Source organism: Apodemus sylvaticus, chromosome 5, assembly GCF_947179515.1.
Source record: "Apodemus sylvaticus chromosome 5, mApoSyl1.1, whole genome shotgun sequence".
NCBI lineage: Eukaryota > Metazoa > Chordata > Mammalia > Rodentia > Muridae > Apodemus > Apodemus sylvaticus.
The window spans coordinates 38,026,118-38,170,296 of NC_067476.1; the positions used below are offsets into that span (position 1 = coordinate 38,026,118).

Genomic DNA, 144,179 nt, shown 5'->3' on the forward strand with positions numbered 1-144,179 from the left:
GGCATTATGGGACTGTTTAGATGGTCTAGTTGGTCCTGATTTAATTTTGGTATCTGGTATCTGTCAAGGAAATTGTCCATTTCCTCCAGATTCTCCAGTTGTGTTGAGTACAGGCTCTTGTAGTAGGATCTGATGATTTTTTGGATTTCCTCAGTTTCCGTTGTTATATCTCCCTTTTCATTTCTAAGTTTGTTAATTTGGATACTTTCTCTGTGCCCTTTGGTCAGTCTGGCTAAGGGTTTATCTATCTTGTTGATTTTCTCAAAGAACCGGCTCCTGGTTTTGTTGATTTTTTGTATGGTTCTCTTTGTTTCTACTTGATTGATTTCGGCCCTGAGTTTGATGATTTCCTGCCTTCTACTCCTCCTGGGTGAAATAGCTTCTTTTTGTTCTAGGGCTTTCAGGTGTGTTATTAAGCTGGTAATGTATGCTCTCTCCATTTTCTTTTTGGAGGCACTCAGGGCTATGAGTTTTCCTCTTAGCACTGCTTTCATTGTGTCCCATAGATTTGGGTATGTTGTGTTTTCATTTTCATTGTGTTCTAAAAAGTCTTTACTTTCTTTATTTCTTCCTTCACCAAGGTATCATTGAGTAGAGTATTGTTAAGTTTCCACGTGTATGTGGGTTTTCTGTTGTTTCTGTTGCTATTGAAGACCACTTTTACTCCATAGTGATCAGATAGGAGGCATGGGATTAGTTCTATCTTCTTATATTTGTTGAGGTCTGTCTTGTGACCAATTATATGGTCGATTTTGGAGAAGGTACCATGAGGTGCTGAGAAAAAGGTATATTCTTTTGTTTTAGGATAGAATGTTCTTTTTTTTTTTTTTGTCTTTTTTTTTATTTGATATAATTTATTTACATTTCAAATGATTTCCCCTTTTCTAGCCCCCCCCCCACTCCCCGAAAGTCCCGTAAGCCCCCTTCTCTTCCCCTGTCCTCCCTCCCACCCCTTCCCAGTTCCCCGTTCTGGTTTTGCCAAATACTGTTTCACTGAGTCTTTCCAGAGCCAGGGACCACTCCTGCTTTCTTCTTGTATCTCATTTGATGTGTGGATTATGTTTTGGGTATTCCAGTTTTCTAGGTTAATAACCACTTATTAGTGAGTGCATACCATGATTCACCTTTTGAGTCTGGGTTACCTCACTTAGTATGATGTTCTCTAGCTCCATCCATTTGCCTAAGAATTTCATGAATTCATTGTTTCTAATGGCTGAATAGTACTCCATTGTGTAGATATACCACATTTTTTGTATCCACTCTTCTGTTGAGGGATACCTGGGTTCTTTCCAGCATCTGGCAATTATAAATAGGGCTGCTATGAACATAGTAGAGCATGTATCCTTATTACATGGTGGGGAATCCTCTGGGTATATGCCCAGGAGTGGTATAGCAGGATCTTCTGGAAGTGAGGTGCCCAGTTTTCGGAGGAACCGCCAGACTGCTTTCCAGAGTGGTTGTACCAATTTGCAACCCCACCAGCAGTGGAGGAGTGTTCCTCTTTCTCCGCACCCTCTCCAACACCTGCTGTCTCCTGAATTTTTAATCTTAGCCATTCTGACTGGTGTAAGATGAAATCTTAGGGTTGTTTTGATTTGCATTTCCCTAATGACTAATGAAGTGGAGCATTTTTTAAGATGCTTCTCCGCCATCCGAAGTTCTTCAGGTGAGAATTCTTTGTTTAACTCTGTACCCCATTTTTTAATAGGGTTGTTCGGTTTTCTGGAGTCTAACTTCTTGAGTTCTTTATATATATTGGATATTAGCCCTCTATCTGATGTAGGATTGGTGAAGATCTTTTCCCAATTTGTTGGTTGCCGATCTGTCCTCTTGATGGTGTCCTTTGCCTTACAGAAACTCTGTAACCTTATGAGGTCCCATTTGTCAATTCTTGCTCTTAGAGCATACGCTATTGGTGTTCTGTTCAGAAACTTTCTCCCTGTACCGATGTCCTCAAGGGTCTTCCCCAGTTTCTTTTCTATTAGCTTCAGAGTGTCTGGCTTTATGTGGAGGTCCTTGATCCATTTGGAGTTGAGCTTAGTACAAGGAGACAAGGATGGATCAATTCGCATTCTTCTGCATGCTGACCTCCACTTGAACCAGCACCATTTGTTGAAAAGGCTATCTTTTTTCCATTGGATGTTTTCAGCCTCTTTGTCGAGGATCAAGTGGCCATAGGTGTGTGGGTTCATTTCTGGATCTTCAATCCTGTTCCATTGATCCTCCTGCCTGTCACTGTACCAATACCATGCAGTTTTTAACACTATTGCTCTGTAGTATTGCTTGAGGTCAGGGATACTGATTCCCCCAGATTTTCTTTTGTTGCTGAGAATAGTTTTAGCTATCCTGGGTTTTTTGTTGTTCCAGATGAATTTGATAATTGCTCTTTCTAATTCTGTGAAGAATTGAGTTGGGATTTTGATGGGTATTGCATTGAATCTGTATAGTGCTTTAGGCAAAATGGCCATTTTAACTATATTGATTCTACCGATCCATGAGCATGGGAGGTTTTCCCATTTTTTTTTTTGTCTTTTTTTTTTATTTGATATAATTTATTTACATTTCAAATGATTTCCCCTTTTCTAGCCCCCCCCCACTCCCCGAAAGTCCCGTAAGCCCCCTTCTCTTCCCCTGTCCTCCCTCCCACCCCTTCCCAGTTCTCCGTTCTGGTTTTGCCAAATACTGTTTCACTGAGTCTTTCCAGAACCAGGGACCACTCCTGCTTTCTTCTTGTATCTCACTTGATGTGTGGATTATGTTTTGGGTATTCCAGTTTTCTAGGTTAATAACCACTTATTAGTGAGTGCATACCATGATTCACCTTTTGAGTCTGGGTTATCTCACTTAGTATGATGTTCTCTAGCTCCATCCATTTGCCTAAGAATTTCATGAATTCATTGTTTCTAATGGCTGAATAGTACTCCATTGTGTAGATATACCACATTTTTTGTATCCACTCTTCTGTTGAGGGATACCTGGGTTCTTTCCAGCATCTGGCAATTATAAATAGGGCTGCTATGAACATAGTAGAGCATGTATCCTTATTACATGGTGGGGAATCCTCTGGGTATATGCCCAGGAGTGGTATAGCAGGATCTTCTGGAAGTGAGGTGCCCAGTTTTCGGAGGAACCGCCAGACTGCTTTCCAGAGTGGTTGTACCAATTTGCAACCCCACCAGCAGTGGAGGAGTGTTCCTCTTTCTCCGCACCCTCTCCAACACCTGCTGTCTCCTGAATTTTTAATCTTAGCCATTCTGACTGGTGTAAGATGAAATCTTAGGGTTGTTTTGATTTGCATTTCCCTAATGACTAATGAAGTGGAGCATTTTTTAAGATGCTTCTCCGCCATCCGAAGTTCTTCAGGTGAGAATTCTTTGTTTAACTCTGTACCCCATTTTTTAATAGGGTTGTTCGGTTTTCTGGAGTCTAACTTCTTGAGTTCTTTATATATATTGGATATTAGCCCTCTATCTGATGTAGGATTGGTGAAGATCTTTTCCCAATTTGTTGGTTGCCGATCTGTCCTCTTGATGGTGTCCTTTGCCTTACAGAAACTCTGTAACCTTATGAGGTCCCATTTGTCAATTCTTGCTCTTAGAGCATACGCTATTGGTGTTCTGTTCAGAAACTTTCTCCCTGTACCGATGTCCTCAAGGGTCTTCCCCAGTTTCTTTTCTATTAGCTTCAGAGTGTCTGGCTTTATGTGGAGGTCCTTGATCCATTTGGAGTTGAGCTTAGTACAAGGAGACAAGGATGGATCAATTCGCATTCTTCTGCATGCTGACCTCCACTTGAACCAGCACCATTTGTTGAAAAGGCTATCTTTTTTCCATTGGATGTTTTCAGCCTCTTTGTCGAGGATCAAGTGGCCATAGGTGTGTGGGTTCATTTCTGGATCTTCAATCCTGTTCCATTGATCCTCCTGTCTGTCACTGTACCAATACCATGCAGTTTTTAACACTATTGCTCTGTAGTATTGCTTGAGGTCAGGGATACTGATTCCCCCAGATTTTCTTTTGTTGCTGAGAATAGTTTTAGCTATCCTGGGTTTTTTGTTGTTCCAGATGAATTTGATAATTGCTCTTTCTAACTCTGTGAAGAATTGAGTTGGGATTTTGATGGGTATTGCATTGAATCTGTATAGTGCTTTAGGCAAAATGGCCATTTTAACTATATTGATTCTACCGATCCATGAGCATGGGAGGTTTTCCCATTTTTTGAGGTCTTCTTCCATTTCCTTCTTCAGAGTCTTGAAGTTCTTGCCATACAGATCTTTCGCATGTTTGGTAAGAGTCACCCCAAGATACTTTATACTGTTTGTGGCTATTGTGAAGGGGGTCATTTCCCTAATTTCTTTCTCAGCCTGCTTATCCTTTGAGTATAGGAAGGCCACTGATTTGCTTGAGTTGATTTTGTAACCTGCCACTTTGCTGAAGTTGTTTATCAGCTGTAGGAGCTCTCTAGTGGAGTTCTTTGGGTCACTTAGGTAGACGATCATGTCGTCTGCAAATAATGATAGTTTGACTTCCTCCTTTCCAATTTGTATCCCTTTGACCTCCTTATGTTGTCGAATTGCCCGAGCTAGTACCTCAAGTACAATATTGAAAAGATAAGGAGAAAGGGGGCAGCCTTGTCTGGTCCCTGATTTCAGTGGGATTGCTTCAAGTTTCTCTCCGTTTAGTTTGATGCTGGCTACTGGTTTGCTGTATATTGCTTTTACTATGTTTAGGTATGGGCCTTGAATTCCTGTTCTCTCCAAGACTTTAAGCATGAAAGGATGCTGAATTTTGTCAAATGCTTTTTCAGCATCCAATGAAATGACCATGTGGTTTTGTTCTTTGAGTTTGTTTATGTAGTGGATTGTATTGATGGATTTCCGTATATTGAACCAACCCTGCATTCCCGGGATAAAGCCTACTTGATCATGGTGGATGATCGTTTTGATGTGTTCTTGGATTCGGTTGGCAAGAATTTTGTTGAGTATTTTTGCATCGATGTTCATAAGGGAAATTGGTCTGAAGTTCTCTTTCTTTGTTGGATCTTTGTGTGGCTTTGGTATCAGCGTAATTGTGGCTTCGTAGAAGGAATTGGGTAGTGTTCCTTCTGTTTCTATTTTGTGGAATAGTTTGAAGAGTATTGGTGTTAACTCTTCTTTGAAGGTCTGGTAGAATTCTGCACTGAAGCCATCTGGTCCTGTGCTTTTTTTGGTTGGAAGACTTTCTATGACTCCTTCTATTTCTTTAGGCATTATGGGACTGTTTAGATGGTCTAGTTGGTCCTGATTTAATTTTGGTATCTGGTATCTGTCAAGGAAATTGTCCATTTCCTCCAGATTCTCCAGTTGTGTTGAGTACAGGCTCTTGTAGTAGGATCTGATGATTTTTTGGATTTCCTCAGTTTCCGTTGTTATATCTCCCTTTTCATTTCTAAGTTTGTTAATTTGGATACTTTCTCTGTGCCCTTTGGTCAGTCTGGCTAAGGGTTTATCTATCTTGTTGATTTTCTCAAAGAACCGGCTCCTGGTTTTGTTGATTTTTTGTATGGTTCTCTTTGTTTCTACTTGATTGATTTCGGCCCTGAGTTTGATGATTTCCTGCCTTCTACTCCTCCTGGGTGAAATAGCTTCTTTTTGTTCTAGGGCTTTCAGGTGTGTTATTAAGCTGGTAATGTATGCTCTCTCCATTTTCTTTTTGGAGGCACTCAGGGCTATGAGTTTTCCTCTTAGCACTGCTTTCATTGTGTCCCATAGATTTGGGTATGTTGTGTTTTCATTTTCATTGTGTTCTAAAAAGTCTTTACTTTCTTTATTTCTTCCTTCACCAAGGTATCATTGAGTAGAGTATTGTTAAGTTTCCACGTGTATGTGGGTTTTCTGTTGTTTCTGTTGCTATTGAAGACCACTTTTACTCCATAGTGATCAGATAGGAGGCATGGGATTAGTTCTATCTTCTTATATTTGTTGAGGTCTGTCTTGTGACCAATTATATGGTCGATTTTGGAGAAGGTACCATGAGGTGCTGAGAAAAAGGTATATTCTTTTGTTTTAGGATAGAATGTTCTTTTTTTTTTTTTTTGTCTTTTTTTTTATTTGATATAATTTATTTACATTTCAAATGATTTCCCCTTTTCTAGCCCCCCCCCACTCCCCGAAAGTCCCGTAAGCCCCCTTCTCTTCCCCTGTCCTCCCTCCCACCCCTTCCCAGTTCCCCGTTCTGGTTTTGCCAAATACTGTTTCACTGAGTCTTTCCAGAGCCAGGGACCACTCCTGCTTTCTTCTTGTATCTCATTTGATGTGTGGATTATGTTTTGGGTATTCCAGTTTTCTAGGTTAATAACCACTTATTAGTGAGTGCATACCATGATTCACCTTTTGAGTCTGGGTTACCTCACTTAGTATGATGTTCTCTAGCTCCATCCATTTGCCTAAGAATTTCATGAATTCATTGTTTCTAATGGCTGAATAGTACTCCATTGTGTAGATATACCACATTTTTTGTATCCACTCTTCTGTTGAGGGATACCTGGGTTCTTTCCAGCATCTGGCAATTATAAATAGGGCTGCTATGAACATAGTAGAGCATGTATCCTTATTACATGGTGGGGAATCCTCTGGGTATATGCCCAGGAGTGGTATAGCAGGATCTTCTGGAAGTGAGGTGCCCAGTTTTCGGAGGAACCGCCAGACTGCTTTCCAGAGTGGTTGTACCAATTTGCAACCCCACCAGCAGTGGAGGAGTGTTCCTCTTTCTCCGCACCCTCTCCAACACCTGCTGTCTCCTGAATTTTTAATCTTAGCCATTCTGACTGGTGTAAGATGAAATCTTAGGGTTGTTTTGATTTGCATTTCCCTAATGACTAATGAAGTGGAGCATTTTTTAAGATGCTTCTCCGCCATCCGAAGTTCTTCAGGTGAGAATTCTTTGTTTAACTCTGTACCCCATTTTTTAATAGGGTTGTTCGGTTTTCTGGAGTCTAACTTCTTGAGTTCTTTATATATATTGGATATTAGCCCTCTATCTGATGTAGGATTGGTGAAGATCTTTTCCCAATTTGTTGGTTGCCGATCTGTCCTCTTGATGGTGTCCTTTGCCTTACAGAAACTCTGTAACCTTATGAGGTCCCATTTGTCAATTCTTGCTCTTAGAGCATACGCTATTGGTGTTCTGTTCAGAAACTTTCTCCCTGTACCGATGTCCTCAAGGGTCTTCCCCAGTTTCTTTTCTATTAGCTTCAGAGTGTCTGGCTTTATGTGGAGGTCCTTGATCCATTTGGAGTTGAGCTTAGTACAAGGAGACAAGGATGGATCAATTCGCATTCTTCTGCATGCTGACCTCCACTTGAACCAGCACCATTTGTTGAAAAGGCTATCTTTTTTCCATTGGATGTTTTCAGCCTCTTTGTCGAGGATCAAGTGGCCATAGGTGTGTGGGTTCATTTCTGGATCTTCAATCCTGTTCCATTGATCCTCCTGCCTGTCACTGTACCAATACCATGCAGTTTTTAACACTATTGCTCTGTAGTATTGCTTGAGGTCAGGGATACTGATTCCCCCAGATTTTCTTTTGTTGCTGAGAATAGTTTTAGCTATCCTGGGTTTTTTGTTGTTCCAGATGAATTTGATAATTGCTCTTTCTAATTCTGTGAAGAATTGAGTTGGGATTTTGATGGGTATTGCATTGAATCTGTATAGTGCTTTAGGCAAAATGGCCATTTTAACTATATTGATTCTACCGATCCATGAGCATGGGAGGTTTTCCCATTTTTTTTTTTGTCTTTTTTTTTTTTTATTTGATATAATTTATTTACATTTCAAATGATTTCCCCTTTTCTAGCCCCCCCCCACTCCCCGAAAGTCCCGTAAGCCCCCTTCTCTTCCCCTGTCCTCCCTCCCACCCCTTCCCAGTTCTCCGTTCTGGTTTTGCCAAATACTGTTTCACTGAGTCTTTCCAGAACCAGGGACCACTCCTGCTTTCTTCTTGTATCTCACTTGATGTGTGGATTATGTTTTGGGTATTCCAGTTTTCTAGGTTAATAACCACTTATTAGTGAGTGCATACCATGATTCACCTTTTGAGTCTGGGTTATCTCACTTAGTATGATGTTCTCTAGCTCCATCCATTTGCCTAAGAATTTCATGAATTCATTGTTTCTAATGGCTGAATAGTACTCCATTGTGTAGATATACCACATTTTTTGTATCCACTCTTCTGTTGAGGGATACCTGGGTTCTTTCCAGCATCTGGCAATTATAAATAGGGCTGCTATGAACATAGTAGAGCATGTATCCTTATTACATGGTGGGGAATCCTCTGGGTATATGCCCAGGAGTGGTATAGCAGGATCTTCTGGAAGTGAGGTGCCCAGTTTTCGGAGGAACCGCCAGACTGCTTTCCAGAGTGGTTGTACCAATTTGCAACCCCACCAGCAGTGGAGGAGTGTTCCTCTTTCTCCGCACCCTCTCCAACACCTGCTGTCTCCTGAATTTTTAATCTTAGCCATTCTGACTGGTGTAAGATGAAATCTTAGGGTTGTTTTGATTTGCATTTCCCTAATGACTAATGAAGTGGAGCATTTTTTAAGATGCTTCTCCGCCATCCGAAGTTCTTCAGGTGAGAATTCTTTGTTTAACTCTGTACCCCATTTTTTAATAGGGTTGTTCGGTTTTCTGGAGTCTAACTTCTTGAGTTCTTTATATATATTGGATATTAGCCCTCTATCTGATGTAGGATTGGTGAAGATCTTTTCCCAATTTGTTGGTTGCCGATCTGTCCTCTTGATGGTGTCCTTTGCCTTACAGAAACTCTGTAACCTTATGAGGTCCCATTTGTCAATTCTTGCTCTTAGAGCATACGCTATTGGTGTTCTGTTCAGAAACTTTCTCCCTGTACCGATGTCCTCAAGGGTCTTCCCCAGTTTCTTTTCTATTAGCTTCAGAGTGTCTGGCTTTATGTGGAGGTCCTTGATCCATTTGGAGTTGAGCTTAGTACAAGGAGACAAGGATGGATCAATTCGCATTCTTCTGCATGCTGACCTCCACTTGAACCAGCACCATTTGTTGAAAAGGCTATCTTTTTTCCATTGGATGTTTTCAGCCTCTTTGTCGAGGATCAAGTGGCCATAGGTGTGTGGGTTCATTTCTGGATCTTCAATCCTGTTCCATTGATCCTCCTGTCTGTCACTGTACCAATACCATGCAGTTTTTAACACTATTGCTCTGTAGTATTGCTTGAGGTCAGGGATACTGATTCCCCCAGATTTTCTTTTGTTGCTGAGAATAGTTTTAGCTATCCTGGGTTTTTTGTTGTTCCAGATGAATTTGATAATTGCTCTTTCTAACTCTGTGAAGAATTGAGTTGGGATTTTGATGGGTATTGCATTGAATCTGTATAGTGCTTTAGGCAAAATGGCCATTTTAACTATATTGATTCTACCGATCCATGAGCATGGGAGGTTTTCCCATTTTTTGAGGTCTTCTTCCATTTCCTTCTTCAGAGTCTTGAAGTTCTTGCCATACAGATCTTTCGCATGTTTGGTAAGAGTCACCCCAAGATACTTTATACTGTTTGTGGCTATTGTGAAGGGGGTCATTTCCCTAATTTCTTTCTCAGCCTGCTTATCCTTTGAGTATAGGAAGGCCACTGATTTGCTTGAGTTGATTTTGTAACCTGCCACTTTGCTGAAGTTGTTTATCAGCTGTAGGAGCTCTCTAGTGGAGTTCTTTGGGTCACTTAGGTAGACGATCATGTCGTCTGCAAATAATGATAGTTTGACTTCCTCCTTTCCAATTTGTATCCCTTTGACCTCCTTATGTTGTCGAATTGCCCGAGCTAGTACCTCAAGTACAATATTGAAAAGATAAGGAGAAAGGGGGCAGCCTTGTCTGGTCCCTGATTTCAGTGGGATTGCTTCAAGTTTCTCTCCGTTTAGTTTGATGCTGGCTACCGGTTTGCTGTATATTGCTTTTACTATGTTTAGGTATGGGCCTTGAATTCCTGTTCTCTCCAAGACTTTAAGCATGAAAGGATGCTGAATTTTGTCAAATGCTTTTTCAGCATCCAATGAAATGACCATGTGGTTTTGTTCTTTGAGTTTGTTTATGTAGTGGATTGTATTGATGGATTTCCGTATATTGAACCAACCCTGCATTCCCGGGATAAAGCCTACTTGATCATGGTGGATGATCGTTTTGATGTGTTCTTGGATTCGGTTGGCAAGAATTTTGTTGAGTATTTTTGCATCGATGTTCATAAGGGAAATTGGTCTGAAGTTCTCTTTCTTTGTTGGATCTTTGTGTGGCTTTGGTATCAGCGTAATTGTGGCTTCGTAGAAGGAATTGGGTAGTGTTCCTTCTGTTTCTATTTTGTGGAATAGTTTGAAGAGTATTGGTGTTAACTCTTCTTTGAAGGTCTGGTAGAATTCTGCACTGAAACCATCTGGTCCTGTGCTTTTTTTGGTTGGAAGACTTTCTATGACTCCTTCTATTTCTTTAGGCTTTATGGGACTGTTTAGATGGTCTAGTTGGTCCTGATTTAATTTTGGTATTTGGTATCTGTCAAGGAAATTGTCCATTTCCTCCAGATTCTCCAGTTGTGTTGAGTACAGGCTCTTGTAGTAGGATCTGATGATTTTTTGGATTTCCTCAGTTTCCGTTGTTATGTCTCCCTTTTCATTTCTAAGTTTGTTAATTTGGATACTTTCTCTGTGCCCTTTGGTCAGTCTGGCTAAGGGTTTATCTATCTTGTTGATTTTCTCAAAGAACCAGCTCCTGGTTTTGTTGATTTTTTGTATGGTTCTCTTTGTTTCTACTTGATTGATTTCGGCCCTGAGTTTGATGATTTCCTGCCTTCTACTCCTCCTGGGTGAGATAGCTTCTTTTTGTTCTAGGGCTTTCAGGTGTGTCATTAAGTTGGTAATGTATGCTCTCTCCATTTTCTTTTTGGAGGCACTCAGGGCTATGAGTTTTCCTCTTAGCACTGCTTTCATTGTGTCCCATAGATTTGGGTATGTTGTGTTTTCATTTTCATTGTGTTCTAAAAAGTCTTTAATTTCTTTCTTTATTTCTTCCTTGACCAAGGTGTCATTGAGTAGAGTATTGTTCAATCTCCACGTGTTTGTGGGTTTTCTGTTGTTTCTGTTGCTATTGAAGACCACTTTTATTCCATAGTGATCAGATAGGAGGCATGGGATTAGTTCTATCTTTTTATATTTGTTGAGGTCTGTCTTGTGACCAATTATATGGTCGATTTTGGAGAAGGTACCATGAGGTGCTGAAAAAAAGGTATATTCTTTTGTTTTAGGATAGAATGTTCTATATATATCAGTTAAATCTAATTGGTCCAAAGCTTCAATTAGTTTCATTGTGTCCTTGTTTAGTTTCTGTTTTCCTGATCGGTCCATTGAGGAAAGTGCAGTGTTGAAGTCACCCACAATTATTGTGTTAGGTACAATGTGTGCTTTGAGTTTTAATAAAGTTTCTTTTATGAAAGAGGGTGCCCTTGCATTTGGAGCATAGATGTTCAGGATTGAGAGTTCTTCTTGTTGTATTTTTCCTTTGACCAGCAAGAAGTGTCCCTCAGAGTCTCTTTTGATGACTTTGGGTTGAAAGTCAATTTTATCTGATATTAAAATGGCTACTCCAGCTTGTTTCCTGAGACCATTTGCTTGTAAAATTGTCTTCCAGCCTTTTACTCTAAGGTAGTGTTTGTCTTTGACCCTGAGGTGTGTTTCCTGTAAGCAGCAAAATGTAGGGTCCTTTTTACGTATCCAGTCAGTTAGTCTGTGTCTTTTTATTGGGGCATTGAGTCCATTGATGTTAAGAGATATTAAGGAATAGTGATTGTTACTTCCTATCATTTTTGACGTTATTTTTTAAATTTGATTGCTTAACTTATTTGGGTTTGATGAAAGGTTACTATCTTGCTTTTTTCAGGGTGGAGTTTCCCTCCTTGTATTGGTGTTGTCCTCCTATTATCCTTTTTAGGGCTGGGTTTGTGGATAGATATTGGGTGAACTTGGTTTTGTCGTGAAATATCTTAGTTTCTCCATCTATGGTGATTGAGAGTTTTGCTGGATATAGTAGTTTTGGTTGGCATTTGTGTTCTCTTAGAGTCTGCATGAGATCTGCCCAGGACCTTCTAGCCTTCATAGTCTCAGGTGAAAAGTCTGCTGTGATTCTGATAGGTCTTCCTTTATATGTTACTTGGCCTTTTTCTCTTACTGCCTTTAGTATTCTTTCTTTGTTTAGAACATTTGGTGTTTTGATTATTATGTGACGGGAAGTATTTCTGTTCTGGTCCAGTCTGTTTGGAGTTCTGTAGGCTTCTTGTATATTCATGGGCATCTCTCTCTTTAGGTTAGGGAAGTTTTCTTCCATAATTTTATTGAAGATATTTGCTGGCCCTTTAAGTTGTAAATCTTCACTCTCATCTATGCCTATAATCCTTAGGTTTGGTCTTCTCATTGTGTCCTGGATTTCCTGGATATTTTGGGTTACAAGCTTTTTGCACTTTGCATTTTCTTTAACTGTTGAGTCCATGGTTTCTATGGAATCTTCAGCATCTGAGATTCTTTCTTCTATCTCTTGTATTCTGTTGTTGATATTTGCATCTCTGTCCCCTGATTTCTTCCCAAGGCATTCTATCTCCAAAGTTGTCTCCCTTTGAGTTTTCTTAGTTGTTTCTACTTCTGATTTTAGATCCTGGATGGTTTTGCTTAGCTCCTTCCCTTGCATGTTTGTGTTTTCCTGTAATTCTTTAAGAGATTTTTGTGTTTCCTCTTTCATGAGCTCAGCCTGTTGACCAAAGTTCTCCTGTATTTCTTTAAGAGATTTTTGTGTTTCGTCTTTCATGACCTCAGCCTGTTGAGCAAAGTTCTCCTGTATTTCTTTAAGTGTTTTTTGCATTTCCTCCTTGTTGGCTTTTGTATTCTCCTGGATTTCTTTCAATGATTTTTGTGTTTCCCTTGCAAGGGCTTCTAACTTTCGATCCATTTTCTCCTCAATGTCCTTCATGTGTTCCTGTACCAGCATCATGACCAGTGATTTTAAGTCCAAATCTTGTTTTACTGGTGTGATGGGGTATCCAGGACTTGCTGGTAGAGGAGAATTTGGTTCAGATGTTGCCATATTGCCTTGATTTCTGTTAGTGACGTTTCTGCGTTTGCCTTTTGCCATCTGGCTCTCACTGGTGTTACTTGGTCTTGTCAGTGCTGGACTCACCAGTGCAAGCTGCCCCTTCCCCGTTGGCCTCTGGTGCACAGCTTACACTCTGCACTGCCTATAGACAGGGTACTGTTGTCCAGGCTGTTCAGATCCCGAAGCAGGCACCTGAAGGCTCCCGCTGGGGCCCGCAGGATTTATTGGAGCACACCGACTTCTCCCAGCTGGCCGCCCGGAAGCCCCCACTAGCCTCTTGAGGGACCTGGAGATGTGGCGGCCACCCAGGCTGATCTGAAGCGGAGAGAGTTGAGCTGGGGGCTTCTGCCTGAGGCCTTGCCCCAGATTGTGTCTGTGGACCAGGTGGAACCCGTTTGCACCCCCAGGCAGCTCCGAAGGTGAATGTTGCTGTGACCTCCCCTGTGCTCCGCTCACTCCGCTGGGCAGCCGATTTCCCCAACCGGGCTGGCGCACACTAGGTTAGCCTTGTCGCCTGGGCCCTGAGTCCAGGCAAACGCCTGGGAGGCCAAGGTCCGAGCAAAGTTCCCCTAGGGCTATGTCTGTTATTTGGGTCCGCCAGGTGACCCGGATGGCGGGCGTGCGCGTCCGCGCTCCGCGAAAGCACCGGGAGAGTCTGTTGTGCTAATAACCTCCTGGGCTGGTTGACACACAGATGGCCCACCAAGCCGCCCAGTTCTTGGGGTCAGTCCTGTGCCTTTTGGGGCCTAGACCCCCGTTTTGTTAGCCTCAGGCTACGCTTGTTAGCAGTCTCTGCCCTCCCGAGCACTCTGGCTCCTGTAGGCAAAATGGCGGCGCGTGCACCGGCCGGGGCAAAAAAAAAAAACTCCTGGCTGGGTTGGCGCCCCGATGGCCACTCGAACAGCCCAGGGCCTGGGTGCAGGCCAACGCCCGTCTGGCTCAGACCCCTGCGGTGTTGGGCCTAGGATTATGTTTGTGTACCTCAGTCTGACCGATCTCTGGAGCCCGGGATCAAGATGGCGGTGAGTCTCTCCTGACTGGCGGGCAGCCGAGTTCTGAAGTGGCTTCCGTGCAGCGAAAGGCTCCGCAGAACCGCAGTTGCTTGCCGCCCGGCTGGTCAGCGAAGGTCAGTGGTCGTGGGCGCAGGGCCTAACTGGACCCTGTGTCGCCTTGGTTCCACTGCTGATGGCCCTTCAGCTGGAGCAGCCACTGCTACCGCCGCCGCCGCCGCCGCCGCCCCAATCGGTTTTCCCATTTTTTGAGGTCTTCTTCCATTTCCTTCTTCAGAGTCTTGAAGTTCTTGCCATACAGATCTTTCGCATGTTTGGTAAGAGTCACCCCAAGATACTTTATACTGTTTGAGGCTATTGTGAAGGGGGTCATTTCCCTAATTTCTTTCTCAGCCTGCTTATCCTTTGAGTATAGGAAGGCCACTGATTTGCTTGAGTTGATTTTATAACCTGCCACTTTGCTGAAGTTGTTTATCAGCTGTAGGAGCTCTCTAGTGGAGTTCTTTGGGTCACTTAGGTAGACGATCATGTCGTCTGCAAATAATGATAGTTTGACTTCTTCCTTTCCAATTTGTATCCCTTTGACCTCCTTATGTTGTCGAATTGCCCGAGCTAGTACCTCAAGTACAATATTGAAAAGATAAGGAGAAAGGGGGCAGCCTTGTCTGGTCCCTGATTTCAGTGGGATTGCTTCAAGTTTCTCTCCATTTAGTTTGATGCTGGCTACCGGTTTGCTGTATATTGCTTTTACTATGTTTAGGTATGGGCCTTGAATTCCTGTTCTCTCCAAGACTTTAAGCATGAAGGGATGCTGAATTTTGTCAAATGCTTTTTCAGCATCCAATGAAATGACCATGTGGTTTTGTTCTTTGAGTTTGTTTATGTAGTGGATTGTATTGATGGATTTCCGTATATTGAACCAACCCTGCATTCCCCGGATAAAGCCTACTTGATCATGGTGGATGATCGTTTTGATGTGTTCTTGGATTCAGCTGGGGCCCGCTGGATTCACTGGAGCACACTGACTTCTCCCAGCTGGCCGCCCGGAAACCCAGCTAGCCACTTGCAGGACTTGGATATGTGGTGCTGCCGCCCAGGCTGATCTGGGCAGCAGAACTCCCAACCGGGTTGGTGCACACAAGGCTAGCCTAGCTGCTCAGGCCCTGAGTCTAGGCAAAAGCCTGGCAGGCCAATGTCGGTGCAAAGTTCCCCTCAGCTGTGGGTGTTAATTGGGTGTGTCAGGTGGCTAGGATGGTGGCATGCGCGAGTTCCCTGAGAGTGCTGGGAGAGTCTGCTGGGCTAACAACCTCCTGGCTGTGTCAGCACACAGATGGCCGAACGAGCAGCCCAGGGCCTGGGGGCAGTCCAGGGCCTGACCGTCTGAGACCCCTGCTATGTCCTCCTTGGGCTATGCCTGTTAGCTGGTTTGGTTTTGCCTGCTCGGTCTCTCTGGCTTCCTGTAGGCAAAATGGCGGTGGTGCGCAAACTGGCACGGATAAACAACCTCCTGGCCGGGTTGGCACACAGATGGCCCACCGAGCAGCCCAGGGCCTGGGGGCAGTCCAGGGCCTGACCGTCTGAGACCCCTCCTATGTCTGCCTTGGGCTATGCCTGTTAGCTGGTTTGGTTTTGTCTGCTAGTCTCTCTGGCTTCCCGTAGGCAAAATGGCGGTGGTGCGCGCTGGCCCGGGCAAACAAGCTCCTGGCTGGGTTGGCACACAGATGGCCCGCCGAGCAGCCCAGGACCTGGGGGCAGTCTGGGGCCTGACCGTCTGAGACCCCTGCTATGTCCGCCTCGGGCTATGCCTGTTAGCCGGTTTGGTTTTGCCTGCTAGGTCTCCCTGGCTTCCCTTAGGCAAAATGGTGGTGGTGCGCGCGCTGGCCTGGGAGGAAAAAAACCTCCTGGCCGGGTTTGCACCCCGGTGGACCCCCGATCAGCCCAGGGCCTGGGTGCAGGCCAACGCCCGTCGGGCTTAGACCCCCACGATGTTGATCTCGGGTTATATTTGCGTACCTCAGTCTGATTTCTCTGGCGACCGAGAACCAATATGGAGCCCTGGTAACTGACTGGCGGGAGGCAGAGTTCTGATGTGGCTTCTGTGTGGTGAAAGGCACCGTAAATCCGCCGCTGCTTGCAGCCTGGCTGGCCAGCGATGGCCAGTGGTCGTGGGCGCCGGGTCTGCCTGGACCCTGTCCGCTTGGTTCTACTGCTGATGGCCCTTCCTCTGGACCAGCCGCTGCTGCTGCTGCTGCTGCTGCTGCTGCTGCTGCTGCTGCTGCTGCTGCTGCTGCTGCTGCTGCTGCTGCTGCTGCCGCCGCTGCCCTGTCCGGTATTTTCGGTTGAAAGACTTTCAATGACCACTTCTATTTCTTTAGGGGTTATGGGACTGTTTGGATGTTCTATTTGATCGTGATTTAATTTTGGTACTTGGTATCTATCTAGGAAATTGGCCATTTCCTCCAGATTTTCCAGTTGTGTTGAGTTTTGTAGTAGGATCTGATGACTTTGTGAATTTCCTCAGTTTCTGTTGTTATATCTTCCTTTTAATTTCTAATTTTGTTAATTTGGATACTGTCTCTGTGCCCTCTGATTAGTCTGGCTAAGGGTTTATCTATCTTGTTGATTTTCTCAAAGAACCAGCTCCTGGTTTTGTTGATTCTTTGTATAGTTCTCTTTGTTTCTGCTTGATTGATTTCAGCCCTGTTTGATGATTTCCTGTCTTCTACTTCTCTTGGGTGAATTAACTTCCTTTTGTTCCAGGGCTTTCAGATGTGCCATTAAGCTGCTAGTGTATGCTCTTTACAGTTTCTTTTTGGAGGCACTCAGGGCTATGAGATTTCCTCTTAGCATTGCCTTCATTGTGTCCATAAATTTGGGTATGTTGTGCCTTCATTTTCATTAAATTCTAAAAAGTCTTTGATTCTTTATTTCTTCTTTGGCCAAGGTATCATTAAGTAGAATATTGTTCAGCCTCCATGTGTATGTGGGCTTTCTGTTGTTTTTGTTGCTATTGAAGACCACTCTTACTCCATAGTGATCTGATAGGAGGCCTGAGATTAGTTTGATCTTCTTATATCTGTTGAGATCTATCTTGGGACCAATTTTATGATCAATTTTGGAGAAGGTACCTTGAGGTGCTGAGAAAACGGTATATTCTTTTGTTTTAGGAAGAGATGTTTCTCATATATATATGTGTGTGTGTGTGTGTGTGTGTGTGTGTGTGTGTGTGTGTGTGTGTGTATAAAATGTTGAATCCAATTGGGCCAAAGCTTCAATTAGCTTCATTGTGCTCCAGTTTAGTTTCTGTTTTCCTGATCCGTCCATTGAGGATAATGGAGTGCTGAAGTCACCCACAATTATTGTGTGAGGTGCAATGTATGCTTTGAGCTTTAGTAAAGTTTCTTTTACAAATGAGGGTGCCCTTGCATTTGAATCATAGATGTTCAGAATTGACAGTCCTTGGTGGATTTTTGACTAGTAAGAAGTGTCCTTCTGTGTCTTTTTAATGACTTTAAGTTGAAAGTCAATTTTATCTGATATTAGAATGGCAACTCCGGCTTGTTTCCTGAGACCATTTGCTTGCAAAATTGTTTTCCAGCCTTTTACTCTGAAGTAGTGCTTGTCTTTGACACTGACATGTGTTTCCTGTATGCAGCAAAATGTAGTAACCCAATCACAAAAGAACACACATGGAATGCAGTCACTAAGTATGTATTAGCCCAGAAGCTCTGAATACACAAGACACAATTAACATATCAAATGATTCCCAAGAAGAAGAAAGGAGAGAGCCCTGGTCCTGGAAAGGCTTGATGCAGCAATGTAGGGGATTACCAGGACAGAGAAGTGGGAGGGGGTTGATTGGGGAACAGGCAGAGGGAAGAGGGCTTATGGGACTTATGGGGAGTGGGGAACCAGGAAAGGGGAAATCATTTGAAATGTAAACAAAAAATGTAGAAAAAATAGAAGCTTATATTCAAGAAAACTGGAAAATCTGGATGAAATGGTAATTTTCTAGACAGATACCAAATATCAAAGTTAAATCAGGATCAGTTTAAATCACCTAAACACCCCCATAACACCTAAAGAAATAGAAGCAATCATCAAAAGCCCCTCCCCCCCCAAAAAAAAACCCAGGACCAGATACGTTTAGTGCAGAAGAAGTCTATTGAACCTTCAAAGAAGACCTAATACCAATACTCTTCAATCTATTCCACAAAATAGAAACAGAAGAAATTCTACCCAATTCATTCTATGAATCCACAGTTACACTGAGTATTCTCTAGTGGAGATAGGATGGTTTTTGTCTATTCAGGAACTTTCTGCAATTTCCTTTCATAGAGGAATTCATAAGAGATTTTTTTCTACTTCTATAATGTTTAATGTTCCAGATAGATTTTAAAAACTGGTTGAGTGCATATTACTTTTAGCTTCAGAAGATATCATGTATATTTAAGAGGCATTTGACAATTATAAATTATTTTGATAACTTAAAATGTCAATACTGAGTTGTATATTTTAAAATAATTTTTATTAGTTTAATAAAAATAAAAATTAAAAAAAACACTTAAAAAGAATTCTGTTTATCTTTGTACCTCATTTTTAAAAATGTGTTAATTTGGTTTGTTGTTTGTTTGTTTGTCTATCAGATGTAGGTTTGGTGAATATCTTTTCCCATTCTGTAGACTGCCAGTTTGTCCTGTTGATGGTGTCTTTACAGAAGTTTTTCAGTTTCATGAGGTCCCATTTATCAATTGTTGATCTTAGTGCCTGAGCTATTGATATTCTGTTGAGATATTTATATCTTGTGCCAACTTATTCAACTCAGTTCTCTACTTTTTCTTTTATTAGCTTTAGTGTTTCCAGTATTATGTGAGATCTTAGCTCCACTCAGATTTGAGTTTTGTGTAGGGTGATCAATATAGATCTATTTACAATCTTGTGCATGGAGCCATCCAGTTAGACCAGCATCATTTGTTAAAGACACTTTCTTCTTAACTATTGTATGGCTTTGGCTTCTTTGCCAAAAATTCAAGTGTCCATATGTGTGTGGCTTTATTCTGGTCATTGACTCTATTCCTTGTATCAACCTGTCTCTATGCAAATATTAGGCAGGTTTTATTACTATTGCTCCAAAATACAGCTTGAAATCAGGGATGGTGATACCTCCAGAAGTTCTTCTTCTCTCTCTCTTTTTTTTTTTATTCATGATTGTTTTATCTGTCCTGAGTTTTTTTCCATTTGAAGTTGAGAATTGGTCTTTTGAGACCAATTGGTTTGTAAAGAATTGTGGTGGAATTCTGAGAAGAATTGCATTGAATCTGTAGATTGCATTTGGTAAAATAACCATGTTTTACTATGTTAATCCTAATCATCCAAGAGCAAGGAAGATCTTTCTCCTTTTTTATTTTTTTACATTTATTAGATATTTTCTTTATTTACAATTCAAATGCTATCCCCTTTCCTTATTTCCCTTCCAAAAAACCCGTATCCCATTCCTCCCCCCCCTCACTAACCCACCCACTCCTGCTTCTCTGACCTGGCATTCCCCTACCCTGGGGCAATGAGCCTTCAGGTCCCTCCATGTGTACTCTTTGTTTGGTGGTTAAATCCCTGGGAGCTCTGGGTTTACTGATTGGTTCATATTGTTATTCCTCCTATGGGGCTATAAACTCCTTCAGCTCCTTGGGTCCTTTCCCTAGTTCCGTTGGGGACCCTGTGTTCAATTCAATGGTTGACTGAGAACATCCCCCTCTGTATTTGTCAGGCACTGGCAGGGCGTCTCTAGGAACAGCTATATTGCCCCACCTGGAGATCCATCCCATATACAGTTACCAAACCCAGACACTATTGTGGAGGATGCCAACAAGTGCTTGCTAAGAGGAACCTGATACAGCTGTTTCCATCTTCTGATCTTCCTCGATTTCTTTATTCAGAGACTTGAAGTTCTTGTCATACAGGTCTTTCACTTGCTTGGTTAGTTACATGAAGCTATTATATATTATTTGTGCTATTGTAAAGGTTGTTATTTACCTAATTTCTTTCTCAGCCAGTTTATTATTTGAATAAAGAAGAGCTACTGATGATTTTGAGTTACTTTTGTATACAGCCATTTTGCTCAAGGTAACAATCAGCTGTAGGAGTTCTCTGGTAGAATTTTGGGCTCACTTATGTATAGTATTATATTATCTGTGAATATCAATACTTTGACTTCTTTCTTTCCAATTTGTATCAACTTGATCTCTTTAGTCGTCTTATTGCAGTACTACATTGAATAGATCTGGATAGAGTGGGCAGATTGTTGTTTCTCTCCATTTAATTTTATGTCAGCTATTGGCTTGCTGTATATAGTCTTTATTGTATTTAGTTATGTATCTTGTATCCATGAAATCTCCCTAAGACAATATAATCTACCATATGAATAAACTGGAAGTAAAAATTAGCCCACATAATCATCTCATTAAATGCTGAAAAAAAACTTTGACAAAGTCTAAGATCCCTTTATGTTAATCTGCCCCTTTGAATGCAGTAGGAGTAGATTTTTCATGAAATTGGGTGCATCAGAGTTTGGTACATATATGCTTAGAATAATAATTCCTCCTTGATTGGGATGAAATATTCCAATTTATCTTTTCTGATTTCCTTTAGTTGAAAGTCTATTTGGTCAGATGTTAGGGTATTAATGTCTGCTTGCTTCCTGGCGCTTTGATTAGATTATCTTATCCATCTCTTTCACTCTAGGCAGTGCTTATCTTTTAAGTTAATATGTGTTTATTGTAGATAACAGAGAGACAGATTTTGTTTCTTGATCTATTATGTCAGTTTGAGAGAGAGAATATCTTAGAGCTTAAAAGAATCTTCACAAATATAATTGAAATACTCTCTTTGATCTTATCAGATCACATTATAATGAAAATGACAAAAATAATGCAAAGACTTGGGAATTGAACAATACTCTCTTTGATAACCAGTATGTTATCAAACAAATCATAGAAGACTTTTAAATTTTTATAGTTAGTGTAAAATGGAAACACTATTTGTCAGAATGGTTAGGATATAGGAAAGAGAGCACAAGGGTGAAATTCCATAGCTTTGAGTGTGTTTTTAAATTAAGGAGCTTATACATAAGTACCTTAAAAATGTATCTCAAGGTTGTAAAATAACAACAAAGCAGATTTCAAAGTAGTAATTAAAAAGGAAAAATAAAGGGAAGAAATTAAAATTAAAACTAAAAGAACTATAAATCAATGAAACTGGGAAGGAATAAGTTCTTAAAATTAAAACAAGATCAATAAGACCTTAGACAAACTATCCCAAAGAAAGAAAGGATACTCAAATTAATAAATTTGGAAATTAGAAGAAGTGTTAGAATAGATTCCAGTAAAATACAAATGAACATTCATTGATATATTCAAAGTTTATATTTCAAAACCCTAGAGAACCTAGCAGAAATGGACAAGAGGCTATAAAATCAGAGCCACCAAAATAAAAATGAAGGTGATATAAACCACTTAAATAGATCTGTAACAAGAAGTAGGACTGAAGAAAGAAAATCCATGGCTCTGGATTCACTGCTAAATTTCACTCCACTTTTAAAGAAGTGAGGAAAGTGCTTTTAAAGCTGACCAATACAATCAGAAGAGAAATGACACTGCCTGACTCATTCTATAAACCCAGTATTACCCAACACCAAAACCACAGAAGGACACACAATAAAAACCATATAAGCAAATAATCCTGAAAAAACAGAAGTACAAAAAAAAGTTTAACAAAATACATGCAAACCAAATTCAAATTCAAGAATACACTAAAAAGATCATATGTCAAGGCCTATTTTGTTTCATTCATAGGATACAAGGATAGGTTAAAATATGCAAATCAATTAATATAACTTATTACATAAACAGATGTAAGGACAGAAATTATACAGTCATTTAAAAAGATGCAGAAACAGCCTTTCACATATTCAATATACCTTCTTAACAAAGTATAGCATGAACAAGTCTTATTATGGTAGATAAAAAAATCTATAATAAATAGAAGAAATCCTGTAAGTAGTTCTCTAAAACAACTACTAGATAATGGAATCTACTTTCTGGCTCTTAGTAATTAGAGTGCTTAAAGTCTTAGCTAGAAGTATAAAGTAAGATAGAAAGGGGGCAATATGTGGTATTAGTTGTAGTAGTGTTTCTTTTATGAATTTGGGTGTCCTTGTATTTGGTGCATAAATGTGTAGAATTTTAATATCCTCTTAGTGTATTTTTTCACCCTTGACTTTATAATCTCCTTCCTTATTTCTGATTAGTTTTGGTGTAGGGAGCTGCTTGCCCGTTAACTGTCGTTAACTGTCGTTAACTGTCGTTAACTGTTAACAAGTCCTTATTTGGGTGGAGCCTGTTGAGTCTTGTGCCTTCCATGTGGATACAACCTATCAGCAATGCCCACATGGCTAAGCCTGATTGGCTGGCTATTAGTATTTAAGGGCTGGGCTGATTCTCTTGGGGTCAGAAGAGGGAGAAGAAGGAGAAGAAGCACAAGGGTCCTGAGTAAACTGCTTGAAGAAGATCTTCCTGTTTTGCGTCATTCCTTGCCGACGAAGGTGGACGCGACATTTTGGTATGAAGTCTATTTTGTCACATATAAAAATTGATACACCAGCTGGAATCTTGGTCCTGTTGTTTAGAATATCTTCTTCCAGCCTTTGCTCTGAAGAGGTATCTGGTTTTGACAGTGAGGTGTGTTTTTTGGATTCAGCAGAAACCTGGATCCTGTTTTCTAATCCAATCTATTAGTCTGGGTCTTCTTTATTAGGGAATTAAGTGCATTATTGTTGAAAGTTAAAGTTGTCAATGATCAGTATTTATTGATTCTTGTTCATTTGTGTTATTGTGTCATGTGGGTGTTTTCTTTGTATTTTGATTTGTTCTTCTGAGATTACGCATTTCTTATGTCTTATTCATAATTAACATCTTTGTACTGAAAGGTCTTCTAGCACCTTCTAACTGGATTTGTAGATGCATTGTGCTTATATATCATTTTATTATTGAATTTTTTCTTCATCTATTGTGATTGATAGTTTTGCTGTGTATAGTAGTCTGGGATGGCATTTGTGATCTCTTAGTTTGAAGAATATCCATGCAGGCACTTCTGTCTTTTAGAGTCTTCACTGAGAAGGCAGCTACTATTCTGATGCATCTACCTTCATGTGTTACTTGTTCTTTTTCTCTTGAAACTTTTAAATTCTTTTTTTCTGTAAATTTTCCCTTTGCAGCTTTTAAATTCTTTGTCCTGTATTTCCCCCTTGCAGCTTTTAAATTATTTCTGTACATATTTCTTTTGCAGATTTTAATAATCATTCCTTGTTCTTCACATTCAGTATTCTGATTATTAGGTGTGAGGAGTAGTTTCCTTTCAGGAATAGTCTATTTGGTGTTCTGCATGCTTCTGGTACCTTTATAGACACTTGTGAGGTTTTCTTCTATGACTTTGTTGAAAATATTTTCTGAGACTTCGATCTCTTTTTTTCCATCCACTAATCATATTATTCATATGTTTGTTCTTTTAATAGTGTCCAAATTTCCTGTATATTCTGTAAGTGTATTGTTTTTAGATTTGACATTTTCTTTGACAGAGTTATAATGTCTCTTTTACCTTGTTTAATTGTGTTTAATGCTGATATACTCTCTTTCATGTATTCTACTGGATTAGTGAGGCTTGTCTTTGAGGGGTTTGACTTCTTTAATTTTTAATTTCCATCTTTATCTCCCTGTTTTAGTTTTCTGTAAGTGAATATATTTCTCTTTTCATGTCCTGAACTGTCTATTTTTTCCTTCCACTGTGTTTCACAGACTCCATATCATCTCTAAAGTTCTTACACATATTGATAATAGCTATTTTGAAGTTTTTGTCTTAGGCTTTAACTATATTGCATTACTCAAGGTAGACTGGGGTGAGGTTGTTGGGTTCTGGTGAAGACATATTATCCTGGCAGATATTGATTGCTGACACTGGTTCTAGGCATCAGGAGTTGGAGTAATTGTAATTCCAGGTGTTGATATCTGGGCTTGTCTTTGTTGTTTGGGTTTTTGCCCTTTTTGAATCTTAGGGCAGTATGCAGGCTGTGGGTTGTCTTACATAACGTGTTTCTGCATGCCAGTGGTTGGCAGAGAGGAGTAGAGGTGATCTAGAAGAAAATATTGAAAGGGCTTTACAAAAGACCTAAGGAGATCCTGTTCACACCTAGAGGTAGAATTTACAGGAAGTTGGAAGTGCAATATGAAAGGAGAATCCAGCAAGTAGGTTTCAGTAAATCAAAGAATTATCTAAAGAGATATGGTTGAAAGGGCTAGGGAAACATGGGTCTGAATCAAGAATTGAAATCTCCGGTGAGTGAAGTTAATGGGGAATGGGTGAGGTCATCTGTAAGCAGTTTGCTGCCAGGCTGAGGGTAATAATAGAAAGATCATAATGTAGAGTAGAAACAGTAGTGTGATTCACCTACTTGAGTCCCTGTCAGATGTGAGCCAATGGCCATGCCAAATAAAAAATGTTTTTAGGTATTGGGAGGTGAAGCAAAGGAAAGGCCTTTCATGCTCATGGATTGCCTGGACTAACATAGTGAAAATGGCAATCCTACCAACAGCAATCTACTAACTCAATGCAATTCTCATTCAAATCACACCATAATTCTTCATGGAAATTGAAAGGACAATTTTCACCTTCATATGGAAATACAAAAAAGTCCATGAAAACTATACCATTCCTAAATAACCAAAGAACTGCTAAAGGTGTTGTCATCCTTGATCTAAAATTGTACTACAGAGCAATCGCAAGAAAAACAGCATTAAAATATATGCACATTGATCACTTGGAGCAAATGAAAGACCTAAACATGAGTCCACACACTTCTAGACATCTGATCATAGATTTAAAAAAAAAAAAAAACAGACATACGCATCTAAAAACAGACAACATTGTCAAGTAATAGGGCTGAACAGAGTGGCTAAATGTAAAAGAATCCAGTTAAATCCATACTTAGCACCCTGCACAAAACTCAACTACAGCTGGATTAAGAAACCTAACATAAGGCCATGTGGACTGAATCTGATGGAGGAGAAGGAGGGGGAATGGCCTTTAAGTGAATGACACAGGAATAGGGCACTTGTCACAGACACTGAGGTCAACAAGTAATGAATGGAACTCCATGAAACTGAAAAGTTTTTGCACAGCAAAGGACACCTTCAGTTAGATAAAGCAGTGGGCTGCAAAAGGGGAAAAGATCTTTATTAACTACATATACAATACAGGGTTAATATCTAAAATATATAAAGAACTAAAAAAAAACTGGAATCAAGAAAACAAATAATCCAATTAAAATTGAGTACAAATCTAAATAGACAGTTCTCAAAAGATGAGACATAAATGACACATAGAATTGTCAACAACCTTAGTTATCAGAAAAATGCAAATCAAAACCACTTTGCAGTTTCACCTTGCACAAGTCAAAGTGGCCAAAATCAAGAAAATAGATGACGCATCATACTGGTGAAAATATAGTTTGTGGACAACATGTATCCATTGTTGGTGGGAGTACAAACTTGAACAACCACTCTGGAAATCAATGTAGTGGTTTCTCAGATACATGGCAATCAATTTACCTTAAGAGCCAGCTACACCACTCTTTGGTATATATCCAAAGGACACTCTGTACTATTACAAGGACACTTGCTCAACCATGCCCATTGCTGCTCAATTCACAATACAAGGAAATTGGAAACAGCCCATCAGCAGATGAATGGATAATGAAACGTGGTCCATTTACACAACCCAATATTATTCAGGTGTTTTAAAAAATAAAATCATAAAATTTTTGAGGTAAATGGGGTAGAGTTCGAAAAAGACACCCAGAGTGAAGTAATCCAGACCCCAAAAGAGACAATTATAGCATGTATTTGCTACAATCCCTATAACCACAGAGGTTAGGTGTAGTGGAAAAAGATTAAAATATAGTACCTCTGCTCCAAGTCCTGGTGGGTATCTCTCTCCTGCTCAGCACCCATTCCTTCCAAGTATCTGGAAAAGCATGACTCTTAAACTTGAGTAGTTAACCAAATATATTTATGATTATGAAACTCCCAATTACATAAAGCCAACTTACAATGATAAGATCTTACTCCGATATTTCTAACCTCTCAGCACACCAGAAACACATCTGATGCCATCTGGATCTGGGCATCTCCTCCTCCACTCCCTCATGCACCTCCCAGGCTCCTTCTCTCTCTGCCCCTCCTTCTCTTAGCTCCTCCTCTTCTCTCCCCTCCAATCACTGGCCTCTCGCTACCTCCAATGAAAGGATAGGAGATAACTTGCATCAGTTAGGTATGGAATAAGGGACTCATGGGGAGAAAAGCATGTCCCATGTAAGAGAAAATATAATAGTTATGGAGAGATGCGGAAAGCAGATGGAAACAGAAGGGTTAAAGGAGAAGGGGAGGGAAGAGGAAGATGAAGGAGGACATATGGGGAAAGAGCAACTGAGAACCAACTGAGTGGTCACATAGAAACTTAAGACAGTGGAAGCTTCTTTTTCCATTGTTTGTTTGCTGTTGTTTTGCTTGTTATATTTTGTTTTTAAGATAGAGTCTGTAGCCTTGGCTGTCCTGGAACTTGCTCTGATCCTCAAACTTGGGGATTTGCCTGCCTCTACCTCCTGAGTGACAGGATTAAAGGTGTACGCCACCACAGCCAGCTTTAAGTTCTTTAACACTGATTGCATTATATTGAGTTGTTAGCCAAAGGATCTCCACGGAAATCCCCACACTAGTCAAGCTATTGCCAAGTCTATTTGTTTCTCACCACAAAATGATAACTTCAGCTTTTATTGCTGAACACATCACCTACGAATACCATTGAAAATGGAGAAGTCAAGTTGGTATTTAACTAGAGCCTTCACCCACTGAATAGTTCACACTCCTGGAAGGTACTCTGCACATTACCAAAGGAGAAAACTAAATATCAGCCTAGCTATAAACACTTTAATTTACAAATGAGACCCGCCTACATGACGCACAGGTGCAACAGTGGCACAAAGTTGTGGATATAACCAACTACTACCTGACTGGATTTAAGGCCCACTAAATACAATCAAACCTCTGCCTAACACTGCTTGGGTGGCCATGAACCTGGCAATGGAACGAGGGGAAAACCAAATAATATTGTTGTGCTTAAGAAATGTACAATGGCTGACATTTAGCTATATCTATAGATCAGTGTCTTGTTCAGCCACCCTCAGAGGGGTTCTGACACACTTTGAGGTAGGTAATGACATGATAAAATCACCATGAGAAATCTACAACAATGATCAGGAGTCAGGATTTTTTTCCCAAGAAAATGTTTACTATTGTTGACTTTTTTTGGCTTTTTTTTGTTTTGTTTTGTTTTGTTTTGTTTTGTTTTGTTTTGTTTTTTCGAGACAGGGTTTCTCTGTATAGCACTGGCTGTCCTGGAACTCAATCTGTAGACCAGGCTGGCCTTGAACTCAGAAACCCACCTGCCTCTGCCTCCCAAGTGCTGGGATTACAGGTGTGTGCCACCACCTCCAGCGACATTTTCTTCTACTCCATTGGTGGTATTAGCTCTTGTTTTTGATGGCCCTGGTGCTATTTGTATTTTGATGTTAATTCTGCTTTCCCAGGAGGGGCTCTCTGGCATGAGGAATGAGTCATATACTTAGGTGACTTTCTGTGAACCTTCCTCTAATGAAATAAAGAAACCAATCCCTGGGTGAGTAGGCGGGACTTCTGGTTTGGAAAGAGGAAGCGAAGAGGCAGGAGAGAGAGAGAGAGAGAGAGAGAGAGAGAGAGAGAGAGAGAGAGAGATGGGCTTTTTGGACAGGGACAGCTAAAGGACAAGGTGTAGCTATTAGTGATCCTTGGTTTAGATGCCAAATCAACCAGTATTTGCCACCAGATGATTTAAATTTAATATGGCTTACAAGATTCTAGTTGATGCGACCAGTGAGTTACCATTGATTCTGAACTAAGTTTTGTGTTGATTTCCTTCACACAAAGTTCAGCTAGGTTCCAGAGGGAAAGGTGCAGCAGCAAAGTGTGGGTACACCTCAAAAGGCAGTGGGAATTTTGAAGCATGGGGCTGGCGTGGTAGTGACCCACCAGTGGGAATTTAAGGAGTCAGATGGAGAGGTTTTGAAGCTCTGAGTCAGTCTCCAGCCCACCAGTGCCTAACCAGAAATATAGTAAAGTTTGTTTTTTTAAAAAATATTTCCAGCAACAGCTTTTACCCTTAATCAGTGTCAGAGCACATCAAGAAATGGACATTTTTTGTATGTGTGTGCAGCCAATTACAAACTATAGTTCTTTGACCGTTGTGGAACATTCAGCAAAGAAGACTGTTTGGCCATAGGTTTAGGCCAATAGAATCTAGTCTATTATGCAGGTTATCACTGGATATTAGGGATACCAGAGTAGCCAGCCCTAAGCCTTTCTCAAGGTGAGCTTTTAAGTACAAAACCCATATTCTGGGTTGGCATAGTTCAGTTAACAAGAATAGTTAGCCAAAAGTAGAACTAGGGAAACCAAAAAACAAGGTTAAAACATTTTGAGACTTTCACAGAACTATTTGAACTCTGATAAATTAAGCCTTTGTTTTAGTTTCATCAGGCGATGCTACCTACATGCTGAGTTTTGTAGCCTGAATGGTACTTGTATCATGAGTAAGTGGTGCTAAAGTCTGGAGGCCTACTAATGTCTGGGGCTCTGTTACATTGACCTTCCATCTTAAGCCTTCTGGAAAATCATTTTGGGGTTTTGGTCCTCTGTCACTGAGGCCTACTGGGCAGCATCTCTGAGGCTGGGTGCTTGGAAATCTGTATTTGAGACACCGCCAGCCTGTGGTTGCCTTAAAGCTAAAACTCAGATAACTGAGCTCGTCTCTGGGCCGGCCAGTTTCATGTATAATGTTACCCACATCCTGTTTCAACCAGTGGATCTGTCTCGTTTGTAAGCCGATTAAGAGGCAGTACACTGTAGTAAGGAAATGACAATCGGCTCTTTAAATTCAGCTCACTGAGACAAGACTCTGTCTTTGTCTCTGTTCTTTATACTTTTACTTCAAAGGAACATCAATATTTACTTCAATCTAATTTTTTTTAATGACACAAATGACAGTTGATATGGTAAAGCATTCTCTTTATAAAAAGATACTGTATTTTCTGGTCAACTCTTTTCCTCATTTTCTCTCTCTAAAATAGGAATAAAGTTGAGAGACATCAAACCCATTTAATTAACTTCTGGACATTTTAAGAAAAAAATAATTATAAAATGTCATCCTCCACATGAAGAAAGAGCAATCATCTCTTTATTGTCCTCTGTGCATTGGTGTCCTGAGAGTTGGTTAACACGTGTTCATTAGTGTCACATTAGTGTTGCAATGCAAGGAGAGTTCTTTTAACTGCTTACCTAAAAAGTTTAGCATAAGCAGTGATCACACACAATTCCAGGCTAAAGAAGAGCATTTCAGCATCGAATCATATTCTGTCACATATCAGATTTTAAAGAATCACTTCATCTGTTGATGGACACTAAAGATGCCTCCATGCTACATATATTGTACTAATGAATTTAGGCATGCTGGCATCTCATTGGTACACTGATATCCGTTGTTCTAGGCAGTGACTCAGCTATCAGATTGAACTGTAAGATAACTAACTCCATTTTCAGTTTGCTGAGGAACCTGCATGCTATGTCCCACACCACAGGCAGTGTGTGAGAAAGGATGACTTCCTTTTCTTTACATCCTGCCAAACTTTGTTATCATTTATCACTCTTAGAATAGCCAAGCTAATGAGTATAAGGTTGTTTCTCATGGTGCTTTAAATTTGCATTTCTCTCATGATTAGAAAAGTTGAACATATTTTCCAGTTTCTGTGGCTATTTGTGAGATTTCTTTTGTGAAAGGTTTATTTGATTCCTTTCCCTATTTTAGAAACAGGATTCTTTTCTTATTATTGAGTAGTTTCCTTTTTTTTTTTTTGACTATTCTGGATTTTAGCTACCCTACTTGATGTATTAATTTATACAAAAAGTTTTTCCCAACATGTTATCTCGTTACTTTTCTATTCCCTTTCTGTGTAGAAGCTTTATACTCTGATCTAACCTATCTGGGACCTACTTCTTTATTACCTATGTTTTTTGGAATGAACGTCACAAAATTGAGTTAAATCTTTGGGGAGTTAGGAAAGTCATAGTCCAGCCAGGACCTTTGTCAAATTAATGTTTTAGTTATTATCTAAAATAATGAATTCGGTTATGGTGTATGTACATGCACGCACATGCACGTGTGCCCGCACATGCGCATGCGTGTGCATGCATGCGCGCGCACACGCGCGCGCGCGCGCGTACACACACACACACACACACACACACACACACACCACTGTACCTTCCTCCTTTTACTTAACCCCTTCTAATTACCCTCCCTGTCCCTACTCTTGTTTCTCCTATACATCTTTACTTTCTAATCTCCTATTTTTCATTCCCTGAAAAGTGACCATTGGCTTTCCTGGTAGATGCAAATTTATTTGTATAAATATACATATTTAAATCTAGATTTTGCATATGAGAAAAAAAAGTGATGTCTACATTTTCCCCCACTGCTCTATGTTCTCCTGTCTTACCTCTCCATTTAGACCTCTTTCCCCAGGCTCGTATTTCCTTGTCTGCTATCGTGCCCTATAACACTGCCATATTTGAAAGAAAACATGTAACATTTGTCCTTCTGAGCCTGGCTTATTTCACTTGACATCCACTGAATAAATGTACTACATTTTCTATCCACTCATCTGTTGGTGGACATATAAGCTGGTCCCACATCCAGAGTAATACAAATTGTGCAGTGATAAATATGAATATGCACATAACTGTGGTGTGGGACTCATGTGCTTGTGGGTGCGTACCCAGGTGTGGAATATCTGGATAGTTAAGATAATTGCATTTTTATGTTTCTAAGGAACTTACATCCTAATTCTATAGCAACACTGCCATCCTCTGCCTCTGCCAGTGGAGTATGAGCCTCTTGTTTTCACCTTCTCATCAGCCTTTTTCGAGATCGTTTACTTAATGTTGGCCATCCTGATCTACTCTGTCCTCATTGATAAACATTGGGTAGTCAAAAATTTGATTAATATTTCTTCTTTTAAAGACTTCTTATTTGCCCTTTTATTGGTTTATTGGTATAGCTTTCTAGGGGAAGGTTAATTTTTGGAGTCCTTATAGATTCTAAAGAGTAATTCCCAGTCAAACTATGTGTAGATGGCAGAGGTCTTCTCCCATTTGACAGACTGTCTCTCCACTCTGCCAGTTGCTTCCTATATGATGCTGCTTTTCAAGTTCAGAAACCCTGTAAATCCTGTAAACCCTCAGGAAGATCTATTAAGCTATTAGGACTCTTTTCACCTTGTCCTCACCTATACCTGTGTCTCAGAGTGCCCACCCTTAGCAGTATCAGAGCTTTAGGTCCTACCTTAAAGTCTTTCTTCTCATGAGTATTTGTATCTATGCAGGGTAAGAATTGTGCATCTCGTCTCATTCTACACATAGATATTTGCTTTCCCTAGCAGTATTTGTTGAAGAAGTGTATCTTTCTTCTATGTGTTTTTGACATCTTTATCAAAACCTAAGTGCCTGTATATATGAGTTTATACCCAGATTCTCTCCTTTTCTGTTGCACTATATGTCTTATTTTTATACATATGCCATACTGTTGCATTTATTATGGCTTTGGAGTATAATTTCAGATCAAGAATTGTGATACCTCCAGCATTGTTCCTTCTGTCTAGAATTATTTGGCTGCCTAACATGTTTTGCCTCTATATGGATTTTAGGACTATATTTCCTAGTTCTGTGAAGAATATTGTTTGGACTATTTATATAAATTATGTAAAATCTACTGATTATTGTCTGTAGCATAGCCATTTTTACAATATTGAATCTGTCAGTCCATGATTTTTAAAGGTCTTTCTAGATTCTATAGCTTTTGGCTTCGATTTAGGTTTGTTGTTATTTTGCTTTTCTTTTCTTTTGTTTTGCCTTCTATTTTGTTAGGTTAATTACTTGACTGGGAGCTGGGTTGTTTCTAAGGCTTTTGTGATTGGAATTAGTAAAGGATGTTTTGTTTTCTTCTTCAAGATTTCTTCCATAGCAACTAGTATATAGGAAAACCACTGATTTTTGTCGGTAGCTTTTGTATCCGTTACTCTGATGAAGTATGTATCAAAATGAAGAACTTCATGGCTGGGCCATTAGAGGGTTTTTAGTATAGGCTTTGTATATAGATAGGAGTACTTATATTTTTCATTCCAATTTATATTCCTTTTGAATATTATTTTACATGTATTTCTTGATTTGGGTAAGGTCAGTGTCATGTGTACCAAAATAAAGAAATAAAAACACAAGTTGCTGTAGTTGGTTCTTTCTTTTAATCATGAAGGTTTCAGGGAGCAAGTTCAGGTCACAAGGCTTTGACTTTACTTGCTGAGATCTCTGCAGCCCATGTATTTCTTTTAGTCTTTCTTGCCTTATCTACACACCTAAGACTACAATTGCTGAACTGAATAATAGTTTGGAGGATAGACACCCTTATCTAATGTGTTATTATAGAGGTAATATTTTCTCTATTTAGATTAATGTTGGCTATTGGTTTGTTATATATAGTTTAAATTGTTTGAAGCAGTTCCCAGTATTCTTAGTTTCTTCAGAACTTTTATCATGAAAGAATGCTGAAATGTGTCAAAGTATGTTTCCTTGTTTCTGTTATGATCTTGTGAGTGTTAGCTTTAAGTGTATTACACGTGCTGATTTGCATATGTTGAACTATCCTTACATTCCTGGAATAAAACCAGTTTATTTGTGAAGTGTGATTTTATTAACAAGTTCTCTAATTCTATTTGAAAATATTGTCTTCAGAATTTTTGTTGTCTATGTTTATCTGAGCAATTGTTTTACTTCTCTTTAGTATTATTAGTGTGTCTTTATACACTGTTAATATGTTGATAATTCTGTTCATAGTTGAATTAATTTAGATGTATTGATGTTATCTCTTACATAAAAGTTTGGCAGAATCTGAGTCTTTATTGTTGCTTCGATTTCATTGCTGGCAGTGGCACTATTTCTTCATACACTTTTCTGTATTATTTACCTTACTTTGCTGCATTGAAACATCTGACAAGAAGTAACTGAATGGAAGAAAGGCTTTACTTACACTTCAAAGTTCAGCATGGCAGGGAAACCATGGCAGAGGAAACAAAGCCATAAGACTCATCTCTGGTACCCACTGCCTCAGGCAAGGCTGCACTTCTTACAACTGCACAGCATCACATCTGGAGACTAAATGTAAAACAAGCAAACATAAACAAAATCATGAGCCTTCCTTAAGTTTTCCCTCTCTAAAAAATTTCTTTATGACACATCCTACATATCAAGGTCTACTAGCTATGAATTTTCTAAACTGTTGCATATATGACCATGCCTTTATTTCTAAATCCTAGTTACTATTTCTTGTTTAGTACATCCCTATTTTGAATCATCAGTAGACATCTTCCATTTTTTAAAGTTTGTTTCTAGATTTTTCTTTTCAATACTACTGTAATGAGATAGGTTTTCTAAATTTCCTCTTCACATAACACATTGCTAGTTATTAGAAACACAACTAATTTTATGTTAATTTTGAGCTGGTATAGGGGTTTTGTTTGTTGTTTTGTTTTTGTATGGCAAGAACTTACTCTGGTCAGTTGTGTTTGACCCATGGTCCTAAGATGCTAGACACTCATAACCCTGTCACCAAAGGTCAATCTGAGAGAGGTCATTGTCTCAAGTCAATAAAGATTAAAGACAAGAACTCTCAAGGCATCATACAAAGCAGAAACAAGCATTCTTCTTTTATTAAGAAGAATTACAGGAAGATGGTCAGTAGTGGCACATGCCTTTAATCCCAGCACTTGGGAGGAAAAGGCAGGCAGATTTTCTGAGTTCGAGTCCAGTCTACAGAGTGAATTCCAGGACAGCCAGGGCTATATAGAGAAACCCTGGCTTAAAAAAAACCAAATAAATAAATAAATAAATAAATAAATAAATAAATAAATAAATAAATGGAATTAGGAATTACAGGAAAGTAAGTAACAAAGTGAAAGCAACTCTTGAGAGTATCTTCTGTCAAGTGAGTACAGATCCACGGAATTCCTTTATCTGGCAATTATTACAAATCCAGGGAAAAAACCTGACAGGTGCTGAAGTAATCTCTATTGAGATAGGCTAATTATCTAGTTATCCTGGACTTAGTAAATGAAGGGCCCTTGACCTCCGGGCATGTCTTTCTTACTAATCCAAACAAGGAGATGATTGTGTGTGATTCATGCGTTGCCCACCTAGCTGGGGATGAGTGAAACCTCCATTTGGTTGGTCTCTGGCTGAGTTTTGTTAGTTGTTGACCTTCACTGTAGGCTATTAGTCTCTGGCTTTGATTACTTTCACTCCTGTCTTAATTAGGGTTTCATTGCTGTGGAGAGACACTATGACCAAAGCAACCCTTCTAAAGGATAGCATTTAATCAGGACTGGCTTACAGTTTCAGAAGTTCAGTCCATTATCTTCACAGTAGAAACATGGCAGAGTCCAGGCAGACATGGTACTGGAGAAGGAACTGAGAGTTCTACAATATTGATCTGAAGGCAGCCAGGGGAGAATTGAGGATTCCATGCTGGGCAGAGCTTGAATACTAGAGTCCTCAAAGTCCATCTACACAGTGATACATTTCCTACAACAAGGCCATACCTCCTAATAGTAGCACTTCCCATGGGCCAAACATATTCAAACCACCACAACCACCCAGTATGATATCAGCTATGAATTTTTTACATGTGGCCTTAATTATATTGAGGTAATTTCATCTTATTCTTTATTGAGTTTTCTGTTATAACAATTATTGGATTCAGCTATTTTTCTACATTGTTGAAGTGATCATACAACTTCAACTCTGAATTCTATTAATGTGAGATAATGTGTGCCTTAGTCAATCTTCATACTTAGAATTACTTTTACATAGAAGCAGTGAGGTCTTAATTGTTTGTGTTGAATGACCTTTTGTGATGTGCACTTAAATTCCTTCATCTATTACTATTTTTTTTTAAAAAAAATAGCATTTCTTTTTTTATATTTTCTTAAAATTTCCACTTTTCTGGTTACACTACCCCTATATCTTGACATATTATCGACTTTATACTGATAGCCCTCATCCTATCAACCTTGGTTGTTATGTCTGCAATCTTGCAATTACAGCATTTCTGCCATATCTGGCTCTCATTCTAAGGCTTCACTTTTCTCTTCAAACTATATACTTTGTTATTTCATGTGTCTTGTAATGATGTCTTTATCACTCAAAATGAAATACTGGTGATGCCCTATAAAGAATTACTATAAATAGATATTCCTTAAGGTAGAGATGTGGTTCAAGGATAAAGAGCATGCTACAGCTTGTTGGGTCTCATTGTTTCAGTAAGCATCGTCTCTGTATTGTGGGTTTTGTGGGTGCATTTCAACCCTCTTCTCCTTAGGTGGGACTGAATGACTAAGTAGACAACAGTTAGGTGTTTCCCTTTCTCCAGGTCTCCTATGCCAAAAGAAAACTGGTCATTTAGAATTATGCAAAACAATTTCAATGAAACTCCTTTAGAACAGGATACCCAGGTATTTTCATCTGGAAATACTGTGAGAATCTCTACTCACGAAAGCAGGAAATTTCCTTCCAACAATAACTATGACCTTGAAGTTTTTAACTCTCAGATATGTCCATATGAGCCTCAGGAATTTGTCAGTTACAGCTTAGATTCTTGTATGTGCATTGCTTCTCTGTAGACACAAGTATTATTGAGCCATGATTCTTTATACATTAATTTCTCTCTCAAGCTTAGAGGCCATGTTTTGTCCTGTGACATTAGTTCATGCTATATCTAAAACCAATTGATGTTTAACTTGTTTTTTCAACTTTTTATTAATTGGGGTGATAGTGGTGCCTTCCAAGTTCCTTAAAATTTGGCCTAGAAATCATCAATCTGCAGCTATCCTCACAATGAATAATTTATTTGAGCCTTCCTCATCAATTTTCCCATTGTAGTCCTCCACCATGGCTCCCCTTCATTCTTTTAATCATTAGTCACCAGTTTAAATGTACTTATTTTATTACACGCTTTTTATTTTTTTATTCATTGAAAAGGGAAGTAAAAACACTTTATGATAAAATTAAAGATTTACATGGAAAATATTTCAGATAAACACACTAAAATTAACAATTTTCATGGAAAATTAAGGAGTAAAGTGGTAGACATGTAAAACATTGCTAAATTAATTGAAATATCTGATAGAAACATTTTATGATAGAATTAAAGATTTGCGTTGAAAATATTTCTGATAAAATTGTAGAAAAATGTAGAAAAACATGTTAGAATTGTAGATTATCACAGAAAATTTTATATAGATATAATAATGGTAGGCATATAAGTATTCCTAAATTGATTAAAAGAGGAATTATAAACATTTTCTAATAAACTTGAAGATTCACATGGAAAATATTTCTGATAAAATTATAGAAATATATAGAAAAACATGTTAAATTTAAAGATTATCAGGGAAATTATATAAGTAAAATGATAGGCATAAAGATAATTCAAAGTTTGTTGAAGGAGGAACTATAAACATCATTTTCAGATAACATTGAAGATTTACATGAAAAATATTTCCGGTAAAATTCAAGTAATAAATAGTCAAACACGTTAAAATTGACTATTTCATGGAAAATTTTACATAAAAAATGGTTGATGTAAAAACTCTAAATTAATTGAAGGTGGAATTAGAAACATTTGTGATAAAATCAAAGATTTACATTGGAAACATTTCTGATAAAATAGAGGAAGTATATAGAAAGACATATTAAAACGGAAGATTATCATGAAAAATAATGCAGATAAAATGGTAGACCTAGAAGAAATTACTAAATTAATTAAAAGGGGAAATTACAAACATTTTCTGATAAAACTGAAGATTTACATAAGAAATATTTCTGTTAGTCTATGTATTTTTATTGGGAGGTTGAGTCCATTGTTGTTAAGAGCTATTAGGGAATAGCGATTGTTGCTTCCTGTTATTTTTTATGTTATATTTATGTTTCTTCTACAATTTTGTTGAAGATATTTATTGGGCCTTTACGATGTAAATCCTTGCTCTCAGCTATACCTATAATCCTTAGTGTACTGGCTAGTTTTGTGTGTCAACTTGACACAGGCTGGAGTTATCACAGAGAAAGGAGCTTCAGTTGGGGAAGTACCTCCATGAGATCCAGCTGTGGGGCATTTTCTCAATTAGTGATCAAGTGGGGAGGGCCTCTTGTGGGTGGTACCACCTTCGGGCTGGTGCTCTTGGGTTCTATAAGAGAGCAGGCTGAGCAAGCCAGGGGAAGCAAGCCAGTAAGAAACATCCCTCCATGGCCTCTGCATCAGCTCCTGCTTCCTGACCTGCTTGAGTTCCAGTCCTGACTTCCTTTAGTGATGAACTTCAACGTGGAAGTGTAAGCTCAACAAACCCTTTCCTCCCCAACTTGCTTCTTGGTCATGATGTTTGTGCAAGAATAGAAACCCTGACTAAGACAAATTGGTACCAGTGTACTGGGGTATTCCTCTGACAACCTGACCATGTTTTGGGGAGGACTGTGGAAGGACTTTGGAACTTTGAGCTAGAAAAGCCATTAGAATATTAAGAGCTTGGTGGAAAGTTCTTTAGGAACTTGGAAGACAATGTTAAGAACAGTGCAAAAGATGGAGGCCTGGCTTGTGAAATTTCAGAGGAAAGATTAAAGACTCTTACAGTGGCCATGTTTTGATTGTGAAGATTCTGTGGTTTTGGTTAGCTGGGGCTGAAAAATCAGCTGTGAGTAACAAGATACCAGAACCACTAAAGCAAACCTTTGTGTTATTGGGACTATTGGTGCTGGTTAGCTGGAGCTAAGAAATTAGTGGTGATTAAGAAGAGACCAGCATCACTGAGATGAAATCTTCTTGGAAGTGTTTTCTGAGAGCACAGAGAGTGTGTTCCAGAGATAGCCACAGTTGTATTTTGTGCTGTGGCTGGACTTGGTACTGTGTAAGAGTCACCCAGATGGTACTGGTTTTGAAGGCATGAAGGGGTCATGAAGAGCAGCTGAGGCTCTTGGCACAGTGAGAGGCCACAGAAGGCCATTGGTGAAGGTGCAGCCTCAGTTGCAATTGATGGCCCAGGACTTGAAGGGGTCATGCATAGGAGCAGAGGCTTGTCACCATGAAGAGAGCCTATGAGAGCCTATTGGTGAAGCCTAATTACAGTGGAAGTCAGAAGTGTTTTGGAGATGCCAGTGCCATGAGATGACCACCAAGAACAGCAGCAGCAGTGGAGTACAGGCAACTGGAGCCTAGAAGACAAGCTGTGTGCTACAAAGGGCAGAGCTGGAGAAGTGACCCAAGCCCCTGGAGGAGCTGGGAAGATTGTGAGTCGAATCCCAGACATTGAGCCATTGGAGTTTGAGTTTTGCTTTTGGCTGTGACTGTACCTTGATATGTTTCCCTCTTGAAGTAAGAAAGTATTTTAGTGGAGCCCACAGTTAAAAGACTTTGAATTTTTAAAAGACTTTGAATTTTAAAGATACTGGCCATTTTAAGGTGAATGAACTTTTAATATGTAAAGACTGTGGGACTTTTAATGTAATTTAGATCTTGGGGATGAATAAGAAAGTAAGGGTTGAGGCTTAATAGTGATGTGTTTGTGTGTCAAGTTGACAAGGAGTCAATTGTACTGGCTAGTTCTGTGTGTCAACTTGACACAGGCTGGAGTTATCACAGAGAAAGGAGCTTCAGTTGGGGAAGTGCCTCCATGAGATCCAGCTGTGGGGCATTTTCTCAATTAGTGATAAAGTGGGGAGGGGCCCTTGTGGGTGGTACCACCTTTGGGCTAGTGCTCTTGGGTTCTATAAGAGAGCAGACTGAGCAAGCCAGGGGAAGCAAGCCAGTAAGAAACATCCCTCCATGGCCTCTGCATCAGCTCCTGCTTCCTGACCTGCTTGAGTTCCAGTCCTGACTTCCTTTAGTGATGGACTTCAACGTGGAAGTGTAAGCTCAATAAACCCTTTCCTCCCCAACTTGCTTCTTGGTCATGATGTTTGTGCAGGAATAGAAACCCTGACTAGGTTTGGTCTTCTTAATGTGTCCTGGAGTTCCTGGATGGTTTGAGTTACCAACTTTATGTGTTTTGCATTTTCTTTGACTGTTGAGTGAATGTTTTCTATGGTATCTTCAGCACCTGAGGTTGTTTCTTCTATCTCTTGTATTCTGTTGTTGATGCTTGCATCTATGACTCCTGAATTCTTTCCAAGGTTTTCTGTCTCCAGAGATGTCTCACTTCGTGATTTCTTTATTGTTTCTACTTCCACTTTTAGATCCTGGATGTTTTGGTTCAGTTCCTTCACTTGATTGTTTGTGTTTTCCTGTAATTCTTTAAGGTATTTTTGTGTTTCTTCTTTAAGGGCTTCTGCCTATTGACCCATGATCTCCTGTATTTCTTTAAGGGATTTTTGTGTTTCCTCTTTAAGGGCTTTTACCTGTTGACCAATGTTCTCCTGTATTTCTTTAAGGGAATTATTTAAGTCTTTCTTGAAGCCCTCTATCAGCATCATGAATTAAATCCAACTCTTGATTTTCTGATGTGTTGGGTATCCGGGACTTGCTGTGGTGGGAGAACTGGGTTCTGATGTTGCCATGTGGCCTTGGTTTCTGTTGGTAGGGTTCTTTTTTTTTTAATGGATTTTTTTATTATTCAATATATTTTTATTTACATTTCAAATGATTTCCCCTTTTCTAGCCCCCGACTCCCCGAAAGTCCCATAAGCCCCTTTCTTTCCCCCTGTCCTCCCACCCACCCCTTGCCACTTCCCCTTCTGGTTTTGCCGAATACTGCTTCACTGAGTCTTTCCAGAACAAGGGGCCACTCTTCCTTTCTTCTTGTACCTCATTTGATGTGTAGATTATGTTTTGGGTATTCCAGTTTTCTAGGTTAATATCCACTTATTAGTGAGTGCATACCATGATTCACCTTTTGAGTCAGGGTTACCTCACTTAGTATGATGTTCTCTAGCTCCATCCATTTGCCTAAGAATTTCATGAATTCATTGTTTCTAATGGCTGAATAATACTCCATTGTGTAGATATACCACATTTTTTGCATCCACTCTTCTCTTGAGGGATACCTGGGTTCTTTCCAGCACCTGGCAATTATAAATAGGGCTGCTATGAACATAGTAGAGCATGTATCCTTATTACATGGTGTGGAATCCTCTGGGTATATGCCCAGGAGTGGTATAGCAGGATCTTCTGGAAGTGAGGTGCCCAGTTTTCGGAGGAACCCCCAGACTGATTTCCAGAGTGCTTGTACCAATTTGCAACCCCACCAGCAGTGAAGGAGTGTTCCTCTTTCTCCACATCCTCTCCAACACCTGCTGTCTCCTGAATTTTTAATCTTAGCCATTCTGACTGGTATAAGGTGAAATCTCAGGGTTGTTTTGATTTGCATTTCCCTAATGACTAATGAAGTTGAGCATTTCTTAAGATGCTTCTCCGCCATCCGAAGTTCTTCAGGTGAGAATTCTTTGTTTAACTCTGTACCCCATTTTTTAATAGGGTTGTTTGGTTTTCTGGAGTCTAACTTCTTGAGTTCTTTATATATATTGGATATTAGCCCTCTATCTGATGTAGGATTGGTGAAGATCTTTTCCCAATTTGTTGGTTGCCGATTTGTCCTTTTGATGGTGTCCTTTGCCGTACAGAAACTTTGTAATTTTATGAGGTCCCATTTGTCAATTTTTGATCTTAGAGCATACACTATTGGTGTTCTGTTCAGAAACTTTCTCCCTGTACCAATGTCCTCAAGGGTCTTCCCCAGTTTCTTTTCTATTAGCTTCAGAGTGTCTGGCTTTATGTGGAGGTCCTTGATCCATTTGGATTTGACCTTAGTACAAGGAGACAAGGATGGATCAATTTGCATTCTTCTGCATGCTGACCTCCAGTTGAACCAGCACCATTTGTTGAAAGGGCTATCTTTTTTCCATTGGATGTTTTCAGCCCCTTTGTCGAGGATCAAGTGGCCATAGGTGTGAGGGTTCATTTCTGGATCTTCAATCCTGTTCCATTGATCCGCCTGCCTGTCACTGTACCAATACCATGCAGTTTTTTAAAATTTATTTATATTTTTTTATTCACATTGCAAATGATTTCCCCTTTTCTGGGTCCCCACTCCCCGCAAGTCCCATAAGCCCTCTTCCGTCCCCCTATTCTTCCATCTACCCCTTCCCACTTCCCTGTTCTGGAATTCCCCTATACTCTTGCACTGAGTCTTTCCAGAACCAGGGCCCACTCCTCCATTCTTTTTGGACATCATTTAATGTGTGGATTATGTCCTGGCTATTCAAAGTTTCTAGGCTACTATCCACTTATCAGTGAGTGCATACCATGATTGATCTTTTGAGACTGGGTTACCTCACTTAGTATGATGTTCTCCAGCTCCATCCATTTGTCTAAGAATTTCATGAATTCATTGTTTCTAATGGCTGAATAGTACTCCATTGTGTAAATACACCACATTTTTTGTATCCATTCCTCCGTTGAAGGACATCTAGGTTCTTTCCAGCTTCTGGCTATTACAAATAGGGCTGCTATGAACATAGTGGAGCATGTGTCCTTATTGCATGTTGAAGAATCCTCTGGATATATGCCCAGTTGTGGTATAATAGGGTCCTCAGGAAGTGACATGCCCAGTTTTCTGATGAACTGCCAGACTGATTTCCAAAGTGGTTGCACCATCTTGCAATCCCACCAGCAGTGGAGGAGTGTTCTTCTTTCTCCACATCCTCGCCAACACCTGCTGTCTCCTGGGTTTTTGACCTTAGCCATTCTGACTGGTGTGAGGTGAAATCTCAGGGTTGTTTTGATTTGCATTTCCCTAATGATTAATGATGTTGAACATTTCTTAAGGTGTTTCTCAGCTCTCCGAAGTTCTTCATGTGAAAATTCTTTGTTTAGCTCTGTACCCCACTTTTTTTTTATGAATGTATTATAAATACTTAATTGTGACTAGAAGAAATCTCTCGTTTTGAGAAATTATCTTGTTTTTTTCCTTTTTCCTTTTTTTAAAATTTTTTTATTCGATATAATTTATTTACATTTCAAATGATTTCCCTTTTCTAGCCCCCCCCCCCACTCCCCGAAAGTCCCGTAAGCCCCCTTCTCTTCCCCTGTCCTCCCACCCACCCCTTCCCACTTCCCCGTTCTGGTTTTGCTGAATACTGTTTCACTGAGTCTTTCCAGAACCAGCGTACCCCACTTTTTAATGGGGTTATTTGGGTCTCTGGGTTCTACTTTCTTGAGTTCTTTGTACATATTAGATATTAGCCCTCTGTCAGATTTAGGGTTGGTGAAGATTCTTTCCCAGTCTGTTGGTTGACGTTTTGTCCTTTTGACGGTGTCCTTTGCCTTACAGAAACTTTGTAGTTTTATGAGGTCCCATTTGTCAATTCTTGATCTTAGAGCATAAGCTATTGGTGTTCTATTCAGGAACTTTTCCCCTGTGCCCATGTCCTCCAGGGTCTTCCCCAGATTTTTTTCAATTAGTTTCAGTGTGTCAGGTTTTATGTGGAGGTCCTTGATCCATTTGGAGTTGAGCTTGGTACAAGGAGATAAGAATGGATCGATGCTCATTCTTCTCCGTGCTGACATCCAATTGAACCAGCACCATTTGTTGAAAAGACTATCTTTTTTCCACTGGATGCTTTCAGCTCCTTTGTCGAAGACCAAGTGACCATAGGTGTGTTGGTTCATTTCTGGGTCTTCAATCCTATTCCATTGATCCGCTTGCCTGATATTGTACCAATACCATGCAGTTTTTATCACTATTGCTCTGTAGTAGAGTTTAAAGTCTGGGATATTGAATCCCCCTGAAGTTCTTTTACTGTTGAGAATAGTTTTAGCTATCTTGGGTTTTTTGTTATTCCAGATGAATTTGAGAATTGCTCTTTCTAGCTCTATGAAGAACTGGGTTGGGATTTTTATGGGAATAGCATTGAATCTGTAGATTGCCTCTGGCAAGATGGCCATTTTAACTATATTAATCCTGCCAATCCACGAGCATGGAAGGTTTTTCCATTTTCTGAGATCTTCTTCGATTTCCTTCTTCAGAGATCTGAAGTTCTTGTCATATAGGTCTTTCATTTGTTTGGTTAGAGTCACCCCAAGATACTTTATGTTGTTTGTAGCTATTGTGAAGGGGGTCATTTCCCTAATTTCTTTCTCAGCTTGCTTATCCTTTGAGTATAGGAAGGCCACTGATTTGCTTGTGTTGATTTTATAACCTGCCACTTTGCTGAAGTTGTTTATCAGTTGTAGGAGTTCTCTAGTGGAGTTTTTTGGGTCACTTAAGTAGACTATCATGTCATCTGCAAATAATGACAGTTTGACTTCTTCCTTTCCAATTTGTATCCCTTTGACCTCCTTATGTTGTCGAATTGCCCGAGCTAGTACCTCAAGTACAATATTGAAAAGATAAGGAGAGAGGGGGCAGCCCTGTCTAGTCCCTGATTTTAGTGGGATTGCTTCAAGTTTCTCTCCATTTAGTTTGATGCTGGCTACCGGTTTGCTGTATATTGCTTTTACTATGTTTAGGTATGGGCCAACCGAATCCAAGAACACATCAAAACGATCATCCACCATGATCAAGTAGGCTTTATCCCGGGAATGCGGGGTTGGTTCAATATACGGAAATCCATCAATGCAATCCACTACATAAATAAACTCAAAGAAAAAAACCACATAGTCATTTCATTGGATGCTGAAAAAGCATTTGACAAAATTCAGCATCCTTTCATGCTTAGTCTTGGAAAGAACAGGAATTCAAGGCCCATACCTAAACATGTTGGTAGGGTTCTTGCGATTGCCTTTCGCCATCTAGTGCTAGTTGGTATTCTTGTCTCTGACTGGAGTTTGTTCCTCCTGTGGGCCTCTAAGTCTGTGTCCTTACTCCTCTGAGCACAAAAGTGAAAGCACTCCTGAGAGATCTCTCTCTCCTGGCAGGCTATGCACAGAAGGCTGTGGAGTCTCCCGGCTCCCTGGTGCAAATGGCAGCAGGAAGACTTCTGTCCAGCTGCTCCACTGATAACAGAAGGCTGTGGAGTCTTCCAGCTCCCTGGTGCAAATGGCAGGAAGATTTCTGTCCCAGCTGCTCCACTGATCTTAGGCCCTCTGTGCTCCTAGCTGGGTTCTCTCCAGAGAGAAGGTGGAGATCTCACCTATGTGCTCAAAAGTGAAAGCTTGCTGGGAGATCACTCCCTCCTGGCCAGCTATGCACAGAAAGCTGTGGAGTCTCCCAGCTCCCCGGTGCAAATGCATTTTATTACACTCTTGAAGTAGATTGACAACAAAAAAAAAATGATGACAGTATGCCATTACCTCATATACTTGGTGCACAGTTTCCCCAGATGTTTTCATCTTATATTGTGATAGCAGGAGTGTGTGACTTTTCCTGGGGCAATGTGAAGAATGTGAACATGCACTTGGAGAGGTCACTAAGACCTGATCAAACAAAGAAATCATTATACCCAAGTCTACCGTAGTGAATGAGTGAATTTATTGGAGTTACTTATTGCAGCACGTGGTAAAGGTTACGTAAAAGAAAATGGATGATTGAAAGGGAACTGCATGAACAACAAAAGAGAAAAGAACCCACTCCTGCATGAGTGGCAGCTTATGAAAGCTGCATCCCTGTAGCTCTTGGTGCAGTCTACTGGAGCTCTGATGGTTGCTGAGTGTCAACCCATAGTGAATGCTATAACCCCTGTAACCTTAAGGAGAGGCCTTGGGACTCTTATTTCAGGAGTTTCCTGGGATGCTTGACTTGTGCGTGTCACTAAGCCTCATTTTATTTACTTCTTGACCATTTTTTATAAAATTTTATTCATTCTTTGTATATGTGTGTGTGTGTGTGTGTGTGTGTGTGTGTGTGTGTGTGTGTATCTGTGCTCATGAGCACACAGAAGATTCCCCGGAGCTGGAGCTACAGGTGGTTGAGCACCACCTGATGTGGAGTCTGAGAACTGAAACTTAATCATCTGGAAGAGCCGCAAGGGCTGTTAAGCACTGAGCCTCTCTCCAGCTCATGCTTGCTGAACCTCAGTGCCCCTCCTCCCTCTAGAAAGGGGTGTGTGGGTTTGGAGGAATAGCCACACACACGTGCAGGCTACATTTTGTCAAAATTAGCAATCAACCAATCTACATTAACTGAAGTTTGCACTTTATCCAGAACTTATCTAGTACCCCACTCTTCCACTTCTTCTTACCTAGCACACCCCTCTCTTCCAGAGGGCTACATTACATTTGGTCATTGTGTCTCTGACTCTCTTAGAATGATAGAGTTTCAGACTTGGTTTATTTTTTTTTATGATAGCTTTTAGAGGGTCTGGTTTGTCAGTTTACAGTGTCTGGCTTAGGATTTATCTAAGTATTTCTTGTGAGTGTCTTGGGGCTCTGGGCTTGCAGGATGTATGCCATAGATATGCAGTGTACTTCTCACTACATACCAAGCGTGCATATTACCAACATGGCCTACACTGATTTTTATCTTGATCACTCAGCTGAAGTAAAGTTCATCAGGTAACTATAGTCAGGAATTATTACTTTTTCCCCTTTTTATTCCATAGTTTTTGCAGAGAAGACTCTGGGCTAAACCTACACTGGGGAATGGGGACTGATGGATTAGGGAAGATCTATACAAATAGCATGTTACCACTAGAGCTTTATAATAACTGAAAATAGGACACTCTTGTCCTCCCTACGTTAGTCCTTTCCTGAAATTTTTATTGCATGTTTTAAGTGCTTTAACTTTCCATGTAAATGTAAGAAGAATTTTACACATGTCCACAAGTTAAATGTTTGCATTTAATTGAGGTGATACAAAACTATAGATTAATTTAAAAGCAGGTGCCATTTTAAAACTACTGAGTCTTCATTCTTCCCACTGAACTTCTAGGGATGTGTATTTTTCTTGATTATTTTTACTTCTTAGCTTATTAGCTTCTTTACTTATTAGCTTCTCACACAGAAATCTCATAGACTTTTTTTGCTGGATTTCAACTTGCACACATCATTTTTGGCACAATGTGGTATTTTTGAAAATTTTCAGTTCCAATCATTGATCACTGTTGCATAAGAAAACATTGCCTCTGTACTGACCTTGCCTCCTGAGACCTTGCTATACTTAGTATTGGTTCCAGCATTTTCTATTGAGCAAGAAATAATATTGTTGGTTTGTGCCTGATCATGGAAAGGTCATACCTAGTTTCTCATTATTATAATACTTGAAAACTATTATATTAATTGCAGGCTTTTAAAGATGCTTTTTATTAAATTATGGAAATTTCTTATGAGTTATTTCTAAAATGTACATTTTCCCCCAAGCTGCTTATTTTCTTCCTCATCCACTAAATTCATTGTAGTGACTCCTGATGCAGTCTCACTGACATCCCCATTATAAAATAGGATCTATTGCAAAGAGCTGGTTGTCCTGGTTCTCCACATAGAGCAGAGGCTCACCTCAAGCTAGAGACAATCCTTCTACCTCAGCCTCCCAAGGGTTTGGCTAATAGGCATGTACTCAGCTTCCGACTTTCATTCATACTTGATCATTTTGTTTTCTGCCTTATAATTTTGATAACACATGCTTTGTTTACATTTCTATGACTACCTGCTGGCCTATGATCTTAAAGACTCACCTGTAATGGAACTCAGATAAATCGTCTAAGTAGGATCTTAAGGGAAACACTTGCTTCTCTATAGCCTCTCTTACATTTTTCTGTCATTCCATATACAATGAAGACAAAACTAAGAGGTAAACAACAGAGTTGGCTCCAGAGTCCTCCTCAGCTTTGTGACTAGATCTTTAATTTTAAAATACTTTAATGTGACAATCTCTTGACATTAAAAATCAGATTGTATCACTCACAGTTCATTTTTACTTAAAGTAGCTTAAGGAAATCCTTACAGCTTTACACAACTCAATTTGTAGAGTCTTTGAATAGTACTGCAAACACATGCTCTAAGGATTATCTATCTCCACCTTGTGATGCCTATGCTCTTTCAAACTCTTGCTTCTAGTGCCTAGAGAAGTTGCTCAGCAATTAGGAGCACTTGCTGCTGTCCTATAAAGATCCAAGTTCAAAATGCTTATAAGTCTAGCTCTGAGATATATGTTACATTATTCTGGTTTATGTAGGTGCCTACACAGGTGACATTCACTCATACACACAAACACATAGTAAACATAATCGTTAAAAATGTGTAAAGTATTCTGCTTCTAGAAGGTGGATCCTATGTCTTGTTTCTAATGCACACACTTTGATAGGATGGGGTTCCATGGTTGTATTCTGACACACAGCACCAGGGTCAAGGTGCCACCCCCATCTTACACTTTCTAGCAAAGAGCGTGGCAAGACATTTCAGTGGTTGTGCTACACATTAAAGATTATGTTCTATCACCCATGACTAAACTGAGTTGCTTAAGATTCTGCCGGGTTTGAGGCCTCTCCCTCCCTTTCCATTGATGGCTTTGAAGAAATAAGACTGGAACCATACAGCCACAAGGAAAATAATCTGACCAGGAATTTACAAGTGAATTCTCACTATAGATAGAGTTCAGAAGAGAACTTGAACCTGGGCAGTATCTTTTTTTTTTATTAGATATATTTTTATTTACATTTCAAATGATTTCCCTTTTTCTGGCTCCCCACTCCCGAAAGTCTCATAAGCCCTCTTCTCTCCCCCTGTTCCCCCATCCACCCTTTCCCACTTCCCTGTTTTGGTATTGCCCTATACTGCTGCACTAAGCCTTTCCAGAACCAGGGGCTACTCCTCAGTTCTTCTTGGACATCATTTGATGTGTGGATTATGTTTTGGGTATTCCAGTTTTCTAGGTTAATATCTACTTATTAAGAGAGCATACCATGATTGATCTTTTGAGAATGGGTTACCTCACTTAGTATGATGTTCTACAGCTCCATCCATTTGTCTAAGAATTTCATGAATTCATTGTTTCTAATGGCTGAATAGTACTCCATTCTGTATATATACCACATTTTTTTAATCCATTCCTCCGTTGAGGGACATCTGGGTTCTTTCCAGCTTCTGGCTATTATAAATAGGGCTGCTATGAACATAGTGGAGCATGCATCCTTATTACATGCTGGGGAATCCTCTGGGTATATGCCCAGAAGTGGTATAGCAGGGTCCTCCGGAAGTGATGTGCCCAGTTTTCTGAGGAACCACCAGAATGGTTTCAAGAGTGGTTGTACCAATTTGCATTCCCACCAGCAGTGGATGAGTGTTCCTCTTTCTTACAGAAACTTTGTAGTTTTATGAGGTCCCATTTGTCAATTCTTGATCTTAGAGCATAAGCTATTGGTGTTCTCTTCAGGAACTTTCCTCCTGTACCAATGTTCTCAAGAGTCTTCCCCAGTTTCTTTTCTATTAGCTTCAGTGTGTCTGGTTTTATGTGAAGGTTCTTGATCTATTTGGAGTTGAGCTTAGTACAAGGAGATAAGAATGGATCATTTCCCATTCTTCTGCATTCTGACCTCCGATTGAATCAGCACCATTTGTTGAAAAGGCTATCTTTTTTCCACTGGATGTTTTCAGTCCCTTTGTCGAAGATCAAGTGGCCATAGGTGTGTGGGTTCATTTCTGAATATTCAGTTCTATTCCACTGATCTGCCTGCCTGTCACTGTACCAGTACCATGCAGTTTTTAACACTATTGCTCTGTAGTATTGCTTGAAGTCTGGGATACTGATTCCCCCAGAATTTCTTTTGTTGTTGAGAATACTTTTAGCTGTCCTGGGATTTTTGTTATTCCAGATGGATTTGAGAATTGCTCTTTCTAACTCTATGAAGAACTGAGTTGGGATTTTGATGGGGATTGCATTGAATCTGTATATTGCTTTTGCCAAGATGGCCATTTTAACTATATTAATCCTGCCAATCCATGGCAGATTTTTCCATTTTCTGAGGTCTTCTTCCATTTCCTTCTTCAGAGACTTGAAGTTCTTGTCATACAGATCTTTCACTTGTTTGGTCAGAGTCACATCAAGGTACTTTACATTGTTTGTGGCTAATGTGGAGGGGGTCATTTCCCTAATTTCTTTCTCAGCCTGCTTATCCTTTGAGTATAGGAAGTCTACTCATTTGCTTGAGTTGATTTCATAACCTGCCACTTTGCTCAAGTTGTTTATCAGCTGTAGGAGTTCTCTGGTGGAGTTTTTTGGGTCACTTAGACTATCATATCATCTGCAAATAGTGATACTTTGACTTCTTCCTTTCCAATTTGTATCCCTTTGACCTCCTTATGTTGTCTAATTGCCCTAGCTAGTACCTCAAGTACAATATTGAAAAGATAAGAGAGGGGGCAGCCTTGTCTAGTCTCTGATTTTAGTGGGATTGCTTCAAGTTTCTCTACATTTAATTTGATTTTGGCTACTAGCTTGCTATATATTGCTTTTACTATGTTTAGGTGGGGCCTTGAATTCCTGTTCTTTCCAAGACTTCAAGCATGAAAGGATGCTGAATTTTGTCAAATGCTTTTTCAGCATCCAATGAAATGACCATGTGGTTTTTTGCTTTGAGTTTGTTTATGTAGTGGATTGCATTGATGGATTTCCGTATATTGAACCATCCCTGCATCCCTGGGATGAAGCCTACTTGATCGTGGTGAATGATCATTTTGACATGTTCTTGGATTCAGTTGGCAAGAATTTTATTGAGTGTTTTTGCATCGATGTTCATAAGGGAAATTGGTCTGATGTTCTCTTTCTTTGTTGGATCTTTGTGTAGTTTTGTTATAAGCTGAATTGTGGCTTCGTAGAAGGAGTTGAATAGTGTTCTTTCTGTTTCTATTTTGTGGAATAGTTTGGAGAGTATTGGTGTTAGGTCTTCTTTGAAGGTCTGATAGAATTCTGCACTGAAACCATCTGGTCCTGTGCTTTTTTTTTGGTTGGAAGAATTTCTATGACCCCTTGTATTTCTTTAGGGGTTATGGGACTGTTTAGATGATCTATTTGATCCTGATTTAATTTTGGTACTTGGTATCTATCTAGGAAATTGGCCATTTCCTCCAGATTCTCCAGTTGTGTTGAGTATTGGCTTCTGTAGTACGATCTGATGATTTTTTGAATTTCCTCAGTTTCTGTTGTCAAATCTTCCTTTTCATTTCTAATTTTGTTAATTTGGATACTGTCTTTGTGCCCTTTGGTTAGTCTGACTAAGGGTTTATCTATCTTGTTGATTTTTCTCAAAGAACCAGTTTCTGGTGTTGTTGATTTTTTTGAATGGTTCTCTTTGTTTCCACTTGATTGATTTCAGCTCTGAGTTTGATGATTTCCTGTCTTCTACTCCTCCTGGGTGAATTAGCTTCTTTTTGTTCCAGAGCTTTCACATGTGCCATTAAGCTGCTAGTGTATGCTCTCTCCCATTTCTCTTTTGTAGGCACTCAGGGCTATGAGTTTTCCTCTTAGCACTGCTTTCATTGTGTCCCAAAGATTTGGGTATGTTGTACCTTTATTTTCATTAAATTCTAAAAAGTCTTTGATTTCTTTCTTTATTTCTTCTTCGACCAAGGTATCATTGAGTAGAGTATTGTTCAGCCTCCATGTGTATGTGTTGCTGTTGTTTGTGTTGCTATTGAAGACCACTCTTACTCCATAGTGCTCTGATAGGAGGCATGGGATTAGTTTGATATTCTTATATTTGTTGAGGTCTTGTGACCAATTATATGGTCGATTTTGGAGAAGGTACCATGAGGTACTGAAAAAAAGGTATATTCTTTCGCTTTAGGGTGAAGTATTCTATAAATATCAGTTAAACACAATTGGTCCAAAGCTTCAATTAGGTCAAAGTCTTCCAGCCTTTTACTCTAAGTTAGTTTTTGTCTTTGACACTGAGGTGTGTTTCCTGTATGCAGCAAAAGTAGGGTCCTGTTTCCTTGTCTAGTCTGTTAGTCTATGTCTTTTTATTGGGGAATTGAAACCATTGATATTAAGAGATATTAAGGAATAGTGATTATTACTTCCTGTCATTTTTGATGTTATTTTTATATTTGAGTGGTTATCTTCTTTTGGGTTTCATGAAAGAAGGTTACTATCTTGCTTTTTCCAGGGTGTAGTTTCCCTCCTTGTATTGGAGTTTTCCTCCTGTTAATTCTTTGTAGGGCTGGGTTTGTAGAAAGATATTGTGTAAATTTGATTTTGTCATGGAATATCTTTGTTTCTCCATCTATGTTGATTGAGAGTTTTGCTGGGTATAGTAGACTTGGCTGACATTTGTATTCTCTTAGAGTCTGCATAAGATCTGCCCAGGATCTTCTAGCTTTCATGGTCTCTGGTGAAAAGTCTGGTGTAATTCTGATAGGTCTTCCTTTATATGTTACTTGGCCTTTTTCTCTTACTGCCTTTAATATTCTTTCTTTGTTTGGTACCTTTGGGGTTTTGATTATTATGTGATGGGAGGTATTTCTGCTCTGGTCCAGTCTGTTTGGAGTTCTCTAGGCTTCTTGTATATTCATGGGAATCTTTATTTAGGTTAGAGAAGTTTTCTTCCATAATTTTGTTGAAGATTATTGCTGGCCCTTTCAGTTGTAAATCTTCACTCTCATCTATACCTATAATCCTTAGGTTTGGTCTTCCCGTTGTGTCCTGAATTTCCTGGATATTCTGGGTTACAAGATTTTTGCATTTTGCATTTTCTTTGACTGTTGAGTCAATGGTTTCTATGGTATCTTTGGCATCTGAGATTCTTTCTTCCATCTCTTGTATTGTGTTGTTGATATTTGCATCTATGGCCCCTGATTTCTTCCCAAGGTTTTCTATCTCCAAAGTTGTCTCTCTTTGTGATTTCTTAGTTGTTTCTACTTCTGTTTTTAGATCCAGGATGGTTTTGCTCAGTTCCTTCATTTGTTTGTTTGTGTTTTCCTTTAGTTCTTTAAGAGATTTTTGTGTTTCCTTTTTTATGACTTCTGCCATTTGACTCACTTTCTCCTGCATTTCTTTAAGGTTTTTTTTGTGTGTGTGTGTGTTTCTTCTTTATTGGCTTCTATCTCTTGATCCTTATTTTTCTGAATTTCTTTAAGTGATTTTTGTGTTTCCATTGTAAGGGCTTCTACCTTATTCATGTTGCCCTGTATTTCTTGAAGAGATTTATTTATGTCCTTTTTGTGTTCCTCTAGCAGCATCATGACCAGTGATTTTAAATCCAAATCTTGTTTTTCTGGTGTGTTGGGGTATCCAGTACTTGCTGTTATTGGAAAATTGGGTTCAGACACTGCCATATTGCCTAGGTTTCTGTTAGGAACGCTCCTATGTTTGCCTTTGCCATCTTGTTATCTCTGGTGTTAATTGATCTTGTTGTCACTGGCTGGTGTTTGAATCTCCTGTGAACCTGTACGGCTATTTCTGCAACACTGGATGACTGGGTTTCCCCTGGCACAGATTGCTGATGTGCTGCCCTCCTCTTGGGTGCTCTTGGAGCCCTAGTGTGCCCTGCCCCAAGTTGACTCTGTGAACCTGGTGTTGCCTCCTTCAGGGAGTGATGATGGTGGATGTTGAAGGGACATTTTCTGGGTGCTGATCCCTCTGCAGGGCAACAGATCACCCAACTGGGTTGGTGCACATACGGCTGGCCTAGCTGCCCAGGTCCTGAGTCCAGGTATAACCCTGACAGACTTAGGCCCAAGCAATGTTCATCTCAGGCTATGTCTGCTAAATGGTTCTTTCAGGTAGCCAAGATGGCGGTGCACCCCAGCAAGTGCTGGGCAGTCTGCCAGGCAAACGACCTCCTGGCTGTAATGGCACAGAGATGGCCCACCAAGCTGGCCAGGGCCTGGGTGCAAGCCCTGGGCAGTATCTTAACTGTAAGTTTCTGAGACACTAAGCAGAATCATACTTGTGCCTCATCATGTGACCCAGCTCAGTCCCTACATAATTTTTTGAGTCATGGTTAAAAATTAATGACTGTAAACTCTCAAAAAGCAGGTAGCATTTGGTTTGATTTGGTTATTTGCAGAAATATGATAGCGCAAAGAGCCTTGTACACACTGGGCGACAGCTCTGCCCCTGATCTATACTCCTATCACCATGGTGCCTTTTAATGTTGTCTTGTACATTTTTATTGCTGTGATAAAACACCATGAACAAGGTAATTGATAAAAGAAAGCATTTGATTTGGTGCTTATTGTTTCCAAGGATTAGAATATATGATCAACATGATGGGTACCATGGCAGCATGCAGACAGGCCCAGCTCTGGAGCAGTAGCTATGGGCTCGCATCTTGAAAGACAGAAAATAACATTAGGGTAGGAATGAATCTTTTGAAATTTCAAATCTCACTCTAAGTGATGTGCCTCATATAATTTCGTAGTCCACAATTCTATATACAAGTAGACAACAAGCAACCGTGTTGATGACCTGAAGGGTTCAGTCTATAGTTACATGTTAGTTACTCTACTTTATGTGCATAAACATATTTCATGAAGAGTGCACATAAACCAGGTCCAAGTTCAGTCTCTTTGACTTAAATTGATATCTCTGTTACCATTTGTGTCATGCACCTAAGATATAAAAGTATTTGAAGTTGAATGTTTTGAGTTAAAGTTTATTATTTTAGAAACAAAATGGGTTTCCTGGGGTTGGGAGGATCGATCAGTGGTTAGGAGCACTGGCTGCCCTTGCAGAGGAGCAGGCTCAGTTCCCACCATCTACACAGAGGCTAACAGCCATCTGGAACTCTTGTTCTATAGGACTCTGATGCATTCTGATCTCTACCAGCACCAGTATACACATGGATGCAGGTATAGCACTAAGACACATAAAGTGACAAAATCTAAAAAAGAAAATCTTTTCTTTCCTACTTGTTTGATGCCAGATTCTTTTAGCTCAATGATTATGCAGTTGAGAATTGGCATGACTCAGAATTGGTTTATCAGACACTGACAGTATTGAAAACAGTATTTTCACGACAATTTATCAATTGGTGCAATGCACCAAAATTACACACTTGACAACTTCAGAATTTAAAAAATATGTAAAACAGCTTTTAAGGTATTTTCCCCACAAATTACATCAAGTGGGCCACAGTGCCACAGAAGCTTCTTCTAAGGTCCCACTCAGGTCAAATGCAGACGAAACCATGATGTGATTTCCCCCATATTTCCATTAAACTGCTTATGAACACTGAGGCTATGATATATGGCTCAGCCTTCCTTCCTGTCCCCTGGTTAACCAGCTTAGCTTCCTCTGCCCCAGCCCCAAGAACACAGGTCTACCTTTTGATGCTAATTCTTCTCAACACAGATGAACTTGATGCTTGCTCTGTCCCTTCCTTGTCCCCGCTTTGCATTTGACATTTACTAAGAGAAGCTTACATTTCTGCATTAAAGCCACAAGAGAAGCCAGTGACCTATGCTCTGCTTTCACAGATGATCTGAAGTGGCTCTGAAACAGGTTCTCACTTTCAGGAAACTTTGACCCATATAAATGCACATCTCTTCCCGGTATGTCATGAGGGAAGATTAAGACACAGTATTCATCATGTAAGCTGATCTTCAACCCGATAGTCCTAACAGATGAAAAGAAAATTCTATACTAACTCAATGGTAACTGTTCTACAAACTCTTAAGAAAACATTAATGTATTACAATTAATTAATGTATTGTAAGGAAAACCTAATGGATTATAGCATTTAAGTATTTATGTACTATATTTGAAAGTTTGCTAATGAAAATTAAGAAAATGATCACCCTAAATGTTTGGTTTGCTACTCTCCAGAGACTAGATATTTATGTATTGCCTCTACAATTTATATTTTAATATTTTCTGGCAGGTGAATTAAAAGTGTTACAGTGAGCAGTGCATAGAGCTGAGGCTGGAGCTATCTATCATTCTGCAGGTAGTATGGGAAAGGGGCTCTGGTGAAGATTCCCTGTTGAACCCAAAGGGAAAGATCAAAACAGATACCAGGGTTAAAATAAAGGTTGGGGTTAAAACAATGTGGTCAAAAGTGACAATGAAGATGGAGAGAGCTGGGAGTTGAGTATGAAACAACCATGCTGAGTAGACACAATGTCAGTACTGGCAGGTTAGATGGCCAATGTCCTGAGGAATGGATAAAGTCTAGAGCTGATGTGTATGTTGACATGAGTGCTACCATGTCAAAAGATCCCAGTGTCTCAGATCCACAGGAATGCCAAGGCCTTCCCCTGGTCAGAATACAGATGGTAACAGTGTGTGAAAGTATCAGGCACGGCTTTCTCCTCTGGGAGATGCCTGTAGCCTTAGACTGCTTCCCTATAGAGAGACCTCTTACCAAGATTAGCTAACCCTCATCCCTGTTAAGCTGTGTCATAGCATGCTGAGGTCCTGTATGGTGGTGCATCTTCTTCAAAGCATATGAGCTATTCCATCCAGCTTTTCTGTACATGTGCCTGTTGTTACTTCTTCCAGTGTCACAGTTAGGTCAACCCCTTGCTAGTTGCAGCACTGGGGGAAACATACACAAGATAGTTGTCCTTCCCTATAGTCTTGCTGGTGGATCAACTGTGCTAGACTAAATTTTGGGTAAGGACATCTTCTTATAAGAAGCTTCAATCTAGTTCAGAAAGAAGATCGCTCCATAATCAAATACCTAAAAAATGAAGTAATAAGGACAGCCACAGATACACCTTTGTAGCTTTGATTGAGTTTTCCCTCTGAAATGATAAAAGTTCACATTGGTCTTAGAGAGAACGTAATTTAATTAGCAGCCAGCAATATACCTACAATATCAACTACAAGGGGGCTATCAGCTCACAGAGTGTGTTGTTCCTCTATTACCATGGGGCATGACACCCTAGAGAACTGACAGAACTCAATACAAATTATTTTAGTCTTTGCCAATTTCTGCTGTATATCCCATAAGCAAAAATAAAAATAAAAACTTATGGACGAGGCTTTTCCAGGGCTTTTTCATTCTTGGCAACCCCTCCCATTTTCAGGAGTGTGCCTTTAATTTGCCACTTTTCCTCATCTTCCCACAGTAAAGCTTTTTTGTTTGTCTTACTCCCACTAGTGTCTGTGTCATTACTATTTATCTGGGACAACTCAAAAGCCACTGTTGATTTTTCGGTGAGAGTTGAGTTTCAGATAACCTAAGTCCCTGTAACAAACACAACCATAATGAGAAAGCCCCAGTTGTTCTTATATAACTCCATCAGAATCAGCAAAAGAGTAAAGATTTCTAAGGAGGCCAAGAGTATTGGCTACATCCAAGAAGAAATGGCTTCCACTTCTAGACAGGACACTGACAAGCCATGTGACCACAGGCTCTGCATCCTTTCTTTCTTTCTTTCTTTCTTTCTTTCTTTCTTTCTTTCTTTCTTTCTTTCTTTCTTTCTTTCTTTCTTTCTTTCTTTCTTTCTTTCTTCCTTCGTTTCTTTCTTTCTTCCTTTCTTTCTCTCCCTCCCCCTCTCCCTCTCCCTCTCTGCCTCCCTCTCTTTCTGTCTCTCTCCCTCCTCTCCCCCCTCTCTCTGTCTCTCTCACTCTCCCTTTCTCTCCCCCTCCCCCCTCTTCATCGCATGCTCTCTCTCTGCCTCTCCCTCCCTCTCTTTCTCCCTCCCTCCCTCTCCCTCCCTCTCCCCCCCCCCCTCTCCTGTATCCTGTCTCCAGTTGTTACAGATGATGTTCTAAGGTGTTTTTAGACTGCTTGACACTCCATATTTGGGAGGCAGCACTGCTGGTATACCTGTGTCTTAGTTCAAAGAGTTTATAGACAGCAGGTCCCACCTAGATATCTTTTACTATTTATTATTCTACAAACTTTACCTCACTTTTCTTTTAAATAAAAATTGCTTTCTATAGACCTAATAGAAATTCACCTAAATGTATCAGTTTTATTAAACACACACACACACACACATACATACACACAGAGAGACAGAAAGAGAGAAGGAAGATGTTTAGAATCAACATAGGTCTTTATCACATGGTTCAGACTATTTACTTAAGCATATAGGTAGGTTTGTCACCAGAATGAAGAGTTTAATGGATAACTTAGATCATGACTGACGTGCGAATACAAACAAGGCTAACAAGGAACTGAGAGCGGGGACACCTATGTGGAATGTTTAATGAGGTGTAGCAGGAGAAAAACATACAGAAGAAAAGTTATTTCCCCATTCTCATTTTTAGAACTTTAGACATTTGCAGCAAAATACAATCACAGATCTATAGGATCCTGAGATTTCTGGCCTTGTCATCCATGTTCAGGTGGAAAATAAAAATTGAAATGGGCAGAAATAATGAGTCTCACTCATTTTGTTTAGAGATGGAGTGGGGAGTGTCGTAGGGCACCATTCCCATGAGCTCTCCTCTGCACCTATACCAGGCGTCTCTCCTGCCTCACTGACACTGTTGATGTGAGAAGATGTTGATGGTCATATTTTTCATGACGCTTTAATGGTTTAAAAACGACTTAAATTCTCTCTGTGAAAGAGCTCCCCCAGAGGCTACAGTGTAAATTAAGCAACCATGAGGTTTTGTAGTCTATCAAATTAACATATGAAAAGCAACCCAATAATTATCAGTCCATATTCACACTTGATCTAAGAATTCTCCACTTTTTTTATATGTGTGGTCAGTATAATAAATATTTTTGTACTTTCCCAGCCAGCATTAGAATGAACAGACATATTATTACATTATTTAACCTAATACTTTCCTCTCTTGATGTCTGCTTAGAACTTGAGCTCTATTGATTGAAAAAAATATAAGTTCTGATATAAGACTCAAAAATAACAGTATAAGAACTTAAAGGTCAATGCTGCCATGGACTGGGATGTGAGCTTCGCAGTCTATCTGTACTTTCCCACTAAGCCAGGAGTTCATCTTGGTGGGTGGAGAGGATTGTGAAACAATCCAATTCAAAAGGTCTCTGCAGCCCATCAAAAGCGACTCTCTTCCTCTTCCACAGCACGATGAAGGCCAGGGATGAATTTCAAAATTTGTTTCCGGACACTTCCCCGTCTGCTTTTCCGGGGCAGAGTCCCGAACACGCTTGAGTAATTGCTCTCCCACAAGGGAGAAAAGGACCCACTACTAGTGACACTGATGCTTCGGTTTCTCCTGGAAGAAGCATTCCTCAGAATCTCATCTCCATCCTTAGAGTGAAAGCACTCATCGTCGGTGCTGGTCTGCCGACTGAAGGCGCCCCGGATGGAGTCCTCAGACATGCTTGTCCGGTAGCCGTCTTCACTGTCCACTGTGAGGGAGCTCAGCCAGCTCTTACAGCTGCTCTCACTGGACAGTCGCTGCTGGTCCAGGAGGGCTGGACTCGGCCCCAGGAGATTTCCAAATAGTGACGACTCATCGAGGTCCATGTTTTCCAAACTTGGGGAGGTCGCTGTGTCTCCTACAAATATAGAGAAGAGTTTCTTATGAGATGGATTCAACCACCAGTCTCTCCAAGAAAGCACACCCATCTTTAAAGAATGCAAGAGAGGAAAAAAAAAAAAACAAAGAATGCAAGAGAGGAAGAACAAACACTTTGGCCCAAGTTTTCACTTACACAAATATGGTTAGGAAAGTCAGCAAACTAGCATCCATGGACTAGCTACTAAGAGAAAGGTCACGAAAACTATAACTTAGATTACATTTAAAAAAGATAATCCATGCCCATAGCTTGTATCTAGAAACTACTCCAGGACGCTCACATGAAAATTCTATTGGGAGATGGTGAAAACTTTAAAAGATGGACAATTTAGGTCACTGGGGACACAGTCTTGGATAAAAACTTCTATGTCCTGCTCCATTTTATCCCTCATTCTCTAGCCACTAACAGCAATTTTAGCATGCTGAGTATTTCTGCCATGAAGTATTGTCAGACCTAAGCCAGTTCATTATGGACCGAAACCTTTGAACACCAAGTCAAATAAAACTTGCATTTTCATAAACTGACTTATCTTAGTGGCAGATAGCAACGTACTTGATGTGAAATCAGTCCAACATAACTGACACTAAGACAGTGTGACTTTGTGAACTTCCAAGAGCTAATTTCTTAAATTGTATAACCCCAGACACTTTTATGAAAATACAGAAGTGAGGTCAAAACAAATGCTCAGAAAATTGCTCTCTGGTTCTTATGATCTGTCTCTGTAAAGAATCAGAAGTTTATCTAACTTATATGGGGGAAACAGCTACAAATCAGAACATGAGCTTATAAAAGGCTTATGAAATCAATTACACCTTCCAGTCTCAATATTCCAGATTTCCCTCTTAGAATGGCTGAATGTTTTAGGATGGTGCTGTGCTTAGAAAGCATCTCTGTCCTTGGCATTCTAGCTGCTTGGCCAAGTTTTTCTGTCCGTGCTTCATAACCACAAAAGGGTTCCCCTAAACTGAAGCATGAGTCACATTTTCTCCTGCCCACCTGCTTCTCAATCCTTGGCCAGCTAGTGTGCTCAAAGAATCGTAACTGAGAATGGGAGTCTGTTTCCAAAACAGGGTGCCACGCCCTCCAAAAGGCATCCTGTGTTAGTCCACTTTACTCTGCTCTCCTGTGGCTTTGGTTGACAGTGTAGAAAGAGACTGCTCTGTCTCCATTTGACCTATGAAGCCAAGCACAGCCAGTCTACACAGCGCTTCCTTTCTGTTACAACTGGGTTGTTTCGTCTTATGATGAGCTGATAAATGTGGATAGAAGAGCAGTTGCTTTATAGACCTTCGTGTTCTGGGTACTTCCTCTAGTTCTGGCAAAAGCAGATGAATGAACACCTCTAGTTCCTCAAAAAAATGTGCAACAATATAGCTCCTGATATTAGACCTACTCAAGACTGTTTCTGTACATGTGGAAACCGTACGCTGGGCTGTTCAGGAGCCTTTGGGAGCTCAGCAAAGGCTTCTGAAATACTCCATGTCCCATGTCCGTGAAAAGCAGGAAGTTGAACAAGGCTTCAGGAAACTGTCTCTCCCTCCCTCCCTCCCTCCTCTCCCTCTCTCTCCCACCCCCCTCTCCCCCTCCCCCTTTTCCTCTCTCCCTCCCCTCCCCCTTCTCCCTCCTCTCCCTCCCCCTTCTCCCTCCTCTCCTTTCCCCTACCCCCTCTCCCCCTCTGTGTGTGTGTATGTGTGTGTGTACAGACAGAATAAATAAAAGAATTTTAAAAAGAGAACTAACTTATCCCAAGTTTCAAACTTATCTAGTAAAAAGTGAAAATCAAGTCTCTAAACTATTAATCAATGCCTAAATAATAATTAAGAATATAAAGGAACTTCAGAAGACATTTAAAAATAAAAGACTATAGGACACAAAGTTGAATGGATATTTTTCAGAAGAAGACATGAAATCATGAAATTGGCCAATAGGTATATGAAAAATATGTGTCATCATTAATGAACTGATCAGCACAAATAAAAACATGATGAGAGTCATTTGACCCCTGAAAGATGCTTACACCAAATAGACACGAGATAAAAATCAGTGAAGCCATGGATTATAAACAATCTCACAGAGTTCACCTACCACAGAAAACAGTATGGAGGCTCCATTAAAAAAAATCACAGCACCATATAATCCAGTACTGTCACCAGTGTATGTACATCCATAGGAAACAGAATCACTGTTTCAACAAAACCTGTGCTCGTATGCTCATCTTATTCACAATAGCTAAAACACAGGATCTGCAAAGATATCTGTCAACCAATAAATGGAGGAAGAAAATACTGGCGATTCATAGTGGAATACCATTTACCCTATGGTATGAGCCATACCATGATATAAGCTTTTTATTTTAAAAATAAAAAGGACAAGAAATCATATTTGTGAAAATGTGTATGAACATGAATGTGTTAAATGAAAAAAGAGCAAGAACATAAATATGAAATCGTCTCATTGTGGGTGCCACGTAAAAGTGTTCTGATGGTTATTGAGAATAGAATTGTGGTTACCAGAGGCTGGGTAGTGAGAAGAGAGATTTCTTGAAACCTTGATACATGGGCACTGGGTGACCATTGGTGAGTACAGGTCATTAGAATCTACTGTGACTTCCAAAGCTAGAAGGAAGATACTCTAAAAGCCTTTACCACCAAGTAAATAAATAAATAAATAAATACATGTCTGAGGAGCTAGTGTATCTTGACTTAAACATTATACAATGCCCACATCATATTATATATACATATATATACACATATATATATTCATGAATTTATGTCATTTTTATGATTTTACGACTCAATTTTAAATGATTTTTAAGTTGAATCTTTTTCTGCCAAGTACTTACCATTTGAACAAATACTCCAGTTTCTAAATAGAGGATAGCTGAGTGTTACCTAAAGGAGAGATGACCTACCCGCCACATAGCTAGTGACTTGGGTAAATTATTTGTGCATAGTGTTCCCTCCTGCCAGCTATTGTGGTACATGCCTGACATTTCAGTGCTTGGGAGGCAAAGGCATAAGGATTTAGTGACATAGTGAGCACCAGAATAGGCAGGGCCATATCACAGGACACTGTCTCAACTGACCTAAAAAGAAGTTCACAGCACAAGTGACAAAAGAGCAAACCAGATGACTAGATTCAATGTCTTGCTTCAAAACGCATAAAGAACAAATGCATCTTTATAATAATCTTGCGTGTCTGTCTTGGTCCTGAGGTTCTCTGCATATATAACTAATGGAATTTGGAAAACTGTTGTGGATCTACCTATAAAGTACACAGTCACTTCAGTTTAAATAGCTCCAGCCAGAATCATTTTCAGGAATCTAATTCATTGGCTGATGTGGCACAAGTAGCAGGCAATGTTTCCTCTGGCTCTTCTGCAACTTTTGGGTCTCCTCTAAACAAATACATCATTCCTGTGTCCATGAATGTTTTTATAGGCATATGTAGTGTGTATGGAGAAGAGAGTGCAGCATGACTGGGCCTCCTCCGAGCAGTCACTCCGGTGTTCATCCCAGCAAAACCCAGACCAGTAGCCATCATTGGTACTAAGCACATTTTTTTTTTCAGATTTTTTTTTTATTTGATATAATTTATTTACATTTCAAATGATTTCCCCTTTTCTAGCCCCCCCCCCCACTCCCCGAAAGTCCCGTAAGCCCCCTTCTCTTCCCCTGTCCTCCCTCCCACCCCTTCCCAGTTCCCCGTTCTGGTTTTGCCAAATACTGTTTCACTGAGTCTTTCCAGAACCAGGGACCACTCCTGCTTTCTTCTTGTATCTCATTTGATGTGTGGATTATGTTTTGGGTATTCCAGTTTTCTAGGTTAATAACCACTTATTAGTGAGTGCATACCATGATTCACCTTTTGAGTCTGGGTTACCTCACTTAGTATGATGTTCTCTAGCTCCATCCTAATGGCGATGCTCTGAAAATATTTGGAGGCAGAGATGCTGAGAGGGTGTGACGAGAATGTGGTTTCCTGGCAGGAAATTGAGCTTACCATGCAGCAGGCGCTGTTCCTGTAAGTGCAGAGACCTGAGCTCCACCCATTTTTTCTTCAAGGTTTGCTGTGAGAGAGATAAGGGAGAAAAGGTTCTGAGTCTTCAGGAATCCAAGTGTGCAAGGCAGAGGAGACTGCCAGCCCCGCCAGCCCCAAGCCCATTCTCTAGAGACTTGGGCTGAATTATATGGGATATTAGGAATACTGATTTCTCACAGACCCACAAGCCTTCTCTTAGAAAGGAAGAAAACTGATGAAATGTCGTTTTATGTTTCAAAGTACTTACTAGCCATTAAATACTTTCTACATGATACAGATAATGTTGGATAGAAACCTTAGAATTTTAGGGATAGCTAAGTTAACGGATGGAAAATTTTGGAACAGCAACTAGAGGTTAGTAAATGCTTAGTAAATATCATCACCAATGAATAAGTCTGGGCTCTGAAACAAAATTTTATTTGACATCTATCTAGAACACACTTAAGCGCCCTAACTTTGCACGTTTTGAAATGTCATCTCATGTAGCTCAGGCTAACATGGACTCTTGATCTCACTGCGCGATTGCAGATGATATTGAACTTTGGATTCTTCGTACATGCTTCACCATATCATTTCTGAGGTTCTAGGGAGCAATCCCAAGACATGATGTGTGCTAAGCAGGCACTCTCACAACTGAGCTGTGTCTCCAGCCCACTCCTTGACTTCAAAAATGCTTCTTCCTTTGACTGCTCTAGTAAAGGAAAAGAATGTGACTGGCGTGAGAAAGAACTGACTATAAGACAGTCGCTCAGCACAGAAGGCCTGGCCTGGTCCAGCCCACAGGCTAGCCAAGCCAATGGAAGTCAAAGCCAAGTAAGAAGAAGCCATCTGGAAAGGCAGGTGTTCTATGCTCACCCTCCTTCCGGCTTCCTGCCCCCTGCTTCACCTTGCCTTTGCTATTTTAAGTCCCGATAGCAAGGCTACCATGTGGCCACAGCTCAGGTTTGCCAAGGACATTAATCCATGAGAAAGATGGCCTAGTTGGAAAAGAGCAACCCTCTGCAAGCCACCACCTGGAGAGAGTGAATAATGATTAAAATAGATTCTTATTTTAATGTTTGTTTAATGGAAGGAAATGGAAGAAAGGGAAGAAAATAAAATCTCAAGAACATCTTTGAATGAGTAGGAGGAGGAAGTAGGGATCAATCCTTATTCTATAGAACACTTAGGCTCCCACCAGCATGTGGAACCTTAATATGGCTGCCAATAATCAATTAAACGATGAAAGCAGTGAAAAGCTTAGCTTAGCTCATTTTCTGTTGTTGGTATTGTTTTTTTGGGGGGCTTTTTTGGTTGTTGGTATTTTGTTTTGTTTTTGTTTTTGTTTTCCTGAACTGTTACATCACTCTACAGTCATCACAGGATCGGTGGCTGTATCCATGACTACTCTTATCCTCTTATAAGTTTATAGTTATGTGAAAACCAAGACCAGAGGCCTGTGAAGCCCAGGACTAGTGGAGCTAGCATATGTGCCTACACATTTCTTCTTTGCTGAAGATATTTATCTCCTATAGGAGAATAAAGGAAAGGAAAAAGGGGCTCATTGGTCAAAACTAAAGACACAAAGACAAAAAAATACTATCTTTCTGAGTTTGGTTTTCAAAAGTTCAAAGACAGAGCTTTTCAAATAGTTCATGTTTGTGACTGAAGGTTTCATGATCCGTGTTTTTCCGGTCTAGCCTAGTCATCTAAGTGTGCTATGATTTATACTAAGACAACTTCCAATGTAAAGAGCAGAGGTGACAAAGTGACAGTTTTAAATCTGAGACTTTTTTCTATTTTCTTTCAGGGTTGTTAAACATTTAGTCACATCTAAATGTTGTATATCAGTTGAGTGTTGAAAGCATATGTGGATCTGGCCTCATGATCCCACATTGGCAGCTGAAGGAACAGTTGAATATTGTTGAATGAATATACACAAAACAATGGCTTCTTTAAAAACCCCGAGCTATAACATGGTGAGTTGGTTCCAGTTATGGCCCCAGTATTTTCACTCTGCATAAGAAAAATAGAAATTCCCTCAGTACCTAATCTTTTCATTTTGCTCTTACAGATAATATGTCATTTCATTATCATAATTTTGTTATAGGTTGGGAAATAAAATTACATTGAAACAAAATATGTCTCAAGGTATATAATAGGCCTAGCAAGTAACAGAGATACATTCAAAAGTAACTCTTTTAACTAGTTCACTGTCTGTGATAAGCATCTGAAGCAGAGGCTAAGATAAAGGAAATGTCTGAAAATTTGAGTCAGAAGGGACAAAATTCTTCCACTGAAGAGATTAGGGCTCTGCACCGTCTTTGCATCTTTGCGAATGGAATGCTCACATATATAGGATGCGAAATAAATGTCATCATGCAAAAGAGAACCCAGCCTGCCTTTAGTTATAGGTCAGACCCAGTCATTTCTGCCCTGAGGGATTACGTACATATCTCAAAATTTTAAGACTGGTTGTCAGACATAAATGTGAGGTGGTAAACAGAACAAAACTTCAAGACCCTTCAGGTCGAAGCATCAAGTGTTAGTTAGGAATTTAGATCCTGAGGTAATATGTGACTTCAAAGTGTCTATTTAACACGAAGACCTCAGCCAAAGGCCCTTCTTGAGAAATAACCCCTGACTGAATATTAGGTGCTAAGAAAAGTGGACTGATAAAAACTGCCTGCAGCTGGAGGCAGCTTGGGAAATGGAAACACAGCAACACTTCATGACCTGAGCTATATGGGCATTTACTCTCTGAGAAAGGCAGCCAAGCTGCTGCACCTGAACCTGAAAGGGACGCTTTGATGCCCTGTGTGGAGGGAACTGCACAGCCATCCACTGGAGATGCAGCTAACTTTCAAGTACACAGCATCCTCAGGTGCTCAATGATAGGAAAGACAGTGAGCAGAGATCAAGGCACAGATCTCTCCCAGCAACTTAGAAACAGAAAGAATCCAAAACAGGCACCAATATAAGAATGCTATAAGTTCTGGTGGAAAGATAAAATCGATATTCATAAGCACAAAAAATGTTGAAAGGAATAAGGACAGACAGATACAAAAAAAGAGCCTCCTGTCAATAAAATATAAATCACCTTTAAAGCTCGTTAAAAAGAACACATTCTATATAGAATACAGATAACAAGGATGCCACTGAAGTCATTATTAAGAAAGGCAAATCATAAGTCCCTAACACATTTGTAATGAAAGTCCACAAGATAATGTGGGAAGTAATAAAGGCAGTGTACAGAGCCAGAGTCACGTGTCTATAGATATAAAGATCAGAGCCAATTTTAAACAGTATGGATTGAGATATGAGTCTGGACCTAATTAAGTTGTAGTAAAAAGTAGTCATGAAACAGAGAAAGACACACAGGCACACACACACACACACACACACCATGGAGGGTGGATAATGTAGGTAAAAAGTCCCCTAGAGGAAACTACCAAGAAGGCAAAATGAAAGCATGAATAGAATAAGTTAAAATGAGGATAAAAATGACAGCTATAGCAGGGATTAATTGTTAAGAATGGAAGTTTATCAGGCAATCAGGCAGACCCCACTATAAATTTAAAAATTATAATATTTTATTGATGAACACAGAACTTACTAAAACTAATTCAGAAAGACATCTCAGTATCTTAACTAAGAACAAAGTAACTAAAGCCATGGTTTGAAAATATTCCTTCCAGAAAGTACCCCATGTCCTGATGATTCAGATAGCATTACAAAAATTCTACCAGAGAGAAAAAAAAGAGGAACAACCCAGCTCATGTCATATACTTAGTAATTTTAACACTAAACCTAAAAGGGAGCCTTAGAAAGAGAGATATAGGTCATTCAAGGCTATTTTCATATACCAATAAACATTTGATCTTTGACAAAGAAGCCAAAAACATACAGTGGAAAAAAGAAAGCATCTTCAATAAATGGTACTGGTCTAACTGCTGGTGTGTATGTAGATGAATGAAAATAAATCCATATTTATTACCTTGCATAAAGCTCAAGTCCAAGTGGGTCAAGGACCTCAACATAAAACCATATATACTGAATCTCATAGAAGAGAAAGTAGAAAAGAACCTTAAACTCATAGTTCCTGAACAGAACTCCATTGACCCACAGGCTCTAAGATCAAAAATTGATAAGTGGAACCTTATGAAACTGAAAAGTTTCTGTAAGGCAAAAGACACCATCAATAGGACAATGAGAAACCTACAGATTGAGAAATTGTTTTCATTAACTCTACATCTGCCAGAAGGCCAATATACAAAACATATAAAGAACTCAAGAAATTAAACTCCAATAACCAAATATCCCAATTAGAAAACAGGGTACAGAGCTAAACAGAGATCACAACAGAAGATTCTCGAATGGCCGTTTAAAAAATGTTCAAAGTCCTTAGTCATCAGAGAAATGCAAATCAAAATGACTCTGAGATTCCCCCCCCACACACACACCAATCAGAATGGCTAAGATCAAAAACTCAGGTGACAGCACATGGTAGCGAGGATGTGAAGAAAGAGGAACTCTCCTCCATTGCTGGTGGGATTACAAAGTGGTACAACCACTCTGGAACTCAATCTGGCAGTTCCTCAGAAAGTGAAAGAGCCTAAAGACCCACCCTTAAGGAACAAAGTAAGGATGCCAAGATTGTCCCCTTCGCCTTAAGCAACAGTCCTCACCAAGACAGCAGAGAAAGGAACTAGATCTATTTTGTATAGTTATTATCCCTGTAGAGCACACCAAATAATATTCAAACAACTTAGTAGAGACAATGTGGTTTAACGAAGTGCTTGACTATTAACAACAGCATACAAATAATCTATGTATATCTATTCTCTAATTGTAAAATTTATTTTTATAGAAAAAATCTATAATAAAATCCTAAAGTACAAAGGACAATACAACAAAAAACCATATGACCTGTATGTGTAAATTATCAGATTTTATGAAAGATGGAAAGAAAAACAGCAAAATGGTAAAGAAAGACTAGCAACCAGAAAATGAAATGCCATGTAATATTTAATACCCTTGGCACTCAGTTATCTACGTAAAATAAAATATCAATCAAACCTCTAGCATTTATCATGGAACTTGACAATTTGACACATGATCAACAGGCTAAGAACATTGTTCAGTTACATATCACTCTCTATTACAAACTGAGTTGGAGAAAAAAAAAAACCAAAATGACCACATTAGAGAGCCTGAGAGTAAATTTGGACTTACATGGAGACTTCATGAAAATAGAAGTTTCACGGCAATTCAGGTGAGGAGAAAAACAAAGTTCAAAAGAAACTGTATTGGGAAAACTGCCTATGCTTAGGACAAAATTCAAATTATTTTTATTTATTTCAATTACTTATTATCCCATACTTTACAGTATGTAGAGTATCTCCAGATGAATTAAAGACTTCAAGATGCAAAAAGAAAAAACTAAATTTTTAGGAAAAAAGTTTTAATGTAGATGGCTGACAACTGACCGACACTTAGAAACTCTTATAAACAAATATATAAAAGGTCTCTACAAAGGTAGGGAAACAAAACTTGGATCTCGTAAACCAAAATACTTTCTATTACCTAGAAAACAGTTCTTCAAATGTAGCAAAGAAATATAAAGACTGTTCTGGAAAGATCTAGTTATCATCATTTAATGAAACATTATGCAGGAATGACAGACCCGCAGAGGAGAGGAGAGTGCAGGAGCAGAACACACACACATCAGTGGAACACATTAGTATGTTTTTGTTTCATGCTGCTTATAATAACATCTCTAGTTATGTGTGTTCTAATTGGTGAAATGCTCTAAAATAAATAAGAGTCAGGAAGAGGAGTTCTTAAGTAGATGTTTAAAGTATATTAAGGACCTACTTACATCCTAGAAGAGAATATAGATATTGAAATTTTATATAAATTTCAGAAGCAGTCCTTTACGTCAAGAATAATACAACAGTTTACAATAGACTGAAGATCCTAGCCAATGCTATAAGAGAAGAAAAGTAAATTAGTTGAATAATTGAGCTTAAAGGTGAAACTTAAAATAAAAAGGATTATCCCATGTTGAATATAGAGAATACATTTGAAAATGCATGAAGGAAATCATTTTAAGAGTATCTAAAGTGCTAAATAAAAATGAAAAACATATTCAAAGTGAGACAAATGAAGGTCACAAAGATTTCAACTGTTCTCACTTATTTTATGTACAAAGTTTAATTCCTACTAAAGTCTGGGTAGAAGAGATTCTTAATGATTTTATTTTAAATATATCTTAAAAATCATGAGGAATGATCACTGTGTCAGGAGGACAGGGGAAGAGAAGGGGGCTTACGGGACTTTCAGGGAGTGGGGGGCGCTAGAAAAGGGGAAATCATTTGAAATGTAAATAAATTATATCGAATAAAAAAATTAAAAAAAAGTATCAAAGGTATTTCTTAGTGAGGCTTGCTAGTGAATAAATACGATAGGAGGAAAAGGTTCTTGATAAAATGCAAATACAGTGAGCTGTTCTCTTGAAATCAGTAATTTATAAGTGTACTTCATGAGAAGAAGTAACGAATACAGATTGTTACAAAACACAAGTGAGTTGCTTGCCTGTAGCCAAGCTATCCCTGAGTAGCTGGCAGCTCCATTGTCCTGCAGGGGGCAGTACTGGGACGTGGGAGCACTCAGCACCTCTAAACTCACTCCAGGAGTGTCTGGAGTTCAAAGCCTGGAAGGCTCACCAACCTAGAGAACTAAACATTTAAAAACCTTCAAAGCACACCATGCCAGAGAATTTGTACTGAGCATTAGGCACAGTCCCTTGTGACCTTTTTTCTTTCCTTTTAAGGTAGTAGCGTGTTTGTCCGTGAAGGCGGGATCAAGGACAGCCACAGCGTTCCTGGTAGATAGTCCGTTTTCAGAAAGGCGTAGAAGGAAAGGAAGCATAGAAGGACACTAGGAAAGCAGAAGTGCGGGCCAGCCAGCACTCTGCAGCACTCAATGCTAACTCTTCCTCTGTTTTGCTCCTTCGACAAAATGTAAATCAAGAGTGATCACAGGTGCATCGATGACTAGTTCTTCAGGTAATATGCCTTCCCGCTGGCTTTCTGAGCCTCATAGACTCTGAATGGGGAAGGAAGAGGGTGATTTACACATATTCACAGGCTTAGATATCCCGCAAAGGTAATTGTGTGGTCCTTAACCCGTCAGGAGCTTAGATGCATCCTGACATTTCCCCTTCAAGAGTTATCTCGGTTTCCAAGATAGATCCTTATTCTACTCCTCACACATTCATGGCTGAAAAACGATGCGGTGTGTTAAATCAAGTTACCTTTAAAGTCTGCAGCTTCGCTTCAAGTTCTGCTCTTCTGTGAATCATCGTTCCATTAAGAGTCTCTATCCTGTTTGAAGAGAAGGGAAAGGTGGAGTAAACAACAGAGCTATCCTTCAAAGAGGTACCATCCTTAAGAAGCTCTGTAAGTGGAGAGCCGACTAGACCTGAAATGCAGCATAAATGTCACCCTTCCTGAGGCTCTTGACTATGGGGTGTGGATACTTGAGTATCTGGACCTAAGCCAAATTTCTGAATAACAGTAGGGGAAACAAAAGTGGACAAAGGGGGAAAATGCCTGGCAAAATGTGGAGGGAAAGATCCTGGCTAGTTATAAACCGTAGCTCATTTTCTAGAAAGCACTATGTGCTAATGGCACTAAGACACCATGTTGCTATCCACCAGAATCTATTCTTGCCTGGGCAGGCTCAACAATCTCAGTTATTTGATAAACATTCACTGGGCATCTACTATGAGTCAGGTGGTACATCAACCAAAAAAAAAAAAAAAAAAAAAAAAAAAAAAAAAAAAAAAAAAAAACGGTGCACAGGACTTCAACAACAGTGGACTCAATGTGTTATTTCTTGAAACAGGGAAGATTTTTCTGTACCTGCGTATAGCCATTTCATCTCAAAACCTTTAGTTTACAAATGGCCATCTAGAATAACTGGTTGACCGATGTTCTCCTCTTTCTCTATCAAAGATTTTCTAAAAATAGAAGGTTTATTCTCTCTGGAGTTGGTTTGTTTTGAGCATTGTTTTAACTATAAATCCTCCACCCGAGGATGATAGTTAATTTCACCTTGGAAATCATACTCTTAAACATTTTGAAGTATTTGTTCTAAGTCTTTTTGACAACTAAATTATAGTTTTATTTATGAAAGCATCAGGAAAATTTAAAGATATGGTAAGAGTTCTAAATGTGAAATCACATTTTCTCTTTTCTTCCTGTCTCAGGTCCAACATGATAAGATGATAGCACAGCAAATGTGGTGTGATTTCTTATTGAGATGATGTCTGGTTTTGGACAGCTTCTTAGGCTACATAAGACTCTTGGTGTTCTTCTAAGCTGTCTAAGCAATGATGTGCACAAGTGTTGAGATGGGTCCCCCTTCAGTATTTGGTCACCTTGTCTCATATTTTATCCCTCTGTGGGTTTCTAAGAACCATCTATACTCTTATTTACCTATGGTCTTCTTGCTTCTTCTACATGGGACATATTTTTTCTGACTCTAACCAACAGTGTTTTCTCTTGGGTTCTACATGGTTTCTTTGAGACAAAGCTTTCCTAACATTTACCCTTTAAAACTCAAAGGGCTAGCCTCAGATCCACCATCATCAGTCATTTAAAATCTGCCTTGACACACCCACCCAACACTTCCTTTGAAGTACTCATGAAGAGTCTAGTAGATTCTATTGGCAGTTCTCTATGCACAGCTCTAACTAGAAAGAGCTAGTCCTGACATCTTCAGCAGACTGGGTCCCAGCATCACTCATGACCCAGTTGAACTCAACTAACCCCTCTTTAGCCCCAGGCACTTCATCTGTGTAAAGGAATAAACCTGGACTGACAAAGAGGCTCTGAAGAAAAATGAATTAGGTAATGTTGAAACCACCCAACTCTGAACAAAATCCAAATGCCCTGGCACAGCAATGCATCTCATGATCTGATGCTTGGCCAACAGTGACTTCACCACTCATACAGTCTCCCTAATCCACCAGCCACCAATTTCAGTTCATCCTTAGGATATGCCAAATCAATTTCCAGGGCTCAAAGATATCTTTCTTTACCTACGTGTTCCCACCAGGAGTTCAAATGGCCATTCCTTCCTTGTTTGGTCTCAACTCCAACAGTACTTCCTCAGAATGGATGGGGCACTTTGAACATCTAAGCTCAACAGGCCACAGTCTTCCTCAGCAAACTCCACAGTTACACTGTTACACTGTTAACTATAATTTTCAAAATTTCAGGCTTTTCTTAGATTAAAAACCTTCTGCCGGGCGGTGGTGGCGCACGCCTGTAATCCCAGCACTCTGGGAGGCAGAGATAGGCAGATTTCTGAGTTCAAGGGCAGCCTGGTTTACAGAGTGAGTTCCAGGACAGCCAGGGCTATACAGAGAAACCCTGTCTCAAAAAAGACAAAAAAGAAAAGAAAAGAAAAGAAAAAAGAAAAGAAAAAGAAACCTTCTGTAATTTTTAGAGTTCTATGGTGTTTATTGTTGCCTCCTTAGAACACACACAGGGATTAAAAACTTAATATGTGCTCAGTACATATTACTTTATGCAATAATGAATTCCCCTACAACTGATTATTAAGGTCCTATTGGGTCCTTGGGACACAGTGAAAGCAAATCCCATGCTGTGCATTTTGTTAGATAGTTATGACTTTAAGGATAATAATGGGTATGTTTATAGATATATCTTCTTGAGATTAGTAAGATCAGTTTTAAAGATTAAACCCTTTGAGTAGCTGGGGAGACCAATGTCCTTCTGATAAATTGAACATTAGTACATATGGCTATATTTGTTCCAAGGTGGGAACATTTCATTGTTTCTTATGAAACAATGATAGAGGAAAAAAAACAAGAGGTCTGAGGCATATGAGAGAGGGAAAAATGTTGTAGCTGAAACGTTGTGGGAACGGGAACAATTTCTCTTGGTCTAAAGAGATGTGTGCCAGGTTTATTGAATTGACATTCAAAACTGCATTAGTAATTCATGTCCCTCCCACAAGGACTTTTGTCTAGTGTTCCCCTGACTTCAGATGTTGACTCATGAAACCTTGGGAAACAAAAGGTGCCCATAAAAATGTCCATACCCCCAAAGCTGTGTATGCGTCATTCCTTCTTGTGTGCCATAGACAAACAGTGTCTACAAAACCAGCTTGTCAGGTATTCTCAGACACCAAAACATCTTTGAAACCCCACAGCAACTAAGTGGATATTTACGTTAGCAGATTTCCTGACGATCGGATCAGGTCAACCACTTGTTTGTGAGTAAAGCCTTCTGTGCTCACACCGTTGACATTTGCAAAGATGTCACCTGTGAGATGGCCAGAGAAATGAGTGTTTTATTAGTGACATAAGCAATGCCCCCAACATGGAAATGAAGCTAAACAAGCAAGCTCCCAAACCACAGTGTCACTCAAGAAAACTCAAAGTAGCAACTGCCTCCTAACCTTCACCAGCAAAGAGTTTCTTGGTATTTAAATGGCTTCTAGTGTGAGCAGAGCTACATTACCAACTTGCAGGCCAGCGCAGTGAGCAGGGCTGTCTTCCTGCACTTTGCAGATCATAGTACATACTTCTGAGGAACTGATGTTCTGGTTCTGGAGTCTGTACGTCTATAAAATATGAATGGATACATAGTAAATTTTTCAAAAGGAAAACAAATATTTATCAAGACCAAAAATGTCCATACCCCAAATGTCCAAAGAAGGAATTATATTCTGCATTCCTTCTTGTGCACCACAGACACATAGTATCTACAAAACTATGGCATAATAGATGAGTGCAAAGGACAACTTTGGAAAAGCTTTTCTCAGTGTACACTGAATGGAAGGTGCCAATTTTGCAATTCCAGCAGATCATCATCAGCCAACGACATTAATAAAACATCTGGCATCAGAAAGAAAGTGGGATGTGAGTGCCTCAAAATGTTCTGTTTTCAATCCTAAGAGACTACCTGATGTGTATTTATTGTGCATTTATTAAGAAAAAATTAAGAGTCTCAGTTCTCAATGGGATGAAACAACCACAGCGAAGTGAAAGAAAAAGATCCTTGTGGATATTTCAGGCTAAAGCAGACACTGGAGAAAGAGAGTATGAGATACAAAATAACCAGCAGGGAGAAGGGCCAACAGTAATCATATTAAATCAGAGTTCTGCAAATAATGACAATCTGCCCTGGGTTAGTTCTAATTGACTCAGTCAGCTCCATTTCTGAGTACACAGACCCCTCCTGCCCTGAATTCTCACCAGTTCATCCAACTAAATAAAAAAAGAGAAAGAGACAAGCTTCCCCAGATGTCTCAGTTTGACCCAAATAATTCAGTGAGTTCTATTGTTGGTGTTTTAAGTTTTCACTTCAAAGTGTATAAAAACACTAAAGAAACATTTGCTCTTTATAACAATTTTGTAACTCTGAAAAAAAATCAGTGTTTTGAGTTGTCCTTTAAAATCTGATTACTAAAAACTAAGCCACACCAGAGTCCTGCTATCTTCTAGAGGAATCCACACCTGAGACATGATGATCAATCCTTGAGCTAGTCACTTGGTTCTGTTAAATCCTGATTTCCACTCAAATATACTACATTTGGAATCTCCTATTTGAAAGAAAGAGGAGCTTTCAGTGGCCTATAATGTGTTCCACCTGTATCAGAAACCTTTTGTGAAAATTTCCTGCCTCTGATCAGAGCTCAGTAACTTGTAGAAATAGAAGCCCATCTAATCCGTGTGCTGTAAGAGCTAGAACCTGATTGATAAGCCTTTTAGAAGTCACTGTTATAGCAATCCACATGAACAGGAAGACCCACGGCCCATCCCTAGGTATCGAAGTGAGCACAGAGCTGGGTAAGCACTTCGATTTTTGTGCAAATGCTCATTCCATAGCAGCTGTGAATTTGAGCGTTTGAGATAAAAGGGGGAAATCAGAAGCCAAGAAGGCACAGAAAAGAATACTTGGTCAAACAATATAACCGTATTGCCCACCTACATCTCCCATCCTTGTGTTCTGTTGGCTCAGAAAGAAATTGTCACAAGCGTCCCTGTGAAGTGTTGGCTTCTAAGATGACATATAGGTGCTGTAGCTAAGAGGTGAAGCCGTCAGGTCTCGTTGAACTCCTAAGGTTTCATGTCTCTGTGGTCTGTCCTCCAGTAAAGATGATTTTCACTTTGATTCTACACACACACACACACACACACACACACACACACACACACGCACGCACACACACGCATGCATGCGCATGCACGCACGCACGCACACACACGCACGCACACGCACACACACGCACGTACAAACCTACGTGTGGTGAGAGAGAAAAAGAAACAGTGATGGGCATCCCGTTGGTACCACTAGGCAACCTTGAAGAGTCTGTGATGGACATGAAGTCAAATGGCTCATGTGAGGGACCTGAACTTCTAAAATCTGATAGATTTAGCACATTTTTGGTAGAAAATTATGTCTCAATGATTTTATGGTAAATTAGAGATTTCACTAGATTTTAAAGGAGGAGAGCTCAGAAAGCAGAAACCTCCTCTCCCATGACTTCCCTGTTCATCCCATGTTGTTTCTTTACTCATAAAATATGTCTAATATAGCAGCTTCCTGCTTCTGATCTAAAAATACAACTGAGTTCCCTTTTATGGGGTTGCTATCATAGCAAAGTTTTCTGAAAGCAGCATTCACTGAAGCGAAGAGCTAACCTCTGACATATAGTATAAGAATATGATTATGCAAAGATCGTGGGAAAGAAATGCAGAAATGGTGTGGGGGAAATGATACTTTAGTTGCTCCACCCAATTAGACTACAGTCCATGTGACTCTATTCTCCATCTTCTCAAATATAATTATGAAAAGACAGGCAAAAAATATTCCTGGACAGCCACATTGAAACCTATGAAGACCAGTACTAACTTTCACCAGTGTTTTTCAAGTAATAAAGTGTTATTATGGTATGTATGTGGTGGGGGAGTCCCATAACTTTTTCACTATACCCCCCAAAAAAGTTGGTCTCAATTGTAACATGTATGGATTCTATATACACAAATATACCATCTGGCAAATATTTCTTTTTGTATTTATTTATTTATTTACTTACTTATTTACTTATTTATTTATTAGTTGTTGCTGTTGTTATTGTTGTTTTCAAGACAGGGTTTCTCTTTATAGCCTTGGCTGTCCTGGAACTCACTCTGTAGACCAGGCTGGCCTGGAACTCAGAAATCTGCCTGCCTCTGCATCCCAAGTACTGGGATTAAAGGAATGAACCACCATGCCCAACTCAAGTATTTAGAATCTAATTTACATACAATACAAGAAAATGATTATATGAAAATAAACTTCTATAAATGTCTTTTGCTCTCTTCTTTAAGGTCCTGAACTATCAAGTACCTTGATCTGGATCTCCTTAAGGAAGACCATAGTCATGCACAAGAAGTAAGCTGCATCTCTAGAGAAATATAAGCTTCAACATTTTCTCTCCCGTAATACTCAACACACTGAAAAAACAGCCACACACTAAGCAAAATCTAGTGTCCACATGGTCATTCTGAGTATACCCTGACTTCATTGTTCTTTACAAATATCATGATGGAATTAGTGCCTGTTTTTCCTTTGAAAATCTAAAATGTTTAAAAACTGCCCACCTGAATTTCAAATCCGAATGTTCCATTGTCCTGCTTTTCCACAGTAACAACTTTCCTGTAACAAAAATAAATAAACGTCATAAATATCAAAATTAGCATATATTTGACATTAACAATAACTGTTACAATGAAAATTAGCTTTCATATCTATAATTGTAGTACGGGTTAGCAATGTGTGAGTGTGTGTGTGTAACACTTAACTCAGACAGAGACTTAAAAAGAGAGAAAAAAGAGAAAGAAAAAGAAGAAAGGAAAGAAAGAAGAAAGAAAGAGAGAGAGAAAGAAAGAAAGAAAGAAAGAAAGAAAGAAAGAAAGAAGAAAGAAAGAAAGAAAGAAAGAAAGAAAGAAAGAAAGAAAGAAAGAAAGAAAGAAAGAAAGAAAGAAAGAAAGAAAGAAGGAAGGAAGGAAAGGAGGGAAGGAGGGAAGGAGGAAAGGAGGAAAGGAGGGAAGGAGGGATGGAAGGAGGAAAGGAGAAGAGAGGAGAGGAGAGGAGAGGAAAACAATTCATCTCTTTACCTTTGAGACCAGGAAAAGTCACCTAGAGAGCTTGATCTGGCCAACGCAAGCTGAAAAATATGAAAAGCAGGGTCTTTAAGACTTGTTTGCAACTGCTCCGGATTAAAAAGGACTTTGTTCTTTACCATCATCCTGGAAACCTTGTTAAATAAGATTACTAATGTCTATTCGCTCTTAACAGGAGAGTCTGAGAGAACAGGGACTCCAGACATTGTGTTGAGAAGATGAGGAGAAGCTCAAATAGTAAGGCACTGGCGGAGGGGGTCCATACAATGTGGCAGATCTCAAACTTCCAGCGATGGCTTTATGCCTAAGTTGCATTTATGTCAGCTTCTCAAAATTAGCAATTTACAGCCCCACAGAAACACCTATGTCGAATAGCATGAAAACCGCGCAGTCAGTATTTTCGTAGACACCGACGAAATGCTTATGTTTATAATAGCTCAGTGTGTTATTCTTTGAAGGCTAAGAAAAATCTGCAAAGAATGAGCTTATAAAAATATGATTGAAGATGGCTGGCAAGATGGCTCAGTGGGTAAAGATGCCCAACACCCAGCTTTGATTGGTGAGAGGGGAGAACCAACTGCAGTTTGTCCTCTGACTTCCGCATGCACAGCACTGCATGCATGTACACGCACACCGATGCTCACTCAGTCCCCAACACCACCACCCACGCACAAATAGCTAGGTTAGAAAATAAAATTCAGAAAGGCGAGGGAGGGACTCCAAACCTCAATTCCGATTATGATTTATTTCACAATAGTTTTGCAAGACTATAGTAAGATTTCCTGGCAAGAAAGGGAAGAAACTTCATAATGCTATCAATAACGTAACATTCACTTCTTTGTACATTTTGGTAGCTTCTGGGACCAACCCAAACAAAGAGAGGGGGCCAGAAAAAGGGAAGATCTCAGTTATAAGGACTGCAGCCAATTTCTAATATTGTGGTAGTTTTGCTGAAGAAATTTTTAATAGATGTTAGCTATTAGCTAGTCCTTTTTAAAATACTGTTCCAAGGACTCAAACCATGACTTTTGCTCCTAATTATATGTTAGAAGATACACACACACACACACACACACACACACACACACACACGCACACGCGCGCGTGCACGCCCACTGTGTGATCACTGATGTTTGCAAGGTCAGAAGGGGTCACCCGATCCTTGGACTACCTGTTGCAAGCTTCCACAGAACATGGGAAATTGAACCTAGATCCTCTACAAGAGCACGAGTGATCTTAATGAGGAGCCAACTTTCTGCCAATATACCATGGTGCTAAAATGCCAATATCCTGTAATTGTCATTCATAAGCAAATAAATGAAATAGTAGATCAAGGCAGTTGATAAAGATAAATAAAAATAATGTGAGGATTAAAACGTGGAAAATACAACGGAGAAATTAATGCATACAGGACAAGTTCCACAGAAGCCTGCACTACTCACATTGCCAGGCACCAAATGCCAACAATTGCACAGTTTTCTGGGGTGCCTCAGTGTTAAGAATTCAATGACCAGTTATTGTACATAACAGAGAGGTGAGGTCATCCTTTGTATGTAACAGTTGCTCTGTGTTCTTTTGTCAGTTATACCTGGAATCTCAATCAGAAGAGCTCAGACCTAAAATTATCATGTAGGCTTGTAATAAATTTCAGCTTTTGATTTATAAGGACTAATTATGGGATACCTACAGCAATTTGAGTAGTTTGTAATAATCTGATTTTGTGCCTAAAATATTCAATGTACAAATGTATATACACACACACACACACAGAGACAGGGTGGGGGGAATTTTCAGTTAAGTCAGAAGGCTCCATCCTTGTGAAAGTTGGTTTGTTTTGGTTTTTCTTTTTCTTTTTTTTCGAGACAGGGTTTCTCTGTATAGCCCTGGCTGTCCTGGAACTCACTCTGTAGACCAAGCTGGCCTCAAATTCAGAAATCCACCTGCCTCTGCCCCCACATTCTGGGATTAAAGGCATGCGCCACTACTGCCTGGCGTGAAAGATATTTTTAAAAGGTGATCTTTGCAAGTATTGTCCATCTCACCCTTACAGTGTGCTCAGATTTTCTTGATCTGTTTTCATTATCGGCATTTCCTTGTATTTCACACTTAATTCATATTGCCAGGTACTTCTTTCAGCTATCTTTAGTTCTGTTAACTATAACCACCACTAAGGGCTTTATGTTTTTACAACGTTGCTCTAGCTATTGAGGTTTGCCACACCATTCCCTTATCATTCACCTAAAGGCCTACATGTGTCTACACGAGGGCATGCACAGGAAGAGAGGGAACCATATTTGATGGAGTGCTGCACTTCTGCAGATAACCATCTGTATGCTTTGAGACTCCGGGGAAATACACTGGTTTTACTTTCCACCCCAGTGCTTCACGAGAGGCCAAGTAGATTACAACTTTAAAAATAGTAAAATAGACAGATAGACTAAGCCCCAGATGCCATCTGCAAGTGACTGAGGGGAAGACATTCAGCTCAGAGTTATATGCTAAGATCCTTTTCTAACTTTGTCCTTCATTAAATTAAATGTTCGCAGGAAAAATCCAAAGGTAATTTTTAAGAGAAAAAAAATAAAATCTCAAATATAGAATTGAAAAAGCCAAAAGAAATGAACAGGATGGTAAGAAACTACTCAAAAATCAAGTAGTATAGAAAGAGAGCTAAGAAAAACAAAAATGGGGATGCCTTAATACTAATGCTAAATGAATGAATTTTGGAGAGATGTAATCAGTCCTCACAAATCGAACAGTTGGCAAGAATTAATAAAATGTCGGGCTACCATAATGTTAAATGTCCTTTCCCTTGCCTGGTATTTATAGAATTGTTGGGAGCCTCAAGATTTCCACAGTGTGCCTCTTAAGTGACTGGTTATTTTGCATAAAGTCTACAATCATTTAGGTCCACAAAACAGGTTCTCTATACAGAAGAGGGTATCCCTACCCTCCTTCCTTTTAACAGTTCTGTGTATCTCTCTGGCTAAAAGTAAATATTAAGGCAACGGGGGTGCACTCCTACATCTGATTTGTTTGGGTTATCAGTAACACAAAAAGTTCAAACTAAATCAGATTTAAATTACCTTCCATTATGGATTAGTAAAGAGGCTATTTTAAGCAGTGAGCATATAAATTAAAAAAAAAAAACAATTTAAACACACCATCATACTCTCTGGTGTGTGCGGGAGGTAACAGCCACATCTTGACACAGCATCTTCTTAATTTTTATCTGGGATACCCTAAAGGATCACATAAAAGAAACTCTCAAGTTTCTGCCTTGCTCACCTGCTAAACTGCCTGTGAGCACTTGGAGTGTGCTCAAGACTTTACTAAGAGTCTTCTGAATGAAGTTTTCCCAGTCTCCCTCTCCCTAGTGTACACCAGCCCTATTTAAAGATATAGACTTGGATGGAGTAGGTGTTCCCCAGACTGCCCTCCCTGCCAAAGTTTTTCTGAGTTGTAATGATGTCCCAACCCCCACCCCCAAATTCATGAATGGAGAGCTGGTGTGCAATTTACAGCATATGCTGACAACAGCTGTCTTTTATTACACATTATCTAATATGAGAAGTCTAGGTTTAGCGATTTGGCAGGCTTGAAAGCTACATATTTGGCTCTGACTGCAGCAGAGAGGCTTCTTAGCTCCTCACTAGCCAGGAGTCTGGGGCTGATCTTAGGGAGGCCCTTCTGCTTTCAGTGAGATGACTTAAGAGACAAGGCATTAATATTCCACATGCAATGTCTCCTGCTATGCAGTGTGATTCACGGGTCTCTCTTTAGTGCAAAATCAAGACCAAACACAGCAGCTGTCAGTGTGCAAAGTAGAAAGGAAATCAGAAACACAGCTTGATGGATAACCTGCCTCAGAGCTGCTCAGAGACCAACACTGAAGCCACTTTTGCTGCTAGGTTAGACTGTTATGCTCTTGCCTTGGCTCTGTGGACTCACTCCCCTGACACACACACACACACACACACACACACACACACACACACATAAAATGTGCATGTGGTCAGAAGTGGGCTTTTTTACCCGTCTTTTTCTTTTTTTAAACTATGTTGCTTCAAGTTATATCCTTGGCTCTTCCCAATGGCCTGCCTATCTCATGTTTACTCCCAACTATTTCAGAATACAGTTCTCCCGCACTTTTGAAAAGCAGACTATTGAGACAGAAAGGATTAGCCAACTATCCAAAGACACAACCAAAATAATGAAAGTAAAATCAATGCCCCAACTTATTATATCCATAAGGGGGTGAATATGATGTTGCAGGCTCCAGGAAGTTCTGACTATTAACCCAAACATAACATTGCAGTATTGATGTTGCCTATTGATGAGGTGCTAGTACAAAGTCCCTGTGGGCAGAACCCAACCCAGAATGATACCCATTGCAAGCATTTAGCACTGTCCCTAACCAAAACTGTATGTAAAACTAGCCATCTAGATACTTCCTATTTAGCAATAATTTCCTCACTAAAAGAAAATTAAACAATGGTGATCTTTTTGGGTCTAATTCATAGTGAAATGTCATACCTGTGTGCCAGATTCCTGGTTGTCACTGAAGCACTAGGTAAGAGCCACCTTCATTACAGTCTCATGGGAGAGGCATTCAGGCACAATATCTACCCCTGGAACATGACATGGTTATGAAACTCCCCTTCCCTTCCATCACCCTCCCTCAGGGGTTTATATTGCAGGGATTTTGCCCCCCTAAAAAAACAAGGTTCAAAATTAGAAGCATTCCTGATGTGTCTGGCACTTCCTACAAATGCAGGTACTGAAATAATACGCACACACAGAAATCTATTTTTAAATTAACTCTGAGTGCAAACAACCAGTGGATTCTGAAGTTAAGCTGAAGCTACAAGCTAGCCAGATATAGCTCTGCAGAGCCAAAGCCACAACAACAAGAAGTATGAACATTGACGTCACCCTCAGAGTGGCGAGAATAACAGTAGACAGAGGAACACCTGTTACCACAACTGCCTCACAGGGAACCCATTGCAGACCATTCACACAGGGCCAGAGCAGGAGGCTTTTGTTTCTGTGATTGTTGTTTGTTTGCCTGTCTGTTTTTCTAAGAACAAAAAGAAGGCAAATATCCCTGTGGAAAATTATGAAATCTTGACATATACCTGTGGAAAGTTTCACAGACAGGAATTACAGGAGCCTCTGCCTGAAAGGATTGTTTTAGTTTTGCTTTTTATTTTTTCAAGGAAAGAGAAAAGTAAGGAAAGGTTTTAAGGGTAGGGGAAGTACATCACACATGTGTTAAAGGGTATGAGAGGAGAAAGAGAAGAAAAATGCAAAAGGGCCAGCCAAGTGGCTGGCATGGGAAGTTTGTGCGCTCACACATCTTTATATGCATAAGTCCCTCTATCGTCCCCTTTAATACCCATCCAGTTCTTCAGACTGTCCTTTTCCAATTTGTACTACCTTAACTCATGCTCAAAAGCCAGCTGTGCCTCCTTGGTCCTTACCATTGATCACCAAGTCTTTACCCTTTCTCTCCATTGCCTTGTCTACTCTTTCTCTGACTACAGTAAAAGTCCCTCTACATACCTGCCGCATTTCTAGAGTGAAGTTCCTAAAATCCACAATATCACAAACCTATCATTCACTGGCTATAGGTGCTGGTAAAATCATAGTCAGTTCTGAATCCTTCCATTCAACCAGCTGACGATGAAAAGATTCCTTAGAAACAAAATATATGGCATCTATACATTGAACATATATGTTTGTTTTTTGCCCTTAGTCTCTAAATGCTATAATGTGACAGCTACTCACATAGCCAATGATATTGGTTTAGGTATTAGACATGATCTTAGTAGTTTATAGGCAAATACATGGCCACTTTATATCAGGGACTCCAACATCTCTGGTCTTTGATTTTCAAAGATGGTGGTTTTGGAACCAATGCTCTGTGGATAGCAAGAGCCAACTACACTATTTTCTCAAGGAAATTTGCCTCATCTGTTCCTCCTCTCATCTCTTAAAGGCACAATGAATTTTCCTGACTCCCCAGAGTCTATGGTCCCTCATCAGGGATTCCCGTGCTTAGGAATGCCCTACAGCCTGCAAGATGGTTTTTAGAGACATATTACATGTATGCTGTACAACACCTGCTCAAACTGTCCCCAAATGGTAAACCTTCTCCAGCCCTCATGGCTGATATAGTTAGTTTGATTCACCTGGCAGGGTCTGGCCCAATGTAAAATCTGAGCTGAAAAGGAAATCTGGAAAGATTGCCTTCTTGGTGCAAATATTAACAAGTATTTTTTCCTCACAAGTAATGTATGCAGAGAACAAATCATAGAATAGCAAATGATCGGAATTTGGTTTTAATGGCTTTGTAGCAAATAGAAAGAGAAACAGACTGCTCTCTATTTAGAATCTGAGTAAACTTGTTGGCGCTTCCTGTGTTGTCCATTTATAAATTGGTATAGATGCTCACCAAACTTAGTATCATGAAAGCACGTTAGATTGAGAATGATAGTCAATACTAGTAAACAATGCTGTGGTTTTCATCACTGTGGAAAATGCCAAGGAATCAGTTCACCACATCAGGTTGTGACTCTCCTCTAAGCTTGAACTTTGTAATACTAAAGTTAGACTCGCTCAGAGGAGAGAACACGATACGCACAATGTTGTAGGCCACAAAACCACGTTTTCAATCAATTCTAAACATCTTGTGCACACCTTGGACCATATAGAAAGTTATATGATCAAAATACATAAAGAGGTACATAGCTAATTTTTATGTATTAGAAATGAAAGACCAAAAAATTCACAACAAATTCACTAGACACAGATGTTTCCAGGTGAGTTTTCATCTCTATAGACATTTTATGAAATAAAAATTTCTAAACAGCCTTTACCATACACTTCCTCACTTAAAGGGCACAGGATTCAAAGAAGTTGTTTCTGTTGTTGCCTAATCAAATGAATGGAATTTAGTCTGATAGCTTCCTTTTAAGAAAGACATCATGTGAAGGCAGCTACCAACTTGCTCTGGATGCCACAGCTACTAAGCACCCCAGTTGGTTCTAAACAACAGTCACCTCCCGGAAAAAGTCCTACTTCCTAAGAGCCCAAGGTTGTATCAGTGCTCTGGGGCTGAAGAATTTACTTGGCTGACAAATGTCCTCTTCTCTTGACTGTGAACTTATAGGGCCTGTAGGTGAAGCCTAGAAGGAGACAATCAACAGATCCTCTAACGGGGAAGGGTTGGTCCTGTGGGTTGTGTACCTGGAAGCGACCTTCACGTAGGTTGCCCTCAACAACTTTGAGTTTACCTGAGCACATCTTTAAATGAACAGAAATATTTGAGTCTTACTTTAAAAAATAAAAATAAAAAGTGACTATTTTTCCATCTTTCAACTGTGACACTATCTCTCGTGGACACGTCACCTCCCCCCTCACCACGTACTCTGTCATTAACTCCTATTAATTGGCATAGTAGGCAGAGGTTCTCCTCCTCAGGGAAAAGAACTCTCTATTGAATAAGAACGGAAATGACTCCTAAGATGGGGAGTGAGGCTGGGAGTCAAACATAACAGAGGCACACAGGACCGAGTACTGCTTTCAGCAGAAGTCAGGCAAACACGAACACTCTGCAACATTACCTGCTTTCGTCCCCGGGGCAACGTAGCCACAGTGTCTGCCAGCATTTGAATCCTTCGGTTGTCTTCCATGGTGAGCGGGCCCGTGAGTGTGGAGCAGGAGCCATAGACGGGGTCAGCGCAGTACTCCAGATTGCCATTGCTGCCTTGCTGCTGCAGAAGCCTTTGCAGAGACATTGTGTCCAGAGATTAAGCCCGCCAACACATGGTTCAGTGCAGGAGGGAGGAAGCAGAGTGGACAGCCCTCTGACACGCAGTCAGAAAGTAGCAAAGCAGAAAGAACCCATGTGACTGCTGTGGTTTGAGGCACTGTTACACAAAGCCTATCTAGAAGTTCACTCCTACTCCCCGGTGCTCCTGAGAGAACCTTGTGCTCCTTTTCTACAATTAAAAAAAAGAAAAAGAAAAAGAAAGAAAGAAAGAAAAATCAGTGTACTTTTCCTCCCTCAAGCAGCTGGAACATAGATTTTGATATTCTATGGCTACGGGCACTCAAAAGAGAATTTTCCAGTTCTTAAGAGAAAGAAAACAACCTTGCTCAAGTTTTTGTTCTTACCCGTGAGCTCCTTTAATACTAGCACCTCCATACACTTGACAACTGTGCCCTCGCTCACTCTTCTGGCTGTAAATGTCACAGGTGCTGGCCAGGTTGTTCTCTGGTAAAGTCCTTGTAGTGTTCCTCTCCAAAGTACACCCTAGCTCATTAAAGTTCATCAAAAATGCATTCTGTCCCTAGAGCTGTGGCCGTTTGACATTCACCTAATTGCCTTATGCTGCTTTATTCTTACTGAAATTATCCATCAGCTTTATAATGGAGAGGGGAAGGAAAGGCAGAATATTTAGTGCAGAACATTACTCATATCTAGGACTACACATAACTGCAGCATTAGGGGGAAAGAAAGCGCTGGGAAAGAAGGGGAGAATCAAGCTAAGATAACAGGGGATTGTTCCCTTGTGGCAGTGTGCCCTCACGGGGTGCTTGAGAACAGTTGCTTTCTTATGTTTGCCATTTTGTATTTTTCAAGTAGTTGAAGATAATGGGTTTCGAGGAGGAGCAGGAGAGCAGAGGGCAGAATCAAAGCAAAAGTGAAAAGGAGAAGTTTTAAATAGCACAGAAGCCAAGCATGCACGTAAAAGCCGTTTGGAAGGTCACTACTGGAGTTTACTAGAACTAGCAAAGCTTCGACCTAGAATGGAATGTGTGCGCTAGAAGTCGAGGTGAGTTCAGCTCAAGCAGAACTGGCCAAGTGTGAGTCATAAAGTCTTCAGAATTAATGAAAAGAGGAAGCCAGATCAGACAATGGTGACACTCTACCATAGCATGACTCCTTTCTGTTGGAACTGGATTAAGACAGAAACAAAATGGTGTCCCCTAAAACATATAAAATCTAAGTCAGAGCACACATTCCTTTAGTGGACAAGTGTGTGTAATTCAAAAGAAAGTGTTGACTTTGGTAGCTTAACAATAAATGAATCACAAAGGTGATCATGTAGAACCTGTGTATCTATGCATGTGTATAATACAAATGTGTGAATGTGTGTGTGTGTGTGTGTGTATGTGTGTGTGTGTGTGTATGTATGTATGTAAGGAAGATTAGAGAAACAACATGAAACATGTAGAACAATTAATAGATAGCATTAATTCTTTTCCCTCTAGGAACTTTAGAGCCAGGTAAATGTATTCATGCTTCAAAACATCAAATCAAGCCAAGTTCTATAGATGAAAACAGTAACTGTCCGAATTCTGTGTTGTAAGGTGCTAGTCTTGTAGATTGCAGACGTTAATGGTTAACTGCCGAAAGGAAGAAGCGTGTTTCATAATACGTTGTAAAATGCACCTAGCAAGCTCAATCGTTCAACATTTACTTTCATATTCCATTAGTATAAAAAAATCAAAGGCAGGACTGCTCCCTACCCATACACATCAGTCAGGTCACACCCACAAATGTATTTATGAACTGGCCAATCTCAGTGTTTCAGCTCTCTCTTCTAATTATTGAGGCCTGCCACTTACTATATGCTTTAAATAATGTCCTGATCAGAAGTGCCATTTGTTATAAAATGACTCTTCTTCAAGGACAATGCAGCTATCAGCACCAAATGTTGACTTAAAGAGGTGTGTGGCTGTGTGCTTTTTTCCCTCTAGGATCTACCTTCAGAGAACGGTAAGTGCCTGATTGCCATTCCCTTTCAGCCTCTACATTACTGTGAGAAGGGGATGCAGAAGGCAATCTGCTCACGCTGTCTACCATGCAGGTCTGAGGTGTGCTTCAGTGTCCGTAGGACAGAAGGAACAGATTCAAAGTTCTATCTGCACTCTACTCTGAAGGGGCCTGCCATACTTCTTCAGATCATCTCTTAAAGATCTAAATACCATATGTGGGTCATAGTTAGATATACTCAAGACAGTTTCTACATTGATGCACCATGTCCTCTCATTTTTGAGAGACTGAAAACAACTTTTAACTTTAATGTTACATTTTGTCTTAAATGTACAAACTTAAAAGAAATGACTCCACAAGAATAGTTTAAAAATTAGTTAAAAAGAAAGGAGTTATATTTTAAAAATTGATTAAATAGTAATTTCCTGAATCATCATGGAAGTAAACCCAACTAATAAGAAAGAAAGAAAGAAAGAAAGAAAGAAAGAAAGAAAGAAAGAAAGAAAGAAAGAAAGAAAGGAAGGAAGGAAGGAGGGAGGGAGGGAAGGAGGGAGGGAAGGAGGGAGGGAAGGAGGGAGGAAGGAAGGAAAGAAAGAAGAAAAAGAGAGAGAAGGGAAGGATGGATGGAAGGGAGGAAGGGAGGGATGGAAGAGGGGGGGCTATTGTGTTCTTCAAGGCTGATCTGATCTGAGTGTGAGAACAGAATTATTTAAAAATTCTGTGTGCCATGTCTCCAAAAATTGACTTTCCATTGTTTGGGGCAGGTATACCTCTTACATGAAGCATTTTGTTTATATAGATAAATCCATTTTTAATATGAATGAAATGAGGCCTCCGGGGCATAGGAAGATTTAGTAGAGGCAGGTAAAAGATGTGCTAAGTCCAGAAAACAAGGGGAATGGTAAGAAGTTCTTCAAGAAACTGTGACCAACCTGCTAACCAACCATGAAAATAATAAGAATATCGACTCCACTGGTCTTGGAGGCCTCAAGATTCTAATCCTGGCTCTACCTTAAGAATACCCAGACACCCCAAGACTCCCAGGGACTGAACCATCTACCAAGGGGTACACATGGTTCCAGCCAAAATTGTGGCAGAGGAATGTCTTGTTGGGCATCAGTAGGAGGAGTGGTCTTTGGTCAGGTAAAGGCTCAATAGAGGCCCCAACAAAGGGAACCGGACAGGGGGTGGGGGGTGGGGGGAGGTGGGAATATGTCAGGTAGAGGGGCATATACATGGAGGCAGGGGGTGGGAGGAGGGATAGGGAATCTTTGGGGAGGGGGGCTTTTGGGAAGGGGGAAATTGGAAAAAGTTTTACCATTGACAATGTAAATGAAGAAGATACTCAATTTAAAAAAAAAAAAAGAATGCAGATTAACATGTGGTCCACTCTGTGCATATGTTAATGCCCTAACTTCCAGGGTAGACTGTTATCAGATAAAGATGTAATTAAGGTTAGCTGAGGTCAAAAGGATGGAGCCCAGATCTAAGGGGCTGTGCCCTTGTATGAACAGACATCAGAGGGGTCTCTTTCCACATGAGGATAGAAGGAAGCAGCATCTAAAGGGAGGAAGAGATCCCAGATGAATCGTTCAGCACCTTGATCTTGAATTGGAAGGCTCCAGGCTCCTGAAAAATGTCTAGTGTGTACAGCCAGCTAGTGAATGGTGTGTTTTATACTATGGGACTTGTTATGCTGTGTCTCTTTTCCAGCAGCCTGAGCTGAATCATATACACTCTACCCAGGATTCATATACTCTCTGTTTCCACATATATAAACACGGCATTTAGAAGGAACAGATGTAAGAGTCCATGTTTAACACACTGTACAAAATAAGCTATTACTAGTGAATTTTGTTTTTAAGTACTAAGAATTCAAAAGCAAATCCTTCAAAGGAAACAATCTAAGTCCCTTATGAACTTGCCTGCTCGTCAATTACCCAGTGTACACATGAGCAACAGAGGCCCTCATCATCCTCACAGATTATAAAGCTAGAAAATGTGCAGCTCCCGTAGTAACTCAACAAGATGTGTTCACAAAACAATGTTAGAGCCAGTTCCTGCAACATTTCTGTACTCCTCTTTGCCCCCCCATGTCTGCTTCTCCCTCTGGGTAACCAGTCCATTGCACACCAGGCTGGACTGGAGGGAAGGAAGCTTGGCCTGGCAGGTGGGTGCTGTTTCAGTTTATTGGTGGGTAGGTACTTAAACCTTTGGGGGTGAGTAGGAACTATCAGGATAAGTGAACATCATTGGCTGCAGCTGGGTGATGGGCTACATGACCTCCTCTGGTGAGGCAAAGGCAGGGGTGGGGGTGGGGGTGGTTACACAAGGCTACATGCACCAGGGCACGCAGTCTGGAGTGGGGGGAAGGGAGAACAAAATCCTACTCCTGCCAATCTCACAATGAAATTTCTGAGGTTTGGAAATGCCTTGACCCCACTTTTGATCCCAGCTTGCTCCTCCAGGAAGCCACACCTCTTAGCTCAAAAAAATATATATAGTCATTTACATGCACAAGGAACAGGAGTGTGGTCATGAAAGAGGTTTCCACAACAATCTAATTAGGTTTCCATTCTGACTTGGTGATATTATTTGTTCAAGGTTTTTTTGTTTTTGGTTTGGTTTGTTTGGTTGGTTTTTATTTGGTTGTTTGTGTTTTTGTTTCTTTGTTTGTTTGGGGTGGGTTTTTTTTGTTTTTTTTTGTTTTTTGGGGGTTTTTTGGGGTTTTTTTGTTTGTTTGTTTGTTTGTTTTGTTTTTTTTTTGTTTTTTGTTTTTTTTTTTTTGGCTTTCTAGGCTTCCATAGCATTTGTTCCATTTTGTTAGTTCTCTTATACATTTTTTTCTGTTTTTTCCCTTTGCCTTTATTTATATCAAAATCTTTTATTTCACTCCCTGGACATAAGTAATGAGTCAGAGCCACATAGGTGAAGGTGGACTACTGCGTACTTAAATCTATAGAAGGTAAATTTAATTTCAGAAAGTTACTTAATTTCTTTTTTAAATACAAAGCTCATCTCAATGTTTTCAATATGTCTTCTTAAATTTGTATTAAGATGTGGTATAACGGGGTGTGGAGTCTATACAGGGATCCGTGTATACACATGTTTTTACGCAGGTTCCAGAAGGTGTCAAATCTCCTAGAACTGAAGGTTGTGAATGGCTAATCATGGGTGCTGAAATCTGAATTCCAGTAGTCTGGAAAGGTGACCGTGGTGGCTCTTACTCACTGAGCAAAATCTCTCACCGATATCAGCAGGATCTAGTGACTGGCTTGGGCATTTCTATTTTCCCGATTCAATGGGAATTAGATACTAGTCTCCAAAAGAGAGTAGTCATCTTCACAAAAAGGCAACCTAAAATTATAGAGAAAGGCTTTCTCTAGAGAGTAGACAGTTTAAGGAAGAGAAATAACATAGGCGGCTCATTAAAGTTCTTTGCAACTGTGGTACAGAAAAGCACCAAGCCTTACAGAAACTTTGTAATTTTATGAGGTCCCATTTGTCAATTCTTGATCTTAGAGCATACGCTATTGGTGATCTGTTCAGAAACTTTCCCCCTGTACCGATGTCCTCAAGGGTCTTCCCCAGTTTCTTTTCTATTAGCTTCAGAGTGTCTGGCTTTATGTGGAGGTCCTTGATCCATTTGGATCTGAGCTTAGTACAAGGAGGTAAGAATGGATCAATTCGCATTCTTCTGCATGCTGACCTCCAGTTGAACCAGCACCATTTGTTGAAAAGGCTATCTTTTTTCCATTGGATGTTTTCAGCCCCTTTGTCGAGGATCAAGTGGCCATAGGTGTGTGGGTTCATTTCTGGATCTTCAATCCTGTTCCATTGATCCTCCTGCCTGTCACTGTACCAATACCATGCAGTTTTTAACACTATTGCTCTGTAGTATTGCTTGAGGTCAGGGATACTGATACCCCCAGAATTTCTTTTATTGTTGAGAATAGTTTTAGCTGTCCTGGGTTTTTTGTTATTCCAGATGAATTTGAGGATTGCTCTGTCTAACTCTGTGAAGAATTGAGTTGGGATTTTGATGGGTATTGCGTTGAATCTGTATATTGCTTTTGGCAAAATGGCCATTTTAACTATATTAATCCTGCCGATCCATGAGCATGGGAGGTTTTCCCATTTTTTGAGGTCTTCTTCCATTTCCTTCTTCATAGTCTTGAAGTTCTTGTCATACAGATCTTTCACATGTTTGGTAAGAGTCACCCCAAGGTACTTTATACTGTTTGTGGCTATTGTGAAGGGGGTCATTTCCCTAATTTCTTTCTCAGCCTGCTTATCCTTTGAGTATAGGAAGGCTACTGATTTGTTTGAGCTGATTTTATAACCTGCCACTTTGCTGAAGTTGTTTATCAGCTGTAGGAGTTCTCTAGTGGAGTTTTTTGGGTCACTTAAGTAGACTATCATATCATCTGCAAATAATGATAGTTTGACTTCTTCCTTTCCAATTTGTATCCCTTTGACCTCCTTATGTTGTCGAATTGCCCGAGCTAGTACCTCAAGTACAATATTGAAAAGATAAGGAGAAAGTGGGCAGCCCTGTCTAGTCCCTGATTTTAGTGGGATTGCTTCAAGTTTCTCTCCATTTAGTTTGATGCTGGCTACCTGTTTGCTGTATATTGTTTTTAACTATGTTTAGGTATGGGCCTTGAATTCCTGTTCTTTCCAAGACTTTAAGCATGAAGGGATGCTGAATTTTGTCAAATGCTTTTTCAGCATCCAATGAAATGACCATGTGGTTTTTGTAAGTCAAATGACACTATCAAAAGGACAAATTGGCAACCAACAAATTGGGAAAAGATCTTCACCAACCCTACATCAGATAGAGGGCTAATATCCAATATATATAAAGAACTCAAGAAGTTAGACTCCAGAAAACCAAATAACCCTATTAAAAAATGGAGTACAGAGTTAAACAAAGAGTTTTCACCTGAAGAACTTCAGATGGCGGAGAAACATCTTAAAAAAATGTTCAACTTCATTAGTCATTAGGGAAATGCAAATCAAAACAACCCTGAAATTTCACCTTACACCAGTCAGAATGGCTAAGATTAAAAATTCAGGAGACAGCAGATGTTGGCGAGGATGTGGAGAAAGGGGAACATTCCTCCACTGCTGGTGGGGTTGCAAATGTACAACCACTCTGGAAATCAGTCTGGCGGTTCCTCCGAAAACTGGGCACCTCACTTCCAGAAGATCCTGCTATACCACTCCTGGGCATATACCCAAAAGATTCCCCAGCATGTAATAAGGATACGTGCTCTACTATGTTCATAGCAACCCTATTTATAATTGCCAGAAGCTGGAAAGAACCCAGGTATCCCTCAACAGAAGAGTGGATGCAAAAAATGTGGTATATCTACACAATTGAGTACTATTCATTAGAAACAATGAATTCATGAAATTCTTAGGCAAATGGATGGAGCTGGAGAACATCATACTAAGTGAGGTAACCCAGACTCAAAAGATGAATCATGGTATGTGCTCACTAATAAGTGGATATTAACCTAGAAAACTGGAATACCCAAAACATAATCCACGTATCAAATGAGGTACAAGAAGAACGGAGGAGTGGCCCCTTGTTCTGGAAAGACTCAGTGAAGCAGTATAGGGCAAAAAGGGAAATCATTTGAAATGTAAATAAAAATATATATCGAATAAAAAAAATAAAGTAAATTTAAAAAAAGAAAAAAAAAGAAAGAAAGAAAAGCACCAAGCTTACGACTGGAGTTACTAACACCTATTAAAGCAACAAAAAGAAAAACTTTAACCCTAACATAAATAATGATGAACACTATTTTTAATATACAGATAAGAACACAATTGTCTAACCTATTCATGTTCAATTCATTTGCCCATGAAGCTATGGGTGAACCATAAACTCACCACAGAGAGGGCCCTAAATTCATCTGAGGCATGCAGCCTTATCAAGATCAATTCTTCTTGAAGTAATCTGGCAAGTTAACTCTGTCTTCTTTGAGTGCAAAAATAGATGTTCTTTCATGTCCATTCACTTGCTTACCACAGAGCAACGTCACTGAAGACTTCATAGTCGCTCCATTCTCATTTCTCCCTGCTTCTGCTGTGGGAAGGCATGTGGCAGAACTGTAAGCCATTATCCTGTCAGTGTAAAGTGGCATGTGTCACTCGGAGACAGAGATATGTGTACGTTTTGAAAGCTACCATGGCCTGTACACAGCTACTGGTGTTAACCAAAATTAACCAGCAGTGCACATGTTCTCTGTAATTTTAGAGTCCCCCAATGCAGTAGTTTTGAAATTGTACCCTTCCTTATGAAAGGAAAGTCCTTAAATCACCCATCCCAGCGAAGAGGGAGTTCTGACTTGTAACCTGGCTGTGACCTGCAGTAGATGGGCTATTCTTCCCTTGTGCTGGGTTCCTCCCATTCTGTCCAATTTACTTAGGTGATAAAAAATAAAAGTCAAGTGAAAACAGCAGGCCTTCGAAGACAGAAAGAGGGTGCACTGTGTCCAGAGAACAATAGCCTATTGACTCCTCTGTAGCAAAGTGTCTGGCCAGGAACAGCTCCCCCAGTTTCCACAGACACGGTTCTTTTTTGGAGAGAAAAAAGCTGGGGTTAGAAAAAAAGTCTCTTTCAATAAAAAGAAAAAGCAAATAGTGTCACCCTCAGTTAAAGGAAACTTATTGGAGTTTCTCTAAAACTTCTAGAACTATCTTTTTTCATCCATTTATCAAGTGGACCTGAGTAGGATTAGAACAACATTTGCTTTGCAAGGACAGCCTTGTGGTGTGGAACAGCAGAGACTGAGGCATGATAAATATTCATTTTACTTTTACAATTTTCAAGCAAGCTAGGTTTCATAAGAAACAAATAACATAAATCAAGTCTAAAAAGAAATACCCCCAAATGCATGATAAATATTGAAAGGCTGACCCATACCCACAAATAATTTAATAATGTTAGACGTCCATGGCTAGACTCTCCAAGATATAAAGCTCAGTATAGAGCTAACAGTTAGCAGGACACAGTGGTAAAGTCCTGGGATTCCAGCTTGTCAGGAAAACGAACGCAGGTGTATTGTTTGATCCAGGACTTAAAGCCAGCCTGGTCAACACACTATGACTATTTTCCAGAGTATAAAATGCAAAAATAAAATACAAAATAAGTGAGTTGCTTATACGACAGCAATGGTTATATATAATACTTTATAGCTCTTTATAGATAAACTTAATCATTAAAATTATTTCATTGTTATATTGCAATATTACAAAGAGATTTAAAATAATGAGTAAAAGAGCCATTATCAAAATCAGCTACAAAATGATAAGCATGTAGGACTCTAGAAAGCATTTTGACAATGTCATGAGGGTGTCTCTAAAATCTAGACTGAGGTAAGCATAGACTCCTTGCCGCAAGCAAAGGCTGTCTTTTAACCATGCTTATCATCCTCCAATGCTCCAAAATATTCAGTGCGCAACAAATCGAAATCCATAGTTTTGTTTATAATGTTTGCCGAGCATTCCCACAGCTGTCTGACGGAGAAAAGACATGAGTAGTCAAGACACACTGCAAAATCATGGCAGTGCTGTGTGGAGGTTGGGTGGGGCATCGAGACACTGTTCTCATGAGTACTGTGTAATGCAGTGTAACTCAGGGCTGCCTGTTTGGTGGCTGAGCCTGGGAGACCTTCTCTTTTTCTGAAGGGAAATGGAGGAGGCGTGGAACTAGGGGAGAGGAGACGAGCCGTGGTAGGGAGGGACAGGAAGAGAGAAGGGAAGCTGCAGTCAGAATGTAATATATGACAGAAGAATAAAAAATAAAATACTTTCCTAAAAAATTCTAAAAGAAAAAATAGTATCTCATGCTGTCGAATGAATACTGAAATTCCCCCTCAATATCCAAGCACATGTACAAATTTATATAATCAAGTGATTTTAACCCATTAGGCAATGAATAGACCTTCCGAGAAATAAAACCAGGACCTATTGGGAAGGGGGGAATTAAGTCATATCCTTTTACCAGAATTGAGTGAACTCCTGATACTTAAGCAGTCACATGCACATATTTAGGATATGTAGTAAACAGAAAGTATAGAATATTTCAATAAGATAAGGTCAGGAATAGATTTTCTACATAATTCATAAAATCTCAGAGAGTATCAACAGCATGAAAATGAATAAATGTGTCTAAGGAAAACTCCGATGGACAAGATGAACATGAAGAGGCAGCCAGGTATTACCTGACAGAAGCAATGACTTCATGGTTGTGATAAATGGAATGCTTAAGCCGGGCTTCAGCTCACTAGCTGATGAGTGCAAGGCTGTGGGTTCAGTTCATGCAACTGGATGGAGGAGGAGGAAGAGGAGGAGGAGGAGGAAGAGGAAGAGGAGGAAGACAGTAAATAGAGTGCTCCAAGATGTATTTTTTAAAGAACTATTTTTCAAAATACAAAACCATGAACAAATATTTAGAGAAGAGATACAAATCACCAGTACACATTTCAGTGTTCAGCCTTCTTAGTGAAACAGGAAGTAGGGAAAAAAACTAATTATTGCCTACCAGATGGAAAAGAGTTAGATGACAAGAGTTTGATTGGCCAAGTTGAAAATAAATGGGCAGTTAGACACTCAGGGTAGGAAGACAGTTCTACAAGCTTTATTAGTGATGTCATTAGGCAGTGTCAAATTAAGTGGGCAGCTACTATTTCTAACATTAAGAGTCCTGGAGAAGCCCTCTATTTGCAAAGAATCTAAGAATGATCCTAGAAGGACTGTTTGAAACTACAAAACAAAGGTTTAATTGAGCATCATGCAGGACGTTGTTAAGTGATTTGTAGTGTTTTAATTCTGTGGAATGCATTGCACTAGTTGGAAAGTGTAAAACAAGTATCCATGTGGTGATCAAGACTTCTAAGTCAAAGACAGAAAAGCAATGTGTGTAATATGAGCTACTTTTTCTTTAAAAACAATACACATATGAATACTAACGTAGGCAGACATAAAGGAAAAAAAAACTACAAGGTGACCCATGAATCCAAGTTACCATGTGAGAGCCAAAGTATCTTTGTTTAATTACTGTGTCTAAAAGATTCATGAAGCAAAAATACCTCTAACCTGTAAGCCCCTTGTGTAAGGACAAATACTTTCTGAAGAGCTGGAGGCTATTGTTATGGGAAATAACAAGCCACATGTTTTCAATCTCCTAATCAAATTTTTCTGTCCCATCTGCATCATTTGTGCTCGATCAAATGTGGGCAGAAGGTCTGAGGGCAGAAAATACGGTCAGGATCAGGATTTATGCTTGCCCTGATTTGATGTAGTTGCGAGGTATCTAGGCAGAAAATACATCAAGATGTATGTATTCCCTTGATTGGAAAATGTGGTGACTTGTGGGTTTTGCCTTTTTAAGCCCCTGCAAACTGTGACTGGGGCCATTTTCTGGAAACCCAGAGATGGACCTGGCCAGAAAGTCCACCAACCTGGCCAGTATTTAATGAAAGTTTGCTTCAAATTTGGCTTTAGATTGTGGTAGTTATCATATTCTAGACTTACGGCAGGATTAATCACTGCTGATAGGGTTGGAGAAGCAAAAATGAGAATGTAGATTCTCAATGCCTCTGTTGTAGAGGGTTTTAACCTTTCCTGTATGTGTTCATCTACACACTGTTAAGCCAGCTTTTGAAATTTCAAGAGTCCACAGATAATTTTAAGGAGTCAGCTAGATAGTGTGTATGTGTGTGTGTGTCTGTGTGTCTGTCTGTCTGTCTGCCTGCCTTTCTTAAGTCACATTGTGCCCTGTTTTTCCCTCACCACACTTACACAGTTACATTTCTAAACCAAATCTTTCATAAGAATTCAAGATAAACAGATGAGGGTGGTTCTATTCTCTTCCTGTCTTTCCCCCTAAGACTCACCTTTTACATAACCTCGCCCTTTCACTTGGCTGTGGGCAGTTAACCCTGCAGAGTTGTGAAAGTCTTTCTTAGAAAGCTAGAGGCCTTTTTGGAAACTGAAATTGTCCAAGACATTTGGAATAACAAAACACTTTTGTGAAGTATGGGTGGGTGGCTTCCCCCTTCGTCCACTCTTCCTGCTCCTGCTTGCTCTAGCAGATAGCTTATGTCAAAGCACATCTCAGCCAGTCACAGTGACCTTCCTTCTCTGTCTTCCACAGAAGGAAGCTCCTTCAGGAAGCCTATATACTTCCCCTTTGTTTCACAAGATTGTTCTCCCAATCTTAGTTCACTTGTCTTTTCTCTCCATTCAAATGCCAGCTCAAAGGGAACTAAAGAGGCACCAGTTCAACCCAATTGGATGGAGGAAGATGTTAAACCACATCCAAAAGGAACAGCTCCCAGGAAGCTTTTTCCTAAAGTTCTCCAAATAGTCCTCCCTCCAATCTGTTCTCCATCTGCTGTTGAGAGTCACTCTGCCACCTGTAGAGGATGTCTTTGAACATAGCATGTGAATCAGCAGAGAGGGTCAGCACATAGAGACTGATGGAATGTGCATCGTCTTCTTCATTTTTTGTTTTCATAATCTAGAAAAGTGTGTGTGTGTGTGTGTGTGTGTGTGTGTGTGTGTGTGTAGCAGAAGGAGCTACAGATGGGCAATAAGGTAATTTCTAAGAAAACCAGAATCCTTTATTTTATTTCTACCCAATCCTATTTACAATTTTAAATAGATACAAAATCTCAGTTGCTTTGAGATTTAAAAGCAATACAATGAAAAACAGTATATTCTTCATTTCTAGTCATTGTTGAACTAACACAAAGCCCGACTTAAGGAAACAAGAAGTAGTTCTTAAATTTTAATAACTAAAAATAGATATAGTACAGAGTATTATACATGAAAAGTAAACTAACAATGTGCCTTTCCATGAATCCATAATGTTTATTAGAATCTCCAAATATATATATATATATAATCAGTAACCTCTCACTTGCTCACTCTCATTCTCTTGCCCTCTGTCACTTAAAGGAACAAGAAAATAAATTTACAAGACACAGAGTAGAAGAAACTTCATAGACACATCACATAACATCTTTCACTTGCAGATGAAAACCAATGACAGTGGTTTAGTGGTATATCACACAGTCTCCTTCAACAGAACCCTATAAGCATTTCCTATTTAAATAGCCATAACAACAGGTAGGCATCTGCCAGATGTTCCTAATCTCATATTAACTGCAAGAATAGTACTATATTACTCCTTTTCCAGAAAAGGATGCTGGAGCTAACACACTTGCTCAAAAGGTACACCACCAGGATGTAGTGTAGCCAAGGTTACCATCCAATAGCAATCAAGTAAACAATGCTACAATTCTGTTACTCCACAATTGTGCTAACATTGAGCAGATGGGACATACGACCCTTATCCTCATGAGTTTAAGACTCTAGTGAAAATATAAAGGTTTATTTTTAAAGGCTGAAGTCCTAACCCTTAGTACCAGTAAGAATGGATATGTTTAAAATAAACCTTTGCAGATGGAATCATGATAAGACATCATGAGAATAGGCTTTAGTCCAAGAGGTCTAATGATTTTACCAATAGAGAAGAATCCAATGTGGACCACAGAAGCAGCTTTTGAAATTGAAGCTTTGCACTTGTACACCAAGGAACACTGAGGTTGAATGCTCATCATCACAAAGTAGGAGGAGCCACGGAAAGATTCTGTCCAATCTCAAGGAAGTAGTACCTGGACTTCAGACTTCCAGCCTTAAGACTGTGAAAGATTGACTTTCTGTTGGTTTCAGCGACTACATTTGATTAATGTGTAGCATAGTATATATGACCCATTACTACTCTTTAGAGACAAGATGATATTAAAAATGGAATGTGCCTTTCACTTCTGGTACAGCCTGGTATGCCAGAATATTGACTCAAAATACAATGGAAGGCATTGAAATGTTACAAAGAATACATGGTGAGTTGGGGTCAATGCAGAAATATGAATGACACTTTCTCTTCAGCTAGGAAATGCTAAACATTTGACTGTAAAATAAAAATGAAGGTAGGTGGGAGAAGTAAAATGTTTGTGTAATAAATAATGAAGTCTAGTGAAGTGCCCATGTACTTCAGACACTGGGGATTGAGGGTCCAGCCAGAGTGAACCATTTCTTCACTTAATAAGGATAATGGTAGCATTTAGTCTAGGCTCTGCCCCACAGTCACCTAGCAATAGCCAGGTGTGCCTGAGTCACTATAAAAGTAGATGCTCATCCCCTCCTCCCCTCCCCCCCTCTCTCTCTTTCTTGCTTTCTCCTCTTGCCCTTGCTCCTGACCCTATCTCTCCCTACCCCCCTCTTTCCCTGTACTCATGGCCTCTACTCTACTCTTTTACTCTCTCCTCTCTGAATTTATCTGTCTCTACTACCCTTTCAACTGCCCTCCCCATATCCTGAATAAACTCTATTCTAGACTATATGGTCTTGTGGCTGGTACTTCACGGGGAAGGAGTGCCTCATCATGGACCAGAAGAGATGCCTCCTTCCCCCACACCTTACTGTGCCTCCACCAAACATATTCCTTCCTCTTCCTATCTTTTTATGTCATATTGGTGCCTAGTGACTCAGATTTAGAAGCTCGAACATTCTGAACAGTTACTACTTCCCTATCTGGGCCACCCATCATCTGACGGACTTTTGTAAGACCAGTATCATTTGGAATGTTTCTCCATATACTCAATGGAGAGAGAAATGCCACATTCCTGTGAGTATCAAATAACAATGGGTAGAAAAGTTTTTGACAATGCAAAATACAATAAAATCAGGGTTTAGAGGTTCCCTAGACAAAACAACCTAAGTTTCCCTGCCACCATATTACTAAAACCATTATGGTATAATTCTACTACACTAACAATAGTGCAACAATAGTGGGGGGGAGTCACATGATTTTTCAAGTGCAGAAAATCACATCATGTTGACTGCAGGATTAAGTTCAGATTTCTTCACATCTTTTGTAACTCCTCTGACCCTTGGCCGGCATCCTTTCCCAGCCATATGTCCCTGTGCATGTAATGTTTCACATACCTTCTTAGGAGAGGAATAAGAAAGGCCAGCTAGAGAAGCATGGGTCCTTATGCTGCTGATCAAGCTATTCCATTGATCTGAGCTTCATCGTGCTCAGCGCTCAGCTTCTACATCAGGACCAGTGATGCTGTATGTCATCATGTGGGGCACACAATGTCCAGTACATAGTAATTTCTCCATGCTTCCCAGGATCATTACTAAATCCCAGAGCCTTCCTTCCAATCATACTGCCCTGCTTCTGTTCAGTGACCACACAGGGTTCTTTCCAGTTTCTCACTCTTGTTCACAACACATGGTTCACCAAATTCATCCATTTTATCTACATTGGTACCCATCCTCCCAGGCTCATCTTAAATTTCTTATCTTTCTCCAAGTTCCACCTGATGCCTCATGAAGCAATGAGCCCCTCCTCAGACACTCCACAACACCTCCCATGGTTCATCAACATATTATGCCTTATTCAACTGAAGTGTATCCATTTTCTCTCTTTCTGAACTCCAGCCGTTTATCTCCCGTGTATCCCTGGTCCAAGAAATTGCTCTTTTCTCATTTACTTGGATCCTTCTAGCATTTAAAAGAGAAACACATTTATCAGAGATCTCAGGAAGTAGTGATGAATGCATTCATAATTTGCTTAAAGCTCTGGATTTACTTTCTGCGATTATTTACTTAGGGCAATGTATATGGTTGCTGAATAATATTTGTGGTGCTTTTAATATTTAAATGTAATTTATACTCTGGACTGTTTGTTTTAATTGCAATGAATATGGTTATTTTAAGGCACAACTGGAATAAAGTAATAATGTACATTTTTATTACACCTTGATAATACCGTGCCATCAATTAGAATATGCACCATTGATTTACAAACTGCTTTTCAAGGAGAAATACAATCACACTGAGCATGTCCAAAGGTAGTAAGAAGTACCTTAATATCCCACATATAAAGTTCAGAAGATGTGCAATACAACTAAGGAAGTATACTTTGCAGCCTTAGCCTTGCCACAAGATGTTCATGCACTAAGCTATAGATAGAACCAGACTATCTGGGGCAGTGCTGTGTGACAGATACAATCTGCCAGCCCATCTTTCTCAGAGTCTCTTTTTATATGATAAGACCTCATGTTTTAGCACCTCTTCCTCTGAATGTCCTACCATTTCATCTAGTTTCTTCTTGTCTTCAACTCAAGGGTCTGCCCTCAGCACAACGAACTCAAAAACAACACAAAGTGGTCTCCCTATATTTAGTGTCCCCAGCTAACCATCTTCGAACGTTGTCATCTGAAACATACTGTGACATCTGCCAAATTAAGTTTTAATCCCCAGTCTTTAAGATCAAACCCGTTTACATGTAGTTTTTAACCTAGTTTTTCAGTTATCGATTTTAATCTAAACACAGGGTCTTGTTGCAGCAGGATGTAATAGCCTTCCAGCTGACGGTTCACGTGGGTGAAGCATACCTTAGCATCTTTAAGCAGTTTTCCCCGCGTGTAGCCTACGTCTTATCCCTCAGCATTGACTTGCATACATGCTGCTCGACTCACCTCAGATGCTCCCTCCTCTGACGTGTCTTTCTATACCAGCAGCAGGTTATGTGTCTCTACTGGCTGGTTTTGTGTGTCAACTTGACACAGGCTGGAGGTATCACAGAGAAAGGAGCTTCTGTTGGGGAAGTGCCTCCATGAGATCCAGCTGTGGGGCATTTTCTCAACTAGTGATCAAGTACGGAGGGCCCCTTGTGGGTGGTACCATCTCTGAGCTGGTAGTCTTGGGTTCTATAAGAGAGCAGGCTGAGCAAGCCAGGGGAAGCAAGTCAGTAAGGAACATCCCTCCATGGCCTCTGCATCAGTTCCTGCTTCCTGACCTGCTTGAGTTCCAGTCCTGACCTCCTTTAGTGATGAACAGCAATGTGGAAGTGTAAGCTCAATAAACCCTTTCCTCCCCAACTTGCTTCTTGGTTGTGATATTTGTGCAGGATTAGAAAGCCTGACTAAGGCAGTGTCTTTACCACTCCTGGACTCCTAAACAATTCACTATTTGCCTCAGTTACACACACAGCCTCTGATACACGCCAGTTCCTTCCTCACATCACCATTCAAGGACAGAAACCTCACTTTATATATTTTTTGTGACACCTCCCCACTGCCTTAAGCACTGTTGTGATAAAATCTGGATGGCCAGATGACAAATGAAAAAAATAAAATTATTTTAAGTGGATAGTTGGTCTAATTAAACCTCACAAGGAGGTTTCTGGGGAGATAAGGAAGGACACAGAACAGATAAAAGAGACTAAACTGAAGAATTTTATTTCAAACTGTACCTCGCATTCCTTTGGTAGGACACTCAGTAGCTCGACAGAGGAATACTCAGTATGTTTAGGGAAACACAGTGATATATTCTCTCCCTGAGAAATTCGTGTTGTTTAAACAGAACTGAACAAGTGGGAAAAGGCTGTGATTATTCAATATTTGGGATGTCAGTAAATAACAGTCTAGGCCAGGTATGATCATCTAAACACTGGCATCTTACATTAGCAGCATCGGAAAGAGATGTCCTTGATCATTTTACAGGGAGAAAGGATGCCTTTTTGACCCCTTTCTTTTTGATGTTTTGAGACACACTGTCCTCTGGTCCAGGCTTGACCTTGAACTCCAGATCCTCCTGCATGTGCGTCCTATAGCTAGAATTACAGTCATGCAGTAGTCATACCTGGCTGCAAGGATGCACTGTTTGCCGCTGGCAGTAGCAATTGTGACAGTAAGCATTTCAGCCTCACCCTGCTTACTCCACAGCACCGGAGCATTAAAATGCAGAATGTGTAAAAGTTGTGTCTGGAAAGAGACAGTAATTACTGGCCAGGGCTGATGTAAATTCTTGCTAGGACCTCTTGAAGGACTCGGATCAGGGCTGAGCACTGAAAGGAAGGCATAACAGCTGCTTGTCAGAGCACGTGCGCCGTACGGAACAAAGACAGCAAAATATATCCCTGGCTCTTAGCCACGAGCTAAGAAACTGAATGAAGAAGCAGCCAGATCGTAGCGATCTGTCGCTCCTCTCTGGGATATGGCATTCAGCTCCACAGTCAGTGTGTAAGACAACACTCACTAACAAGGAAGAGGCTTGCTAATAGTCCCCAGTCTTTCTTATGCTGTTGTATATCTCTCTAAATGGTAGCTGTCTCAAGACCTCTATGTTCATGCCGCATATGTTTTCTCACTCATAACATACAACAAAAATCTTTCTCTATACAGCACGCTAATGCTTACCCACAAAGGGGCGTCTCCTCCTCCCCTATTCACTCTGGAACACAGGTCCACGTTCACCTGCAACTCCAGGGGCTAAAAGGTGGGCCTTTGCTACTCTTACGGACTCCCTTCCCTTGGAGAGTCTGTTCACCAATGCTTTGAATAGCTGTGTTAGGAATCTTCTCTTCAGTGGAGGGATAGCCCTGATCAGTCAACATATACTACAATTAACTTTATTTATTTTGAGACTGCTGATCCTATCACAGGTACAGATGTGAGTCTAGAGGGCAGACACTGAAGGTTCCATGTCCCTATGTATCTTTATAAAGTCTGTAGAGACACATAGATAAGAAGCCAGAGAGTTTATTAAGGGGAAGAGACAGAGAAGCCTGAAGGTGTGTCATGCCTCTCCAGTGGCCTGGCTCCAAGAAGGGAAAAAAAGTAAAAAAAACAAGGTGAGGTCTGACTTTTTGTGGGTTATTAACATAGCCCTCACCTTTCCCAAATTGTCATGAAGCACAAGGCTTTTCTGAGCATACTCCCCTGGATGACTGAAGGCCAGGTGGACTTAGGACCACCCGGCTTTCCTTTGATGTAACCTTACATGTTTAATACCTGGAATTCCATCCTTCACTGTTTTACTGCCTTTATATCTGAGTTGACTTTTTCATAAGGTCAGCGTTCCCTTTGAATTATAAATAGTTCATGAGTTGCATTCTGGACATTTTCCAGTCCCAAGCTTGTCCCTTGCTGACCACGTGACACACCTTTCTTCAGGGTTTTGCTGTTGGAAGGTGGCTCACTGTTCCACGAAAATGGAAAACCAAACCACCTAAACTGGCAAAGTCCTCCAGTAGAAAACTAAAGTGTCATTTGATTGATGTGAATGTTGGGAGTGTTTAGGGTAGGGGACAGGTTAGAGGTGGAGTGACTTCTATTGTTTTCAAATGAAACACCTTGGCTGAATCTTGGCTTCCCCTTCCTCCAGTTTTGAAATGTGATTTTCTTGAGGGAAGAAATGATACCATGAAATTTGCAGAATAGGAAGAACACTGAAGATCGTCTAGTGCTGGCTGAACACCCTGAAGCGCTCTGCACCACTTTCCAAGCTAGCAGTAGATGGTTAATTATTTACCGGTTCCATGGGCTCCTGAAGGACTTGGGTGCAGAGAGAAATAACATTTCAGTGTTGTTTGCTCCAAGCATTGTAGGCTGTTAAGTTTTATACAGGTTTATAACTATTATTCTTTTTCCTTAAAACAAACAAACAAACATGTTATTTCTTGCAGAACCTCTAACAAGATTTGCAAAGAAACATTCCAAATTGGTATGCAAGCCAGGTTTGAGGGAAAAGTAGGGCAGGCTGAGATGCCACAGAAAAAACTGAACTTGCATTCATTTTTCTATTTTCATTCTTTCTGTTTCAGAGTGGATGTGCGGACATGACTGCGAATACAAAAGACACAAGGGATTCTGCAGTGAGGCGAAAAGACATGAGCACTGTTCGCATGCCGACAGCGCAGACTGAAGATGCTCCCTAATGTCTACGACCATCCATCCCCTGCTGTACAAATGGTGCATTTCCCCAGCAAAGCGGACTCGGAGCACTCTGCACCTCTGCTTGCTTTGTATTCCGATTACATTAGAAGCTGTGAAGACATTAAATTTGCCTTACGCCATGCCACATTTGACTGAAATGGACAGTTTGGCAAAGTAACGGGCACTTGCATGAAGATACAATAGGCCACCGGAAGGGGCTGTCAGATGAGGACCAGCCCCCGAGCTCGCAGAACGCCCCTTTTCCCATAGACGCACCCTACCGTCTACTGGAAGATCATCAACTGAGCTAGGCCTATTTTTCATTTTGCCTCATAAATCAGCCTTCCAACCCCTCACTCATTTTTATTCTCTTTCAGCTCACCTCTAAGAGTTCAACACAGCATAAGATAATGTAACTCTTCAATAAAACATAAAATAATCGGTTCATTTATTCATCAAAAGCCTCAGCCTTCTAGCTTCACTATTTTTCTGTATCTCTCAGTAAAAATAATTCTTTGCTGCTATTTCCTGACATAAGACCGAATTCTCATACATATTTCTGGTTTCGCTCCTTTCCTATGCCTTTTCATGTGCTGCAGATCAGGCTGCAGAAACCTGACACGAGGAGCGTTGAGTGCTCAATCTCCCTGCCTGCCGCCTGTCACCCATCCATCAATTCAAAAATGAATATGTACAAATGTATTTCACAGTCTTGGCAGGACAAAATTTTTAAAGACTCTGATTGATTTTACAACATCTACCAAATTACTTGACATCTATTCTGACGAAAAAAAAAAAAAAAGTCTTCCTTGCTAAAGTCTAATTATAGAAGAGCAAGGGGGAAATTGCTCCATTCTTCAGGTACAGGGAAGAAGCCCATTGAAAATAGCCCTAAATCAAATACAGGCGTCCCTCTTCCAAGTTCTTTGGAGTTAAATAAATCTACAGTTTTTATTTTTTTTAACTCAACTATTTGGAATGATTAAGAGAAGATAGGAAATACATTTAATCGTGGTTAGCAAAATTTTATTTTAAAGTAAAATAATAAAATAAACACACCAAAGAAATAAAATTGATCACAGTCAATGTGCACACATGAATTAGCATACCCTTTCTTAGGAACCACGTGGCTATGAAAGAGCTCTTAGGCACTAATGAATATTTCCCCATCCTGAACTCTTAATTTCTAGGGTGGGAAGCTGAAAAAAATGTAAGATTACTTTGATATAATGGTAAGTTTAAAAACACATGTAGCATCGATACACACTCTCTCTGCTCAGCAATGGTCTATTTAAAAGGAAGAATTTGAGGGTAATCTTTACAAAAACTTCCTATTTGCAGTCCCTAAAGAAGCTGTCTTTTTAAAGAAAGTATATTCAACAATACAAAGAAAATAATTATGAATAAATTGGACAACATAAATAATCCCCAAGAAAAATCTCTTGATTCGGAAGCATCCTTTAGATTCATTCCATACTTATTATAACAGAGCTGAGTGTTTAGAATCTGCTTCCTGTCTATCCCCAGTGGTCAATCCTCTACAGATTATGTTGGAAGACTAACATTCTCAGAGTTCATTGTTTGCTTGTTTGTTTGTTTTATTGGTTTGTTTTTAATTTTTTGAGGTTATCCCAGGCTAGCTTGGAGCTGAAGGTTCTCCTGCCTCTGCTCTGCGTGCTGGGGTTCCTAGTGTGTGCTACCATGTCTGATGGCAGTCTAATAGAGTTAAAAAACAAAACAAAAAAAAACCCAAAACAAAACAAAAAAACTGAAAACCACCTGTTGTTGGAGTGTCCCTTCCAGATAATTTGTTTGTTTGTTTGTTTGTTTGTTTGTTTGTTTTGGAGTCTCTATGTGGCCTTAACTGTCCTAGAACTCTCTCTGTAGACCAGCCTAGCCTCACACTCACAGAGATACACTTGCCTGTGCCTCCGGGTTCTTGGGACATGCACCACCACTGCCTAGCTCCAGATTAATGAGTTTCTTAAACAGAGCAACTGAAGCTGATCTGGATGGGAAAAAGTCAACTTTGCCCAGTAAGTCTAGAGCATGTAGGAGAACTCTGGTATGGAAACTTCAGTCATTTTAGCCTGTCTCACCTTGCAGAGGTCTGGTCTGTGAACTGTGAAGAAGCTATTATCTCACTGACAGAGGTCCAAAGTGGTCAGGTTGTCACAGTTGCTTCTGTTACACATCCTTTTAGAGGAGGTGAGCCCTCGGAATCTAGACAAGGACAAACTTGCAGTGACGGTGAGCAACCAGGAAAGGTGGGTGAGGTGGCCCTTTGCTGAAAGAGAAGTCCATCCAACTTAGAGAAGGACTTCCCAGGGAATTTATAGAGCATCAGAAATTCCACACAGTCAAACAAGATATCAGAGGAAGAAGACTGGAAACGATCCAGTGACCAAACAGAAGAACTAAGCTGTGTGGCTGAGCTACTGTCTCCATCTATCAAGTCCTAACAAGCAAAGCACTAATAAAGAGGACAATGTGAAAAAGAGTCTATCCTCCTTCTGTAAGAGGAATGGAGGAGAAAGGGAAATCACCTGAATCTGTCTTCTTCCATTTACCATCAAGAACATGCTAGAAGACACTATCAAAATCTATCAGTTTGCAGGTCACAATTTCTACAACTCTGTCCTAATTGCCTGACTCACTTATCTACATGGATGTGGTGAGAAGGGCTGTTGCTGCTTTACTACATTTAGTCTCAGTGTTAAATATAGGAAATGTACAAAAAGAGATTCTTATCTACCAAAGGGTGGAACGCTTTTTTTTTTTCCACAGTGATGAAAGAGTCCAGTAGAGGGGAAGGTAGACACACCCCACCTCCTTGCTGCGTGGTTCATCTGTGCACACAAAGCTCCCACCGGCTTCAAAGGAAGATCTGTGCCCAATACATTAGCTACATATGTGGTAGAGGCCAAATAGCAGTGCTGTTATGAATAGCATTGCCCAAAACATTATGAAATACTCAAAGGTACTGATGGGAAAATGATACACCATTCAAAACTGAAGCAGGAAACTAAAAGACAGTTTTGATGTATGAGGAGAGCCAGCTCTGAAAACTAGATCCCTTAGTAGAGGAAAGATTTGGAAAAAGATGCAAGAAAAAGCTTTCCTTTTAAAAAATTAAAAACAAAAACAACTTGATGGTTTTAGTGAACAATTCTTAATAACACTAAATCTCAGGCTAGCTTACTCATCTATCAGATCTTTTTAGTGTTGCTGAAGAGGAAGGCAAACACTGTAGGTTCCTCTTCTCATAAAGAAACCACAGCAGAGTTCGGTTTAAACACAACTAAAAAATAAAGGTAAAGTGGTGTATTCCAAAAGATTTAAAGACCTTCTATGCAGATGCATTGTATAAACAATTACTGACATCACTTATAGACTTTGGGATTAGATCTTTAGGTCATCAGTTATGGGCCAGCAACATGGTTCAGTAGGTAAAGGTGCTTGTTGTGAGATCCCAATGGTCTACGTTAATAGTGTATTATGCTTCAAACAGCCTTTATGAAATCAATTCTGGGTTTTTTTCTTTAAAAATATAATTTGAGTAATTGGATAGCAATCCAACCATACATTTGTACTGCGTTTGCTGTATTAGATTTAAGCTCAAGAAGATTCTGTGAAATTCTTAATTCTCAAGAAAAATCTGTGAAAACTCCAATTCTAAAGAACTCCACTGAATTAAGGCCAATGCTTGCCTCTAACTCTAGGAAAGGGACACTAAGGATGTGAAGGCATCAGCTCTGCCCTGTGTGAGCCGATCTAGGAAAACATCTCTGCTGTCCACCTCAACAGAGCAGGAGAAGGACAAAAGAACTTATTTCAAAGGCTCTCATGGAGAGGTGAGTTTCACCTCCAGACAGGGACAGAAGTTGTCTTTGGAAGAGAAGGACAGTTTTAACAGTGAGGAATAGTGGATGTGGCTGTCAGGACACCTGACAAAAGGAGAAAATCAAGTGGAAGGACCAGAAACAAATGCAACTTGGTGTTTGTGGAGTGTAGTCTGTGCATGATAACAACCAAGCTCCCTACTGGGGAGATCTATCATCCTAGAAACTCTGGACTTGATTATATCATAAAAGTAAACATTACTTTTATTTTTTTTAGTAGAAATTAATTTTCAGAAAATTGATTTAGTTGTGGATCTATAGCAAGGAGGGGATGCTGAAAGAAGCTCAACTTCTGCTATATACCATTAAAGTGATAAGCACTTGAATTACAACAGTGGTGGGCTGTTGAAAGTAGCAGTGAGAAGCGCCTCCAAAACATAAGCAATGGGATGATAGGGACTTGGTGATGTTGGTGATTAAAAAGCAATAAGAGAGGTACTCAAGAAGTCTGACTCATCATCAGGGACCAGGAAGATGATGTCATCTGCAATGACAATGGCAATGAGTCTGAATATTTGGCTCTGCTGCCTGACCTCAATTTCATTACCAGCATTGAGGCAAAACTCTACCAAGCAGGATTCATCTCCAAGAGCTGGAAATTAAAACCACAAGCCTTGCCACACTGGGAGATGTAATGTTCTTTTCCTCTTGCCCTACTGAAGCCACTGGCAATGGAAAGTCAATAAGTACCAAGATCGTGTAGCTTGGCAGAATTAATCATCCTTAAAGCCACAACTTGGGCTCTGCTAGAGAACTGAGAATCCTAACAATTCGCCTGGCTCACTTTCCCATCGGGGAATCTGACCCATATATTCAGTTTCTCATGACATTATAATATTATGACACTCACTTCTGAGCTGCTGCTTCATGTCTGAAGAAATTTCCTGTGACTACCATGAAGTCATACTCTACTGCTGACTATTATCCATTGAGGAACAAAGCAAACAATGATGAATATGTATGTAAAATTTGCCTTTAAAATGTATTCAAAGGTAATGCTTCAAAACAGAAAAAGAGCCACAAACTCCAGGAGAAAAAAAAATGTACTCTGACAACCCATCTGAGCGAAGAACTAATATATGCTGCACGACAGTCCTCTCCTACAAGTAACCAAGAAACAGACTCCTGACTGTAGTTGTGTGCACACCTAGCCAGAGAAAGTAAGGAAATGATATTGTCTTTGTTAATCTGACAGATGTTTTCCAAATATAGTTAAACATGAGCATATCAAGTTCTTTTTCAGCTTCATATCTGACTCAAGTCCTTATTACAGGTACTTACTGATTGTTAGTCTTAACTCTACTTAAGCCAAAATAGAAACATGAGAAGAGCCCATGGAGTTTGCATGTTCAAATTAATACTCCTAAGAAGGAAGAGAGAGGGTATTTTACACACACACACACACACACACAAAGTATGGGCTGGGGAAATTTGCAGGGGCCAGACTGATGTGCAGGTTATCATTTTAAGTGATGGGATGCAACTGTATCAACATCTCTGAAAGCAGAGAAAATTGGCATAGGCTGGGAGATCCAATGAGACAGAGGATGAAGAATTCAGCCAAGAAGACAGAAGGATAAGAAAGACAAGGTAAGCTATAACAGAGATGAGTTCTGGAATAGATATGTGACTATGCCATTTCATCTACCTGTGTGCTTTCCCTACTCTCAACTGATACTGCGAGGCTGGTCCCAGAGATGCTCTTTAAGAGGAAATTTCACCTGGTGTTGCAGACCTACTCTTGATATGAGAGGAGCAACAGTGATAGCAGTTCTTCGTGCTCTACTCTGACAAGCACCTATGATAAGTAAGGTCAATGTTAATGTCAACACAAACTAATGTTCAATTTTAGTGTTCATCTTTTCTACTTTTTCTTTTTCTTTATTTAATTTTATTTGATATATTTTTATTTACATTTCAAATGATTTCCCCTTTTCTGGTCCCCCACTCCCCGAAAGTCACATAAGCCCCCTTCCCTCCCTCTGTTCTCCCACCCATCCCTTCCCACTTCCCTGTTCTGGTTTTGTATTATACTGCTACACTGAGTCTTTCCAGAACCAGGGGCCACTCCTTCGTTCTTCTTGTACCTCATTTGATGTGTGGATTATGTTTTGTGTATTACAGTTTTCTAGGCTAATATCCACTTATCAGTGAGTGCATACCATGATTGATCTTTTGAGACTGGGTTACCTCACTTAGTATGAAGTTCTCCAGCTCCATCCATTTGCCTAAGAATTTCATGAATTCATTGTTTCTAATGGCTGAATAGTACTCCATTGTGTGTGTGTATATATATATATATATATATATATATATATATATATTACATTTTTTGCATCCATTCTTCTGTTGAGGGATACCTGGGTTCTTTCCAGCTTCTGGCTATTATAAATAGAGCTGCTATGAACATAGTGGAGCACGTATCCTTACTACATGCTGCGGAATCCTCTGGGTATATGCCCAGGAGTGGTATAGCAGGATCTTTCGGAAGTGGCATGCCCAGTTTTCTGAGGAACCACCAGACTGATTTCCAGAGTGGCTGTACTAATTTGCAGCCCCACCAGCAGTGGAGTGTTCCTCTTTCTCCACAGATTCTGGCTATTATAAGTAGGACTGCTATAAACATAGTGGAGCATATATCCTTATTACATGCTGGGGAATCCTCTGGGTATATGCCCAGGAGTGGTATAGCAGGATCTTTCGGAAGTGACATGCCCAGTTTTCTGAGGAACCACCAGACTGATTTCCAGAGTGGTTGTACTAATTTGCAGCCCCACCAGCAGTGGAGTGTTCCTCTTTCTCCACAGATTCTGGCTATTATAAGTAGGGCTGCTATAAACATAGTGGAGCATATATCCTTATTACATGCTGGGGAATCCTCTGGGTATATGCCCAGGAGTGGTATAGCAGGATCTTTCAGAAGTGACATGCCCAGTTTTCTGAGGAACCACCAGACTGATTTCCAGAGTGGTTGTACTAATTTGCAACCCCACCAGCAGTGGAGGAGTGTTCCTCTTTCTCCACATCCTCGCTAACACCTGCTGTCTCCTGAGTTTTTAATCTTAGCCATTCTGACTGGTGTAAGGTGAAATCTCAGGGTTGTTTTGATTTGCATTTCCCTGATGACTAGTGAAGTTGAGCATTTTTTTAAGATGTTTCTCCGCCATCCGAAGTTCTTCAGGTGAGAATTCTTTGTTTAACTCTGTACCCCATTTTTCAATAGGGTTATTTGGTTTTCTGGGGTCTAACTTCTTGAGTTCTTTGTATATATTGGATATTAGCCCTCTATCTGATGTAGGGTTGGTGAAGATCTTTTTCTGTTCCTGCTGATATAATGAGTTTCAAGCATCAGGGTACTGGGCAGTTTAGGAATGCTCTGTAGAAGGGTTATGGATATTCTCACTGATTGAGATTCCAAAGGTGGGTGTGTGTTCTTTAGAAGTTCTTTAGAAGCACACCCTTTCATTGACCCAAGAAGTCTTGAGATGAAGACATAACTATATGTGCCTTTCCTTTCAAGCCCCACCAGTTGTCGCTAATGGGATCTTAGACTCTGCACAGGACTTTTTGTAAGAACTACACATTTTCTGTTTTAAGCCAGCTCAGTGCAGAGAGTTGCCTCCTTTAAAATTTTATTCAATAGTTAAATTTCCTAAACATTAATTGAAATGTACTGTTGATAAAACTGAAAAATGAAAGTCTAAAGCATGGAGAGATGAGTCTGAGGTGAAAGTCTACTTGGTCATAAGATATATCTCAAACATAGCGCCATCATTATAATCCCATCCCACTTGTCATCCTTATGTGATAGGTTTTGAGACATTCTGTCCACTGAAATCTGGCTAAGTCCACAGTAAGGAAGTATTGTGAAGTTCACAGGCAATCTATAAAAAGTTTCTTTCTGGTTCTTTTAGGATCTTTGATTTCCAATCACTGTGTTCTGAGGAAGCCAGGCTACTCAACAGAAATACCGCATTTAGATTCCAGTGATAGCACTTCCAGAGATCCCAACTGAGAACAAGACCGAGTATACCATGTGATTAATAGAACTGTTATATAATGCCAGCCTTAGACTCTGAGCCATATCAGCTATTCCTTAGTGAAAACAATGAATGTTCACTGAGCCCAGGCTAAACAGATCTGTGGACATGAACATCATTGGTTATGTAAACCAATAATCCTTGAGCTCATTTCTTACTAAGCACAATTACTAGAATAATATGTATATGTATATATATAATCTAGGAGATATATATAATCTCTTAGACTTCAAACAATTTGAGGTCAATTCAAGGAGATAAGCATATTCATAAATGACCATTAGATGGCAAGAAATAACTTAAGTGACTTGAGAAAACCACAAACAGAAATAAATGTATATGATATATGGACACGGAGATAAACAGAATGCATATGGTGAGATAAAGGAAAAGACTAAATAATGCTACAAGTTCCCTATTTAGGGCAGCATGAAACAGAGATATGCCACACTGTATGCCTCCATGTTTACATCTGTATAAAAATAATAACATTTCCAGGTATTGTTTAATTTAAACTATGATAGAAATGCTTGAGGCAATAATAAGCACACAATGCTAGTAGAAATCCTCAAGTAACCCAGAGGTACAGTTGACTGGCCTGACATTGACTTGCTTTAGGAAGAAAGGCATCATTTTGCATCCTTAAAGCAAATATTTAAAAGCCAACAGCCTTCACAGGTATCCTTACAGAAGGAGGCAAGTCAAGGTTTTGGAAACAATATGCTAACTTCTGCATTTTCCAAATGCCAAAAGACCACTGCGATCGGTCGGTACCCTTAGCCACCCTTCCCACTTCCCCAGCTTGCTTCCCTTTCTTCACAGTTTTCATTGGGTGTGACAAAGTTGTCTGCGTATTACAGATGACTGGTCAACCACAGACCAAGGAGGTCCGTGCTTACAAAAGCTGTGTACCTAACGCTTACCTTTCCCCAAGTTTTAAAAAACACAGTAGTTTCAAGTGTGTCAACAGAGCATAGATCTTCATTTCTACATACAGCTCCCCAGCCAAATTCTATAGGGTGGGAAATGTCACTTTTAAGACAGAGTGGGGTCACTTATCTTCTTACCCAAAGTAACTTCTGTTTAAAAACCAAAGAAAGAAAGAAAAATAAAACCATGTTCTTTCTAGAAATATGATGTGTTGGAGTTTAAGGGAGAGGAAAACAGTGGAGTTATCCCGGACATTCCCCATTATGAGAATGAAACCATGGTAACTGCATCACTGAAGGCCAGTTGAGTTTCGTTATTTCAGGTCAGTAGCATCACAGCACTGCTTGTACACTCAAAGAGTGAAGTTCCTTTGTGACTCCGGCTTCTCCTGTTATTTCCTGTTTGATGTAAGCTACCCTTGTAGCTTAGAAACACATGCAATGTTATTTTGGTCCTCTCAGAGTGACTGGGCTTGACTTTGTGCCTGGTGACCCAAGTGTGTCATCTCATGCAAATATTATCTGTGCCTCATTGTCTAACTGATACCAACTCCTCACCTATAAAATAATTATCATCACAATGAATGTTTTCATGTGAAAACTTTCTAAAGGACAGAGGAATTGTGCAGAGTGTGGTCAAGGGATTGCTTTCTGAATTTCATTAGCTTCACCACTGAAATTCCCTTTGGTATAAAACAGAGGTGATATTAAATAAATGAAGAGATGTACTAGTAACAAAATCTCCCTGGTCTGTCTCTGTGTAGTGAATATAAATGTGTGTGGGAATTATAACAAGTATGGAGAGGGCCATGCAAATCACACACTCAACATTCTCAATGACACAGGGGAATGATTGCATAGGGCGTGAAGAGTCCTTAATTAGCCCTATATGAAGTTATTGAAGGGAGGAAATCACCTACAAGGATTCTGTGATACTTGGAAAGCAGTTAATTTCATCAGTAGATAAATTTTTCTTAAAATCTGTATGATACATCATCAGCCCCAGGCTTCCGAGTCATTTTCCTCTCATTTGGAAGAGGAAACCATGGCATGAAACAGAGAGCCAACTATTATGATATTCTTGAAGTACCATTTAATCATAGGTCATCAGTTCAAGGCTACTTCAACAAGAAGGCCACCAAATGTGGTATCACTTCAGTAAACCAAGAAACAAAGCCCCCATACTTTACTGAGGTAAAACACCTCTTGTGTTCTTACTCTCAGATCACGGGGGTGTGACAGCTGCCTCTTCTTTTCTGTGACTAGAGACAAACAAAGTCCTGTCTTAACTTCAGCTCATCCTGCAAGCTGTCTGAGGCAGGGGGGTTGCAAATGCTGCATATTGTCAGCAAGATAGTAGAAATTAAGATGTTCATCTCTCCACTGTTTGCCAAAACTTGGCTTGGTTGCTTTGAGGGATATTTGTTCTGTGATCTGTGTGTTTCTGGAATCCCAGCACATCCCATGGAGGCAGGCCTAAGAGCAGAATGCCTCTCAGTTTTAAACTCTTCTCCTTTCGGTTCTAGATCACTGCTCCAAGGAATGTCCCCTGACCACTCTTTCCAAAAGCCCCCTGAAATGACCTTCTTATATGCTATGTTGTCACAACACAGAGAGCTTTCCTATCATGAGAGGTTGGTTGTCTCTCTGGTTGTCTGTTTACACTAGCCTTCTAGTCTTTGAAGGTCAAAAGTCTCTTTCTTGCTTTTTCCTCTCAGCTCTCTCTAAACACAGTGCCCAGCAGTGGTTGCTTTTACTCCCTAGCTCTCAGGTCCTCTGACCCTGTCCGCTAAATGAATATATGAATGCTAGAGCTAGAGGCAATGGCGTCAGTGTACACATCAGAAATGAATAGCAGTACGAATTGCCAAAAGGTAAAAGACAGGCAGAAGACATGGCAAAAGAGTGCACGATGCTGATACAGCTCCAGGCTTGTGAACAGTTAATGGCTCCATGAGCACCTGAGTCTACCTCATCACCTCCCACTTTTAATTAGCATTGTCTAATTCTGACAGTAATTTTGCTACTTATAAAACTACGAATGAAATTCAAGAAGTAATATGCCCCAATGACCACCCTGAGGGATGTGTGGTTCCCAGAAATAAACACAACACCATTTGCATTTGAAAATTTGGCATTAGTGATAATTCTATGGTGGCAGCCAAAACTGCCTTCAGAGAGGAGGATGAACGAAGACGGGAGTGGAGGAGTGTGAAGCCACAGGCGTCATGTCTTTGGCTCAGCACAGTGAAGTGGAGCGACGCATGTGTCGTGATGATTAATGCCCCGGGACTCAATGACAGCTTGTTTGCATAGACCAACTTCTTATCCTGAGTGGGTGACCCAACACAGTCTCCTGAGACTGAGGGGAAAGAAAATGTTCTTTCTATAAAGATAATTCACTTATGACTCAGTGGAAAATAGAATTTAATTACTTTGTTCTTGTACAAGTTTATTAGGTGTAAATATCTGTGTGTATTTTAATTTTCAGAAATGTATCGATGTCTTCTTTTAAAAAAAAAACAAAATGAAAGGAAACGCCATTCTCCTTGTGACCTATTTAAGCATTCACTCACTGTTGGCCTTCTTGCTTTTGAGCAGTAGCAAGTAGGTTCTTATAAAGGAACAGGATTGTGCCCCAGGGTAATTTGAAAAGCTAAGTAGAAGCCAACAATAGAAGTTTCAGTGTATAGATCACAGGTGTGTTTTAATGAGAATGTATACAAGGGGCCTGATTCTGGGAAGGTTTGCTGAGAACCAGGTAAGCAGATGAAAGCAAAAATAAAGACCTTAGGCTTGGAGCAATGCCTGTAGGCAGGAAGAGGAGAGTGCATGCATGTTCCTGGGGAGGGAAAGGTTTGAATGAAGTAGCTAGGCTCTCACAGTCCTGTAAGGTGTTTTAGAAAGTCCAACCAAAAGTAAAGCTGAAAACTTCCAAACATCTAGACTAGGGCAAGTAAGGCAACAGCAAATGGACAAATGACAGTTGCTTTTGCTGTTTACCCCAGTCCCGAATTTACAATTTACCATAAGTGAGAAAGTTTGTCAATGGCATAAACAGAGAGAAAATGCTAGACTGAATCCAAAGACTCATTTCTTTGAAAACATCTGGAGTATTTCAGAGACCAAGCTGAAAATCTATACAATCTATTAAAAGGATGTTTGTCTGAGAACTGAACTGTTTTAAAGCACTCTGTCTTTTCTCAACATACTCCCCACATAGAGAAGCGCTGATGATTCCTGCAGTGATGCTGTGTGCAGCCCTATGATGGTTATTTCTGCAGCCATACTATGTACTGGTCATTTCTGCAGTCATACTGTGTGCTGGTCATTTCTGCAGCCATACTATGTGCTGGTCATTTCTGCAGTCATACTGTGTGCTGGTCATTTCTGCAGTCATACTATGTGCTGGTCATTTCTGCAGTCATACTGTGTGCTGGTCATTTCTGCAGTCATGCTGTGTGTTGGTCATTCCTGCAGTCATACTGTGTGCTGGTCATTTCTACAGTCATGCTGTGTGTTGGTCATTCCTGCAGTCATACTATGTGCTGGTCGTTTCTGCAGTCATACTGTGTGCTGCCCTGCTCTGAGCAGCTATCCAACAGTCTGCAGCTTATTTACTCTAAGCACCTGCTGACTCACTACCCCCTTTCTCCTCCCACCTTTATCTTAAATAAACCTTACCTTGCTCGGTTATATCTCTGTGTTTGCTAGAGAGAATTTGCAAAACACACAAGATCCCGCCCTCATTCTGTTTAACTTGCCATTTCAATGGGTTGTTTCTGGTTTTCCTAACCTACTTTAAAAGTCAACTCAAGTTATGAACACAGAAGTTTTCTAAGAAAAGGGAATTCCATGGACTGCCATTTTTTTCTGAGTAACAGTCATTATAGAATTGCATCACTCAGAATGGGTAACTGTGATGTACAGTTCTTCGTAACATGGAAGGTTCAACATGCTTTCTGTTCAGGATCAGGTTTCCGGGAAGGGCTGGGCTCTCTGTACCTTCTGAGCTCCTGCCCAGTCACCTCAGAATGAAACCCACACAGAACTAGGTGTAGTGGTGGCCATCTTTAATCCTAGCACTCAGTAGGCAAAGGCTGATGGATCTCTGTGAGTACAAAGCCAGTGCAGGCTACACACTGAACCACCATCTCCAACAAAGAAATAAGTAAATAAATAAAATATTTTCAGAAGGTAGAGAATCAATCAAATAATGCCTATGATTTTAGAATCAACCTCTGTCCAAGGAATGGAGTCATATAACATTATTCTGTCCTACAAAAAAATGATGTCGTCTGCTATGTCTGGCTAGTTAGTTATAGTAGTATTATTTATATCAAATAAAAAGAGCTATTCATTTTATCTCTAAATAAAATGTGTCTATCATCATTTGTCTATCCACTCACTTGCTAAAGGTTACTCTACACTCTCCTGTGTTTTCCAGTTCTGAACCAAACCTCAAACATGTGTATGTGTGCATGCATGTGTAAGTATGTGGAGGGCATGAATTTCAACTGATTTAAAAATCTCAGGAGACAGCAGGTGTTGGCAAGGATGTGGAGAAAGAGGAACACTCCTCCACTGCTGGTGGGGTTGCAAGCTGGTACAACTACTCTGGAAATCAGTCTGGCGGTTCCTCAGAAAACTGGGCACGTCACTTCCGGAGGACCCTGCTATACCACTCCTGGGCATATACCTGGAGGATTCACCAGCATGTAATAAGGATACATGCTTCACTATGTTCATAGCAGCCCTATTTATAATAGCCAGAAGCTGGAAGAACCAAGATGTCCCTCAACGGAGGAATGGATACCAAAAAATGTGGTATATATACACAATGAAGTACTATTCAGCCATTAGAAACAATGAATTCACGAAATTCTTAGGCAAATGGATGGAGTTGGAGAACATCATACTAAGTGAGGTAACCTAGTCTCAAAAGATCAATCATGGTATGCACTCACTAATAAGTGGATATTATCCTGGAAAATTGGAATACCCAAAATATAATCCACACATCAAATGAGGTACAAGAAGAACAGAGGAATGGCCACTTTCTTCTCTTTTAGTGGATCTCATAATGATCATCCCAAGGAAAATCAATTGAACTATTGACTGACAAGCTATTGTGGGATCAATTATAATTGCAATTACTGGTCCTGTCTTGGTTACTCACTATTAGTCTTAGAGAAAAACCTACATAATGGTGAGGAAATGTGCCTCCTATCTAAATAATGGTTTGTAGTAGATCTAACCCAGGAGAAGTGTGCTAAACAAGCATGCTAGTAACGAGCTACATCCCCAAGGCTGTTCTTATTCACTGTCCAGTGTAAGACCCACCAGCACACATTGGTCTTTGCCCTTCATGACCTAAGACCTAGTCCCCTGGTTGTCACCATCCTATCTGTGATATTTTCCTACCACACACAAGATACACCTGACATTCCTCCTCTAACATTTGATGGCTAGAAAACCTGTAGAACTTTCATTCAAAGCAAGACTGTCTATCTGAGTGTGTGGTATTTCCTTCCCAGTTCTCTGGCAGCAGAAGTAGAAGGATTAGCAAGGGCGTGGCAGCCTGTACTACAGAATGAGAGTCTATCTCAGACAAAAATGAAACTAAAAAAAAAGCCTAGGGAGACAGCTCAGTGTATAAAGTCATCATTGTGCAAGTATGGGGACCTGAGTTCTGATCCCAATAATTATATAAAATCTAGGTGTAGCAATGCATGATTATGACCCTAGTGCTGGGGCACAGACACAGGTGGATCCCCAGAGCTCACTGACTCTAGGGCACCCTATCCAAACTGGAAAGGCAGTTCATGACCCTGTCTCAAAAATAATAAAGTGGAGAAGTCCTTGAGAAAGACATTCCCACATAAACCTTTTGCCTTCATGTGTTTCTATATATGTAAACACCTACACACACAGAGAAAGAGAGAGAGACAGAGATAGAGACAGAGAGACAGAGAGGCAGAGAGACAGAGACTGAGGGGGAGGGAGAGGGAGAGAATGCTCTACAATGAAAAAGAAGCACAATCTCTCTAATACCTGTATCCATTATAAAAATATTCTCAGAGGCATAAATCCTCCAACTCAGATTTGAATACTCAGAATTACCAAGGCTGAGAACTCAGACTTATGCTTATTTAAATGCTCTCCAGGAGCCTACATGCATCAAAGTTTGAGATCCACTGTGCTGTGTCTTTCTTCTAAGACAAGAGTACTTAACAAAGGCTCTCTGGACACAATGGCCTGACCCCTGGTGGTCTAACCCTAAAGTGTAATGCAGACACAGCAGGGCTTAACTCAATCAGAAATTCATCAACTTGTTCTTTTAGCAGCCACAAAAGTGATAGTCTGTCAATTAAAATGCTTAATTATCTGTTCCTTGCAGATGATACAGAGCTGAAAGGACAACAAGAGTTGGTGTTCAATTTATAGACACACGCAGTGGTGAAGCTAATGAAATATACGTGTGTGCACATATGCACATAGATTGAATTCCCACTAGTTGTCTTGTGCTGTCTAAATCATCAGAATGTCATGTTTGAGTTCTAGTGTACAGTCAATTTAAACATGACTTTGTATCCTCTTTCTATACCTGTCTCTTGTCTTATACTCTCATGTTCATTAAACATTTCTGACAATGGTAAAAAAAAAATTATCTACATGTCATAAGCTCAGCATTCCCTTGATGGAAAATAAATCCACCAGGAAATCCACTGACCGTATGATATTACATATACACTTATATGCATATGTGTTTATATGGTTGAAATGTGTTCCCTTTCTCCCCTCCCTCAGATCAGGTAGAGTAATGGACAATGGGAATCAACCTCCACTTTCCCCACTTAAACTTACCATGGGACTGTAGCTGGCACACCTCAGTGAGACATCTGCTTTCCAAGCCAAAGCAACCGAGGTCTTGTCTGCTCCACTCGTGGGAGTTCACAGCCTCCTGCAAGGCCACAAGATGCTTACAGACAGGAAAGGAAACACAGTGTGGCCCTAGTTCATCCTAACCGCCTCATTTTACCTAAAGGATATCCTATCTATTTCTTTCAAAACAAGGACTGAAAGTCCCACAGAAAGAAAGAAAGAAAGAAAGAAAGAAAGAAAGAAAGAAAGAAAGAAAGAAAGAAAGAAAGAAAGAAAGAAAGAAAGAAAGAAAGAAAGAAAGAAAGAATAAAATTCAATGCTGCCTATGTGAATCCAAAGGGGAAATTCATTCACTGGTGAACCAAGGGGAGGGGGAAGAATGTATTTTGTATCTGGAGCCCCTCCCAAAGAGGTGTTTTCCTTACGAATTGCTTTTGTAAGGAAAACTATGAGCTTTTGAAATGTCAAAAGCTGAGTATTATCCTCACTACAAATTTTGCTTCACTTGTTTGTTTGTTTTTTTAGGTACATAATGAATTCATCCGAGATGGAAGGAAATTTCTGTCTATAATTTTTGTTTGAAAATCTAAAGATTTACTTCTAGTTAACTTCCTAGCGTTCAGTTATAGCCGTGCATACCTGGGGTTTTCTTTGAAGCAGAACAGGCATCTTTTTTTGTGGTCGTCACTTTAACAGAATACCATCTTGGGCTTTGCCCACATGACATTCATTTCTAGTCCCTAGAAGCAGTTTTGAGACAGCAAATGTGCCACATGGACAGCAGCTATGGTATAAATATGTATTATGGAAAATTTCCACCCACACAGAAAACCTCACGGTGTGCGTTAGAAAACAAGTGACTTCAGTGCAGAAAATAGGCGTTGTTGCTACCTTTAAAGCAAGCTCTTCCACTGGGGCCAGTCTATTTCCTGCAGCGTGCTACTGCATTACTTTGAAAGCTTTATTGTGTGTGATTAGTTGAAAGTTAATATGTCGTAACCTGCAAACTAAAAACTCTTGTTTGAATTCACTCTGGCGGACACCCAGTCTCCATTGAAACCACAGTATGTGCTCTTCAGACCACTGTTTGCCTGTTTCTTCACCACATTCCTAAACCTAAAGGCAGTGTGCTTGGAGACGGTGACAAACAGGTTAGAAACCAGCCCAGCATTGGCTGACCGCATGTGGACTTGAACACTGCTGTTTGCAATCATGAAACATGAAAAAGAAAAAAGAAAACTACAAGAAATCATAAAAGATATGTCCATCTAAGGGAAATCTGTCTTATGAGTACTTTATAACAGAACTATACACCAGACACTAGTCAAAGTATGTATATAACCCCATTAAAAATCCATAAACAAAACTTCGTCATCTGCTCCAGACTGTCTCTACACCTCTGTATTCCCATTAGGATCGAGTTTGATGCTACCTCATTGAAGGGAGGGTGCCCCATAATTGCCCCCATGGTTAACCAGGCTCCTGAACCCTTCTCGACATGAACTGCTCTAAGAAGCATTAATAACAGACCCTGTTGTTACTTTCACCAGACTTTCCCTGGAGTCCTTAAAGATATCTGTTCAAAGCTTGTTCCGTTCCCAGCCCATCCCTACCTGTGCTGGAGCAGGCTAGAGGAGGCAGAAACAACTGGACTAATGGGAGAGCCGAGCCTTGCGTGGAGGGAGGGCACAGCCCTGGCAGCTGAAGGATAGAAGCTGGAAGAATTTATGTACCTTGGCAAGTATGCCACGGTGCCAACAAAAACATTCTTTTTTTCTAAGAAGTTCAAAGCACTTTGTAAACATTAACTCATGAGGCTAAATAGTCATGAGGTAACTATTACTTGAATACACCCTTAAGATAACAACTGCAAGCCAAATCCTTAAAAAAGACCACAGGACTGTTTTACTTCTTAGTATTTCTTGAGCACCTACTGTGTGCAGAGTGCTGGAAATAAATAGTCCCCTGTGGGGCTTTCACATACTCCTGGTTGTTTTGCTTTTCTTCGTGACTCACTTAGTACCAAGCTACAACTACTTATTACACTCATTTCCATTTTATTTTGGCCGAGTTGTTCAGTGCAATATGCTCCATTCTTTAGAATGTTCCCAATGTGCTGAGCACTGAGCAAGCACAAGAGAAAAAAAATATTTAAATTGCCTACAAATCTTATTACAGCTATAGAAATTGAGAAATATAAATTCAAAGTGCTTCCTTTCAAGAAGCCATAAACAAAGGTTTAGTTTGGATACTCTTTGTTTCTTTCGGTGCTTGTGGAATGGCTGTAGGAGACAATTAAGGTCACTGTTGCTATGCTGAGCCGTTTATATAAATAATCTATATTTATGTTGAACTAGTTGAGACAACATGGCTGGTAAAGCCTGGCCTTTGTCCTTGGGACTTTCCCAGCTGTGTAAGCTTATAAAATGGCAAGCTAGATATAGAAAATGATTGAGACCATCTCTAAATCTTCCTCAGACAACGAGCTGCACCGAATATATGGTGATGAGGGAGGAGCAGAACAAAGCGGCAAGGTGGGTCCTTTTTAGGATGCATGACTTTTTAATGAATCAAAAGGGATTCATCTGGCTGTCTTCTACTGCTCAACACAAGGCTAGGATTCTCTGGTGTTCAGGGAATCAAAAGCACAGCCCCAATTTGCAGCAACCACAGAGGCCCCTGCAAGTCTCTGATAGAAACTTACACATATTTTAGAAGTCAAAAGAAAGTATAATACCATTTACAATGGATCTTTTTCCCTGGTAAACACTTGCTTGATACATACCAGGGAAGTAAAATATCAATCTGTCGTTTTAAGACACACACAACACACACACACTCACACACACACACAAAGAAAGATTGTTGACATAGAAACCATCATTATTCAAGTTCAACTGACATACCAAAAAGATTTTGATCTTTTTCTCCTCGGTAAACACTTGTCGTTTGACTGCATAACATACCAAGTAAGAAAAATATCGATCTGTCATTTAGCACATGTGCACGCGCGCGCGCGCGCGCACACACACACACACACATACACTTTGTTTACCTAGAAACCATTATTATTCAGTTTCAATTAACATACCAAAAAAGATTTTTAAGACTAATTCTGGTCTGGAAAAGGAGAGAAGGAAACCCTCCCACACTGTTGATGGGAACATAAATTTGTACAGCTATGGTGGAAAACATTGTGGAACTTCCTCAAAATAGCCAAAAATAGCATTCTCATATGACCCAGCTACTGCACTGCTGGGTATAGCTTCAGAGAAAATAAGGAAATGAAATCAGCATGCCAAGGAGCCAAGAAATGGAAGCAGCCACAGTTGCCATCAACAGATGAATGAATAGATAAAGTGTAGTGTGTACACACCATGGCATGCTATTTCATAATAACAAGAACAAAGCTCTGTTTTTTGCAAAAAGACTGATGAAACTGGGGAACATTATATTGGGGGAAATAAGCCAGAGATAGATGAGATGGTAAGTGCATTTTTCTTATATGTAAAAGCTCAAACTGATCTGCAAGAGGAAACAAGCAAACAAACAAAAACAAGAAAAATACAAAATACAAAAACATTGGTGAACACTACAGCCTGGAAATTGGAGAGATCCCAGGACAGAGGAGTAACTTCAATTGGACAGGAGGAGTAACTTCAAGTGTTTGATACCACAGCAGGGCAACCAGCTGATGATCTCCAATTGCTTCACTCAAAATAGCTAATGGAAAGTATTCTGAAGGGTACCCCACCCAAAGAAATAATACATGAGTTGATGAACATGTGAGTCCTTCCAATCATATCATCAAACATTGTAAAGATATATTAAACTCCTACACTGCATCTCATAAATTTGTATTCTGCATAAATAAATATATATGCATAAATAGTGGAAACGTAGAATTCAGGAGAAAAATAATCAGAAGACACATTCTACTTATTTCCTTCCCAACTTCCTGAATATACCTATTGTATTTTTATTTATTTAGACAGATACCTGAGTGGCCAATATTTTGTGTGTTGAGATCATATCATTTCTTTGTGTCTTCTGCAAGCTACTGTTAAAACGTTGTTGAACACATCAATAATAGCACTTGCTGGGACTGGCAAGGTGATCGATTATACTTGGCCGGACTCCTCAGTTGGGCATCCAGATGGGAGCTTAAGAGAGCTTTCATTAGAGAGAGCTGCTAATGAAGACCACTGGATCAATTAAACAAATTAAGTTACAAGCAGATCTGTTGCCATCATTAAAGAATGGCTATATTCTTACCGTGGTCACCGCCAGTCAGTCGCTCATCACGCCTAAGGTGGCCAACAGCTCAGGATCTGGATAGTATGCTGTCTGCTCTGATTACAGCAACAGCACTGAATCTCTGAAGCTGTGGAGCTGAGATTGAAAGCTGAGGAATAGCTAAGGGCCCCAAAGCACAGAGAGTGTCAGCTGAAACCACTTCTATCTTGGTTTTAAAGGAAAAAAGAAAGCTCAAGAGGAACCTGGGGGCAAGGAGAAAGGACGGCCTTGGAAGAGACTGGCTGCTGTAAAAATATTATTCTTGGAATCTATTTCACCAATTTTTAATAAAAGTGAGAAGTATAGACATGTCGATACACTGAACAGAACACGCCACAATCAACAGTGGATAGCAAGGCTTTCTGTCTCTTCAACCTTTACCAAACGGTTATTTGGGGGGCGTCCTACTTTCTTTATACATGTTTTGGAGAGTTGTTTTATTCTCTAGGCTTATATTAGTATCAGGGTCTCAGTTTTACCAAAGCTGAATTCCAGGGCATCACAAATTCCACAATGTTGCTTACAAGGAGCAGTTACCACCCTGTGCGAACAGCACACGGTGTTAGTGCTTAAACTCCGCACTTGCACTGAGCAGGGGGGAAACTAAGGTGCCTCCTAAGGTCCCACAGCAGATCCATCTCTCATCCCAGGCAGACTGAACCCTGGAGAGCTTTAGCGCCTTGGAGAATTAGTTCATTAGCCCAGGCTCTCCTGGGATTTTTCCCATGACATCAAAAAACTTTAAAACTTATTATAGATTCAGTTTTGATTGTGTACATTTCTTTAGAAATGATGCCATAGAGTGTTTATCATGCAGGGGGATGCATTTGATCCACAGAGATGTTCTTCTCAGATACCCGGCAATCCCCTGAGTAGGAAGACATAACGGAAGGAACGCAGTCCCTGGTTAATTAAAACTTCATTAGCATGCAAGCAAATATTTATTTTCAGATAAACATAAATGCTTCCTGTTTTAATTAATTCTTTATAAGGCAATGCAGAGCACATCCAGCAGAGGGCAGGATGCTCCCACCAAGGGCCAGCTGGCTACAGCCCCTAGTCAGAACACTGCAAGTCTCTATCAAAAGAAAGAACATTTTACTGGTCTTGGGACAGTCCTCAATTTCTTGTAAGAATCTGAGTACATATGACATCAACTTGAAAACAGAAGTTGTAGGTCATAGATGTGGAGATGTAAGGAGAAGTTTGCTTTAGAGCATTCACGCATTCTGTTTGGGAATATTATCTTTAAGATTCTTGGAAAGTAGCCAATTTCTGTCTTGCTACAGAAGGTATGCAGAGAACTGATTTAGGGATTCTGACTGTATGCTGCCTTTGTCAAACCTGTGTTATTCTAGACATATGTCCTACCTCGGTCCTACCACTTTCCCTACTGTAACTATCTCTCTGCCCTTAGAAACTCATAGCAGCTCCCCAATGGCTTCTTGTGTGCTGTCCCTTCACAACCCCCCTTGAATAGGACATGAGCACACCACTAACTCAAATCCTCTCTCTTACCAAATATAACGCAGGCATGAGGACATGTGGCTCTTCCCCATGTTTGTGTGTAGGCCACTAGGGAGACATTTTGTACCAGGCTTTGAGTCACACAAGGTTTTGAGCATTCTATTCTAGGTAGATGCAAAATACAAGACAACACAGATGTCAAACTGCTAACTAGAAGTGTACTGTATACACTTTTGGATAGGGTGGGGTTTAGGAATTGGAGATGATTCCATCTTCCTAAGACATTCCCTCCCATCTATATAGGAAGATGGAAGCAAATTTACTTTCAACTGTATTATTTCTATATACTTTGGGTACTAGAAACTTCCTTTAATGAAAAATTAATGCAAAAATAAACCCTCTAGTCATTGAAAATCACAATGACAACAGGAAACAAATTAAATACAAGCTGAAAACCATTGACCTAAAATATGTTTGTGAGAAAAAAATCAGAGCACGCAGTTCTCCTAAAGTGTACTACGAGGAGTAAAGCACTATTACATTCTGTTAAGAATCTTTTCTATTATCATAGTTTTTATGATAATCATCCCTTAATATTCACCATTTCTCAAAATAAGATAAAATGTTGGGACCAGAGTAACATGTGGCATTTTGGCAACTGTCAGAACCCATGTTTTGTGCCCAGGCACTTTATGCAGGAAGGTGATAATTGACCAACCTGTCTGGGTCATCAATTGACCACCGTCTGGGTTATCAACACGTCATCCAGAGTGCTTTGAACATTTTCTGGATGCCATAAAAAATTCTTTATCCTCTTGGCAGAGTGTCTTAATCCAACCTAAATGTGCCAGCTAGCACCAAGCCTCATCAACTTGTTGCAGGTGTTTCCAGCTGTTATGGCTCCAGAAGGGCCCAGCTCTGGTTGCTCCAGACCCTATCACACTCCTTCATTATGTCTGAAAGAGGAATGGCACTTGCTTTGGGTGGCCTCAGCAACATAGCTGAGATGGGTAGAAGACGCTATGCCTATAGGAGCATGTGACTGGCCCTGACACAAGGTTTGTATTGGTGGAAGCAAACGTTCTGCTATGACCAGTGAAATTGTAATCCATGTACAGTCAATCTTCTGGCTATGTAAACATCCTCTTGTCCTTTTTCATTGGTCTAGAAGCTACACTTCTATGTACTATCCCAAATATAGACACTAACAAAGTCTTCTCTCTAATGGCCATTTGCCTATTTGTGAAACTTGGAGGCAGAGCAGGCTGAACTGATTACAAAGAAGACAAGACTGTCAGCTTTCAGCTCTGAAGGTAGCAGCAGGAGAAGATAGAAGAATTCCTCCACTTGAACTACAAACCACTGTGAACATGGTTGTAATTGGGAACTGAAACGGAAAAGAAGCTTGTGGAAGGAGATGTTGTGACAAGTCAAATCAAGACTACAAGGCCTGCAAGCATCGGTCACTGCAAGAGTTCAAAAAAGTTGTGAGGCCTTCAAAAGCCAGGGTCCTGATACTGAAGCTCAGAGGCTATCAAGTTTGCTCCTGCCAAAGCAATACACCACTGAAAAGATAAGAAGTCAATCTGAAGGACCTCCCAGTGACCAGGCCCGGGAAAGTGGGGGACAACAAAATAGTAACAGTACTGGATTATAAATCAAAGAAGGTGTGTGTGTGTGTGTGTGTGTGTGTCTGTATGTGTGTTTGTACCAATATTAACAAATGATTGAATATATGAGGAAGATGCATTGACCATCTGGATCAATAAGCCTCTTGCTTATTAAGACCAAGAAGACTATTTGTTAAAGTTTAGGATCACGAGCACCTGGATATGGAAATCTAAGCTTCTAGATCTCAGAGGTAGCAAAGGTAAGACCTCTGCCATCTTGTCTATCTTTGATATGATCTGAATATGACCTGATTACCAGCTAGCCATTTTTGCTATCAGTACTATGGAGATCAAGCCTGAAGAGAGAGTACAAGTCCAGAATACAGACTTAGAGTTCTAGTTAGCCTTTAAACCCTAAAGAGCAGACACTATAAGACTGACCTTGTATCCATCTGTTCAGAGCCTCCTGCTATCCCCTGTAAACCTTCATTACCCTACCATCTTTCCGCGGATCTTTATCAGATTTGCCATCCAGAACCAAACAGGTTAGGCTCCCTCCCCACACCCATCTTCCCTGTGCACTGAGTCTTCTGGGGCACCCCACCTGGCCTAACTGCTATTTCAGCTGGACCCCCACTGTCCTGCCACCTCTCAGCCTACCTTCATCAGACCTGCTGATTGGGAACCAGGCAGCCCAAGGATACCTACCCACCAGACACCTGCCACACAAGGATTATCAAGGTTAGACCCCTTCGAAATACCTACTACAACAGGAACATTCAGGGAATAAAGCTGTCCAGAAGGCTAAAGGCCCTCAAAAGAACACAATCAGCAAAAGCAAGGACACCATCAGAGCCCAGATTTACTACAACATGCCCTGGATATCCCAACACAACCAAAGCACAGGAAAATGACCTTAAATTCAAACTTATAAAGATGGCAGAAGCCCTTAATGAGGAAATGAATAAATCCCTTAAAGAAATGCGGGAAAATACACACAAACAGGTTGAGGCCTTTAAAGAGGAAACAAATCCCTTAAGGAAATACAGGATAATACAAACAGGTGAAGGAAATAAATAAAACTGTTCAAGACATGAAAATGGAAATAGAAGCAATAAAGAAAACACAAACTGAGGGAATCCTGGAGATGGAATATGTGTGTGTGTGTGTGTGTGTGTGTGTGTGTGTATGCATATACATACATATGTGCATATATATGTTTGTATATGCATATATCTGCATATATATTCCATCTCTAAGAGTCCCTCAGTTTGTTTTCTATTTTGCTTCTATGCATATATATGTACATATATAGTTATATACAAAAACACATATTTGTTCCACTATTAACAATGATTGAATAAATAAGGAATAAAATGGGACCAACAGACATAAACATCACCAACAGAATACAAGAGATGGAAGAAAAATCTTAGGCATAGAAGGTATTATAGAATAAATTGATACATCAGTCAATGAAAATGTTATGTCTAAAAAATTCCTAACACAAAAAAAATCCAGGAAATCTGGGATACCATGAGAAAACCTAACCTAAGAACTATAGGAATGAAGAAGATAAAGAGTCACAGCTCCAAGGACCAGAAAACATTTTCAACAAAATCATAGAAGAAAACTTCCCCAACCTAAAGGAAAAGATGCCTATAAACATATGAGAAGCTTACAGAACACCAATTAGACTGGACCAGAAAAGAAAATCTCCCCAATACATAATAATCAAAGCACAAAATCTACAGAACAAAGAAAAGATATTGAAAGCATAAAGGGAAAAAGGCCAGGTAGCATACATAGGCAGAGCTATCAGACCCAACTTCTCAATGAAGACCCTAAAAGCTAGAAGGATCTTGCAACCTCTAAAATACCTCAGAGGTCATCCATAGATGACCATAGATGTAGAAACCAAGATCACCATAGATGGAAAAAACAAGAAATATTGAGACAAATCCATATTTAAACAGTATCTATCCACAAATTCAGCTTACAAATAAATTTTAGAAGGAAAACTCCAGCACAAGGAGAATAAGTACACCGAAGAAAACATAGGAAATAAGTAATTCCATACCAGAAACAAAAAACAAGAGAAACACACACACACTCACACACACACCAGCATCACCACCATCACCACCACCACGACTACCACCACCACCACCACAATCATTAACACCACCACCAACAACAAAACAAAAAAAAAATCAAAATAACATGAAGTAACAACCACTAGTCATTAATTTCTCTGAATATCAGTGAACTCAATTCCCCAATAAAAAGACACAAGCTAACAGAATGGATATAAAAACAGGGTCCATCATTCTTCTGCATACAAGAAACACACCTCAGCAATAAAGATGGACATACCTCACAGTAAATGGCTGGAGTAAGTTTTCCAAGCAAAGAGACCCAAGAAGCAAGCTGGAGAAGCAATTCTAGTATCTAGTACTTTTAGCCAAAATTAATCAAAAGACAGAGAGAAGAACACTTCATACTTATCAAAGGAAAATTTGACCAAAATTATATCTCAATTCATCCTCAGGAACCAGGGTTAATGAAGTATACAAAAGTCTATCAATATAATCCACCATGTAAACAAAGTGAAAAACACATTATCATTTCATTAGATGCTGTAAAAGCCTTTGACAAAATCCAACACCACTTCATGTCATAATTCTTGGAGAGACCAGGGACCCAAAGCACATACCTAAACATAACAAAAGCAATAGCTAAAAACAAATTAAATGGAAAAAAATCTTAAAGCAATTCCACTAAAGTAAGGAACAAGACTACTGGCCTGTCTCTCTATCTATTTATCTATCTATATCTCCTCAATATAGTACTTAAAGTTCTAACTAGAGCAAATAAAAAAACTAAAAGAGATCAAACTGGAAATGAAGAAGTCAAAGTTTTATAATTTGAGGATATGATAGTATACATAAGCAACCTCAAAATTTCCACCAGAGAACTCCTATAGCTAATAAATACCTTCAGCAAAGTGACTGGATAAAAAAATTAACCAAAAAAAAATCAGTAGCCCTCCTTTATCAAATGATAAATGGGCTGAGAATGAAATTTGGGAAACAACACCCTTTATAAAAGCTACAAATAACATAAAATAGGTTGCTGTAACTCTAACCACGAAATTAAAGACCTATATGACAAGAACTTCAAATCACCGAAGAAATAAATTGAGGAATATATATGTAAATGAAAAGATTTCCCTTGCTTGTGGATAGTTAAGATAGTGAAAATGGTCATCTTAACAAAAACAATTCACACGTTCAATGCAAACTCCATAAACATTCCAACATAATACTTTACCCAGAGAGAGCAATTCTTAACTTCATATGGAAAAACAAACAAACAAACAAACAAACAAACAAAAACAGAATAGCTAAAACAATCCTGAACAATGAAGGAACTTCCAGGGGTATCATCATCACTGACTTCAAGATGTACTGCAGAGCAATAGTAGTAAAAACTACAAAGTATTAGTATGTGAACAGACAGGTTGATCAATAGAATCAAATCAAAGACCCTGAACTAAACCAATACACCTATGGATACTTGATTTTTAACAAAGAAGGCAAAACTACATAATAGAAAAAAGAAAGTATCTTCAACAAATAGTGCTAGTCTAACTGGTTGTCTCCATGTAGAAAAATACAAATAGATCTATGTTTATCATTCTGCAGAAATCTTAAGTCCAAGTGGATCAAAGACCACAACATAAAACTAGATACACTTAAACCTAATAGAAGAGAAAATGGGGAATAGCCTTGAACTTATTGGTATAGGAGACAAATTTCTGAACAGAACACCAATGGCTCAGGCTCTAAAATCAGCAATTAATAAGTGGGACCTCAACTAAAAAGCTTCTGTTTGGCAAAGGCCACTGTCATTAGAAACCTACAGATTGAAAAAGGATCTTTATCAATCCTTCATCTGGCAGAGTGCTAATATCTAAATTAAACACCAGCAACCCAAATTAAAATATGGGGTATACAGAGCTAAACAGAAAATTCTCAACAGAGGACCCTCAAATAGCCAAGAAACACTTAATGAAATGTTCAAAGTCTTTAGTCTTCAAGGAAATGCAAATCAAAAATGACTCTGAGATTCCATCTTATACCCATCAGAATGGCTAAAATCAAAATCTCATGTAATAGTACATGCTGGCAAGGATGTGGAACAAGGGAAACACTCCTCCATTGCTGGTGGGAGTGCATACTTATACAACCACTTTGGAAATCAATTTGGTAGTTTCTCAAAAAACTATAAATAATTCTACATCAAGAACACAGCTATAGAGCCGGGCGGTAGTGGCACATGTCTTTAATCCCAGCACTTGGGAGGCAGAGGCAGGCAGATTTCTGAATTCGAGGCCAGCCTGGTCTACAGAGTGAGTTCCAGGACATCTAGAGCTACACAGAGAAACCCTGTCTCAGAAAAAAAAAAAAAAAAGAAAAAGAACCCAGCTATAATACTCCTGGGTGTATACCAAAAAAGATACCCCAGTATACCCTAAAGACACTTGCTCAACTATGTTCCTAGCAGATTTATTTATAATAGCCAGAAATTGGAATCAACCTAGATTTCCCTTGGTAGAAGAATGGATAAATAAAATGTGCTACATCTACAAAATAGATTACTACTTGGCTATATTTTTTTTAAAAGATACCTTTTATTTTTTAGGAAAAAGAACTTGAGAATATAGTCCTGAGTGAGGTAACTCAGACCTCACTCAAATCCAAAAGGACATGCATGGTATGTACTCACTTATAACTGGATATTAGCCGTGAAGTACAGGAAACCTACAGATCCAAGAAGCTAAACAAGAAGGAAGATGCAAGTAAGGATGCTTGAATATCACTTTGAAGGGGGAATAAAATAGTTGTAGGAGGCAGATGGAGGGAGGGACCTGTGTGGGAGAGGATATTTGAAAGGGGAATAGGGGGGGGGTGTTTACAGGATCAAGTGGGAGGAGACAGGGGATATAGCTAGATAGCCCTAAAAGCGAATGGAAATCTGCAGCTGGCAGGTTGAGGGGACAGTGTCAGGGCATCTCAGGGATATGCCAGAGACCCAAGACAAGGGAGGCTCCCAAGAATCATTGGGAGTGACCTCTCTGAGACTCACAGCAGTGGGCATATAGAACCTGAAGAGGGCATTTCCAGTAGCTAGGTAGGAATCACAGTGGTTCGACAGGAACACCAACTACCCACAAAACTTACAAGCCAAAATTTATCCTGCCTACAGAAAATGCAGGGATGGAGGATGGAGAAGAGACTAAGGGAATGGCCAACCAATAACCAGCCCAACTAGAGAGCCATCCCATATACAAGCACCAATCCCTGAAACCACTAATGATACTCTGTTATGCTTACACACAGAAGTCTAGCACAACAGTCCCTTAAGAGGCTCTGCCCAGCAGCTGACTCAGACAAATGCAGAGACCCAGTGCCAAACAATGGATGGATCCTGGGGACTTTAATAGAAGAGCTTGGGGGTTTAAGGGGCCCAAATGAGCTGAGGACCCAGATATACCACTCTTGGGCCAGAAGATGCTCCAACATGTAATAAGGACACCTACTCCACTATGTTCGTAGCAGCCTTCAACAGATGTTCTTCAACAGAGGAATAGATACAGAAAATGTAGAAAACATTTACACAATGGAGTACTACTCAACTATTAAAAACAATGAATTCATGAAATTCTTAGGCAAATGGATGGAACTAGAAAATATCATCCTGAGTGAGGTAACCAAATCACAAAAGAACAGACAAGGTATGTACTCACTGATAAGTGGATATTAGCCCAGAAGCTCAGAATGCCCAAGATATAATTCACAGATCACATGAAACTCAAGAAGAAGAAGACCAAAGTGTGGATACTTGGGTTCTTCTTAAAAGGGAGAACAAAATACCCATAGGAGGAGATACAGAGACAAAGTATGGAGCAGAGACTGAAGGAAAGACCATCCAGAGACTGGATTTACAGTTACTAAATCCAGACACTATTGTGGATGCCAGCAAGTACTTGCTGACAGGGACCTGATATAGCTGTCTCCTGAGAAGCTCTGCCAGAGCCTGACAAATACAGACTGGGGGCTCTCAACCAACCACTGGACTGAGCATGGGGTCCCCAATGGAGGAGCTAGAGAAAGGACCCAAGGAGCTGAAGGGGTTTGCAGTCCCCTAGGAGGAATCAACCAATACCCCTAGAGCTCCCAGAGACTAAACCACCAACCAAAGAGTACACATGGAGGGACCCATGACTCCAGCCACATAGGTAGCAGAGGATGGCCTGGTCAGACATCAGTGAGAAGAGAGGCCCTTGGACCTGTAAAAGCTCATTGCCCCAGTGTAGGGGAATGCCAGGACGGGAAGCTGGAGTGGGTGGGTTAGAGAGCAGGGGAGGGGGAATGGGATAGGGAGTTTTCAGAGGGGAAATGAGGACAGGGGATAACATTTGAAATGTAAATAAGGAAAATATCTAATATAATTAATTAATTAATTAATAATTAATTAAAAGGACCAACAGAGTCAATTAACCTGGACTCTTGGTGGTTTTCAGAGACTGAACCACCAACCAGAGGTCATACACCAGCTGTACCTAATACCCCTCACTCATATAGCAAATGTGAAGTTCGGTCTTCTTGCGGGTCCTGAACAACTAGAGCAGGGGCTATCTCTAAAGTTTGCCTCTGGAATCTGTTTCCCTAACTCTTATCTGGCCTCAAGGGAAGAAGCGCTTACCCCTGCAGAGAGTTGATGTGCCAACATGGGGGGATACCCAGCAGGGGCTACCATTCTCATCATAGGAGAAGGGGTTGGGGAAGAGGGCAGGGACCGTGGGAGCACTGTGAAGAGGGAACACTGATCAGGATGCAAAGTAAAGAAATAAAATGGGATGTTACCCTTGTGTTCGGTGTAGAGGAGAGAGACATACTGCAAAATCACGGAGCTCTCTGTCGTCTGTGGGCAGAGCAGACAAGCAACACAGCCGTTCAGAGCAAAGACAATGGCCTGGTCAGCAGAAGGTTAAGGGCATATTTCTCAAAGCATGCTTACTGAATACTACTGTGTACAAGGCAGTGTGGTGAGCACTTTCACAGTGTTGTAAACAAGATAGATGTGGCACTTACCTGTGTTCCTGGAGTTTACATTCTAGGAAAACCAGACATAGGTTATGTCTTGACAAATGTCACATCGCATAGAGTACTGGGAGAGGCCCTTAAGTTCTATGGTCGATAAAGGCCCCGAGATTACTCAGCTGCTCATGCTCAATTAACAGTTCCATCTGTTGCTCTAAAACCAGAGTGCACCCTGCACTTGAGCCCTTCCCCGTCCCCACACTGAGTTCGATTGTCTCTTTTACCCAGTCTGCTGAAATACTGAAACACACACACATGCACTTATACATACACACACACACACACACACACTGAGCATTCTTCGGGCATACTTGTTTTTTAGTGACCTTGACAATTTTGAAAAGCATAGTCAGTTGATGTGTTGAACACTTTGATTTTAGTTTATCCAGTGATGTATCACAGTCAGATGAGAGTTGCTTATATGTGGAAAGAACATCACAGAAACAAGCCCAGTTTTTTGGTACATCATATCAAGAGGACTAGAGTGTCAGTGTGTGCATTCTTGATGATGCTAAATGCTAAATTATCATGCCAGTGTCTGCCGAGTTTCTCCACATACTACTCTTCCTGAGATCACACAATGTCTTATTTTTAATTGCATTATCGCACGTTAGTTTTAGTATCTACCAATGCTTTAGCATTCCCTAAAACAATTATTTCTCTGGCATCATCAAATGACAATGTTGTATTTCCGCCTCTCCTTCCACACTTATTCTTTGGAATTCTACTGTAATTCCAAAGTTTTCCTGTCCTTTCTCCCATGTGTCCTCATTTATTCAATTATATTATTGTGTCATTAGGAACTCATGCATATTTTTCTCCTATGAGTATTAGTCCACTGTTGCTGGTTTTCTTTGTTGTTGTTGTTGTCATCGTCACCTCTCTTTCCCTGGTTTGGCCATCAAGAGGTCCTTCAGACAGATATTTAGGTTTTTTTAATAAGTTGGCATCATTTTGAGTACATACTCTGGCACTATAACTCAATTTGTTTCTCCTGTGTGTTTGTTTGTTTGTTTGTTTGTTTGTTTGGAAGGGTTGAATGTGTGTGTGTGTGTGTGTGTGTTTCAGTATTTCAGCAGACTGAATGTGCCTCGGCCTGTTTTCAAATCTACATTGAAACTTGGTAGCTAGAACCCAAAAGATAGGTATATTCTTTTCATCTGGGATGCCCTTCAAAGTGACAAAGCTAGGAGGAAATTGGTACATGGCTGCATACACAATACTCATCCTTCTGTGCCTACTTTTCTATTGACTACATCTACACAAATGTACCTAGAACAAATGCACAATGAGTGTTATACAGATGCTTTAATATAGTCCATTGCACTCAGTGATGTGTTCTGCTTTCAAACATTGTTACTGTGTTCTCAGGAAGTAAGAAACGACTTTCACTTTCTAACACACTGTTTGCAGTCTTAGAATACATAGGAAGCCATAGCAAGATTGTTAAAGATATTGTGAAAAATATCTTTGCTCAGAAAGGGTGCAGTTCTTTGGTTTGCATTTTAAACAATATAGTGAACATATCCCTTGTGCCCTGGCATGGAGGCTAATTATTAGAGCTTACTCCACTGTTTTTTTCCCCAAAGAATAGGTCACTTCAGTAAAAAGTTACTCACCACAAACTTATTATATTTTCCACTGCTTTTTGTATTTATACTTTTCTTTTTGTTCCATTTGTCATAGTCAGGTGTTAATTTTTAGTGCAACTAGATCATTGGATATTGTTTGCATTCTATTTGGATGTGTCCTGTGTACCAATGAACAGTAGTTTATAAGACGTGAAACGCTTCTCTTTTAACAATACAAGAAAGACAGATGGCATTAGAAAAGGATCCTATTTCATCCCTCTACCTGTTTTCAGTCCCTTATACTACCTTCCTCATTCCTTCCATCCTAGTCACTAACCAGCCACATCAATACATGCTTTAATGACTTCTGTAGTTTGTTTTTCACAGATAAGGATAAGCAAAGATAAGTAGTCCATCTTGTATCTTATTTTGTAACTAACAGTAACACTCCTACCACACTGTAGATAAACTTGTGTTTTCTTCACTTAAAGACATAATCTAGCAGGAGGAGTCATAAATTATTATATAGATGATAGACAGATGACAGGTAAGAATGATGGCAGATAGATGGATGGATGTATAGATAAAATAGTTAAATAGATGAGTAAATGATAGATAATAGAGAGATAGATACATGTGTACATATATGAATACATATATATGTGCATTACGTAGATGAAGCAAAAATCAAAAAAGAGGAGCTCTCAGCTGTGTATTGCCCATCTGTCCTTGAACTGATATCTGCTCTTGTTCTTGTTTTAGCTGCTGCTTCTACCACCTTTGGCCATTACACTCCTGCCTCTTCAGCTCCCTGGATGATTTGCACTAGCAGATCTCCAAGGTGCTTCTGGGTATTTATGCTCTGCTGCTCCATCACTGAATTCTCTTTTTCTAAGATGTCTAGCTTTACAGAGTGAGCAGCTCCTAATTTTCCTGTCTCTCCAGTCTGTAGATAGTTATTATGGGGCTATTCAACCCCCACATGTGTAAGCCAATCTAAAAGTTCCTTCATGTATAACTATGTATGAGTGTGTTTAGACACATGCACATACAAACCCAGACTGGAAAGCAATAGATCTAGTTTTCTTAGGCTGGTAATTTTTTTTACCTGATCTTTAACTGAAGACTATGAATAAATTGTAGGAAGCAAGATATTAGAGGAGAGGATGCTCCAGAGAAAACACACTACACAGACAGTGGCCCTGAAGAGTGTGTGAAAGGCTCCAGGTTTGGAGCACAACAATATGAGGGCAGGAATTATTGTCACATGGGACTGAAATGGGAGACCCGAGGCCAGATCATCGGGCTGTAGAAATATTTAAGTGATGGCTTGGGAGAAGCTAAGTGACTTAAAAGATATGGTGAAATGTACTGAGGAAAGTTTAGTAGCAGCAATGAAGATACTAGACTGACAAGAAAAGATACTGTGAAACCAATTAGAAAACTAATGTTCTAAATCAGGGAGAGACGATTTAAAAAGAAAAACTCTGCTGGCAATTAAAGTGGAACTAATGTTGAGAAAGGAACAGATTGACAGGACTCAGAGACTCCTGGACTTCAGGGGCCAAGAGAAATGAAGACATCGAGGACGGCGGTAGAGAAAGTATCTTGTGTCTGTATGGACAGAGCACCCACCGATAATAAATTTGATGGCCTATGCCTGAGGCAAGAAATAGGAAGTAACATATTCAGGAGGCAGAAGGAAGTTTGGGAGAGGGCCAGGTGCTGGAGATTCCCCCAGGAAAGATTCAACACATGGTTCCTAAGCACAGGTAACCAGCCATGTGGCAGACTGTAAATCAGAACAAATGGGTTATCTTAAGCTACGAGCTAGTCAGAGAATAGCCTGGCTATATGATCAAAGTAATTGTTAAATATATATTAATTCTAATTCTTCTTTCTGGAAGAAATAAGAGCATGGGGCTGAGAAGAAGAACCAGACCAAGTTGGACCAGTGCCTCCCACTAACAACACCCTATTCTCTCACTTCTCTTTCTGGTCCCTCGAGGCTTTCTCCAGAATTCTAGCCACCATTGTTTTCTAAATTTCAAAATCCAGCTCTGCCTCTCATCTTGATGCCTATGTACACAGGTTTATGTGCACGTCTGTGTGTGTGGATGTAAGCACATACATGATTATGTGTGAAGGCCAGAGGTCAACTCTAAGTATCATCCTTAAGTGATAGTCACTTGGCTTTTGAATTGGCTCTTTCTCACTGAGACTTGGAGTTCAATAATTGGGCTAGGCTAACTGGCCAGGGATCTGCATCTCTATATCCCCAGCACTGCAATTACAAGCAAAGCCAAACAATATTCTCTTCTTAGCATATACTTTTATTTTTCCATGTTCAGGAATAGACTCACAGCTGTGTACTTACTAGACAAGGACTCTACTAATTGACTCATATCTCAGACTTTTGCTTTTTTTTTTTGTATAAAACTCTACAAAGCATTATTTAGTTCTAATTATGGTGGCTTGGCTATGAAAGTCTACAGACCAAGAGTGACCTAAGTGAATTTTTAACTAAGTGACCTAAGTTGCTTTTTGAGTGAGTGTTGGGGACCAAACTCAGATCACCATACTTTCATGGCATTCACTTTTACTACTGATCTATCTTCATAATTCTTTTTGAGTCACCGTTGATTTTATAGTATAAGGGACTGAATTCAGTGTCACAGAATCTAGGCAAATACTCCACCAGAGAGCTATATCCTCAGCCCATTCCACAAGTAATTATTTACTATAATATATTACATATATGTGTAATAAATTCTAAATATTATATAATGTATTATATAGTAATGTTTAATATATATCAAACATTACATATATATTAAGTATATATGTATATGTAAATACACATATGTATGTGTAAATACACATATATGTATATGTAAATACGCACATCTATACATGCAGATGTATCCTTTAATCATTGTAGTTGTTCAGTTCTTTGAGTTTGTCACCTTCAATCATTTTTTACTCCATGTCTTCTTAGCATATATTGCCTTGGATATGCACCGGACATTTTGCTATCACTAGTTGAAAGCCCTCTGTAATCTCTTTGGCAGAACACTTTCTAATGCCCAATTTCATGAATCTTTTTATTCTTTGAGGCCTCATGTTTTACTGATTCTACTAAAATTCCACCAATCTTGCTTCCATCATATCCTAATTTGCAACCAGGCAGTATAATAATAATATTCAATATAATTCAATAATTACATTCATTTCCTTTCCTCTTTCTTCAGCTCATTTAGGTCACTCTTGGTGTGTAGACTTTCATAGCCAAGCCACCATAATTAGAACTAAATAATGTTTTGTAGAGTTTTATACAAAAAAAGCAAAAGTCTGAGATATGAGTCAATTAGTAGAGTCCTTGTCTAGTAAGTACACAGCTGTGAGTCTATTCCTGAACATGGAAAAATAAAAGTATATGCTAAGAAGAGAATTGAGTTTTGGATATTTGCTTCACTGGTCTGTTCTCATGATTTCGTTACAAATTGTCTCTTCTAGCTAAGTGTGGTGGTGCACACCTATAATACCAGCACTCAGTGGAACAGAGGATAACCTGGTCTACAGAGGGAATTCCTGGACACCCAGAGCTACATAGCGAGATCCTGTCTCAAGAGGCAAGCAAGCAGAAAGAATTGTCTCTTAGGGACTGGCGAGATGGTTGAGTAGTTGGGAGCTCTTGCTTTTTGCACAGGACCCAGGTTCATTCACATTACCTACAAGCAGCTAACAACTGTATAACTCTTGTTCCAAGGGATCAATTGCCTTCATCTGGCATCCAAGGGCTCGACATGCATACAGAGCACAGATATATATTTATGCAAACGTCATCACTCAAAAAAAGCTAAATATTCCTTTAAAATATTGTTTCCTTAATGAAAGGGAAATGAGGCCTGTGTAGTAGTCTCATCTTCTGTCTGAATCTTGAGACTCTTCTACTACACAGGCACTTCATGTCTGGAAATATTAGTAGCCTGATACTCTGGTGCACTAAAGTGTACTCCCAGCTTTTGTTTTATTTATTGTTAATGTATAAGTGAGCATTATGCAGCATGAATAGGAACCAGACAATATATTTAACTAGTGAATCCCATATTCCAATTAAGATATGAATCACTGGTCTGACATTAATTTCCATTAATTATTACTTTTTTAACCAGGAGTTATTTTTGCCCAGTTTCAACCTGTGTTCTTTTGTGTGTTACTTTTGTGTTAAGCATCATTTCTGTGGAATATATGACACAATTCTTGTGGAATATCTCCCTTTGCTGCATTTATTTGCTCTACAGTATGAGCATAGGTCACCAATTTCTAAGTCCATGGGCATTTGTGAGAATTCTAATTATTAGTTTACATCTACAAAAATATCATAATGTAGAAATATATTTTCACCTTTTTAAATGATTAAGTAATCTAATTAATTGATCATAGACAAAATATAAATATATCACTATAAGAAATAGGCAAGAAGCTTTTCAAAGTGGTTAAATTGTTATGTATTCTTTAATTAATGCATGAGAAATCCAACTGTATATTTTGCCAGCATCTTGGAATATTAAAGTGTTTTCATAACTGTAATAATTTCTTGAATATATATATAGGTTTATCCTGTTGGTGATCACTTGCATTTCTAACACTAAGTGCCTTTGTTTTTCTGTTGCTGTGATAAAACCCCATGAACAAGGCAACATATGAAAGGAAAGGTTTGTTTGGCTTAGGGATCCAGAGGGATGAGAGTGTAGCAACAAGCAGCAGGCATGGCAGCAGGATCTGCTGAGAGGTCACATACTGAACCACAAGAAGGAAACAGAGAAAGTGAACTCAAGCTAGCAAGAGTCGTTGAATCCTCAAATCTGCCCCAGTGACTTATGTCCTCTAGCAAGGCTGTGCCTCCCAAGCCTTCCCTAACAGTGCCACTAACCAGGGACCAAATATTCAAACGCCAGAATCTATAGGGGATGTTTCCATTCAAACCACTACACTAAGTATCCTATGCTTTGCATAATAGCTGTTAATTTTTCTTCATGTTCTAGTTCTTGGTCCAAAGAAGAAAAGGGTATTTCTCCTCTTATAACTGATCTGAGAAACATTTTACATCAAGAATGCAAGGCTTGCCGGGCAGTGGTGGCGCACGCCTGTAATCCCAGCACTCTGGGAGGCAGAGGCAGGTGGATTTCTGAGTTCGAGGCCAGCCTGGTCTACAGAGTGAGTTCCAGGACAGCCAGGGCTACACAGAGGAACCCTGTCTCGGGGGAAAAAAAGAATGCAAGGCTTTTGCAGGTATGAACTGTGCCTGTGTTATCCCCCGTGTGGTATATTTTTCTTTCCATGTTCTGTGCATCAGATGGCAATATTACATCCATGTTTAGTTCTTATTTGATAATTTCACTATAGATTTTAAATAGTATGCCTCTGAATTTAAGAGATACTGACTAAAATAGAAGTGAAGAAGAATGACACAGAGACAAAAATGTAGAGAGAGAGAGAGTGGGTTTGAGCACTAATCTGTCTGAGCAAAGGGTGAGAATCAGAAATTATTTGCTCCAGCAACTTTTATGTGCGAAATATTGTCAACATCAGTTTTTGCTTGTTTATTTTCTTTGTTATCGTTTTGGCTTTTATTTCTTGGGGCAGGGTCTTGCGATGTAGCTCAAGTTAGCCTCAGACTCAGTTTTTAATGCTCACCGCCCCCCCTCCAGTTTAACAAAAGATTGAGAAAAAGGAGTTTAGATTAAACCAGTCATAGAAAAAAAAAGAACTTGATCAAGAGAAGTGTGTTATAAACTCAATGGTTATTTTCTCCTGATATTCACACATTGAAGCCCTAACTTCTATCTGATGGCATTACCCCTGAGAGGCAATTCAATTCATATTATATCCTGAGGATGGAGCACCAAAATAGGATGAGCTATTCATGAGAAGAGACACTAACATTGTCTCCACACTGTGGAGATAGAGAAAGAGGGCAACTGTCTACAACCTGTTAGAACTCAGGCCTCTATGTCTGATCTGGCTTCATGTCTCACAGCTGGAAAGAATCAAGCCATACACCTACCCCAGCTCTGTTCAGGACAGAGAATTAGGAAGCATCTGTGTTGGGAGTCAACAGCCATCAATTTACAGTGCCTTGTTCTTCCAACGCTTCGATCTCTGTTGAACCAAATCATGTGGTTCTAGCAACCACAAAGAGGTTATTAAAAGTCATTTTTCCTTTGTTCTCATGTATGGTCCACAGATACCTAGGGGAGATCTGCTCAGGGAGGTCTGCAGGAGGAAGGATGCTCTTCAAATCCTTCAGGATCCTCTGGATTTCCTGCTGATAGCATCCTGTCACTGTTGCTAGACAATATCCCACTCCGCCATCCTTATCCTTGTCATTGATGAATCATTTCTCCAGGTTTTAAAGGGAAGTCTCTCCTTTCCTTTAAGGCTCCATCATGCTTAGTTCTCTGAAGATTGTATTATTTCTGTCTAATGTTCTTCCTTGCAGCTCAAGGCCCAATCATGTTCACCATGCTCTTACATCTAAGAAACTGTGTCTTCTGAAGGTGTCGTGTGTCAACTTTTTCTGTTCAACAGGAATAAGATTCAAAGCAGAAAATGTGTCTCCTGCTAACCTTTTCTTAGGCTTCTCAGCCTTTGGATCTGTGAGAAATAATATTTACTCTTTGATCTATACAGTCTACAATGCTTTATGGCAACATCCTGAAACAAAACAGAAAGGTCTGTTAGTTGATTGGTATTTGTAGGTTTTTTAAAATCTATTTCAATTAGAATTCTTAGATGCTTGAACCTCCCTTCTAGCCCACCAACCAGTGGTAACAGAAGAAGATGGTTAATAGGACAAGGAAAGTGTGGACACATTTAGAAGTAGCTCCTTGGACTGGTTCTAATCTTCATTATCAGGTTATCAGCAGTCTAGTCCAAAACACCAAACTCAATCAGTAGCAGCAGTCCATCCGATCTGCAAATGCCAAACACAAATCAGTAGTAGTGCCTCAATCCAGAAGAAACCTTGAGGCTCTGACAAATCGGCATGCGTCGACAGAAGCAGCAAGAAGCAGCTGGAATATCACAGGGTTCACTTCTCTCTATGAAGACACAAGCAAAGATCAGCAAAATGTCGTAAGGCATACCAATGCAAGAGCACCTCTTCATTATCTGTAGAGTTATATTTATATTCTTTCTAAACATCATGTGCCCTCTCAATGTCTATTTTAGCAAAATATTACATGCCCTCTCACCAGATGGCTTCCAGAAAAGCACCACAAGTCTTTTCCCAGCAAAACATCCTCTCATGTGTCTACTTCAGCAAAATATCCTCTCATAAGAGAGTTTCCAGAAAAAAAATCACATGGCACAAACAAGTCTCTCCAAAGAAACCAGAAACTCTCACCTCAGGTACTGGTATAAAATTATATTAGGGAACAATTAAGATATATTGGGTAAGTCCTCAATTGCCGATAACACTAGATTCTAGACTACAGATAATTGGTTGTATTCTCATGAACAATAGTGGTATATTAACAGTTGTTTAATACTGGAACAACATATAGGATGTAGACATTTAGATAAATTGATTTGGCAAAAGAATTCTTTTTTTTGTTTGTTTGTTTGTTTTGGTTTTATTTTTATTTGGATTTTTTTTTTTCGAGAGAGGGTGTCTCTGTGTAGCCCTGGCTGTCCTGGAACTCACTCTGTAG

At 39.9% G+C, this 144,179-nt stretch overlaps 1 protein-coding gene and 1 long non-coding RNA gene across 2 annotated transcripts; one reads left to right on the forward strand and one right to left on the reverse strand.

Annotated features, from left to right (window-relative positions):
• The first annotated feature begins 22,664 nt into the window (after positions 1-22,664).
• On the forward strand, positions 22,665-76,520 carry LOC127685376 (uncharacterized). The gene is made up of 3 exons (XR_007977855.1): positions 22,665-22,755; positions 64,594-64,762; positions 76,198-76,520. It is a non-coding gene; the product is annotated as an uncharacterized LOC127685376 (long non-coding RNA).
• On the reverse strand, positions 57,346-84,904 carry Cytip (cytohesin 1 interacting protein). The gene is made up of 8 exons (XM_052182502.1): positions 84,621-84,904; positions 76,987-77,036; positions 76,471-76,525; positions 73,343-73,445; positions 73,051-73,144; positions 70,102-70,171; positions 62,766-62,832; positions 57,346-58,739 (listed from the first exon to the last, which is right to left on the reverse strand). The coding sequence occupies exons 1-8, from the start codon at positions 84,792-84,794 to the stop codon at positions 58,273-58,275; spliced, it is 1,080 nt and encodes a 359-aa protein (XP_052038462.1). The 5' UTR covers positions 84,795-84,904; the 3' UTR covers positions 57,346-58,272.
• Positions 84,905-144,179: the final 59,275 nt, after the last annotated feature.

What these genes read in the sequence shown, in the direction of transcription:
- Cytip (XM_052182502.1), bottom strand. Translation starts at nt 84,794, where the DNA reads ATGTCTCTGCAAAGGCTTCTGCAGCAGCAAGGCAGCAATGGCAATCTG. An exon ending in GACTTTTCCTGGTCTCAAAG is followed by an intron (nt 76,526 to 76,986) that starts GTAAAGAGATGA and finishes TTTTTGTTACAG; the next exon opens with GAAAGTTGTTACTGTGGAAA. An exon ending in TCGTCAGGAAATCTGCTAAC is followed by an intron (nt 70,172 to 73,050) that starts GTAAATATCCAC and finishes CTCTTCAAACAG; the next exon opens with GATAGAGACTCTTAATGGAA.